The 139,834-nt window shown below is 45.3% G+C and overlaps 11 protein-coding genes and 2 long non-coding RNA genes across 23 annotated transcripts in view; 4 read left to right on the top strand and 9 right to left on the bottom strand.

Moving 5' to 3' along the window:
• trpm4a (transient receptor potential cation channel, subfamily M, member 4a) overlaps positions 1–3,153 on the bottom strand; it is a 20,461-nt gene extending 17,308 nt beyond the window's left edge. The window contains exons 1-2 of the mRNA XM_062532197.1: positions 3,022–3,153; positions 1,478–1,539 (exon numbers count right to left, since the gene is read on the bottom strand). Coding sequence (XP_062388181.1) covers positions 1,478–1,539; positions 3,022–3,096 — 137 coding nt within the window. The 5' untranslated portion in view covers positions 3,097–3,153. The remainder of the gene's footprint in view (positions 1–1,477; positions 1,540–3,021) is intronic.
• Positions 3,154–9,297: 6,144 nt separating this feature from the next.
• scaf1 (SR-related CTD-associated factor 1) lies at positions 9,298–17,767 on the bottom strand. The gene is made up of 10 exons (XM_062532195.1): positions 17,597–17,767; positions 16,701–16,748; positions 16,446–16,598; positions 16,215–16,291; positions 15,854–15,957; positions 11,874–15,737; positions 11,199–11,281; positions 10,739–11,047; positions 10,129–10,257; positions 9,298–10,013 (listed from the first exon to the last, which is right to left on the bottom strand). The coding sequence occupies exons 2-10, from the start codon at positions 16,746–16,748 to the stop codon at positions 9,861–9,863; spliced, it is 4,920 nt and encodes a 1,639-aa protein (XP_062388179.1). The 5' UTR covers positions 17,597–17,767; the 3' UTR covers positions 9,298–9,860.
• Positions 17,768–20,362: 2,595 nt separating this feature from the next.
• LOC134076904 (insulin) lies at positions 20,363–22,175 on the bottom strand. Its single transcript, XM_062532194.1, has 3 exons — positions 22,090–22,175; positions 21,581–21,787; positions 20,363–21,198 (listed from the first exon to the last, which is right to left on the bottom strand). The coding sequence occupies exons 2-3, from the start codon at positions 21,771–21,773 to the stop codon at positions 21,041–21,043; spliced, it is 351 nt and encodes a 116-aa protein (XP_062388178.1). The 5' UTR covers positions 21,774–21,787; positions 22,090–22,175; the 3' UTR covers positions 20,363–21,040.
• A 5,010-nt stretch (positions 22,176–27,185) lies between these two features.
• On the bottom strand, positions 27,186–43,756 carry prr12b (proline rich 12b). The gene is made up of 15 exons (XM_062532193.1): positions 43,722–43,756; positions 43,308–43,469; positions 41,736–43,181; positions 38,792–41,684; positions 38,080–38,218; positions 35,566–36,448; positions 34,845–35,395; positions 34,473–34,589; positions 34,229–34,362; positions 32,022–33,028; positions 31,097–31,216; positions 30,660–30,757; positions 29,894–30,025; positions 28,682–28,777; positions 27,186–28,315 (listed from the first exon to the last, which is right to left on the bottom strand). Exons 2-15 carry the CDS (start codon positions 43,402–43,404, stop codon positions 28,181–28,183), a joined length of 7,848 nt encoding a protein of 2,615 aa, XP_062388177.1. The 5' UTR covers positions 43,405–43,469; positions 43,722–43,756; the 3' UTR covers positions 27,186–28,180.
• Positions 43,757–51,048: 7,292 nt separating this feature from the next.
• On the bottom strand, positions 51,049–53,567 carry prrg2 (proline rich Gla (G-carboxyglutamic acid) 2). 2 transcript variants are annotated; one of them, XM_062532188.1, is made up of 7 exons: positions 53,369–53,567; positions 52,781–52,894; positions 52,442–52,605; positions 52,229–52,262; positions 51,983–52,115; positions 51,552–51,689; positions 51,049–51,345 (listed from the first exon to the last, which is right to left on the bottom strand). In XM_062532188.1, the coding sequence occupies exons 2-7, from the start codon at positions 52,890–52,892 to the stop codon at positions 51,303–51,305; spliced, it is 624 nt and encodes a 207-aa protein (XP_062388172.1). In that variant the 5' UTR covers positions 52,893–52,894; positions 53,369–53,567; the 3' UTR covers positions 51,049–51,302. The 2 variants fall into 2 exon arrangements, with proteins under 2 accessions (XP_062388172.1, XP_062388173.1); XM_062532189.1 differs by having other exon boundaries at positions 52,781–52,871; positions 53,369–53,566.
• A 611-nt stretch (positions 53,568–54,178) lies between these two features.
• On the bottom strand, positions 54,179–61,059 carry rras (RAS related). Of its 2 annotated transcripts, none has more exons than XM_062532190.1 (7): positions 60,775–61,059; positions 60,185–60,310; positions 59,855–59,942; positions 58,044–58,146; positions 56,984–57,092; positions 55,989–56,107; positions 54,179–55,864 (listed from the first exon to the last, which is right to left on the bottom strand). In XM_062532190.1, exons 2-7 carry the CDS (start codon positions 60,269–60,271, stop codon positions 55,777–55,779), a joined length of 594 nt encoding a protein of 197 aa, XP_062388174.1. In that variant the 5' UTR covers positions 60,272–60,310; positions 60,775–61,059; the 3' UTR covers positions 54,179–55,776. The 2 variants fall into 2 exon arrangements, with proteins under 2 accessions (XP_062388174.1, XP_062388175.1); XM_062532191.1 differs by having other exon boundaries at positions 60,185–60,280.
• Positions 61,060–62,117: 1,058 nt separating this feature from the next.
• Positions 62,118–65,781, top strand: LOC134076902 (uncharacterized). The gene is made up of 3 exons (XR_009938638.1): positions 62,118–62,280; positions 64,353–64,400; positions 64,953–65,781. It is a non-coding gene; the product is annotated as an uncharacterized LOC134076902 (long non-coding RNA).
• A 1,235-nt stretch (positions 65,782–67,016) lies between these two features.
• si:ch211-195b15.8 (dual specificity protein phosphatase 8) lies at positions 67,017–70,118 on the bottom strand. The gene is made up of 5 exons (XM_062532187.1): positions 69,852–70,118; positions 69,442–69,557; positions 69,085–69,244; positions 68,854–68,977; positions 67,017–68,725 (listed from the first exon to the last, which is right to left on the bottom strand). Exons 2-5 carry the CDS (start codon positions 69,532–69,534, stop codon positions 67,621–67,623), a joined length of 1,482 nt encoding a protein of 493 aa, XP_062388171.1. The 5' UTR covers positions 69,535–69,557; positions 69,852–70,118; the 3' UTR covers positions 67,017–67,620.
• Positions 70,119–71,237: 1,119 nt separating this feature from the next.
• ap2a1 (adaptor related protein complex 2 subunit alpha 1) lies at positions 71,238–95,756 on the bottom strand. Of its 3 annotated transcripts, XM_062532184.1 has the most exons (22): positions 94,911–95,756; positions 92,080–92,291; positions 88,835–89,028; positions 87,623–87,752; positions 87,079–87,180; positions 86,671–86,930; positions 85,077–85,245; positions 84,201–84,338; positions 83,506–83,688; positions 82,933–83,030; positions 82,177–82,408; positions 80,520–80,705; positions 80,046–80,197; positions 79,494–79,556; positions 78,689–78,775; positions 77,063–77,145; positions 76,808–76,896; positions 76,432–76,556; positions 76,185–76,301; positions 75,535–75,604; positions 74,779–74,913; positions 71,238–73,768 (listed from the first exon to the last, which is right to left on the bottom strand). In XM_062532184.1, exons 1-22 carry the CDS (start codon positions 94,975–94,977, stop codon positions 73,691–73,693), a joined length of 2,970 nt encoding a protein of 989 aa, XP_062388168.1. In that variant the 5' UTR covers positions 94,978–95,756; the 3' UTR covers positions 71,238–73,690. The 3 variants fall into 3 exon arrangements, with proteins under 3 accessions (XP_062388168.1, XP_062388169.1, XP_062388170.1); XM_062532185.1 differs by lacking the exon at positions 79,494–79,556; XM_062532186.1 differs by lacking the exons at positions 78,689–78,775; positions 79,494–79,556 and having other exon boundaries at positions 94,911–95,755.
• Positions 95,757–98,532: 2,776 nt separating this feature from the next.
• Positions 98,533–105,248, top strand: prmt1 (protein arginine methyltransferase 1). 4 transcript variants are annotated; one of them, XM_062532180.1, is made up of 10 exons: positions 98,533–98,655; positions 99,897–99,992; positions 100,112–100,267; positions 100,388–100,451; positions 100,681–100,823; positions 102,420–102,507; positions 103,401–103,531; positions 103,683–103,833; positions 104,056–104,177; positions 104,303–105,248. In XM_062532180.1, exons 1-10 carry the CDS (start codon positions 98,629–98,631, stop codon positions 104,384–104,386), a joined length of 1,062 nt encoding a protein of 353 aa, XP_062388164.1. In that variant the 5' UTR covers positions 98,533–98,628; the 3' UTR covers positions 104,387–105,248. The 4 variants fall into 4 exon arrangements, with proteins under 4 accessions (XP_062388164.1, XP_062388166.1, XP_062388165.1 ...); XM_062532182.1 differs by having other exon boundaries at positions 98,534–98,655; positions 103,416–103,531; XM_062532181.1 differs by having other exon boundaries at positions 98,585–98,655; positions 99,906–99,992.
• Positions 105,249–108,736: 3,488 nt separating this feature from the next.
• On the bottom strand, positions 108,737–110,627 carry prl (prolactin). Its single transcript, XM_062530940.1, has 5 exons — positions 110,585–110,627; positions 110,230–110,351; positions 109,910–110,014; positions 109,410–109,592; positions 108,737–108,922 (listed from the first exon to the last, which is right to left on the bottom strand). The coding sequence occupies exons 1-5, from the start codon at positions 110,625–110,627 to the stop codon at positions 108,737–108,739; spliced, it is 639 nt and encodes a 212-aa protein (XP_062386924.1).
• Positions 110,628–113,877: 3,250 nt separating this feature from the next.
• On the top strand, positions 113,878–120,741 carry LOC134076894 (uncharacterized). 4 transcript variants are annotated; one of them, XR_009938635.1, is made up of 4 exons: positions 113,878–114,029; positions 116,548–116,675; positions 120,205–120,315; positions 120,446–120,741. It is a non-coding gene; the product is annotated as an uncharacterized LOC134076894 (long non-coding RNA). The 4 variants fall into 4 exon arrangements; XR_009938637.1 differs by lacking the exon at positions 113,878–114,029 and adding an exon at positions 114,461–114,484; XR_009938634.1 differs by lacking the exon at positions 113,878–114,029 and adding an exon at positions 114,811–114,964.
• A 4,186-nt stretch (positions 120,742–124,927) lies between these two features.
• On the top strand, positions 124,928–137,738 carry brsk1b (BR serine/threonine kinase 1b). Its single transcript, XM_062532178.1, has 19 exons — positions 124,928–125,225; positions 126,549–126,643; positions 127,188–127,273; positions 127,495–127,635; positions 127,983–128,099; positions 128,246–128,279; positions 128,668–128,736; positions 129,930–130,076; positions 130,935–130,966; positions 131,120–131,284; positions 131,838–131,935; positions 132,110–132,263; positions 132,730–132,790; positions 134,392–134,674; positions 135,242–135,290; positions 136,117–136,240; positions 136,646–136,859; positions 137,059–137,148; positions 137,569–137,738. The coding sequence occupies exons 1-19, from the start codon at positions 125,141–125,143 to the stop codon at positions 137,736–137,738; spliced, it is 2,214 nt and encodes a 737-aa protein (XP_062388162.1). The 5' UTR covers positions 124,928–125,140.
• The last annotated feature ends 2,096 nt before the right edge of the window (positions 137,739–139,834 follow it).

Raw genomic sequence — 139,834 nt, 5'->3', positions numbered from 1 at the left:
AAAAATTGGGTCGGTAGGTAGGCAAATATTTTTTTTTTCAAGATTCAAGGTAAAAAAAAAAAGTACATTTTTGGTCACGGCGATTTTGTTGGTAATAATGAAAAAATATTTGCATGTTATATGTACACACATTACACACACACACACGACACACACTATATTGCCAAAAGTATTGGGTCACCGGCCTTGACCCCCATATGAACTTCAGTCACATCCTATTCTTAATCCATAGGGTTTAATATGACGTTGGTCCAGTCTTTGCAGCTATAACAGCTTCAACTCTTCTAGGAAGGCTTTCCACAAGGTATATGCATGACTGTGTACCCGTGCACCAAGCAAGGTCCATACAGACATGGATGACAGAGTTTGGTGTGGAAGAACTTGACTGGCCTGCACCTGACCTCAACCCAATAGAACACCGTTGGGATGAATTAAAGGGGACTGAGAGCCAGTCTCCTCGTCCAACATCAGTGTGTGACTCACAAATGCGCTTCTGAAAGAATGGTCAAAAATGCCCATAAACACTCCTAAACCTTGGAAAGCCTTCCCAGAAGAGTCGAAGCTCTTATAGCTGCAAAAGGTGGACCAATGTCATATTAAACCCTATGGATTAAGAATAGGATGTGACTGAAGTTCATATGGGGGTCAAGGCAGGTGACGTCTATAGACGTCAATGGCAGTGAATGAGTTAAATGTTTCAATCCAAAAGAAACCACTTGATGCTGGCACGTCCTCAATTTTTTGAGTTTCTTCCACCAAAACCTTAAGCCACGGTCACCGTTACACGGATGGGGAGAAGGGATGGGTCCGGGAAAATATCTGGACATAACTTCGTGCCAAGTCATCTAAATGTTCAAGTGTTTAATGCGTTTTCAGGTGGATAATAGTGCCCGAAATAGTATAAGTTTTGACGTCAACCACGAACATTTTCTTGGCTACAGCCGCAGCCATTAGGCTACAGTCAAGCGCGAACCACTGCAGTGAATGAGACTGGAAGCATAGCCTGTAGCGCATGACAAACATAAACATATGACGCCACAGGTTTTTATTTGGAAGAAAGAACGCAGCCTACGTTTGTATGTAGGCAATTTGTATTCACAATACTTAAGAAAATATTATATTATTGTATTGCATTTGTATTGGGTGTAATAGGCCTAATTAAAAAAAAATCGGTCGGTCTTAACGCAATTCAAGTCGGTCGGACTAGAGGGGGGAAAAAATAAATGTTTGGGTCGGCCCTATATTGACAGGGTCGGTCGGGTTACGGCAAACAAGAATATTTTTAAGGATGGCCTAATTGGCCTGGTGGGGATCTCATGTCTGTTGAAGTCATCTGGTTTACCTTGCCTTTTGGGTTTTAAAAGGTTAAGTCTAAAGCAGACAGTTAGAGACAAAGGATTTTCCAATCCACATTCAGTGCATGTGAGTCCATAGGCCTATGACAAATGTCAGATATAACAGGAATGACAGGATGTACCTGAAGGAGTCCTCCACAAATGCTGTACACACTCTCTTCTTAATGATCTTGGGAATCCAGCTCTGGAATAGTTACACATACATCAGATCCATCCAAGCATATGCACATTTTTTGGTCTATTGAGTTCTCACACTTTATAGACTTCCACCACGACTGGACAAACAGTAGATCCTACTGTAGATCGACGGAGCTATGGGTGTGATTCCAGGTGAGAGTTATCAACAACCCCACATCACAGCCACGCATCAACCACCACATCAAACAGACAGCTTCATGAGATGAACTCTCACCAAATTGGCTCATTTGAAGAGACAGATGATAACAGCATATAGGCTACTAAAAATCGCATAGGCCTATGGGGACCACAGGGACCACAGATGCAAATTAGCTGTATAGCTAAATCTGGTGCAGGAATTTTTCTGTACATGGCCCCTGTCAAATAAACAAATAAACTAAACTATTACTAGTTGCGTATAGGCCTATATGGATACAGTTTCAGTGGCAAGATGGCAGGACAGTGAGGGGGTGAATTGACAATGACCAGGGCGCCCATGGACGAACAGCAGAGAATTAGGCTGGAGTAGTCTAGTTAATATAAAAATCTAGAGACGTCTAGGGAAAATCCCCGCCTAAGGATGGCCACGAGGGGCAAGGAGAGACAAGAATGACCGGAATGCATTGAAGGTCGAGGATCAACACAGAAGCGATCAGATCATCACACGCTCAGTGGTCAGCTGACAAGTCTCTCTCTCTCAAGTCGCTCACACGGAAACACACTGAGGGAGTGTTCTGTTAAATAACATGATCTGACTCTGTAGGCCACAACGATACACAGTCACAGGCAACGCCTGGATGTTTTAAAATGTCAAATCTCTCTGGGCCAAATTTTCAGTTAGCCTACCTCATGCTGTCATAACATGAAATGGCTCATCATCATATAGAGGTCTCAATAATGTCCGCGCGCGGCCACGATACTTGTTTTGAATACATCCAGCTCGTTTATGTTCTGTGAGAGAAGTTGCCATAACACATAATTGTGTCAGGCCAGACACGAATCATCCGGAGTTCTTTCACGGGATATCCTCTTTCTCCAAAGCTATTGTACCAAATGTTTCTTGGAACGCGATAGACTATTTGTCAGTTTTGAAGCCTATCCTTTCTTTGAAGTCTACCTTTTATCTTAATAAATAACATTTTAATCATGGTGTAGCCTACAGCTTGACATACGGGTTTAAAACCCCATTCAAACGAACAGAGGCAAAGGTATAGGGAAAATGCATACATACTCTATGTCACTATTTACCTCGGGGGGAATTGTGCTACACATGTCTTAACTTGAATAACAGTGCTCCAAAATAGAGCTACTGTCGACACGATTCCAGTGTGGGTTATGCAAATTTTATGCGCGTAGACTGCATGGGGAATTGTGCAATGTAGTCAATAAAACAATTGCCATCACTTTAATCGGAAACATTTGTCTATTTTAGACTAGTTTGGGGCATGTAGCCTACACCATCGGAACAGCTCCAACATTTCTGACTTACCTGGTCCTTTTCTGATTTTCTCGTTCCATCTTTACATCCTCCTCCTGCATCATTGCCTTTCTCCACTTCTTTCATTGCTCTCTCCCCTCTTTTCCGTTGTCAAAGACAAATAATTATTAGCTTAGTTTCAATGTTTGGCATACAATCTCCCTCACTTGTTAAGTCGGAGACACGACTCTAGCCGTGTGATTTTTCCGTAGAAGCTCTACAAAACTCAACCCCTCCCACTCAAGAAGCAGTATGCATTCCAGTGCAAGCTTTACGCACAGGTAGCTTCAAGACACAGGTGAGTGTGCGCGACTGTGTGGGTGGACAAGATGTGGGAGTAGTAGCCTATCAATAGGGCGACCACATTTAACTGAAGGACTTTTGCACTTTTCACATGTAAAAGTTTCATTTCCTAAAGCTTTCTGGATTGTCCATTTAGGCTGCTTAAGATTTTGGATGGAATCTTGAATCACACTTCAAGGCTAGTTTCAGGTCACATAATTTGTAGTCTATGTGCTGCTGGCAACATCTGTTTTTATGTCTTTACCTGCTGAGGCAAGAGGAACTTGGAGCTTGCATGGCATATTGGCATAAGGATTACTCTTTTGTTTTGTTTGGTATTGACCATTGCTTTACTCAAAGAGTGTCCCCAAGGTTGAAAAAACGCACAGAAGAAAAAAAGTTTCAGTGCCACGTCAAACAATAGGTTGAAACGAGTAAAACTCAAGAATGTGTTTTAATGAGTGCCCTTGAAAATATGCAATGCCCTGGAGTGTGTTCCTTAAAATGGTCTAGTGTCTGTGGTATTTACTTCCTTATGTTTGTCCCTCCAAGGGTGCCATTACAGAGCGTTCTCTATAAAAAAAAAAAAGCAGAAAAGTGAAATGTGATAGACAGGTGGTGCAGTATAAACAGTTTAAGACGGCACAGTGTAGACAGTACAGTTAAGAAAGTGGTATGTTTACAGTAATATAAATGAAATTAATATGTGCAATGTATTAGCAGTTATAGGATTAGAATATGCATTGTATGAACAGTAAATGTGCAGTGTATAGGGTGAACCCTGCCTGACTTGCTGGCGAATCTGCATTTCGCCCGGCAGCTCAGGCTGGAAACCAGCACATCTATCTCCCCTGCTTCCTGTCCACAACCTTTGGGTTCCATCACAAACTAGCTTATCCAAAAGACATACTGGATCGTTGGCCCGATTGGTTGAAGGACTATTCAAGCGTATGGAGTCATTTGAACTATGCCCATTGATCACACCTCTTGCGCAGTAGAAATATAGTGCATCCCCACACCAATCTTCAATCTTAAAAGATTGAGTTTAGTGTGGTGATAGCCAGACTAGGGTCAGCCTTGATTGTCCATCTATTAGTTGTCCCTGTCAGCGTTGCCATCAAAGATTCTAGAACAGAGCTCTGTTCTAGAATCTTTGGTTGCCATGGTCGTGGACCATGCGGTGTTCCACCACAGGTAACTGCCACAAGGAAGAAGCTTCCTCTGAAGCTGTTGGTTCGAGTGCGGAGAGACATGAAATGCCTCCCGGGGGGGAGTTGGGTGAACAGTCTGTGCTTGGGGTGGAATGCAGCCCTGCATATTGTTACATGTGAGAAAGCATTAAAAAAAAAGTGCCAACGCGCCCTTGGATAAAATCTGATGCAGTGAAGTAAAGAATGTCCTTACTTGCATCAATTTACCAACATTTTCACATGAATGTATTGAAGATGACTATTATGCTTATAAACCAATGGAATTTGAGTTTTATGTTATGCTTTGAGATGAACCATGCTTTGTTCCCACCATGAACATGTTATTGAGCATGCACGAAGTATCAGTAGTTCCATAGCAAATGTTTTCAACTTTGATGAATGTTTCTTAATACTGTGGAACAACATATTACTGTAAAAGTTGTCCTTTAACATTGATGTTGCAATATTCAGTACATCTGAATCACAATGATGTTGATGAAATTACATAAATACTTCATAATAAACTTAATTTAATCAATTTCATTGAATTACTTGATCAAATTGGGTTACCACAGCTTGAATCAGTATCGTAAGCCTAGACATTTCATTAATGTGTAACCGATGATAAAATCAAGTAAATCCAGCGATCCTCTTTTTTCAGTGTACCTTGTCTGAACGTCTGAAGGAAATTGGATCAGTTATGTATGTTATGCAAGTAGACATACACACAGAGAGACACACAAAACAAATTACAACACCCTGCCTTGGGCAAGACCAACTGAGTTATCCTGTTTCTGACCATTTGGCAAGAGCAGGTAAAATACATTAAAATTGGAACCATTTAGTCCTCATTTCAATCTCAAGTCATAGGAAATTGAGGCCACATGTTGTTGATAGTCTGAGTTCACCACTGGTATTGACCATTCTAAAACACCCTGAAGACCAAGTCTGTAGGTGGCTGGGATTGCAAAGCTGGAGAATACACATTATGATGCTGTTTCAGTCATGAATATAAGTGTATTGTTGACACAGGCATGAAGGTCACACATTCATTCAGCTGGTAATGTATCCTCCTGGTCACCACATGACTATGGTATTTATGTGACTGAGACCAACCAGGTGAAACCACTCACTGAGCACACTGTGCCTTTGTAAACTAACAATAGAAGTGAAATAAGAGGAACATGAAAATCTAATTCTCCACCTCGCCCTGTCAGTCTAAACTGGAGAGTTTTGGAAAACGGGATCGTGTTCTGCTGCTTTTTGGCAAACATTTGTTCCTGACAACAACCAGGTTTGGCATGTAAGAAGGTGTGAGGCATGTCGTAAGGTGTTTGAAAGTTTTACCTTCACAGATCACTTTGTATCCCGCTTACTAAAGCCATTTTTGTCTGGTCTCTTAAATGAATTTAAATCAGGTTGAAGCCTTATTTAGTGGTCATAAGGACCATCATGCCCCTCTCATCAAGCTCCATTGTTTCTCTGTCAGCTTGCAGCTGAAATATCCGTTACAGAGGCGACCAGAGTCAACCAGAGTGCTCGTCCCACTCGTTCAAACAAATGTGATGGTCTGCTGAAAGAGGAAACTTTGCATGTGATTTGCATTATTTGCTCAAAATGTTCAATTTACGTCTTAAAAACAAGCAATTACGTTAATGAAACTGTTAGTGCAATCAAAATGGCAAGCCCTTACGTCATTGCTAATGAACAAGTTACACTGCTTTGTCGTGTTGTCAATGTGACAAATGTTTTCCAATTAAAAATGCACAAGGCCGCACTATTTTCTGTGTGGCATAGCCTCCTCAGAATATTCAGAAAGGCTCAAATGCCCCCCCCCCCCCCTTACTAAGACAAAAAATGCTATACTACAGTAAAATAATCCAAAATTATCTCTTGTTTCAAACTGTAAAATGGGATACTGTCGTAACACTTTTCTGTTTTGTAAGAGGACATTTGGGGCATGCATCCATGTGTTTGCTTTAATGACTGTTGGTGATCCATTCAATTCCTCAGCTATATGCATTGTCTGCATGTATCGCTATGTCTGGGTCAAAGGACTATGGACTGTGCTTGCGTGCTGATAACATCCCCTACACCAGCAGTAAACTCCACTGAGCCCCTCTCTTTACAGCTCTGATGCTGGGGGAAAGCGTCTTTGACCAAAGGCCAAGGATGTTCCTTTGTTGTTTATTTTCCTGTTGCGCAAAGGCAGGGATATTACAATCCTCCTCCACCCAAAATTCTTGGGAAGAAACAATGATCTTAGAGTGACATTAACTGTATGTGTTCAGTAGTTTGTGAGTATCAGGGTGTCTCCCCATGAACTAGTCACACAAAGCCAGTGGGACATCTTTTCAACAGCTGGAGACTCTGAACAGGAAATGGTTAACTGTGACCATGCAAGATAATGAGAAGCACATTTCCTGGCTTTCCATTTATTTGAGCTGGCAGACACCTCTTCAATGATAAAGAGTTTGGGATACTTTATAGAAAGCAGGTTGGTAAGTAGGCATGTAGAGAAAATGATATCTTCATTCTGAATATATAGAAGTGGTATGCTCTATTGGAGTAGTCTAGTGTTCAGGAGATGCCATTTTGTTAACCTTACACACATTTCATATATTAGCATCTATGTAAATGTCTTGAATTAGATTTGAATTGGCCAGTTGGTAATATACTACATGCTAACATTGTCAATACCTCCTCGCTGATTCATTAGTCTTTGATCAGTGAGGAAACGTTGAGTGTGGGGACATCTGGTGGTCATATGATGCCACAATATGAAGCCCCAAGACAACTAAAAAAATGAGATGATTGGCGGTTGTCACTGTTTGGATGAGATAATGAACAGAGGAAATTCTCCAGTGAAACAAATACAGAAGAAAGTGTGTCAAGTGTTTCTATATCACATTTTCTTAGGTCAGTGTACAATACATACTTGTCATTGTACTGAGACACTTAATTAGAAAACTTGTAGGCCTAAGCTAAGATGAAACATTTGTGTCAAGACAATGCACACAGACAGTGCGCTATTCTAGTATGAACTTTAGGGAAATATAAAATAACTTTACTATGGTAGGCAAACTACCTCAGTCAGGTATGCAGATGATGGCCTCACACATTGTGATGAACCCTTCAAACTTGAAGCCAACTTGGGCACTGAAACAAAACAGCACTTATCCACCTTGTCGTCATATATTATTCAGCTTGTTTCGCAGATCCCCAGGCCTCTCTGTGGCCATGCGTCAGGCATCCATTCTACACCTCACTAAAATTAGGCAACAACACTCCTTTCAAACACTTGCTTCAAACATTTCTCATACTTGCTGTGATTGGAGAGGAAAGTGCTAGTTGTAAGATAATAACTTTCATCCGTTTTCCTTTGTGACAACTATCTTCTGACACAGCATACATTTCTAAGAGAGGTTCCCGAACCACTGTCCCGCCCAATGGTCACCCTATCTGTGGCAGAGATTTCAATTTACACCTCCGACCCGAAATGGTGGGTCCTACAAGCACCACCACCAGTGAACTGAAAGCAGTGGCGTTCGTCTTTCCGGAAAAGCACATGAAGAGATCTGTCTGCCTGCTGCATATGACTCCACATTCCGAGGAAGGCTCCAATTCCTTCTAAGCCACCAATCACAGGAGACAGCGCAGTAGACTCCTCACCATCAGCCTGCGTTAGTATCGGAAGTCTCAAGTCAGAAATATAGTGCTGCTGCCATGTCTCATTTCAGCACCGAGGCCTAAAAATGGCCTCACCCTAATGTGACCTCGGTCTGCTTGAGAATGGGAAGGAACGTTCCTTGTACATCCTACATGAGAGCAATGGATTTCTTGCTGATGGCAACCTTCAAAAACAGGAAAAAAAAAATAAATTAAAAGATGGGCAAATTCAACTCAAGCTGGGACAAAGCACTGGACTGATATGTTGCCCATTCGTTTTTTCAAAGGGAGCATGAATGTAATGTGCAAATGCCTCATCACTGCATTACATAGAACAGGACACCAACGGTTGTATTCACTCACACTTACCTACCACAGGTATAAATGTCCAAAACTCATGGTCAATGCAGATCTGCCTCTGCGCTGGGCCTTCATTGAGCTCACAACAGCAGAGAACCTACTGATGGAGCTGTATGGGGAAACTATGGTCATCAAGCCAATTTCCCAAGACCATTATTTTTAACTTCTAACTCTGCTACTGTCAAAGTATAACACCTTTTGAGATATTTACAGATCCCTAACACACAGCAAGAAGGAAGCGCAATTTCCTCTTCTGCTCACTGATTTCTCCAAATTATTTAATAGCAACAAAATGTCAGTAAGCAAACCCTTTTTTAAAGCCATAACACTACACAGTCATATTTCATATTATGTCATCAGATCTCTGAGAGAGCTGTGACCGATCATTTGAGACTTAGTCTGTGGTGAGACAATTTTACCTGCGAGCTCTTCACAGTGCGGTAACTTGTCCTGGTTTGTTTGGAGGGGAGACACAGTCAAGCGGTTACCCTCAGAGCTTTTGCCTTTGAGCAGCTGAGCCGAAGATGACAAGACAACTGCTCTCCGCAGCGTCTTGTTAGCATCAATAATAGATTGAAAATCGCTCCCAACATCCATCACGCTGGATAAAATTAGAGGTCAACTTACCCACCACGCCAAGTGAAAACACAGGACCAAATTAAATAAATAACAATGGCGAACGACGTACATAAACAAAAGGTATTCATGAAAAAAAGATGGCAGAATCGTGTATGTGTACATGCGAATGTGCGGCGAAGGCCTCCAAAGACTCCACGACACAACCGGCAACGTTGTCAAATGTCTATATTTAGATATTTAATCCATTCATCCACGTCCACACTCACACTCACAAAGAGCAACGACCATGCAGGCCAAACTGCACACCATTCCAGATGCTAGACACCACCGTCGCAGTAGTGTCCTTACAGTATGTACAGGTTTAGGGTGTCTAATATGATGGAACCGTGTGTAGGTGTGCAAGTTTTAATCTCGCCCTCTCTTAACAATGTCTGTTTCGTATTACATACATGATGTTTATCTGACTTTTTTTTTTGCGCTCCTACTCATAGGTCTGTACAGCAAGAAATGGTAAACAAAGAGGCGAGGGGGGGGGGGGGGGGGGTTGTATACATATTGAGGGGAATTCATAATGAACAAAAATGTCACTCAGTGGCCCTGATAGGGCCCAAACACGTGCAGGATAAAAAGGCAGTCTATGACTGGTGTAGCCAATCAGGATCAAGAGCCAGGCAAGGGGTGGGAGTAGGCGTAGGGCGAAGGAGGGGGCAAAGGAGGGGGCGAAGGAGGGGGTGGGGTGGGGGCTCTCTGTCAATCACGTCCAACGTCCGATCACGGGGAATGCATGGCGCCGGAGTCCCGATCATCACGATCATCGTCCATCTTTCGGCCATGCTTACGAAAGTATTTGTAACGCTGCACATAGAGCTTGACGAGGTTGCTCACTTTAACTGGGTTGATCTCGCCTGTCCGGCTGTGGCAGATCTGGAAGAGGAGAGAGCAGATTAGTCAAAGGATACTGTACATGTTGCTTTATGCGTGTGTAATGTGGTTTGTGTGTGGTATAACGTGGTGTGTATCCGGGGGCAGTGGTTGCTACCTTGTGCACAGCTTTCCTCAGGATGTCTTTGTATTCGTCCTTATTGATGTCCTTGCGCTGATAGTAAGGCTTGATGGCCAGCTTGACCTCCTCCACTGCACGCTCCTGTGTGTGCAGCTTCTTCAGGTACTGAGGACAGGAGAGGGGGAGGAGTTACTAGCTAGGATTCCATCCAACTTGATTTGAAATAAGAAATCCTGACTGGAAACACTTGAAATGCTCATTCAATATTACAATGCGCATAGAAATGTGACTAATTGGATTTGATTCACACAAGAGGATGACACAATTACAGTTGATGGAAAGAATATATTCACATATAATCAATCAATACGCTAAATTTCTTGCGCATTTTCGTAAACATTGCACTGATGACCTTGCGTTTTGATCCCAGAGCTCATCAGAAGCATGCTCTACATCAGGAGAATGTCCACTTCAACTTGAATAACACAGTGGATGAAAACGCACACAGATGCGCATATTCTATAAGCCAAATATTTATGAATGCAAATAGTGCAGACATTACCATGGGTTTCCTCTGCTCTATCAACACCAATACCAAGTATGAAGAGGAGACCACTGTGTTACTGTTTTACAGAGATGTGCATACCTTGTCGGGATCTTTACTGTCCATATCCCAAGCTCCGTCACTTGTTCCTCCCATCCCCAGAGGCAAACTAGGAGGGGGTGGAGTTTGCGCACATCCACCGCCCAATGATAGCCCAGGAAGCAGATGTGTGGGAGGAGTTTTGGTGCATCCAACCAGTGGGAGAGAGCTGTGAAGAATGAACTGTGCCGGATTGGGACCAGAGGATTGGGCAAGTGAAGATAGGGGAGGGGCTTGGGATGAAGAGGAAGAGGTTGATGAAGAGGAGGGGACGTGCTGCTGGCCTTGGTTCTGGTTGGCCTGTGAGAGAATCTAGTGAAATACAAAAAGACAATACTCAGTAAACACACTAACACACACTAAGTACACACTAAACACACACTCGCACACACTAAACACACACTAGCACACACTAAACACACACTAAACACTAGCTGCATAAACACATCCCCTTTAGGCTTACCTGACTTGTGGCATGAATGAACTCCTGTGCTTTGGCGCGGCTGGCAATGTTAGCCTCCTCCATCTTAAACAGGAGTGCTGTTACTGCAATATATAGAAAAAAGTCAGACAACTTAATTTTTTTAGATTTACATTTTAGACATTTGATTAATATCCTGACAGAAATAAGGACTTTGCATGTTAATTTAACCCGTCTGTTGTCACTGAATGCTTGTGAGCATGCACAGACACAGACACACACACACCAACACAGACACAGACACACACACACACCCTAAGAACAGCAAGCAATTGGCATACACACGCTAGCAGTCGTGAGCATACAGAGACCCAGCACTGTGGCCTGCCATTTCAGCCACAGTGTCCATCATTCCTCTGCTGAGCTGACATGTGAGATCATATGACGGTCAAAAAAACTGTCTGGCATAGCCAACATTCCAAATGTGTAGCCCACAATATCATTAACATTCTTCAGGGAAACAAGACACACGCAAAGTGCCTTGCACTTCAGCAACAGCTACTCTTAGCATTTCGTTATAGCCAGGGAATGCTTATGGTTGTTTTTTTAGCTACACTATGTTTTAGGTGATTTTAGCTCTACTGTGCTTGTAGGGAGGGAGAAACGGACACAAACTGGGAGACTGTTTGAGAGGGAGGACGGAAGGGAGTTACTCACAGGCTAACACGCCCCCTGCAGTGCAGTCCACTCCCGTCTGCAGGCTCCAGGGCAGAGGGGCGGCCGCGGGCGGAGGTGGGGGGGGCGGCGGGGGCTTGCCCACCGATGACGACGACACGGACGAGAATGACGACGAGGGGTCGGCGGCCGAGGGCGGCAGGGAGAGCGGGAGCGAGGCAGCCGCCGAGCCCGACGAGATGGAGCAGGGGGGCGAGGTCTTCTGCTCGTCCAGGAGAAGGGGCTTGGCGCCAGGGGCCGACTGGGCAGCGCCGCCGCCGTTGCCACCGGATGAGGCGGAGAGAAGCGTGGGGGACGGTGGGCTGGCCGGGGCCGGCGGCCCGCTCTGGGACTCCTCCGGCAGGAAGGAGGGCTCGGGGGTCTTGCAGCTGCTGTCCACCGTCTGCGAGTCCGGGCTGGAGTCGCGTGCGTCCCGGGACGGCAGCGGCAGGGAGAGGGGCGGCGTGTGCGGCGGCGAGGAGGAGGGCGGCAGCGCGCTGGTGGAGGAGGAGGAGGAGGAAGAGGAGGAGGAAGGGGTGGGGGCCGGGAGCAGGGCGGGCGGGCTGGAGGGTTTGGGCAGCGAGCCACCGGGCGGCGGGGCTTTGGCCTCTCCGCTGACCCCGGCGCCGCTCTTGTCGCGGAGCTTCTTCCCCGGGCGCCGGCGCCGCTTGGCCACCGAGGAGGAGCACGGGGAGGAGGTGGAGGAGGAGGTGCTGGAGGTGGGGGTGGCCTTCTTGGCCTTGAGGAGAGTGGGGCTGGCCACGCTGGCCGGGCCCAGGACGTTCCTCTGCTGCGACTGCTGCTGCCCGCCGGCCTTGGCGGGGTCCTTGCCCCCCACGCCCCCGCGCGCCTGCAGCGACAGCGGCTCCGAGCACGGCTTCAGGAACGGCGAGCGGCTCTCGTTGTCCCGCCGGAACACCACGGCGATGGAGCCGCCCACCACGGAGGACGACGAGCCACCGCCGCCACCGCCTCCGGTCACCCCGCTCGGCCCCATGCGGTCCACCGCCAGCTTCCCGCCGGAGCCCGGGGCGCCGGCCGTGCCCGTGGTGCTGCTCACGCCCTCCCGCACCAGCACCGACACCTTGGACTGCAGCTTGGCCTTCTTGCCGCCCGGCTTCTTGGAGTGACCCGAGCGGCCCGACTCCTTCTTGGCCGCCTTCTCCCGCTCCTTCTCCTTCCGGGTCTTCCTGGTGCGTTTGGCGGCGGAGGAGGAGGCGGCGGTCGGCGGCAGGGGCGGCGCCAGGGCGGCCGTGGGCGAGAGCGGCGGCGAGGACGACGAGGTCATCAGGTGTTTGCTTTTGGCTTTGGCGCGGAGCGACGCCGACTCGGACGGCTGGCCGGCCTTCTTGGCGGAGGCGTGCGACTTCTTCTTGTCCCGGCGGCCGGACGCTTTGGCCGGCGGGCTGCTGCTGCTCTTGGCCGGCGGGGACGGCGGGGGCTCGGGCGAGCGCGGCAGGAGCGGAGAGTCCTCCAGCGACGGGTAGTCCGAGTCCAGCGCCTCGCCGTCCAGCGAGAGCATGTCCGCCTCCTGCCGCTCGGAGAAGCGGTCCGACTCGTAGCCGCGGTAGAGCATGGGCGAGAGGGAGCCGTGGCGCGAGCGGCTGCGGCGTCTCCTCGAGCGCTCCTCCTCCTCCTGCTCCTCCTCGTCCGAGCGCCTCCTCCGCTTCCTCTTGCGCTTGTGGGACAGGCCCGACGCCGGGCTGAGGGACGACCGCTGGCCTTGCCCCGGCGAGCCCGGCACGGTCGTGGTGGTGGTCGTGGTGGTGACCGTGATGGTGCGCTTGATGGCGAACAGGTCGGACCCATTCAGGTCCTGGATGGACGGCGGCACGACCGGCCGTCCGTCTCTCCTCTTGTCCCGCTCCCGCTCCCGGTCCCGGTGACGGTCCGGCTCCCGCGTGGGCTCCCGCGTGTCCTCCCGCCTCTCCAGGCTGCTCTTGGACCTCTTCATGCTGCCCCTCTCCCGGCTGCTGGAGCCCTGCTCCACGTCCTCCCGCTCCCTCTTCCCCCGGCTCTTCCCGCGGGAGTCTCTGCTCCGGTCCCTTTCCCGGTCGCCTCTGCCCCTTTCCCGGTCTCGGTCGCGGCCTCTGTCCCTCTCCTTCTCCCGGTCTCTGGTTCTGTCTCGCTCTCGGTCTTGGTCCCTTTCGCGATCCCGCTCTCGTGGTCTCTCCCGCTCACGTTCCCGTTCTCGCTCTCGCTCTCCGTCTCTCTCCCTCTCCCCTCTCTCCCTCTCCCCTCTCTCCCTCTCCCTGTGGTGGTCGTCCGAGTGGCTGGACCAGGAGCGCCGCCTCGAGTGTGTGTGTCGGGCGGCGGAATTCTGGGAAGCCTCCGGGCTGCCGTGCTTTCTCCTCTTCCTCTTGCGGCTGGAGCTCCTGCTGCTCCTCCTCATCCTCTCGTCCTTCTGCTTCTCCTCCTTCTCGCTCTTCCTCTCCCGCTCTCTCTCCTTCCGCTCCCGGCTGCCCTCTTTCGCCTCCTTCCTCTTCTTCCTTTTCTCCTTCTCAACGGCCTTGTTCTCCTTCAGCTTGCGCCGCTCGCGCTCCCGGGAGTTCTTGGAGGACTTGCGGTTCTTCTCGCGGTCGGCCGGGAGGGAGAGGGAGGGCGAGGCCGGAGGAGAGGGCGACGGCATGGCGACGGCGGGGGGCAGCGGGGCCGGCGGCGGCAGCGGAGGCGTCAGGGTCACGGACACGGGGCAGGAGCGGAAGCGCTCCTTCCTGCGGCTGGTCAGCTTCCTCCGCAGGTCCCCGACGCCCACCACCGGCGGCGGAGGCTCCGGCTCCCAGGTGGCCTCCGTGCAGACGGACACGAAGCCGTCGCCCTCCATCACCCGCAGGATGCGCTCCGTCTTCATGCCCATGCCGAGTCCGAGCCCCGGGAGGCCGCCGTGCACGTCGTCCACCGCCACCGCCCGCTCCCGCCACCTCTCCTTGTCGCCGGCGGCGCCCACGATCTCACCCTCCTCGATCTCCGAGTGCTCCGAGTCCTCCCTCCGCTCGCGCATCCGCCGCTGCTCCCGCACGCCGTCCCGCAGTGAGCGCTTCCTCTGGGGCGGCTGCGGGCTGTGGGTCACGGCGGGCGCCGGAGGGGTCGGGCTGGGGCAGGGGGAGGGGGAGGGAGCCGAGGCTGCTGCTGCAGCGGTCAACTCAGTCGAGTCTGGAGGGGACCCCTGCGGGACGTCCAGCCCCTCCGTCTCAAGGTCGTCCATCTGGTTCAGGGCGTTCCCGTTGGGGCTGCCCAGTGGCCCCTCCCCTTCCGAGCCTCTCTCGTCGCGCTCCTCCGAAGCTGGGGAGCCTGTCGGCTGAAAGGGGTCGTATTTATCCTCCTCATCGTCGTCCTCTTCCTCTTCCTCCAGGGCTTTTGGTTGCTCCGTTTCTCCATCCGTGGGCTGGAAGGGGTCGTAGATGTCCGTCTCGGAAGCTTCTCTTTGGGAGTCGCCGTCCGGTTGCGTGGGAGGGCCCAGGCGATGGAACATGGGGTTGGAGGAGAAAGGGCGCGGGTCATTGAGAGAGTGGGAAGGGCCCAGGGAGGAAGAGGTCGAGGACACCACGTCACCTGTCGCGTTGGTGATTCCACCGCCGCCCGAGTGACCTCTGTCATCAGTGTCATGGTAACCAGTGCCGGCTCCGCCCGGTGATGAAGAGGACGATGACGGTAAGGAGGAAGGTGACGATGGTGGGGAAGAAGGGGAGGAGGGGGAGCTGGAGGGTGAGGAGGGCAGCGGGCTCTTGGCTAGGGCAGAGGTAGGCCTCATCCTCGAGCCTGGGGCTGGAGTGAAGCCTGTGACCCGAGGAGAAGGAGCAAATGAGGGGCAGCCCAGCATCAGAAGCTCCTTCATCAGTCTGGAGTGGGGATGGGAGGAGTGAAGGCCTGGGGGAGAAAGAGAGTAAAACACTGGTTTATCAAGAGGTCAAGCTGGCAATACATTTACAGTTTTGAAATTGGGCAAATAATCTTATTTTAAATTGGGGAAAATAAGAGATTACCTATCTTCCGGTTGCCAGCAAACGGGGCCAAGGATGACAGAAAAGCAAGGGTTGATCCTTCTTCTACCTGCACCGCTGCAGTGAGCTCTACTTCAATGTCACCACTGTGGAAAAATGAGGCATCACAAGACATCAACAAACTTCATTCTTAACAAGACACATTCATTTACCCTTATATTAACATGTTCAGCTAACCCCACTTAAATAACTACTTTTGAATAATTTACTCAGAATTTTCCACAGCTAGCTGAACAGAAATATCTTACTAACTCACTAACTAGCTTCCCTGATGGTTAGTGTCTCAATACCAACTTATTACACAGAGCAATTCATATGTTTGTTGACTTCTCTATGCAATCACCTGTCAACCAGCTGTAGTGATGAGGACTGTGCAGGGATCCAAGAGGAGGAGGTCTCTATGGCAACCACAGAAGCACCCTGTGAAGGAGAAACAAAGACCATAACATTGGCAAGAGAAAGGCAGAAATAAAGTGAAGGATCAGTGTTTCATTGCAAACGGTATTTTCATCAGAGTTGGTCTGCAAACAAACACAATGTACAGACAGTGGTTCTCTAGAGATCGGATCCTCACCAGTTCACTCGGTTCGTCAACTAGGAACTCTCCGGTTTCTTGGTTACATCTCAAGGCCGTTTTGCTTCTCCTCTGAGAGTCATGTTCTTCATCCTCATTTCCTTCCTCTTCAGTACATTCCTTGCTCTCCTCTTCTCTGGACTTCTCTCCTGTCTAATGTGTACATCGAAAACACAGTCGTGCAAAATGTCAAGTACAATATTAAAATTCCTATATCACACTGGTCACCAAAATGAAACTAATACAGACCCTTACCTTTGGTTCTGGGAGGCCAGCCCCTTTATACTCTTCATCTGTCCCCATCTGGTGATAGTAATGCCACTGTTAGCATATCATTTGGACCATCTGGATTAATTTAAGACACATGAGTCATCGTCTAACATTACAATCAACACAGTTACAATTAAAATTAGTAACTGGAGCGGCATTTGTGGTACCATGATGAGCATGGTATAATCAGGGAATGATTCATTGCACAAGTCAACTGGTGCAGCTAAAGTCGGAGATAACGGGACAAATTGGAAACCGACGGCTGAGCAACAACAGAGTGGCTCAATAATTATGTGGACCACTACCTAGGTCAGCAGATGAGCAAACATGACACAGTGACCAAATCACCGCCTCCGCATATCAAAACACTAACGATAGGTTAGGATAGCAACTGCTCGTGAATCGTTGTGTTGTTCAGATGACCACATAGGTAAATCTGGACAGTCTACAACCACGACACGCAACAAACGTGCATATACTGAATAAACCGTAATGCTGTACAACCAAGTCGTAACATAGAAACTCAAATGATCTCGCTAGCTGTCTCTGATTATTACAGAGCTAACCTGGTGTTGATTTATAGGGCTAGATCATTTAGCGTGCTAGCTAGAAGGCTATCAGACAATATTTCAGTACACGCGATGATTCCCGATGCATCATAGTTCTAGACATGTTACTGTCAAAAACAGACCTGCATTTAATCACGGTGCAACACAATGTTGAGCATTAACCAGTTAATTAGGCAACCCTGTGCAACAACGAAATGACTGGCTAACGTTAGCTACATGATGAATTACAAATCGTATTCAATTTTGGCTTGCTAGCTATGCAGGCTATGTTAGCTAACCTGTAGAGAATATGCATGCTTGCCATAACGTTACCTTTATCGTTGGAGTTCAAGCTGGATAACTAACTTGGGAAGAGCTCAATCTGCAAAACTAGCATCAAAATATTCCCATAAACCCTAAAAGGTTTTTAAAAGCATTAAAGATTTCACATTTCTGAACACAATAAAAGGCCCTGCCCATCCATGTCCGCCATTTTACTTCCCCACCGAACTGAAACCGGCAACCAATGATTCATGGGAAGTGTTGTTTTTTGATTTGCACTTCAGTCCTAGGCCTGCGCAAATCAAAGACCCACTGTGCTTCAATGGTCCGTGTATGCTTCGTTCATTTGATATTCAATTGAGAATCAAAAATCAAAAAATACAAAAATGACTTGTTATTTCATTATGTGTTTATGAATATGATACGAAGAAGCAATTAACGCTTTGTTTTTCAGACTTTCGATTTCGTGGTCAGATCAAAAGAAGAACATTTGAAAAAATTACTTAGGGACAAAATTGATTTTGATATTTATATTTTCCGATTGCTGTGACCCCGGAAATTATTTATTGACTTAATTGCCAGCTGCTGCTTCTGTCAGACCAGTCCGAATATAACTTTACCATAGGCTATACACAAGTTAGCCTAAAGACTATGGTTAGCCTAGGCTATTTAAACGTCCCCTCAGCTGACAATCTAGGTTTTTCTAATTTGAATTGTTTGCTCTGCTTGTGAATGAAGTTGTGGTCCACTGTCTTCCGTCCGAGAGGTTGTAGTGTAGGCCTAGTGATGGCACAGAAAACTCCTGCAGCTGTTGTGAGCAACGCGAGCATGCGCAAAGAAACCAGTGGTTGGTTAGTTTACTGTCAATGGGAAAAGCAGACATAGGCCTACCGGTACAAACATAACACCGGCAAACATAACACCGGGGCAATGCTACAGCGGCCTTAAACTGCCACCTCGTGGCGATAAGTTGTAATACAATTCAATGTGCGTGAATTAAGTGGCCACTTCTAGGGAATTCCAATGTGCAAAAGAACCGCACTCACTAGTTCGTAATTGTAGCACCATGCAAAACAAACGCGTTTCGGCGTCAAGCCGTCCTCAGTGTGTCAACCCACTGTAGCCTACTTCCATGCAATAACATTGCCTGATAGCCTAGGCTATACTACAGACTAATCATTAGCTACTTATAATCATGGAGCAACGATTTGGGCGAATGCAATGTTCAAGAAAACAGGCACGAGAAGGGAGATGATTGTCTGACGATTCAACAATGAAACTGAGTTGCGCAAAGTCGCGCAGTTTCTGGTTTGCCAGACAATATTTTCTGTCGCTAAAATTGCCAAAAGTCGCTAAAGCTAGCAACAAATAAGTCACTAAATTGGCAACACTAAGCACTGAAAGACCAGAAAGTGACTTTGAATTGACTTCCAGGTCACAGCAATCGGAAAAAAAGAAATATCAAAATCAGTTAGCCCTGAGTCCGTTCTGTAAATGTTCCACTTTTGATCTGACCACGAAATCAAAAGTCTGAAAAACAAAGCATTCTTTTCTTCTTCGTATCACATTCATAAACAAATAATGAAATAACAAGTCATTTTTTTGATTTTTTGATTTTTGGTTCTTAATTGAATATCAAATGAACGAAGCATACACGGACCTTCAATGATGCACCTTCACCACTGATTTAGAATACAACTGTATTGCTTAGTCCCAGAGGACTCCGCATAGCCTAAACTCTCTCAGATTATTCTGACAGTAGTTGAATCACTACACTGCAATGTTGATAGGCTTGTGGCAGGTGCCATGCAACAAATGTACAAATGCAGGCATAGTCTACCCTATTTAATTTCTATAACGTCAGCCTGAAAAAGTGTCTCAAGGTACTGTAGCCTATTTGTTATCTGATTTGTTCCAACAAATATGCATGTCTTAGGCTAGGCTATGCCAATAAGCGTCCATAAGGCCTAGAACTATGACATCTTCAAAAATGCCTGATAATTCAGGCTCAAAAAATGTCTTTGTTTTAAGGCCTACCATGTCCAGATTTAAAAAGAAAAACTCATATAGATTGCACACTCATTATAGATTATGATATTCTTAAAATTGGTTCCATATTGTCAGTGGTTGCGTATCACACACTAAAAAGTAACAAGTTGGGGGAAAAGCCCTGTCCCATCCACCAAGGTATAGGCCTACCTACACACAGTGTGCACCCAAACACACACAAATGTACATCTTGACTCATCTCCACCCTTGAAGAGGCAGGATGGTGGTCATCGGTGCTGCTGTGCACTTAATGATATTGTTGTCCTGGGTGGAGACACTGTCATGGGTGTACAGAGTGTTGAGTTTAGGGCTGTGGCATTTCTGTGCTGATTGTGAGCACAGAGTATATCTGGCATATTTAGACAATATATGTAGTATTACTCATTATATTTCTAATGTACTATAGGCCCCTAAATTAAAGTTTTTGACTATATGTAATTTACAATGCTTATTTTTCTCCTCTTATTTTCAATGGGACAGGAAGATCTATGCTTATGTCCATATCCACAATTTTTCTTCTTGTTTTTTAGTGCCCATGGATTTCAGTGCTTCAACCCGTTTGGTCTCTTAAATAAGAGAGAAGTGAGTGGTTGTTCACCAAGACACAAGATCAATTATCTTTGCACTATTGTTTGTTCAATGCAAGGAATTTTATATTCGAGGAACGTTAAAAAAAAAAAAAACACACACACAAATATCATGAGAAACCCGCTGATTCTACAGCGATTTGTCAAACGTTTATTATGCATCACAATACTCAGCATGAGATGAAGTTTATCTATTAACATTTTGACTTTCTATTGTTTCCTAGTCATTCACCTACAAAAAGGACCCACAAGCTGCTATCTTTGCCCATATAAAGAGATCCAGATCTCTTTATTTGGGCACAGATGGCAGATGCAGAGGTCTGGCCATGGAGGTATTAGAACTGGAGAGAGGAAGGAAGTTACTGCCCATTCATTTCAATGGCTGATATAGGCTGGTTAATTCAACTAAAATATCCTTAACTGCCTTTCTTTAAAATTGGTGTCTAATGTGCTAACTTTTGTAAAAAAAAATTGTAAACAAACCAATTAGGTGCCACCTTACAGGTGGCCACAAATTATGTCCGTATGAATTGGTTGGTCCTCCCATCACCTTGCCACCCATAACATTGTGTCCACCAATATGCCAGTTTGTGAAAATGTGGCCGGTGGTATCGGATGCCATTTTTAAAGATGGTCATACCTGCTAACTGCCTGAATCTAACTCTCCAAATCCTGCCTCCCTGGGCCACACAGATCTGCAGCTGACAGATTTATCTGGGCTCACACAAGTCGTGACACGTCACAAGGTTAGTTTGACTTTCCTTCAATGTTCCTACATTTTGTGGTTGTGACATTCTAAATGGGTATTTTTTGCAAGAGTCACCGAGCTTAGCCATGACGATCGGAGTATGAATAGTTCTTATATATTGTTACAGTAATTCTCCAGGTCATAGAAGTCGCAGTAGAAGTGACAGCACTGTTCAACAATGCCTCTTTTTGATATAGTGGATCCTCCTCTGCTATTGGCCAGGATCACTCTGGTATTTTCAACAGAAGGAACATTGTCCATCATGATACCTGCAAATAGAAATGCTTTTGAAATACTCAATTTCACTCTTCAATTTTACTCACACTTGCACCACTTTTGAACATATACGCTCAAACATACCTCATAATGAGTACAGAACTGACATAAACTACATTTCACATGTTCTGTCTATTCAGGACAGTATTATTGTCATCATACAAGTGAAGTTACTTCTTGTTTTAAAAAGTCAGCCTTTTTTCATATGATGAACTGAAAAAATCTATTCTGTCTCTTTATCTGTCTCTCTCTCTCTCTCTCTCTCTCTCTCTCCCCCTCTCTCTCTCTCTCTCTCTCTCTCTCACTCTCTTTCTCTTGTTCATTCACTCTCCTTCTCTCCCCCTTCAAGGTTTTGGTTTCCATGTTGTTCCTTACGTATGTCTTCTTCTCTGACCCGTCGTCCCGGCTGGTAGAAGAGTCCCCTCTCGCCGCAGACAAACAGCAGGGCGTCCACCAGGTGCACCCCGCACAGCCGGCGAGTCCGAAGGGAGACGGCGAGTGCGTGAGGGGAGCCGGGCGCCAGAGACACACAGCAGAGCAACAGCAACAGAGCACTGAGACCGGACATTCTTCCTCCAGCCGCTGCATGGCACAGGGGAAAGTTCCATAGATTGTAGGGGGAAAATGAGAGGCATGAATAAGCATCAAAAGATAAAAGTTTAGTTGTGCAGTGATCTCCATTCAGTGAGATAGAGTAGATTTGATTTGAATATATTTTTACAGGAAATGTAGTACCATGAAATGTTCAAAGCGTCATTAACTTGGACTTTACAATTATAACTACAGAGAAAGATTTAGGAGGAAAAGTTGTTGAAAATAGTCAAAGAAGACTGAACAGAGCTGAAAAAGACACAGAGCATATGACAGGCATGAAAGGTTCTTACCTGGATGCTACACGACTGATTTTGAGGTTGTCGTTGGTCCCACTTGTGTGTATCTGGCAATACTGGAGGGGGATAGGCTATATAATGTCTCTCTCAGTCTCTCTCTCTCTCTCTCTCTCTCTCTCTCTCTCTCTCTCTCTCTCTCTCTCTCTCTCTCTCTCTCTCTCTCTCTCTCTCTGTGTCACAAAATGCACTCTCTGTCCAGCAATGTTCTCTATTACTGAGCCACCGGCTACCTGTTTTGCTGTGCAATGTTTAATCACCCTCTTTCCACCTGTATAATTACACCTCCCTCATATTCTTTCCACTGTGATTTGTAATTACCCCTATTACATGGAATCCTCACTTGATTTTGCTTTCATCTGACTCCCCACCCAGACCTGGGCTCTGCCTCTGCTCTGAGTGCCAGCATCCCTCTCAGAACTCTTCTTTAGATGCTGACCAGAGCCCTAGACAGGCAGAAACCACACCATCTTGCTCATCAAATCCATGATGTGGACTTACTATCCTTCTCCTTGGATGTGCAAATAAGGAGATATATAGATTACATATATATGATTAACAATATTTTAATGATAATTGTATGTCTGCACACATTGATGGCATCAAAACAAGAGAGGCAGAAAACCAACTATCACAAATTGTCAAGAAAGTCCTGCAGTCTGCCTGCTGGGAATTTGTTCTAAAACATTGATCTTTCAGCCCGTAAAAGTTCGCAATTTTCTACATGCCTTTGATCAAGATGCACTTTGATGTCAAATCTCAGTCACAATCACCTCCATGCATGCAATATGCATTCAAACACAGACTCACACAACTAGATGCAAAGAGGCATACATACAGAGAGAGAGAGAGAGATAGAGAGAGAGAGAGAGAGAGAGAGGCTTGCCTGCATTTTACCTGTTAATATTCCTATTGTTATAAATCATTTAATGATGTCATTAGTGATTACATCAATCAGCCCCTCCCCCTTCCATTATCTGTCATTAATCTGTCTAAATGAGCACTGCATCAGAAAAAACTTATAGAGGCTCTCATACATGCACCTCAAATCACAAGAAGCAAAGACAGCGAGAGTGCAAGAGAGAGAGAGAGAGATTGGTAGAGGATGTGAGAAAAAGTAATCAGCACTGGCATTTCAGAGGTAGAGGAAATGAGTAAGAAGCTGAAATCAATTTAAGAAAATTGGAAAGAGGACCTGACAAGAGCACTGTTAACCCATTGATTTCTGTATCTGCAGGTCGTGTTCTGAACTGTATCAAGGTCTCAAAAAACAATATTGCAGCATGAGAGGAATAACTAACCCATAGCCACTTGATATAGAGGTGGCACTATCCCACCCATAGCATTCTATTTAAATATTTATAAAATGTACATACTGAAACTACACATATACAAATATTTGCAATATTTGTTAATCCTATACTGTAGACTCCATAGTAAACCACATACAGTATATCTGTTAATACTGCATCAGATATCACATTTGGCCTTCAGATGCGGGTGATTCTCAGGCCTGGCTCATTCAGGGCTAACCTGAAGAGATGCATCAAAAAGTACAACCACAAGCTAAGGATTGAGGATCACTTCAAGAACAACTCTGACCCCCAGGGCATGTGGCAAGGCATCCAGGCCATCACAGACTACAAACCTAACACCACCCCCCTACCACAGATGCCTCCTATAGCCTGATGAACCTCTTCTGTTGCTGCTTTGACAGGGACAACATAGAGGTGGCCATCAAGTGGTCTCCGCAGAGCATCAGCCCCTCACACTCTCCCCCACTGACGTGCGTGTGCTACTGAGCAAGACTATTGCAAGTAAGGCTGCTGGTCCTGATGCCATCTCCGAACACGTCCTCAGGGTCTGTGCTGTGCAGCTGATTGAGGTTTGGACTGACATATTCAACACGTCACTATCCCAAGCAGTTGTCCCCGCGTGCTTTAAAAACCACCTCCATCGTGCCAGTGCCAAAACACTCCACTGAAACGAGTCTTGATGACTTCCGTCCAGTTGCACTCACCCCATGATCATGAAGTGATTTGAGAAGCTGTTCCTGGCTCACCTCAAGACCTGCCTACCACCCTTATTGGACCCCTTCTAATTCACCTACAGCCAGAACGGAGTACGGAGTATGCCATTTCAACGACACTTCATACCTCCCGGTCCCACCTCAACATTAGCAAGAAAGACCTATGTGAGAAATGCTGTTCATTGAGTTCAGTTCAGCATTCAACACCAGCATCATCTCCAACCTAATCACCAAACTCAGTACACTGGGTATCAATATCTCCTTCTGTAACTGGATATGGACTTAATGGACTAACAGACTGCAGACTGTTAGGTCAGATAAACACAGGGCTGAATGCTGAGCCCCCTCCGTTACTTCACCTGTAATGACTGCACACCTGTACATGGCTCAAACACCTTTGTCAAGTTTGCAGACGACACAACGGTGATTGGTCTAATCAGCAACAACGGTGAGACGGCCTATAGAGGAAGGAGGTCCAGCACATCAGCACCTAACAATGTGGTGCACCGACAACAATCTGGCTCTCAGCTGGCACACACACCCCCATCTTCATCAACGGGACTGAGGTAGAACGTGCCACCAGCTTCAAGTTTCTAGGTGTCCACATCTCTGAGGACCTCTCTTGGACCCTCAGCACCTCTACCCTGATCAAGAAGGCTCACCAGCGTTTCTTCTTCCTGGGGAGACTAAAGAAGGTCCACCTGTCTCCTCAGATCCTGGTGAACTTCTTCCGCTGCAGCATCGAGAGCATCCTCACCAACTGTGTCACATTATGGTATGGGACCAACTGTGTCACATTATGATATGGCAGCTGCTCTACCTCTGACCGGAGAGTACTGCAAAGAGTGGAGAAAACGGCCCAATGCATCACCGGCCCCTCACTCCCCTATACATCAAGGCCATTCAGGGCAAGTGATACGCACGGCATCATCAAAGACTGTTCTCACCCCAACCACAGACTCTTCACCCCACTCCCCTTCAGGAAGCACAACAGGTCTCTCTGCATCCGCACCTCCCTGTAAACCATGCCACTTGCCCTTTTTTGTACCAATGACAACAAAGTTAGTCTAGAAGGTATCTAATCATACCTAAAAGGGACCTATAACTATAACCAGTGAATTATGCTTTGCTTGGCTAACGGTGTCAGACTGGGTTATTGTACGCGCACGGTTGGCATGTTCCTTTAGGTTTTTAAGCTTGTTGGCTAATGACAAGAAAAAGACATCTGCCTCTCTCAGGTAGCCCTTTATTCTATCATGTGTAATAGTCCAGCCGCTAGCGCATATTCAAGTTGTAGAATTACTAATAGTTGAATTGAACTAAGATGACTGGACTGGACTCCCTAGGCATGTGGTGAACACGGACAGGTCTTCCCCTCTCTCCTGCTGCAGTGGCCGGGTATCCCTCTGTCTGGTTGTATGGCGCCTGGCTCTGGGGAGAGTGAGAGGGTGTCAACACAGACTACGTGTTCACACCCCTTTGCCCTTTATGTTGAAGAAGCAGGGACAGGGAGAGAAAGGTAATAGGTGCGAGAGTGTAGAGAGAAGGAGTGGGGGTTGGGGAGTAGGGGTACATAGAATATTACTGTGTTCACTTGGGAAGAAAGGCCACTCTATTGATATGATCAAGATACGACTGTACCATCTTAAAAAGTGCGCAAAAGTCGAGGCCTAGTGACGGACTGAAAGACTTTATAGATATATATTGGTGGTGATGACGTTTACAGTGTGACCTCAATGATCAAAGGTTTCAGAGAGAAGGTGCCATTTCTCTCCCCCCTCTCTCTCTCTCTCTCTCTCTCTCCCTCCTCTGTTCATCATTTCTCATGCACATGACTGGGTGTTGCTACAATAATACAGAAAATCAGTTGAAAAGTTATCCGGAGGAAGAATTCAACATGTTGTCTGAATTGGCATTGGTTTAGATGGGTTCCATAGCTTTGCAGTGCTGTTCAGAATTCAGAACAGTGATGAGAATAGCAACAGCTGGTTCCAGCCCAAAAGAACAACACCAAAGGGTGCTTTGGCGCCTCTCTGTGGCAAAACAAGGAGCTGCAGCTAGGAGGTGCTGAAGTCAGAGGAGGACAGAAAGACCGACAGACCAATAGAAATGAAGAGAATATGGAGGGGGTGGGGGGGGGGGGGGGGGGGGGTGGGGGGTGTCATGAATGACAAGAGAAAAGGATTGTAAACAGAATAGAAAATGCACATGTCTGACCCAGCATTATACAGAGAAGAACACAGAGGAATACATAACATTCAGAGATGGGAAATAGAGCAAAAGACTAGCTGTTCGACAAATATGAATATGTGAATGGTGTCCAGTGCCATGTTGTCATTGTAAATTATCTAATACCTTTATAACACTTTAAGTAGTTGCCTGTATTCACAATATCCTGTCCCACACCCAAAACACTAGGCTATAGCTTATCTTTCAATGGATTCTGGGCTGCAGTCGGTAAGGCAACCCCCTGCCAACCCCCCACACTAGGAGAGGAGAGCAGAGACAAAGAGGGACAGCCATCACCAGAGACGTACAAATACTCTACTACGCAGTCCGCTTCATCACCATGGCAACATCACCATGGCAACAAGACACGTTGTTCAGCAAATTCCTCAGATTGGAGGATTTCTACTTCTGCAATACTAGGGATTTTGGTCTAATGCTGCAGCAGGCCTTTCTGGCATTTTGTCAAATGAAAGAAATATATCTGCTTACAAATAAAATGTATCTATGTGTTTTTGTGATTTCTTAATGGGAGACCTGATACCTGTAATCCTTATTTGTTGACATAGAGGACATAACTCCATGCCAGTGGAGTCATCTCAATGCCATCTTTAAACAAAGGAAATGTGTTTTACGCCTTCAGATGATTTTCTCTTTCTCTGAATATTTCTCCATCCACATTCACTTTCCCACTTTGCTATGAAGAGGAGGTTTTGTGATACTGCTGTTATGTTATTGTATATTATCTACACATTTCAAATAATAATAAAAAAATAGTCTCATGCAATGTGTCACTTTCCCCTGTCATTTCCATCATTTGAATGTTTTTATTGGCTTCTTTCAAAGACGTAGAGACCCATTTACAGAATACGGACAGGGAGATGGAGGCTCCATAGAGCAACTGTACAATATTTACACACAGAGATCAAACCGAGAGCTAAAGCTCCAAATAATAATCCTTAATATTAGCATCATAACAACCAACAGATAAAAAACATAAACACTGAACACAGACGTTTTGTACACTTTGAAAAAAACAAAACAAAACAAATAGAAGAACTGTTACAGCTTCCCCCAGAACCACTGCGGTTTCTCTCAGAAAACAAACAAGTAACACTTTTTTTTGCCTCTCTCATAGTCTTTTAAAGAACAGAAAGAACACATTATTTAGCTTAAATACATTTCTCCTTCCTCGTTTCTTCAGAATGGAGACATAAAAAATGACATCAGACACTCTGTTTAAGCCACGCCCCCTTCTGCATGCCCTGCCCCAAGAATTGTAGTTTTTAATCACTGAGCCTTGGGCACAGAAGGAACAGGGAATTATGGGTGAGCCATTTCATGAGAACCCCATTAAAATATCATCATTATTTAAAATAATAACAGTAAATTGCCCCGACTTGAGGGAATACTTGATAAAAATGTCCAAGTATAAATAATACAAATAATAATTGTTGATAATACATATTTATATATTTAAGAGGATATGTTTTGCGCAGAACACAGCTGTCAGATTCCGGCTCTCCCGAAGCACAGAACGCCTCCGTGGTTTTCCTCTGGTTTTCTGCAGGTGTTCCTCACATTCACTATTTTTGTTTTTCTAATTCCTCTCCTTTTCTGTCTCTCCGTACCGCCTCATCCACTGGTGAAAATGTCAGCAGTATTTGTAAAAACAAAACAAAACAAAAATACTTCACAAAAAAAATCTTTTCACGTCAAACTCTAATCTCTTCAGGAAATCCGACAGCTTGGACCCCACCGGAGAGGAATGGGCTAATCCAGACCTCCCCCGAGGCTGTGTAATGGTTCAGTCTTTCTCAAAGCTCTACCCCTTTAGGCTTTGGTGCTGAGGGTCAATAGGTCCAGAAAGGAGTTGAAGAGCGTCTCCAGCCAGCCCTGATTGGCCATGCACTGCTGAACCACTTCCTCTTGCCCGGGATCCTCCGCTGCCTGCTCTATGCTGTCCGTCTGAGGGAGGGCCGGAGTGGGACAGGGGATGGGGACAGAATAGAGGTCAAAGGTTAATGAACAATGGCAGGAGAAAGGGATGGAGGAAAAGCATGACGAAAAGAAAGCTTCAAGTAAACTCCTCAAAAAATGAGTGAATATAAGGACAAGGACAGATAGACATTCCTTGCCATACATCAGCGCACAGCACCTGGGCTGAGCTCTGACTGTCTAGCCCAGGCGTGTGTGGGCTTCTCACCTCTGTCCGTCCTCTACATCTCCCTCACACACACACACACACACACAGACACACACATACATACACACACACACACACATCTGGGCTGAGCTCTGGCTGTCTAGCCCAGGCGTGTGTGGGCTTCTTACCTCTTTCTTGCAGTGCAGGAAGGTGTGATATTTGTAATGATGGAGGGAATGGTAGAGGCTGTACGTCCTGCAGGCCTCCGTGGACAGCTTCAGGTCCTGGAGGAGAGGAAGCAGGTAGGGGGTTAAACTGGGAAAACATGAGCTAGGGATTCATGAGCCAGTCCTTCATTACATTATCACTCTTGAAGTATATTTTTTGTAGTTAAGGCAGTAAAAGTCGGCAGGAAGCGAGTGGGAGAAAGAGATGAGGTGGGTTCAGGAAATGACCTCAGGTTGGATTCCAACCTGGGTTCCCACGGGCACTTGGACCCGAACTTGCTTTACGCGCTGCAGCCACTCACACCACAGTGCCCCCTCTCATTACATTATCTGGAAACGGCATTGTATTATGCAAGGGTTATCTTGCCGTCTTCCTAGTTCTGCGGGGAAATGGTGGACACTTTTGAATTTTAGTGGAAAATTACCCACGAGGCAGTGCGGCTCTAATGAAGGGAACTCCCCAAGAACTCCCACAATCCGGGCTGATTCCAATTCCATGTTGGAGCTTGATGCAAAGTGCAATGCTGCCTGAGGTTGCCTCCATTAATAATTCATTTGCGTTATTGCCTGATGTGGCTTTCCTTTAATTACAGATCAATGTCCCTACACAGTGTCAATGAAAATCAGGGAGATGTTCCAAAACAGGGTGTTTGGTATTTAGAATTTAGAAAGATCTGAGCTGCCTGTTTCATATACCTGCTGAGCTGCCAATTTCATATAACAGAAAATTACATGACAGAATGACATGTAGGATATAGTCATGCTCCGTCTTTACAAGTCCAATGCTAAATGTTGTTTAAGTCGGTATACCCTCAACACACTTCTATGCCCTACAGAAGGCATAAGTCACTACCTCCGAATTAGGACGTGCCAGTAAGATAAAAGCATTTTAATTCAAGGAGTGCCTTGTGAATGGTGATTCCCTCAAAGGGAAATTCTGCCTAATTAATATGAACCCTCAGAAAAATAAATAAATACATAAACAAAAATAATGTCCCGAACACCACTGACATTACAATGGGAACTGCAATTGCCTCACAGAGAGGGGAGAGGCACATTTTGGAACTAATTCAGCTCTGAGTGAGCCCGTGACCTTGGGATGTCTGGCACCAAATTTGAGATAGTGGGACTCTGAGACTATCTGTCACTCTGACAGGCAGTGAGTGGACTTGCCTGTTGCTTGGGAAAGCTCCTCTTGACACGGTTGAGGGTTTTACGGTTGTAGCCCTCACCGGCCAAGTGCACACGCACAGCTCCCGAGTCCAGCGGATCAGCGGTCATCTGGGGGAACATGTGTAGAGCCTCCTGCTCCACACAAACACAGAGAGAGATACAGAGAGTGAGAGTGAGAGAGAGAGAGACAGAGAGAGATGAGTCACATAAACATAGACACACCCATTCACAAACACAGATATGCTCATACACAACACACGCACACACGCACGCACGCACGCACGCACGCACACACACACACACTGTGACAAAAAACACATGAAGAAACTCTCGCTGTGGCCCAAACTGGCACACAAGATGAAACTGCTCTCTTCTTGAAACAGGCATATAGTACAATTCTGCTGATTTCCCACAGTTGCTTAAATCAGCTAATTCACAAAACCTGGGAGCTTCATCCCACACTATTGGCCCCCGAAACCACTTCAGCGTGGTACAGCGTCAGTGCATACTCACTGCTGTATGTATGATTCATACACTTTTATTACTAACATGGTGGCACCATCTTGGTTATGGTTATGGTTATGGTTATGGTTATTTAGCAGACGTCTTTGTCCAAAGCGAATCTTACTGGAGTCTGATTTTAATATGGCTTGGGTCTAAAGAATGCTGTCTTGTAAGCCCGGTCAACTATAGAGACAGACAATTCCGAGAGACAGACAGACACTTGTCAGCAGAGAGAGAAGGTAGTAGGAGACAGCTTGTGTACCTGGTGTTGGGAGCTCATGTTGACTCTCCTCAGCAGTCTCCTCTTCTGCTCGTTGACGATGCCGTCAATCTTGCGCATGGGCGGGAGATACAGCTCATCTAAGGGAGTGGAAGGTGACGGAGGTCAGGCTTTTCATCTCTTTTACTTCTCCTTTTCTCATTATCTCCCCATCAGGACTCTCATTCCAGGCCCATCATCCCTCTCTCCTTCCCTATTCATCCCTCTCTTCTCGCCCAGCTCTCTCCACATCATTACCACGGCACTGGATCATCACGTCTCATTCTGTAACTCACATTATAAGTCTATCACTTCCAATGTGCTGTGGTTTCCCCCCCAGCTCCATGTTTCTTTCCCAGTCTCTCTCTCTCTTTCTCTTTCTCTTTCTCTCTCTCTCTCTCTCTCGCTCTCTCTCTCTCTCTCTCTCTCTCTCTCATTACCATTGGTGTCCTCCAGAGCTTGGATCATATCAGGGTCCAGCGCTGTGCTGACCAGCATCTCCACGTAGCTGCGGAATATCTCCCGCATGGCACGGTTGTTCATCCCGCGGACCACTACAGCTGTTAACACACACACACACACACACAGACACACACGTTACAAAACCATATTCACATATTGCACAGTTCCTAGATATTCTTCACACTAAGATTAATATCCTTTCGTAATGTAGGTCACCAACCCCCAAACGCACCTACTGTCTCCTCTGTCTTCCTCAAACACACACACACACACACACACACACACACACACACACACACACACACACACACACACACACACACACACACACACACACACACACACACACACACACACACACACACACACACACACACACACACACACACACACACACACACACACACACACACACACACACACACACACACACACACACACACACACACACACACACACACACACACACACACACACACACACACACACGGCATCTCTCCTCTCTCTGTCTCGGAAACAAATATACACACCAACACCTACACACACAGACACTGTCCCCTGTCTCTTAAAACGCAGCCATGCACTCTCTCTCACACACACAGAGACCATACAAAGACACTTTTTTTCAAAGGCATATTACACATACACATAGAAACACAAACCCACTTTGCGCACACATGCGCGCACGCACACACACACACACACACACACACACACACACACACACACACACACACACACACACACACACACACACACACACACACACACACACACACACACACACACACACACACACACACACACACACACACACACACACACACACACACACACACACACACACACACACACACACACACACACACACACACACAGCAGCGCTCCCTCCCTCCCACTGACCTTCATCTTCACTGTGAGGCTCGGGGGAGGAGTCGGAGTCGGAGGATGACGCCACCTCCTTCAGCCACTTCTTCCTCTTCTTGGGCGGAGGCTCTGCCTTCACCTTCACTGGCCGCACCCTTGGGGGCCGCTCCACCTTCTTCTCTCCTCCTCCTCCTCCTCCTCCTCTCTTCTCCTCCCTGCCTCGCCCTCTTTCCACCACCACTCCCCTCTTCTCCACCTTATCCTGTGGTGTTGTCTGAGGCTTCTTCTCTTTCTCCTTCACCTTCTCCCTCTCTTGCTGTTTCTCCTTTTCCCTCTCTCTCTCTTTTTCCCTCCTCTCTCGCTCCCTCTCCTTCTCTTTTTCTTTTTCCTTTAGCTCCCTCTCTCGTTGTTCCCTGTCTCTCTCTTTCTCTTTCTCTTTATCTCTCCTCTCTCTTTCCCTCTGCTCCCTCTCCTTTTCTTTCTCCTTCTCTCTCTCCCTTTCTCTTTCTCTCCTCTCCCTCTGTTCCCGCTCCCTCTCCTTCTCTTTCTCTCTCCGTTCTTTCTCGCGCTGTTCTCTTTCTTTTTGCTCCTTTTCTCTTCTCTCCTTTTCTTTTTGTTCTCTCTCCCTTTTCTCCCTTTCTTTTTGTTCCCTTTCTTTCTTCTCCTTCAGCTCCTTTTGCTCTCTCTCCCGTTCTTTCTGTTTCTCCTTCTCCCTCTCTCTCTCCTGCTGTTTCTCTTTCTCCCTCTCTCTTTCCCTCCCCTTATCTTGATGTTTATCCTTTTCCCTCTCTCTCTCCCTCTCCAGCTGTTTCTCTTTTTCTTTCTCTCTCTCCTTCTCTTGTTGCTTCTCCTTCTCTCTCTCCCTCTCCTGTTGTTTCTCCTTCTCCCTCTCCCTCACTTGCTGCTTCTCTTTCTCCTTCTCTCTCTCCCTCTGTTCTCTCTGCTCCCTCTCTCGCTGCCTCTCCTTCTCTCTCTCATCCCTCTCCACTCTAGGAGGAGTTTGGCTGCGGGTAACAGGTGGCACCTTTGGAAGTGACTGGCGTCTGGGAAGGAAATGACAGAGGAGGAAAAGTTGTAATTATCACCTCATTAATTTGACTAATAGCGTTATCATCCTAGCACTTTCCACTGCGCCATGATTAGAAAAGCTGCAGTGCTGTTTCAGCCCATATCTGCAGGTTGACAATAACGTCACATGGAAATGACACATCCATTAAAGCGTAAGTTTGGCGGAAAATGAAAATAAAGCTATTTTCTGAATGAAAATACATCAACTAAGCCGTGGAGGAAGTAATTTTCGCTCATCACGCAGTACAGAGCTAGCACTGGCAGGACCTACAGCCCAAAATCGCAAACAGTGGGTCAGCATTGGGCTTTCAGCCATGCGCTTTCAAAATCGCATTTTTAAACCACTAACATTGCTCAAAACAGCGGCAAACCTCGTCAGCAGCTTGCTCTAGGTGTCTACACATAAAACGAAGCACCAATCAGTCTGTAAACTTTGGAATAGTCTGTATACACGTGGAATCAATTCGAGACCGCAACACCGTCTGAATCACAGAAATGTCTCGCGAGATCTCACACGAGAGCTCGTGGACTTTCCTTCGTGAGGAACTGGAAGGGGTTAGTGTTCATAACAGTCTTCTTTTATAAACGTCGGGTTCGTGAGCCAAGTTGTTGGTGGTTCGTTTTATGTGTAGACACCTAGAGCAAGCTTCTGACGAGGTTTGGCGCTGTTTTGAGCAATGTTAGTGGTTTAAAAATGCGATTTTGACTACCCGTAGGAATAGCTCCCGTGCTTCCGTGTGAGATCTCGCGAGACATTTCTGTGATTCAGACGGTGTTGCGGTCTCGAATTGATTCCACGTGTATACAGACTATTCCAAAGTGTACAGACTGATTGGTGCTTCGTTTTATGTGTAGACACCTAGAGCAAGCTGCTGACGAGGTTTGCCGCTGTTTTGAGCAATGTTAGTGGTTTAAAAATGCGATTTTGAAAGCGCATGGCTGAAAGCCCAATGCTGACCCACTGTTTGCGATTTTGGGCTGTAGGTCCTGCCAGTGCTAGCTCTGTACTGCGTGATGAGCGAAAATTACTTCCTCCACGGCTTAGTTGATGTATTTTCATTCAGAAAATAGCTTTATTTTCATTTTCCGCCAAACTTACGCTTTAAGCCAGGGTTTGAGCGAACCACTGGAGCATGCCATCCACATCCAGTATGTGTTTGAGCGCAGTGACCTACCGTAGTGTGAGTCCAGGCCGGTGCCAGGGTTTCCGTGAACACACGCGCACATAATCCTTTTTATTGACATTTTCGAGAAACTTCACATATAGGCGCTGGTAGCGAATCTTGGCATCACCGAAATATCCAAGGTACTGTGTGCAGAAGGAGAAAGAAAAAGATCATAATCCTAAAATTCATTCTTTCGATCGTGCACTCATTAATTAATCTATTTGGTTCTAGAGGGATGGCCTGCGGGACTCACATTACTGGTGGCACAGAATTGGCGCTGCCCGTCTTTGATCTCGGGGGCGAACTTCTGTAGCAGGGCCTTCTGCACCCTCCAGATGGGGGGAGGCTCTCGGCCTGTCTGCAGGGCCAGCTGTGGGTAAGGGCGTAAACACTCAGCTCAGGTCATGTAAAGGTGACAGACATTATCCAAAGGGACTTAGACTGGCAACAGTGGATTCTGGAATCAAACGCAGGCTACCTAATAGCCAGTTGGTGATGTTACTGCTCATGACGCTACATCATGACACCAAGGGTGTCAAACACCTACAATCTACAGGATATTGCTGAACATCTACATGACTGAACTCAATTCCAAATCTTGTACAAATCATTTGGGATACAGTACCTTCAGAGTCCGAATGTCCTCCGAACGCACCACGAACTCGTCTCGCTCCCTGAAGATGCCCTCCCCTCCACTCTCGCTGTCGTCTTCCTCACTCTCGCCCACGATGGCCACATCGGCCTGCTTCTTGGCCAGGTGCAGCGAGGTGATCTTGCGCATGGACACGTCCTCAGGGGTCGGCGGCGTCATAGGCTCCGGACTAAGCTCCTCCTCATTAACAGCGGTCGGCGAGGAGGGAGGGGAGGGTGAGGAAGGGGAGGGGGAGGAGGCTGGGGCGAGGGGAGAATGACAGGGAAGGACGGGAGGTGAGGGACTGTGAGGTGGGGCCTGCTGCTCCTCCTCTTCCTCCTCCTCCTCCTCCTCCTCAGGATGCTGAGGCTGGGGAACCTCCTCCTCTTCCTCCTCCTCCTCTTCTTCTAATGGAAGAGGAGACGGGAGGGACAGTGGAGGAGGAGGAAGTGGGGAGGGAGAGGAGGATGTGGGGGGCGAGGGGGAGAGAGAGGGGGGTGAGGGCTGGGAGGCAGCGGGAGCGGGCGGTGGTGCAGATGGAGAATCTGTGAGGGAGTGGGAGGGAAATCACATTAGTGAGGTGATATTTCAATTGACACTATCTTTCACACAGTACAATGTAGCTGCTCTGAGGAATTATAACAAAATGCAAATTTCCAAAGACAACATACTACACCGTAGCTACCGCTTATAGTGGAACCCAGCTTCCACCTACCTTCAACACTAGGACGCCCCAGCATCTCATACTCCGGCTCATCCATCTCCTCATCCTCTGCCTCTCTTTGCTCAACTCTCTCCTCTTCTCTGGTCTTCTCCTGTTCTTGCTCCTCCACCTGCTCTTCCTCTTGCTCTTGATCCTGCTCCTGCTCTTGCTCCTGCTCCTGCTCCTGCTCCTCCTCCTCCTCCTCCTCCATCTCCATCTCCTCCTCCTCCTCCTCCTCCTCTTCCAGTCTCGGCTCCACCATCTCTGTTTGCTGTTGCTCCTCAGTCTGCTCTGGGGTGGGAGGTTGAGGTTGTGGGCTCTGCCCATTGGCTACCAGTGCTGGTGGTGTCTCTTCTTCCTTGTCCTCCTCATCTTCCATTGGTTGAACAGGTGTTTGAGTGACAGGCTCAGGCTCGACCTGAATAGGGGGTGGCGTGTTAATGGGCGAAGGGGTCTGCTCCACATGTGGAGTTGGTGGGGAGGGCGTACGAGGCGGTGGTGCTGCCACCAGGCTGTGCGGCGTGTCGTAGAGCGCGGAGATGGCAGAGGAGATGCTCTTCTGCAGGTCCTGATTCTTGCTGACCGAGTCCTCCTCGTCAGAGGAGAAGGACGGCAACGTCTCCAGGTTCCTCTTCAGTTCCTCGTCCAGTCGCTTGCAAGGGCTCGGGCAGCTGCTCAGACCCAGGGACCCCTCCCCTTCGCCCTCCCCAAACGAGGGAGCCGGGGGAGGCGGGGGAGGAGGTGGTGGGGAAGGAGACAGAGGCCGGATGCCCCCTTTCACAGACACAGGATCCACAGGGTCGACGCCAGGAGTAGGCTGCTTCTTGCCAGTCTTTAAGAAGTCCAGGAAGGACGCCATGAAGCCAGACTTCAGCTCTTGGCTTTTGTCCTCCGTCTGATGAGGAACCATGACAAATACAAACAAATGGAGAAATTAAAAAAAAGGAGAAATCAGTGAATCGAAGGACAGCAATTTCAACAGAGGGACACATAGACAATAGAACTACAGAACAGCATGAAAGAAGGATTTACCTTCACTGACAGAAAACCATGCTTGATTCAATATACACAGAGAATGTGTCTGTAAAATATAATTCTAAGGTGACCATTCTACTCTAATTTTTATTTTGCAGTACTTAATTCTCCGCACTACATTAACTCATTTATGTACATCTGTAAAGGTAGTTCACCTTACCGAACAGCAGAGGCGCTTGAGGGTGGTTGCTATGATTGTGTAACCTTGGCAACTGCTACCCTAGCAACAGCCAGCTCTTTCTCTCCCTTTTTATTGCATTTTTAAGGACAGAGCCATTACAGTGGTTTGTCAATCATCTGAGTGCAGGTCTGCACAATGCCCTCTAGCGGGAGCACCCTTTCACAAAGGGGCATGTACTAACACAAGCCCACATACATGAACAAATTCACAAATGAGAATGGATCATTTGCGCATTTGGGGGTTATATCTGATGCTACTTTGTTGATCCACTTAAAATAATTAATAATGATTTATCATGAGACATTTTTCCACACCCCTCTGCTGGCCTGCCTCACTCCCCCTTTAAGGAGGGATGTGAGAGCCTAAATTAATAATGATGCATGGAGATGTGTGTGTGTGTGTGTGTGTGTGTGTGTGTGTGTGTGTGTGTGTGTGTGTGTGTGTGTGTGTTCTCACCGAGCTAGAGAGTTTCTGCATAGCTGCCCATGCCTCTGGGGTCATCTGCTCATCCATGTCTCTCTCCCAGGCCATCTATGAGAGAGGAGAACCAAGAACCACAAATCATCATTGTTCTTCTGGGCATTTCTCATATGCTCTCTACAGGCTACCTGTTGCTGTGGTAACAAGTCACCATTTTACCTCAGTTTAGCACCAATGTGGAGCTCTTGTGTTCTACAGTCTCTGTTTGTTTTTCATAAGCCTCTGTGCTATAGGTTCCTATTGTTCGTTTGAAAAAATCCTCTACTGCCTACAGATCTATAATATGTATCCAAAGGTCAAACATTCTGATGGACAAAATAACCTAGAAAACCTGGAAATAAAGCTAGAAATATCACTGGTCTTACAAGGAAATCACAATTAATTACCTTTTCCTCCCCCTCATGTTCAAAATACATCATGCTGTCATTCAGACAATATCTAATTGATGCTACTTAATTATTCAGAATCTTCAGGCAAGTAACCTTCACAGCAGGTCTTCCATGCTGTATCTGGAACACACTGGTGCATACAAAAGAGCCTTCTAATCGTTATGGCTATAGTTAAAAAGCTGTTGATCCACAGGTCCTTACATTTGCATGGGATCAGTGTAGCTAGCAGTTTGTAGACTAAACACTGCATAGTAGTCTTCTGATCTGATCAGATCAGATGATCAGGGAACCCTCTAAAACATTGAATACATCCTACACGATACAGTTATGTGCCTTACTTATCAATTACAGAAATCGCAACAACAAGTGCGCTAGCCATGTTTTCTGACCCTGTAAGTATTCATATTCCCAACGCTTTAGCACTTGGCTTCTAGTTTTCACCTTATTGTTCATCTCCTTTAGGGCTCTACAACTCCTCACCTCTGGGACTTTGTGCTTCATCTTTTCCTGGCCTCTGTTTATGTCCAGCCCACCTCCAGGACTCAGTCCGAGGGAGGGGGCAGAGCCCAGCGATCCGTCCGACAGAACCTGGTCAGAGCTGGACATAGAGTCCGTCCTCAGTAAAGCATCTGAAGAGGGCATAGAGGGGATTGGCAGCTTGATCTGTAAAAGTCAAAGGAGATGAGAGAAATGAGAGGGGGAGAGAGAAATGGGCAAAGGTAAATGGGCAGTGAATCACAGGGACATTGAATGATAAACATAGTTCAGATAAAGCAGTCAATTTAAAACTCATCAGTGTCTGAGTTTCATTCCGTGACTCACCTTGATGGGCCTGATGGGCTCCTGGAGTTGTTGTTGCTGTTGGGGCTGTTGCTGGGCCTGGTGCTGCTGTTGTACATGGTGCTGCTGCTGGGGGTGTAAGTGCTGCTGAGGGTGTGGCTGCTGATGCAAGTGCTGCTGTTGGGGATGGTGGTGCTGTGGCTGTTGCGGGTGGTGCTGCATCTGTACCATGTGCTGTTGCTGTGGGTGCTGGAGATGTTGGGGTTGGTGGTGAGGGTGGTGATGCTGCTGCTGCTGCTGCTGCTGTTGTTGTTGCAGATGGAGGTTCTGCCCTTTGTTCAAGTCTCTTTGCATCTGCAGCATCGGATCCTCCCTCTTGCCCCGACCCCTACCTCGTCCACGCCCCCTTCCTCTGGTCTCACCCCCTGCTGCAGGTCCCATTATGCCTTTGAAGTATGGAGGCTCTGGGAGAGGACGGATACGAGGCCGCCCCCTTGGCCGTGGTGGACCCTCACGTTTGGGTTTAGTTGGCTTTCTCCCTCGCTTCTTAGGGCCTTCCCGTGGCAAGAGCTGAGGAGGTGGCCCTATAGAGGAGTATCCAGATGACTGGCAAAAGTCCAGGTCACCCATCAGTGGACTCAGAGGGTCCATGCTGGAGCCAGCACCGGACTTTCGGCAGCTAGACACCAAGTCAGGAAGTAGATCTGGAAGGCGACGGCTGTTCAGACGGATGTCAGCAGGTACATTGGCTTTGTCCTCATCATCCTCAAACTCATACTCCTGGGCGTAGTTCTTCTTGGCCTGGGGCTGAGAGTTGGGGTCTCTGCGCTGCTTCAGGAGATGGAAGGAGCTGGTTTTGAGTAGCTTCTTGGGCCGAGAGGAGCAGAAGATTGGAGATGTCAGTCCCCCAGTTCCAGAGCCTCCTCCAACTCCAGAGCCAGCCATCATCTTGTTTCCAGAACCATCTCCTGGACCAGTCCCTCCCAAACCCATCCCAGAGGTCTGGGACTGAATCAGACCCAGTTGCTCAGTGTTGACAGTGGATGGAAGCTCATCGGTCTTCAAAGAATCCAGGTCTAGATGCATGGTGCTATTTCCAGATTCTGAGAGGCTATGACAGTATTGCTCATACCCTTGGTCTCCATGGTGACTCATCATATCATAACCGCTGCCATCTACACCTGCTTTGACAGGATCCATACCATCCTGTCCTGTGCCACGTCCTTCTGACATTCCATCATGTCCCCCTGGCACGTTTGTTCCACCTCCTGGTCCTGCACAGCTAGACTTATAATCTTCTGAACAAAACATATCCTCCATACCCGGGAAAAATGACCTGTCCTCATCTTGGAGCAAAGAATCTGGGAAGCTTATGGACGTCAAAGGCATGAACCTTGGTTGTTGCTGCTGGTTCTGACTCTGAGAAGTTTTAGCCACTGGGCTTGTGGTGTTAAACTGGTGCTCCTTGAGCTGGTCCAGTTGGCTTTGGGAGAGCTGAGGCTCAGGATCCCTAGACTGGGCTTGAGTCTGTGGCTGGGGGGCTCTTGAGGGTGGCTGCATATGGTGGGGGTGTTGGTGGGCTGAGTGGTGGGGGTGTGTCTGTTGAGACAGGTGGCTATGTTGATGGGGGTGATGGGGGCCCATGTGGTGCATGTGGGAAGGAGCTGATAAGCCCAAGTTCGGTTCAGAGAGGAAATCGTGCAGGTCCGATGCTGTTGGCTGGGGGTGATGGGACTGGTGATGTGGAGGCATCCTGTGCTGTTGCTGTCTGTGATGATCACCACTCCCCCCATCTCCTCCTCCCATGCTTCCATGACCACCTCTGTCGGTGCCAGCCCCCTCTCGGCTGCTGGTCCTGGAGAGGGAACGCTCCAGCATATCCAGAGATGAAACCGAGTTCTGACTTGCTTGGCTCTGGTCTCGTTGACTTCCACGGCCATAGTGGGACTCTAATGCCTGGGACTGAAGTTGGAGCTGCAGCTGAGAGGTCTGAGACTGAGTGTCCACTCCCCCAACACTTCCAGCTCCTGAACCTCCATTTGGTCCCATCATGGCCTGTTGGCTCATCGAGTGCTGCTGTTGCTGCTGGGAGGTCTGCTGGGCCTCCATCTTGTTCCGAGTAGTGTGAGAGAGGACGGACTGTAGAAGATGGGCCGGCTGAGACTGCTGAGATTGGTCAGGGGGAGAGTCCATCAGGGAGAGACTGGACTGGGATTGGTGCTGCAGGTCAGGGGTTTTCCGCAGGTAGGGTATTTCCGTTGGGTCAGGGGGCTTCTTCAGCTCCATGTGGGTCTGTGAGAGCGAGTGTGGGTGGGAGTGCTGGGCATGCTGAGGGTGCTGCGAGTGGTGGGCGTGCTGGCTGTGCTGGTGCGGAAGGTGGGAGTAAGGGTCACCCCGACTGTAGTGGACCACAGAGCCCAGGGAGTCGTGTGGATGAGGATGAGGCACGAGGGGATGAGGGTGTGGGAGGGAGTCAGCATTTCCCCGGCCCCCGCCAGCCCCTGCTCCTTGCAGAACTCTGTCACTCTTGACCTGTTGGTGGTGATGGTGCTGCTGCTGTTGATGCTGTTGTTGTTGATGCTGCTGCTGTTGATGCTGCTGCTGTTTCTTCAGTGTCATTTCCAGCTGACTCTCCAGACCTCCTGCTACACCGGACCCTGAGGACCCAGGAGCTGTGCTGTTAGTTGCACTGTTGGTGCGGATCACACTTTGAAGGTGGTAGCGCTCCTCGGAGGCCTTATTTAACTCATAGGCTGAGAGACTTTTGCCTCCATCTCTGGACTGGGGGGCCTGCTGTGGTTGTGGCTGCTGCTGTGCAGAAACCTGGGGCGGCTGGCCATGGTGCTGGGAAGAGTGGGGCGTGGGGCTCTGTGCATGTAACAAGTGCTGAATTAAAAAGTCGTCATCATCCTCTTCTTCCTCTTCCTGGGGTCGCTCTACCCCCAGAATGTCGGTGTCAGTCTTAGGTTTCGGAGGGGTGGGGTGATACGATTGGGGTGGCTGGGGTTGGGGACCTCGTGTGTCTGGGTAGCCCTGGGGAGAGGACAGGAATGGAGGGGAGAGGACGGACGAAAGATATTTGTTACTCCCAGCTCCCCCAGGGGACTGGGCTGGACGTGTGGGTGCCGGAGAGTGCATCCCTGGACGTATTATGCCAGACCCATTGGAGGGCGATGGGCTGGAATCCGGAAGGTGATATGAGCTTCCCCCACCTCCACTCCCAACACTGCCCCCACTTGAGCCACCGCCCCCTCCTCCAGAATTACCTCCCACTGACCCAGTGCCACTCCCTGCGGAGCCTGCCCCACTGCCTGAACCCAGAAGTGCGGGGGAATGTCCCGGACCACCAAAGCTCAGTGACGGGCTTCCTGCTCCTCCAAGTGAGGGGGGCAGAGAACCATATCCGGATTCTGAACCATACACCACCTCAGCTGAGAAGGATCTCCCGGTGGCCCCTAAGCTACCATAACCTTTCCCAGCACCAACAGTGCTAGAGCTCAGGTCCTGAGCCTGGGGAGAGCTGAAACCCCCATATGGCTGGGGGAGATGGGAGGCTTGTGGGTGGCTTGGAGAGTAAGACTGTGACTGCTGCTGAGGTGGTGTCTGACCTGGTAAACCAGCAGAAGGTTTGACTGGGGCAACAGGAGAGCCATAGGCAGAGAGGCAGGGCTTGGGAGGTGCCTGCTGTTGTGTGGTAGAGGAGACCGGTGGAGGGGGTGGTGGTGGAGGAGGAGGTGGTGGGGCTGACTGAGGCGGGGGCTGTTGTCTAGAGGGGGCAGACGAGGAACTGGAGGATGGGTTGGGGTTGGAATTTGAAGAGGACGCGGATGAGGAGGAGGAAGTGGAGGAAGCAGAGGGCGGTGTGTGGGGTGTGTGGGGTGTGTGGGGTGTATGGGGTGTGTGGGGTGTGCGGGACGAAGAGGATCCCGAGGAAGAGTAGCCACTGCTAGTGCTGGAGCTTTTGCTCCCTTTGCCCACAGCTCCTCCAGAACCAGCCGACGAGGAGGCTGAGGAGGTACTGGAGGAAGTGTAGGGGGGCTGGATAATGGGTCGGTACACCTGATCCGACCGCGGTGACGGTTTGGGGTCTGAGGACGGACTCTGATCCCCCAGGGGGCTACAGGACATCCCTCCATGTCGGTGGTGGGACATCTGCTGCTGATACCCTCCCGCTCCACAGCTGAGGTAATGCTGCAGGGGGTGAGGGGCGGACGAGGGAAGCTGGGACTGGGCAGGGGAGGGACGCTGGTAGTGTTTAATCACACTATCCTGCCTGGGCATGGCCCTCTCTTGGCTGGGTGGTGGCTGTGGTGGAGCTGGGGCGGATGAGAAAACTGAGCTGTTGTACAACTGGGAGGACTGGTCCTGTAACTGAGACGAGAGCAGGTTGAACTGGGGAGGCGGTAAGTGCCGTGCGGACGAGGAGGTGGGAGCCTGCGGTGGAGGGGGCCCTCCAGATGGGTCTTGGGACCCTCTATAGGCTGCTGCACTCTGGGAGGACAGCAGCCGATCAAAGCCTAGGCTGGACTGAGAAGGCGTTTTGATGTGCAAAAGGGGATCGTGGGGCGAAAGAAGGCCATTGGAGGTGGGGCTGAAGGTGGGTGTGTCCTGGAGTGAGAGCGATGAGGCCACCCCTGGGAAAGAGCGGCCTGAAAACGAAGCAGGGTGCTGATAGGCTGACAGGGCTGAGGAGGAGGGGAAAGATCCAGAGCCAGGGAGGGCACCAGAGATGAAAAGCTCAGCCGGGGCAGTGGAATGCATTGCTACATTAACAAAAAGAGACAAAAGACAAATGGATAACACCTAGTACTTAGACTGATACAAATACAGCATCTATCAAAAATGACTTGTACACAACAGCTGTATAACTCAGTGGTTCCAGAACTCACCTGTCTGCCAGGTAGGGGTTCGGAACTGTGAGAGGAGGGAGGAGGCAGAGGGGGGTGGCTGTGGACCACGGGACTCCAGGGCAGATATTAGGTTCATGACGGATGCATCAGGACCAGAGGGACTGGTGTGATGCAGCCCAGCATCAAACAGACCTGACAGCCCTGGGAGCAGAAGGGATGAGTCTCTTTATATTTATATACTGTATATACATGAAGACAAAGCAACACCTATACCAGTACACATGCAACTATTTACAAACAACATCTACACAATCATCTACTCCAGTGAACCAGTGTTATGTATCTGCATTTTGTTAAGGCCAGTAGTCACATCACATGTTTGTTTTCTCTTATTGAAGTGATAAACTTTAAGTTGGCCAAAGGCTCTGTGTTGAGATGATAAGCCATCCTTACCCAAGCTCCTCCCTGCTGCCCCCCAGGATCCACTCTGTCCGGAGCTCCCCGGATGATGATTGGTTGCATAGCCCTGCAGGGGGTGGGGTGTGCCGTAGGCTTGCCGATGGAGAAGCTCTGTGTCGGGATGAGAGGACCTGGAGCTCCCATACACCAGACTGCAGGCAGGAAAGAGAGAGAGAGAGAGAGAGGGTGGGTGCTGTGTAGTCCCAGATTTCGATTAGGTAAATAAATAATATGGTGATTTAAAGTGAATTATGTGTTCAGTAGGAGTTATGAGCGTCCTTGGTGAGACAGAAGAACATCAGCACCCAACAAGGACTCACATGGCAAAAAATATGAGTAAAAAACAATGACCTTTATGGCAGGCATTCCTAACGGATATTATTCTCTTGCCAACTACCGGTATTCTTTTTTTTCAGTATGTTATTGCTGTTTATACAAAACCAGAGGATCAGTTTCAGTTAGGTTTGTTATTTTCTCATTCATTCCTTAAATGAACAATATTGTTATCCTCTCAACCAGAGGGATCAGAGTAAATCCCCAACTAAACCCTTCCTGGTTGCTGACCCCTCATCCTCCCCCTGTTCTCTGCCTCACTAGTAGATTACGAGCATAATCTGTCTTTATGTATCCACATCCTCACTTTCCCTCAAGAACGACATGTGGCATCTGTCCTAACGCATTCCAGATCCCGTCAAAGTGAAATTCATAATTCATAAATACACAAACTCATTGGGAAGTTGAAATTCTCATCTTTGATGGCCTCATGGACAGGGACCAACATTACGACTGCGCTGAGTACCATTCTGCTTGTGGATTCTCAAGATGAGATCACAGTTGGCACACAGCGTGACCCGTCTCTGGCGGTCTAGAGAAGGATGTGATTTGTGTTCCTGTCTGGGATGGGAGGGGTGGGAGATATCTCCACTAACACATCGGCAAGTTCCAGCTGTTTGCGGGATGCCTTTAAAACCTAGCAGAGGAATCTGTGAAGCAAGTGTGCTTCCCACTTACTCGGCACCACCGTGACACTCCCAGCACACAAAAGGAACGATGCAGTCTGTTTGATTTACGTGTGTCTAAGGAGGCTTGTACTGCACCCCTCCTTCCTGACTGAGTGTGGTAACCCAGAGGAAATTACAGATGCAGCAAATCCAACAAAAACCCTAAATAAATGTAAAGTGCAAACACAACACCACAGCTCGCTAAACTGTGCTAGTCAACAAGCTGTGGTTTCTGTTTCCAGCATAGATTTCAAGGACTTAAGCCAATCCTGTGACTGGTCAATCAAGTATTGCTTTCTGGGGTGGTAAGCTATTGCCAGCACCCCCTCTTCTGCGTCGGTCAGAGACGATGGCAGCTGGGCAGGACTACTAGACGGAGAAACACTGCTCTCATTGATGAATCCTCAGCTCTGGCCTTCAGAGTCAATTACAGAACACTTCCCACACTCCCCTGCCTCCGCTGTGACCGCAGCTCAGTCAATCTACACCACACTCACGGGAAAATCCAGTTTAAGAGGCCACAGACACTGCACGCACACACACACATACACACACACACACACACACACACACACACACACACACACACACACACACACACACACACTGAGACAGACACACACAAACACAGGTGTCCCTCTCTACATGGTGGTAGCTATCCACAGCAACAGCATAGTCAAGTCAGTGAATAGATGCTGTGATTTTCCACTCCAATTTTGATTGATGAAAAAGATGATGAGTCCAACCATGTAATTTGATGAGATAGTTGCCAAACACAAGTAATTAGGTTTTACGCTTTCAAGGATTGGCTACACTCTTAAGCCTACTGATTGCCCTTGAGTCTCTCTGACTTCAGAGTGATATATTATGTTACCATTCAATGCAATAGGATACAGGTGGTTCCTAAATCTATTTGTAAGAACAATGTCGTAGAGGACAGGGTGTACAGCAAAATGAACAAAAGAGGCAATTCAGACTGAAATGCTCCAGTTGAGCTATGCATAATCTAAAATATTGACGTTTTATATAAAGTGAACAGAATGAGTTAAGACTGAATTACAAATAATATCTAAGAATGGCACCCTTTTTATTTCTCCATCTACTTATATCTCAGTATCCCCTGTTTATTATTCATTTTCCCTTTCTTTAAAACACTCAGTCTCAACCATCCCCTCACTAATAGCTGTGCAGAGTAGATGGACACACACACACACACACACGCACACACACACACAAAAGGTGGAGCAATTTCATGCAAATAGGTCCATCCCAGCTGTAAAGACCACTCATGATAAGACAACAACAGCTGTCAAGACAAAATTGTGGTGGGCATTTCATTAGGATCGTCAGTTCATCTAGTCAGCATGTGGGCCTGTACCTCCTTACATCTTCACCTCTCACTTTCCCCCCTCCCTGCAGCCCCCTGGTCCTTCTTCATGTGCCCCACCTACCATTTTGCTGTCTACTCCTTCAGCCCCTCCTCGCTGCATTCAAACTTCCATCCTCAGCACCAATCCAGCTTCCAACCCCTCTCCCTTCATATCTCTCTCTCTCTTTCTCTCTCTCTCTCTCTCTCTCAATTTGGTAGACAGTAGTTCTCGAGCAGTGAAAAGGAGCAAGAGTGAGTACATTAGAGATGAATTAGCCAGCTCAATTAAATCTGCTGGATGGAGCCACCTCTAATGATGGCGTAGCTAATTCCACATAGAGCCCCCCTAACAAGTACATGCTGTTTATGTGCCTCCATTCATCAGGACCCACCGGTGCCACCATAAATATAGAAACTCCTATTAGCTTGCAGTTTATTGTAGATTTCTGAGCAGCATAACAATATCTGAGCTCAGCTGCTTTAAAGGGTTATGTTAACCACAGACTGAGTCCCACTTTCTCTGTTTGGATACCAAGCACAGCTGATCTTTACGATGTTGGGGTGTGCCATATGACAGAATGCAAAACGTGAATGCAAACATGTCCTGCCAAACAATTACTGTTTTCCACTAAAACAGTAAAATGCTGTAATGGGCAAAAAATATTATTACAATTACTGTAGCTAAAACCCGGTGGCCCTCTGATCACCAGCCGAGAGATGCCGATAAGTGCCTTGCAGAAGAATGATTACGAGGATCACAATGATTATGTTATTTTTCTCCCCAGAACTTCAAGTTGATTATTCAGGTACTGTAGACATGCTAGTGGCAGTAGCCTATTGATTATGAATGACTGCGGGGTAATTGTCTTATGGTGCTATTAGTCAATCATGTAGTATTACTGTTTGGAGGAGCAATCTATTTGCAGTTTGAGCAAATGGTTATACATTCCCCTGGAACAGGTTCAATGTGTATCAATGAGAGAAGGAATAAGGTTGATTTTTGCTTTTAGAGAGGCTTACCTGTAAAACAATTATATTATAAGGCCTGCCAAACTATGCTTGGGCTAGGCTACTGATTCCAATTCTACAGTGTGCTACAAAAATTCAGAGTTCACAATGGACTGTGTTTTTACTGGAAAGAATTATTTAATATATAATGAAGTAGTAAGCAATTATACCATACACCAACAGAATTGCCAGTGAACTCATTATTGAAACACACTTGTAAGAAACACACTAGAACCAGCATTGATGTATCATCATGGGTGCTTTCAGAGTGTAGGCCTACAGTTCTGTTGCTGGTTTGAGAATTTGCAATAGAACAAAACTGTTACATGGTATACATAATGGGTGCACAGTAGGCCTACCATTAATGGTGACGATCACCATTTACAACAAATCAAGAGTGCACTAATTCTATATTTGATAGCAATGCTAGCTAGGGCAGGGCTGCAAAGTCATGGTCATTTATTAACATTTCTTTCATTATTAATTCCTAGATATCTGAGAATTGAAGATACGCAGTGTGCATTTGATTCAGAGAAGCTATAGGATAGGCCTACACATGTAATTAGCAACAATCCTAAAAGAAAAACAGACCTGGTAGTTTAATCAAAAAGCACAGGTGGTTGATTTTAGATGAACTTATGTGTATCAAACAGAATGCTGTAAAGTGAACTACTGATGTTTGAAGCTATTAAGGCAACAAGGCAATCATAGAACACCTTACCACTCCCTTTTTGATGAATATATAGTCAGAAATCCTGGGTAAAATGCTCAGTGCAGTATCTACTATCATAATGTGGTCAAAATAGGTACACAAATAGGTAATGGCTGATCATCAAGGGGCGTTCATAGGCCTTATGTAAGTTATGCATAAATGCAGGTTATTGGTCAGTCGCTGGAAACATTAAATGCCTTTTTCACTCATCTCAGTAGGCCTATGATAAAAGAGAATGAGGCATTTATTAGTGCATATGGGTCGCAAAATAGGCATAGAAGGAGTAATACTACTGCAAGGCCTATTATGTCTTTGCAGAAACGTATAGGCTATCACTTTAGTGAAGGACGCGTGATTGTTCCGCCAACCAAAGAGTGAATCTACAGCGCGCGTCTCCACGTCCCCTTCATTGGTGATGGATACATGAACGCACGACCAGGATTGATTTGGTTGTCACGGCGACTAGCTACGTAGCTACGCAGCCGGGCAGCCTTTGAAATGTACAGGCCGCGAATCACTGAGAAAAAGACTGTTCGGGTTTTGCAAATGGAAACGCCAGCTAGCTGGGCTGCAATTCAAGAAAGTAGGCTACCAATTTATAAGTTAGAAAACTAAATAATTGTCAATTTCTTTAAATAGCAATAAACCAACAGTTTGTTGCAAATTAGCCCGCTAAGCTCCTTCCTTGATGTCTTAAATTAGCTTACTAGCTAGCTAGCTAGCTAACACTGCAGCTTCTCATCACATTACCGCGACTATTAACGCGAGTTTGTAGAGATCCTACTGGTCTGCCAACCTGGACTCTGATGTAGTTTACCTGACAATCTTTTTCAAATATACGTTTGCTCTTATATTGACTGTGTAACGCTTTTCCACGTAATGTTAATGTTCCTATCCTGATGATAGTAACGTTACGTTCTGTCAAATAACGTGAGCTAGCCACGTCTGGAACAACAGTCGATTCCCTTATCTGAGAGAAGAGCATGTAACATTATCCAGCCTCTATGCATAGGTATGTCTTTCAAAATGCCTGGAGTGGGATTGCGAAGAATTGAATCTTGTAATACGAAACTTGCTTGACAACTAGCGTAGTCAAGCATAGTCTACCAGCCCTGCATCAGTCTAGATCCATATGATTTCCAACCGTTTCTGTTATAAATTATAATGTCACAGTGCGAATAATAATTTGACTCGAGAAATTAACTCCAGTCTCGTTATTAGTCGCCAGTGAATTACTGTCATGCTTTAATAAGGTTAGTGCTATGTTCATGTCTTACGCAATGAAGCCTTTAAAACATGTTTAAACGTCAAACTACCCTAAAATAGCGCAAGTGGTAATGTGATGCTGCATTGTTTACATTAATGTTTGTAATCAATAAAAACATGACCATGACCAGTTATAATAAGCTACATTTGGATCTAATTTTAACTCAACTGGCTTGCTTTTATTGCTAAAATATATAGTATTGCACCACTGTGCATTTCTCGAATTAAGGCCGTTCCATTTTGCAGACACATAGCCTTGGCCATAGTGCCAAGCTGCCAGTAGCTAGCACTCCTGGCATCGTCAAAATGCATTTGATTTCTGTGATTACATGCCTCCCAATGCCGCCTTGTCAACTCACATTGCAACCCATGCGCGAGCTGAGACAACTACATTTGCATCACAGGAGTCAGTGGACGTAATGCCCTGCATGCTCCCCTGTGAACACAATGAACGTTTGATTTTTCATTTTTGATAATACGCTAGGAAGCTAGCCAGCTAGCTCGCTCCGATATCCTTCATCCCATCCCCCTTCTTTTCGCCCCTCTCCCCCCTCTTTTTCTGTCTCAGTCTACCTTCCGTATTAAGCATTGCCTCTCAATTGCATTCCTTGCATTTTCTGGACACCCCCTCCTCCTCCACTGATAATGACAATAGCCTGCTGATAGATGCACCTGGACCGTATTAATGTAATCAGTGCGTAAGAAGGAAATATGTGATTATGGATTGCAATGCGTCCATAGGTATGGCATTGTTGCAGCCAGCTAAAGCGTGTTTATGCATTCAGTGTATGAAAGTCCACTTGCACGGGCACAACCGCCTACCTTGCCTTTGCTGATCTCTCGTAACTCCATCCCGTTCCAGCGCCCAAATCTCCGAATCCTGTTCCAGGATAATTTCTATCCATTAAAGAAAAGGCTAGGAATGAAGATGGAGAGACAGAGGGGGGGAGGGGAGGGAGGAATATCCTAAATTGTAGACACTATCACACCCTGTATCCTTTCCTCTGCGCTCGGTGTCTGTTTATTTCTCCCGTTTCACCAGCAAGTCCTCAAGAATGGGACCAGCTCAGAGGGGGAGAGGAATGGAGGGAGGAGAAGAAGGAGGGGGAGATGGAGGATACAGAGTGAGGAGGAGGGGGGATCGGGGGGGTGTCACACCAACCACCACCACTACCACAAAAATCCGGTTCCCGTCTTCCCTCCCCTCTCTTGCCCCAGTATATATTTCAGTGCCTATTGTCCTTCTCATCAGACAGCGGAACGGCTGATGCTAGAGCGTATGCATAGTGGACTCTCCTGCCATTGCAGTCTATTACAGCCATATAAAAGCGCTGGTGCTTCTTTCTGTCTTCTAATAGCGTATTGCCTCGTAAGAGTAGATTATGACTGGCACCATGATGTTGTGCCTGTGCCTTCTTGTACAAAATTGATCTTAAATTAGAAATTGTATACATTCAAAGCACATCATAGTCGTTCGGAAAATTAATCTGGTGTAGGCTAAATAGACACCGACGGCGTAAATACCAGAATTGATTTACCTCGCAATCAAATGTATGTTTTTCCACGAGTTAAAATATCTGTAGAAAAGGTATGTTGCAAGGTATGTTGCATTCTTTGTACGATTTTCGGACAAGGCAACAATATATTTAACTGGCTCGCTGAATGACTGACTGGCTGTCCAGCCGACTGGCAATCTTGTCGTCTCGCGCTCCCGCACGCCCCCCTCTAGTTCTCCCGCGGAGCGCGCCCAGGCTAGAGTATTGTCCAAGAACCCACGCACCACACGGCAACGCACAAAATCCATTGAGGCAGACCGAGAGTGAATGACCCTCAGCTGCACATACAAGAGACAAACGGAATTGAATGGTTACACATAACAAGAAACAACTGCATATGAGTAGGTGTTACAGCATAGTAGATCTATTTTACTATTATTTAAGCTAGAAATGAATTATGCAAAAAACGTTGTAAAAACATATTTTATTTAAAAAATTGAATGTTCTACATGTTCTATAATGTATGGGAAAACACATTTTCCCCCACCACATTCATAAATTAATCTACAGTGAAATACAATGGTCAGGTCATTAATCAAAACTATGAAAGCCTATTATCCTCTGAAAATGTATATTTTGCCAGTATTTTATGTTATTATGAATGCAAGAGAAGCCATAAAGCCCCCTCTTTCCGCCTGTCCTCTGAAGTTCCATGTCCAGATTTCAGTCCCCCGCTTCAGACCCTGGAGCCTCCGACGGTGCTCCCCTTCAGACAAAGAAATGACACAAACCATGAACTGGATTACATAGGCCTTGGCCTACAATATGCAGGCTGCTATGCGCACAGGGCTTTGACTGCAAACATATGTATGTATACACACAAAGCGACAGAGAGCAAAAGCATATATATCTTAAGCTTATACTCAACCACTCAGAGAACATTCTAAGTTAGAATCACTCTGGCTGACATACCCTGAGTATGGTGGAGGGGGTGCATCATACTGCCCGCTGCGGTTGAGAGCATCCGAGTAGGAGGGCAGCCCTGGAACAGCGTTCCCTGATAGTGGGATGGACTCAGGAGGTCGTGCATCTGAGAGCTGTACAGGTGCACTACCAAACGCACACAGACATACCTTTGAACACTAACACTTTCAGATCTGCAGTTGTGTCATACAAATACACATGAGTAAAATGAAGATAATACACGATTTCATAAATTGGATTAATCAGTTAAAAGTTACATTATAGGCCTACAGTTTTAGCCTGTGCCCTTGTATACAAATTGGACAGGAAATCACACACTTGCAGTAAACTATCCTCATTCTTTAAGAGCACCACTGTATGTGGCCATAAACTGTGTTTACGGCCCCTAACCATATAGAAATTCACATGTTTGGTCTTACTTGCCACTTCTGCTCACACTCTTGCCTCGGTTCTTATAGAAATAGCAACCAAGCACAGTGGCAATGACAGCCACCAGTACCAAGGCCATGAGGCCAGCTACCAGGCCTGGTACGTCCACCCTGACAACGGACTCTGATGAGGAGCATTTGACACTAGGTCAGTCACATTTAACTGTTTTATTCATACAAAGCCAGCATCAATCAGAAATTCTTAAGTGTTCTGGTATATTATCAACATGTTTGTACCTTGACTGTTGACATAGTCTTGCCAAAATACTGCCTGTTAAAATAGGGAAAAAGGTTTTAGGGATGATATTTATTCAACAAAGTCCAAGAAAGGCAGTTATAAGTTAAAAGTAAAGGTGAACAGTGTCACGGAATCAAAAAGAGTCTATTAAGTATTATTTTGCCCTCTGCCAGCCTATACAGGATGTGCTTGCAACCATTGAAAACACGCACCGTTTGAGTGTCATCTTCAAACACTTCCCGGGCTTCCTCATAGGAGCACAGCTCCTCAATACACTCTCTTTCGATGTTGCCTTGTACCACCATCTCAAAATCCCAGGAGTTGTAGAGAAGAGAGCGTGATAAGAAATGGCTTGCTGATTGCTCTGGCAGGAACACTGAATAATAGCACAGGAGAATGTAAAGATATATTTCAAATGATTCTAAGGGAGGTCATCTGTCAGAAGTCTAGCACCAGGTCTCATTGTCATTTACTGCCAGTAAAAAATAGGAAGTTGAAGAGAGGGATTCAGAGGGGCATATATTTGAATGGTCAGGAAGTGAAGGGTTTACCATTTTGATCCTTAATGATGACCCTCCCCCGAGACAGGTGCAGCAGCAACATCCAGACACACGCCGTCACCAGTTCCCTCATACCGCAAGCCTTCCACACAAGAAAAAACATTCCTTGACGGATTATTAACAAATCAACTAGACTGTTTGGACACTGACGGTAAGAAGTCGCTCAGGCCTTTCTTTTTCCGCAACGCAAAGCAAATGTGCCTTTCAATCTACAACAGACCGACACACCCATAGATGGCCAAGGTGGGCGGTTTTAACCGATTCCCCCCTCACAGAGAAATGGTCTCTTTTCAGTTACACATCGGCTACAAATGCTTGATTAGCTCGTTAGATCCCAAAGGTGTAGCCTAGGCCTATGCCTACCCAATTCCACGACAACAAATTCTTCGACTGTCATAAAGTGGGCGTATAGCTATTTAAAACAAAGTGTAAGTTAGAACTCTAAAAAATGAAAATAATGTTGGTTAAGTTTTATAATTAACCTTAAACTTGAAAGCTTACTACCGTAAAATGGGACATATTTATTAGCCTACCTGGAACATGGCCAGCTGAGAGAGAAACAAAAGAAAAGGTGCTTACCTTAAAGCTGGTCTTAAACCCAGATATCTCTCCTTTATCACTGTACACCAGGACACTTTATTTCTTTCGTCGCGTTTGTATTAAGGTGACCGAAGCGAAGAGCGTAACATTTGGCCTACATTGGATACATTACGAGGAACATTTTCTCGGTGACTTGTATTTTAGCCCTTACCAGCAGTTTCCCCATAGATGAAAACACCGACATGACGCGCCATACCGGTTTGACAACATACCTGAGTGTCATTAGGAGTTACCTGGAATTTGTTGGACAGGCTGGCTTCTAACCAAACAAACCTATTACGATATTCACATAGTAATGGATAAACAGTACAAAAACTTATATCAAAATGCAATTTTCAAAACGTTTTTTTTTCAGACATCAAAATACATCAGGCCTAAAGGAATCATGAAACGATATTACAGATAGGCCTACATCTACTCTACAGCGCGTGGCACACTCAAATGTGCAGACTCTAGGCAGAGTTCACAGCTTATCAGATTTAACCCAAATGTTGGTCAAAACGGTAAACATCTTGAATAGATGGATAGGACTCAAATCAAGTCTTATTCCCTGTACAAGTGCACTTGGTTGGTATAATGTAATAACTTTAGACTTCCTGTAAGCCTGAGCACAAGCAGAATCACTTTGACTTCACCTTCATTTGTCTGTTTAAGAATAAGGCATTACAATATCACACTCCGTCTCCATATGCCGTTTCATGTGTTATTATTCCCCTCTGTTTATTTTGACAGCAAAATATTGAATTGGTGTAACCAATTTAAAAAGGGAAAGCAGTAATAACTACTCAGTTTAAGTAAATAATACTTTAATTTGGTATAAAAGTCTTTGGTTGATTTCAGTACAATGTGTCAATACAAAATTGTTGCATACAGGGTGCACATACAGTCTTGCAGCAAAAGGTAGGAGGTCAGGTGTAAGTAACTGTAGTTCATCAGACAAATAAAACATTGTGTTCTGCTACAATACATTTAACCAGAGAAAAGCTGTGAGACATTGAACTGTCAAACACAACCTTAGTTAAGACATTCAAAACTGGACAACAGAAGAATGTGTATGGATGCAGATGGATTTCATTTATTTGTTTGTTTGTTTTTTTCCAAATGAGTTTCTGCTTCAAAGGGACAGGTATTCTATCTTGTTTACTGATTTCATTGCCGATTTAAAAAAAAATGCTGAAAAAAATTCTATATATATATATAGAACATATATATAACGTATTGATCTCCTTTGGAGTCCCTGCTACGTGAGTGCAAGGTTCCTCCTGGTGGCCAGAGAAAGCAATGCTTTATTTACAGGGGCAAACATTCTGCCCATCACACATAGACGTCCCTTCTCAAAGCATAGACAGTGACTATCCATTAATGTAGTACATTTCATTTGGTTGTATAACCTTTGTGTGCTCTACATAATAAAATCATTGTTACAAGGCGGTGCATCAAAAGATATAAAACAAAATGTAGCTCCATATATGCAGTCACAAGTACCTAGACGCACACAGCCAACAGCTCATCCACATAGTACTTCCCCTCCCTCTCCCACCCAAGCCCCAAACCATACACACAAAAGATATGATAAAAAATAAAAGGAATCCAAGCTTCTTAGTGTTACCCTACTTCTGTATAACTGCTTTTTGTAAGTTCAAAGATGTAGCAGACGTCACTACTACGCAAATTACTTTTAAATAACACATGGACCTGTAGCAACCAAAAAAAAAAAACCATGCAAATGCTTCTCGGATGGTTACAAGTTCCACACCGACTCACAGCCAGCCACCGTATGTCTCACTGTGTTACCATGAGGCCCAAGAGTTCCTGAAATGTGATGGAGCTAAAACAAGGCATTTATGAATCATTTTTAAACTGTGACGCATGGCTCTAGACAGTGTTTCTACAACACCTCCAAATATAGCTCACTACAAATGAGGTGCTAAACCAGACTTCTTAGATATGTTTAATTATGATTCTAGGCACCGTTACACACCACTAAACCAATTAGTTAACCCAGGTTAAGCTCATCTTCGAATCCCTCATCTAAAGCTGATGACTTGTACAGGAAGGGGAAAATAGCACCCCGCTGTGGAAGAAATTTCTTCTTTCTCTCAGCTAAAAAAAACTCTGGACTCTTCAAGTTAATTTTCCTGGGTTTGTTTCAGTTTGTTTAAACGATCACTTTCCCTTTAATGTCATCTGGCTGCATAATGAAATGATATACCCACGTAAAAACCAAACATTAAAACAATAAAACAGTTTGAAATACATTTCTTTTTTGTTGTTGTTGAAAAAAGTGCGAATGAAATTAAAAAAATATCATGCTTCACCACAACACCAGCTTCCTTAAAGAAACCCTTCAAGCCCAACGCACTGGCTTAGCTTGGCTTACACAACAATTAGAGGATACTGCATGGGCATCTACTGCTATTCGGTTTGCGTGCATGGTTGGCAGGGAGAGGTGGACTTTCTGTCTCCTGGAACTTCCTGAGAAAGCAAGTGGAAGAGATAGAGAAATATTAATATGTAGATAGAAAGGCTCTACACTGTAAGAGAAAGACCTGCCCTACAAAAGCGCCTCATGCACAATTCTGGGTTCAAGTTCACCCACCTGATTGCCCTCACAACCTCCAAGAAAGCCTCATCCACATTGTAACGGTTCTTGGCGGAGGACTCCATGTAGTGGATCCTATTTTCCCGGGCAAAAGCCTGTGCCTCCTCTCTGGATATCTGCACAGATCCACAAGCAGATCAAGGTATAAATGATGCTGAAGAATGATCATCTATGGAGCAATACTTAACACCATGGACATGGACACCGTTAAAGCAACATTGTGTATTTCTTGAGTTAATTCTTGGGGTATATTCTCCCATCTAGCGGTGAAATGGTATATTGCAACAGCCTCCTGCACAATTTACTATCTACAGAAGCTGCACCATTTAATGTCCTAACTGACACTACTACAAGATGACACAACTTTGTTGAGCATCACCTCTCGTAATGTGGTTATTTTAGAAAAGTAAATGTAAATTGTATTTAGTAACTTAGTCTGTGAAACTACAGCTCATATTTCATGCAAGATTAATAATATCTTGGATTTGATATTTTGTCTTATATTCAGCAAGCAAGTGCTTACTAGTGCTAACGTTATTCGACATTACTGTACAAGATATGTAATTCAAGATAATGTGGTCCTCTATCTCCGTACGAAGAGTCAGAGATTATCAGATGATTCAACAGGGTTTCCCGGCAGCCGCGAGTACAACTCTGTCGTTCGGTAACTGACCGACAAATGCTAAAGGCAGAACTAGAATATCAGGTGTGTCCCTCCTTGGCTAATGTACAGTATTCTAAAGATGGAGGCCGAAACCAAAGATCATAGAGCGCTAAACATGTCTGTCGCCATAGAGATGAATCGCTCATATGTATTCTGAATGGCAGATTCTACACTTATTCTTTGTTTTGTTGGTGGAAGTAATTACACATGAATGAGCAAATGTTTTTAGAAGAAAACATGTGTTTTATCATGAAATGTTTACTCGTGTCTATACTCCGTTTGACATTTGCATACATATTTATGCAGATTATTAGTTAGTCATAATTACCACTCTGTGTTGGTCGAGGTCTGACTTGTTGCCAACTAAAACCATGGGGAAGTCATCACGATCTTTCACTCGCAGAATCTGGGTGTGGAACTTCTGGATCTCATTGTAACTGATAGAATAAGAGCAAAAGCCAGACAAAGAGTAGGGAGGTTTTGAAACTGCAACATAACTAAATGTGAGGTACATGTGCAGCAATGTATTGAAGTAATAAGCATACCAACTGTGATTGTTTCCATAATCTAACATTACTAGATGCATGGAATCAACATTCATATAATTGCAGCATACTGCTCAAATAACTGTACAGAAGTGTTGGTGCAGTTCATCAATATTACAGGGCTGTAAACACTCTTCCAAGACATTCGTCAACAGATTTTTATCTGTGAGCTTGGAACAAAATGATTTATTGAGCAAATTTGTATTTAGCCAGTTTCACTGCAACAGCAAAAAGCTTATAAGCACAAAACATGATCAAGAAATTAAAGAGGTTCCATTACGGAATGAATCTTGTAAATATGCTTGTCAGTCAATATCTTCAATTCCTAACCATCTTAAAATACAATGTAAGTCTACTATATAATACATGTCAAAGAATCTTACGAGACCATGACTTCCCTCAAATATAATACTCTTCAACTCTTCTTATAAGTTCCAATCAGAGCAGACAGTTTCATATTCAACAGACTAACCACAACAATGCATCCACTGATACACCTGGGGGCGCGTTTCCCAAAACCATAGTTGTTAACTAAGTTAACTAAGTTAACAACTTTGTTGGTTGCATTGCAATTTCTCATTGCCAACCAACTAAGTTGCAAACAGGTTAGCAACTATGGTTTTGGGAAACGCACCCCTGGGCAAAATGCATGTAGACTGTATCATATTTATACTACCACAGCTGGGGAAATACAGCAGAGCCGTGTGTGCTTGCCACAAGACACACACACAGACTCTCTCGAAACCTGATTTTCAGTTCCCATTATAGACATGTGAAAAAGCACACATGCACGCACATACGTTCTGTCTGTCCCTCTTACACACACACACACACTAGACTTACCTGCCCCGGTCATTCAGGGCAAACACTAGTAAGAATCCCTCTCCTGAGCGCATGTACTGCTCCCTCATGGCTCCAAACTCCTCCTGACCAGCCGTGTCCAGAACTGACCAGAGGAGAAGAGAAAAAGCATTTAAGAGAGCACACATCAAGACACACACACACACAAACACACAGGAAACATGAGAGCAGCTTAACATACAGCCACCCACAACAGAAACCAAACCACACAAGTCTCTAACACACACAGATGCACAAACTGGAACAAACAACAAACCCTGCTCGGCCTGGGTACAGTACACACAGACCCACTTCCCATAAACTTCACACCTAATGCGCTGTGTGTCATCTGCCACATAGACACTCACTATCTCACTAACATGTGGAATAACCAGGTATAATTCAGGGCAGTGGTGGAATAAAGACTACTACAAAATCCACAAATCCACTCATCAGAAAAACACAAGAATTCTGTGCCATGCAAAAGTCGTTCATGTGTAAAATCAAAGAACTTTCATCAGATGAGACCCAGAAAACACACCATCATAACAGATCCGCTAACAAAAGGCAATTGTTTAAAATATCCTAATGATCTGTTCAGAATTGGGCCTATTTTGTTTTGTCTTGTACTACATTTTGGTTTATTGCCACAGTCATTTCTTCAAAAGGCTATCTTTAAGTACTGCCAATAAAGCTGCTGCACGTATGAAACTACATTACACGGTGTCAATGCGAAGCATACGTTTATCAAGCACATATCATCTTTCCATGGATGTGTTCTTTTAAAGACACATTCATGTCTGCTGGGACCAGACATGGTCTGCATGATCTTAAGTACACATACAGATTACTCACTGTACTTTGATTAATGATTTGAACTGATTGTTTATTGTTTATGTGGCTATTCTCCCTACTGTAGTCTGACCAATTTTTTTAAATTGTTCACTGTTACATTCAATTACTGTATTGTTTTATGTTTATGCTGCTTTAGACAAAGGCATCTGCTAAATAGCAAAACCATAACCATACTTCTACACTACTCACAATATATAGTGTTACAACAAATAATCAGTACGTGTCTGAATGTTACGCTATCTGTAGTAAAGTAGCTACACAATGCACATAATCATGCATCATAAAGCACTGCTTAGATGTTAGATAAATTATTCTTGGACACAGTATAGTTCAAGAGAACAAACAAATAAGAAACCAAACCATGATTCTAGCATAAAATATATAAAACCAAACCATGATTCCTGGGCATTAAATTCATTTTATACCGAATGCCATCTTTAGGTATGGTTTCCATAACGCATACTGTATACTTGTGCAATGCATACTCTTACAGTACACTATAAGTACTGAATTATCAAATTATGTTTGAATGTTGGTGTTCCTTCTGAAGGAGTTATATTTGAAATTTGAAATCAATTTATGCACAGAATAGATCACTCTGACCCCGAGAGCAGACAACTATGAAATCAAACTTAAAAGCTCTGAAATGTAAACAGTTTATGTCATTTGATGGCTGTGACCACACTGTAGAGTGACCAAACATCTCATCATCAAAAATACCAAACATGTAGCCTACATCAACACATGTTCCCAAAAGCCCAAATCAACTTTTCAACAGCACTACAGACTATTCTGCAAAGGTCTGAAAAGGTTTCAAAACCTGTTTCGGGATGACTGGTCTGAATGACAACCGTTTCCACAAGTGAACTGTTCTGCATTATGATATAGCCTACATTTTAACAGTCCACACTTATTTAATAATCAGTTTCTGGAATCTGGAGAATCTACTGTCCACTTACTGTCCAGCCGCGTCTCGGTTCCGTCAACAGTGCAGATTTTAGTGTAAGAGTCTTCAATAGTTGGGTCATAGTCTGATACAAAATATGACTGAAATGAAAAACACAAACATCATTCAAACGTAGGCTTCAACACACCACACAGATGTGTGTAAGGACATTTCTGGCCTAGGCAAGCGAAGACATGTTGACAACTCCTCTCCACACCCTTCGTGGTGATTAAGACAAGTCAGACATGGTTACAAATAAGAACCACAACGGCGGAGACTCAATATCACTGAAATATGTCACAATAAAGGCCAACTGGACTGAGATCCGACGGCAATCGCTCACCTGGATGAACTGAATGGTCAATGCGCTTTTCCCCACACCGCCACCGCCCACGACTACCAACTTGAATCTTTCCTCTTCAGAGGACATGGTTTCCCTCTAAAATACAGTCGTAAAAGGGAATGTAATCTGGAACGTAGAAAACAGTACAACAGCTGAAAGTTGACACGACATCATGGCATACCGAACTTCAAATTATCTAGCATAGCGTCGGCTACTTAGGGCAATTCCCATGAGCGACAGGCCTCATCTACGAAGCATTAAGGTTTGGTTAGTTAAGTTTATTTGAAGTTAAGGAAGTAGATCCTGATCGAGCCCAATGAATACAATTTACGTTAATAGTAAAATTTACTGCCTGGAACTGAATGCTATGCTGCGAAGTTTTCAGTCTTCGTTCAAGTTGGGCCATTGCTATTCTATCAGCTTCGATAATTAGCCAATACCTCACCAGGGATCATCAGACAACAAAGATTATTCTCTCTGTTTAAGTAAGCAGCATAATCAAATATCTGGAATTGAAAGATTTCTCAGCGAAGGCCCAATTCATTGTCTGCTATGGGTGCATTCCGAGAGTTGGAAAAAACTTGGATTACCTTCCTTCCGCAGACGCCTTCGGTAAGTCAGTCCGGAGATGCTAAGTTTTCCTGCTTTAGCGTTCACACAACTGAGGAGTAATTAGCCAGCTCTCTAGTAATTCTTGTGTTTCTTTTTCAGCAGATGTAAACGCGGGTAATAACTGTTAAAACAACATAATCGAGGTACGTTAATGTCAGATTGACGGATGACTTGACTACTACTTGAGCGTTCAAAAAACTTCTTCCTTTGTCATTTCTTGAGTTTCTTAGCTCCTTCCGACTTTTTTCATACCCCGGGGCGTTTTTTTCTCAGCCGCATTTCTCATACGTACAAATGGGAGTGTCTGAGAGTTCCGTTGTTTTACTCAGCGACTGTTGGCTGCGAAGTGCTTTGGCAAAATCAATATGGTGTTGTTGCCCTTGTGTTGTTATTGGCTGAAGATTGTAACACATCGTTACAGACGAAGTCAATTTCAAACATTCGTTACAACTGTACAAAACAATTTAAAGCCCCGCTAAGGCAAGGTCTCGCTCATTTCCTTATTTGGCGATTGCCTGTCTGGTGAGACCACCACTATCGCCTGCAGCATCCATAAGATGACCAAATTAATAATTCCCTAGGCTAAGATATCAGTTGTTAGGCTACAGCATCGAGAGTTAGCTTTCTCATGCTTTAGTTTAGGAATGAGGAGGATAGCTTACTCAAATAGTTTTGTTGGGTTATTAGAACCGGTTGAAATGACCATAATTATTTCTAATTAATCACGACTACAGTACAGAGAGGGCGTGATGTTGTCTTGGGCTGTTTCTCAGTCTAGGTGGGATTCAAGGCTGATATTTGAAAGGTATTACATCATCATGTCCTACCGATTTAGGCTGCTAATGCCAGCATCCATCAGTCTACCAAATTATAAGGCCGAAGTCCTGATCTATAAAGAATACCTGCGTGCTTGGCACATACAATCCTGTGCGCACATTTATGGAGGATTTACTAGCCTAAAGCAGTTCACTAGGCCTATGCATTAAAATGTAAACATCATCTTACTGTCACTAATAGCCTAATCTAATACGGGCTCAGGTTATTTTGATCATTTCGAACTAACCTCAAAATCGTTTAAAGAACGGAAGGGGCTTAGACCTTTTTCAGATTGAATGAATGTAGGTCGCAGGCCTGCTTCTGTCCGAATGAAGTAGCCTACAGTGAACTCATCTCCATAGTTTCATTCGTCAAAGAAATGAAATATGCATAATTTAATGTTTTGACGAGGGATAATAGTGGTGCATTTATTGATTTTCAATAGCACACACCTGCTGCACACTCTCACACACCTCTGTTGTGTTTGACTAACGCCAGAGCGGTAGATATAACAGAGTGGCGACACTCCCATAGACCTCCATAGGAAACAATGGCGGACGTTTTTTCAGGCTACTTCCGCGTTATGGAGAGCTCAACAGTTCTTAACAGTGACATTCGCGGAGTTTGCCTCATTCACTTCCATTGGTGTCTGCCTAACTTTGTCAGCGGTAAGTAAACGAAAGCACGACCTTTTTTGAAATTGTTATATATTTCCTATATCAACTGTACCAGTATGTACTCGTAGTGTTATTCGAGTTGTTTGTGCTGCTCGTTTAACTGTTATTTTTGTATCTTAGTTATGACCGAAATTTCAGAGCATAACGTTACGTTAGCCTACCAAGCTAACCTTAGACGTGGAGGCAGGCTAGCTTAAATGTAATGTTCCTATGTCAATAAGGAATGTCAGACATATCACACTTGGTTACGCTACTGTAGTAGAGCAACGTTAGATAATATATGGGGTTATCAAGGAGTTTGTATGACATTTATAATCCTATTTGCTGAACCTGATGGCGTTAGCTAATGTTAGCTAGTCAGCTCACGCACATTCGAAATGCAATGAAGGGGGAACAGTAACGTGATCTTAATGCATGCAATGGCATCAGATGTGCTCGTTATCAACGAGTTTGTGATTAAGTTGTTCTTCAGATGAACAGTGGAACTAATTAATGGGATGACATTTCATTTAGACCTGATCTAGCTTGTTAGCTTGCTAGATGGAATGTTTCATGGCACTATGAAGTGAACCTGAAGCTAAACTTGTGATCAGAGAGGATATGAACTCGGGTACATCTCTTCACAACAGAAATTTCAATTATGAACTTCAGGCCAGGAGAGCTGTAGAAGCAAAAACTGTACTACTGTCCAGTCCTGCCCCTAGTGCCACTACTGTTCCAACTCGGGAGTCGGGACAGTGGCACGAGACTAGAGCTTGGGATAGGGGCGCGTGTACAGTGCAGTACTTATTTTTGTCTCAACTGCTGTTTGATGTCAGGTTGCAGTCAATATTATTCTACATTGAATGTACATTTCTGAGGTCTATATCACCACAGCAGGGGCCTGTACTACGAAGCGGGGTTACTGGCTTAGCTGGGTAACTTCGAGAGTAAGTTGATCACGTGTGGCGTAACTTCCCGGTTAACCCGTACTACGAAAGGTGGATAGGTTTTAACCTAGGTATGCTGCCATGGCAATTTACGCTGCATCTCAAACCTGCTCCGAGCAGGTTATGATCTTGGTTAACCCGAGGTTTGCGGTTAACCACACCCCACAATGTCGACGTAGGCTACTTGGAAGATACATTATTGGAGCGCAAATTGTAAGCGCCTCTTCGCAAGGCGAGAGTTTTTAAAGACCGCCAGAATCTTTCTCCATATAATATTCTCTATGAAAGATAGCCTATACATTCTCAGCCGAGGGAATTCGTTGCATTTGTCAGCTGATCGAGGCAAAGTGGAGGCTATAAGCATTGGCAATATAACATATTTTCATAATTAAGAAATATTAATGCAAGCTATAACTAGGCCTATAAACCCTCTGAATGTTCTTGAGTTTCATTTTCACCTGCTGCCAGCGGCACTGCCGTTGCATCTAAAATGTTCACAGGATAGGCAGACTAAATCAGTCAATGGGGCTAAACATTCAATTATCCTTTATTAATATTTATTAATATACATGGCATGAATTGTGTTGCATCTGTAGGACTCTTATGAACTCAAAATGTATTTATTTCAACACATTTCAGACATTCCGCAGGCTATTAATCCTCCGTAACACATAGGCTATTTAAGGAACATGAAATAAAACTTTACTTTCATATATCCGATCTGCAATAGCCTACGTTGCCAACAGCCTTGTCTTGCTTTGTTTGCTGCCGACGTATTTGATGTATCGTAAAGTGGGTTTTAATTCCTTGCAACTTTTTTATAATCATTGCTCATTCCTTATGCGTAAAATAGCGTGATCGCGTCATCATTAAAAGTGGTGATTTGCGCTGCAACCCGCCCATTTTATGTGAACGCGCACCAACTCCGATGAGGTTAACCCCAGTTCAACAAATCAACTTCTTACTCAGCGTCGTAGTACCGATTAGCACCAATGAAGATAACCAGGTTTTGTCAACCCCGGTTTAGCAAAGTAACCCTGGGTTACATTTGGGTAGGTTGAGCTCCCTTCGTAGTACAGGCCCCAGGTCGATGTATTTGATGGAATAATTTTGATTGCAATGACTATCTTGCAGATGCTGAAAGTGATGTGACAAGACATTGTCTTCAATTAAGTGGTCCTTGTAAGTAGGCTATAATAATTTTCTTTCTTTTTTTTTAACCTTGTATGGATAACTGAAAAGTGTAGGTTATGCTTTAAGGGTAGAATTAGGTCCATCCATAGAATAAGAACAATGTTTGCAATGATGTAGCCTAGTCTAGTTAGCTGTAGTGGGTATACTGTAATCAATCCCAATTGTTGTCTGTACAGCATGCTGGCATTCCTCACAAAGTCAGTTACTGATTACCCTCAGTATTGTTCTTATTACAATAAGAAAAGTCTCCTTGTGTTGATGAATGCAATGGCTAAAAGTGCAGTGATTTCTTATAGCCTGTCACCTTTTTATTCTCAAAATAACCATGAAAGATATTGTTGGGAATCATTGGTGTTATAAAAGTTATAAGGTGTGGCACCCCCAACCAACCTTGAAGGGGTCAGCCGTGTAAAACTCTTGCTGGCCTTTTGCTTTTGTTTATGCTAATACCTTGATGTGGCATCTGTGAATGTATTGTACCAAGTATACACTGACTTTTACCTGCTCTCTCCATTTTCCACTGTGCCTGTTCTTGCCTAGGACCAAGGATGCAGAGGACAAGACGGGTGTGTAGTATTGACTGAAATTATCAGAGAAGGTCATTTTTTATGGTTTAGGTCCAAACGAAGGGACCCTTCCAACCTCAGCATCTCCAACACCTCCTGTCACACCTCCAGCCAAATGTGATGCATCTTCCTCAGTTAACCTTCTTGTACTGTAGGTGTGCATGTCCAGCATCCTTTGCACATTAATGTCTTTAGTTGTACACACGGTACGGTTGTTCAGATTTGGGAATCTGAAATGTTTTTCAGAATGTCTTTGAAAATATAAATGGGTGTTAACCCTCCTTTTTATATTGCAGTCTCACCATATCTCCCTTAAGCCTTTTCTGTGTGTATTCCTGTTCTTGATGTTGTTAAAACATAGCCTACTTGTTCCACACATTGAAAATGTAATAAACAAATGTATTGAAAACTCAAAATGTATCAGTCATCCTTTTTATGCTGTTCTAAGTGCTTTCTTGAAACAGATGATTGCGTATTGAGTTACAATGTTATCGAAACAGTGGGTGTCCTGAACGAACTGTTGAACAAACTTAACTTTAACATACACACTTTTAACATTTTGGCTGTTATTTATCGTTCTTTGTTAATGTATTTTCATATGTTTATGGCTTAATCTGAAAATATTACTAAGGCTGTGTGGTGGCCATATTTAGGCTATTCCTTAAAATAAACAAATTAACTGATTGACTGCATTGATCTAACTTTTAACGTATAACCTGTTACTGGTTGCCATATATTATAGATGTTCATGGCTTACTCCTAAAATTGTGAAGGCTGTGGGTGTGTAGGCCTATATAGTTAGGGTGGCCACCTTCATCTCATCAAAATAACTGGAGAGGATCACTGAACATCTCAAATACCCACGGTAACATTGGATACAAAATACATACATTTCAACAATGTAAGTTTATTATGCATGACGACAAACAGGCAAATCACGGAACCAGGAATGGAGCTGATGCCAAGAGGTAGGCTAAATGGCAGTGTCAGCTACCACAGAATAGACTATTTCAGAACGATGTTTGCAGAGCAAACTTGCGATATGTCATGGGCACTATGTAAACATGCTAACCAACGTTATAGCACTTCAAATTGAACTCGTGTTTGGAATGTTTCGATGTTTCTCGTGATCATTGCTGTCTATCCCATAGAAATAACATGGCAGCGCCAGGGCTGGTTAGAACTGTTGTAGCGTACGTGAACCACGTGACGGCGCGGCGGCGACTTCAAAGAGTGTCGCAACTCTCTCTATCTATGGCTCTGACTAACGCTAAAAAGAAGCCTCGTCTTTAAAGGTTTTGACTCAGCAGGGCTCAGTTATACTAAGCACGAATCCTCCCGGATACTCGACTTTGAGAAACAGCCCTGCTCCACATGGAATTTCAGCATCAGGGAACGCGCCTCATGCCGGATATGACTCATGATCATGGGCGTATAGTGAGCGTTGCTGACTCGCCCCCTTTCCTTGGAAAAAGTTTACAGAAATAACCTATTAGAATTATGTTCCAGCATAATGTCCGTTTGCAAACGAACTGATGCATGCGTGATTACCTCTGGTGCATTGGGAAGCTTGTCAAAATGAATTTAATTTCTAAACCACTTTCAGCAACAGTGTAGGTTAGGCCTAGGCTGTTTAATAAAATGTAATTTTAAAATAGCCTATCTTTAGGCTACAGTTTCAACTGAAGTGGCATCAAACACCTAAATGTTGGTATTATTCTTTTCTTTTATTAGACTATTTTAACTAGCATAGCCCAAGACCAGCAACAATGTGCTCTCTTGTTATATAAAATAAAATACATATGAAGGCCCTATTTTGATAGGCATTAACTGTCTACTCTAAACCTATCTCAACTCTTCTGAAAGTTGTGTTATCCAGAAGCACTGAGATGCTTGTCTCAGAAATTATGAGAATAAAAATCGGACTCTTTTTCAATCAATGTAAGTATGTATTGATGGTGATGGTGCTTCGGCTCCTACAAAAACTCTAGTGCCCATGACAAATCACATCTGAATCAGCGACAAAGAGATGAAGACAGACCAGTCTAAACTTTCAGCTTTAATGAATACTGTGATTTCAGTACAAGCTGTGGTGCTAAAATACCATCATCAAAATATCAATTTAATAAATAGTAATAATTTAATAAATTTGTCATTTCATAAATAATAAATCCACACACTCAAGCGAGTCTCTGAAAAGTACAGACACTTGTAAATCACTTATTTCAAGAATAGGATACACCTACAGTCCATTTCAGACAAGTCAACAATAAAGACATGTGATGACAGGCCATTCCTTAACAGCAAAGTGTGTATGTCTGTCAAATCTAGAATAAATGATGAACATGCAATGAGGGTGTCTGTTCAACAAATGCCTGAGCAAGAGAGCCCTGCTCTGGGGTCAGGCATTCTGAGTTCCATTATTATTCTTATTCTCTACAGGTGTAAGATTTGAAAACAGCTTTCCCAGTGAGAAAAGTATATGGGGGTCCATTCATTCAAACAAAAATCCTCAACAACAAAAAAAATAACACGCTCACTCTTTCCCATGATATTCTTGTGACTTTACTGTCTTTTTTTCATCCATTCACTTTTAGTTGTTCCCAACTGTCCAGACCACTACTGGTCACATGGCCTTTCTCTCAGCACCTGTAGGGTAAGGCTGGCTGGCCGACCTTGATGCGGGGGCCTAGGAGCACCCCGAGCAGCATCTTCTCCCCCCAATCTAACAGCTTGTTTACAGTGAGACTCAGCGGAGACATGAGATCCGTGTTTCCACTTAACCCCTCAACCGCCTCCACTGCGGTGGGTGGATGCACCTTCTGCAGAGAGCCATTAATATGCATGGAGGGAATCTCTCTGATGCTTTCGGTCTTGGGTTTGCTGCGATCTGGCACCCCCTGGTGGCTTTTGACCACTCTTTGCTTTGCTTCTGCATCCTTCTGGGCTGTCACTGCTCTGTCTTGGCTCTGCCTGTCCTTTCTTCGTGTGAGAGATCGCGAAGCGGCTCGGTGTGGATTGGGGTGTTGAGAACTTGAAGCTTTCCTCTGCCTCTCCTTTTCCTCCTCTGCTTTCCTCTGTGACTTTCTAGCTCTGTGCCGTGCTCCTGACTCCCCCGTGTGGAGGAGTTGTGAACTGCTAGTTGCATCCTGACGGAGGTCGGCCCTCTTGCTGCTCTGTGTGGTGGCCCTCGGTGGCGTGTGAAGGGAGGCGCTCACAGGGGTGAGGGCTAAAGTGAGACGTTGGCGCTTCTCTGAGACCGACGCCGGGTCTGATGGGAGTTGTAGTGTGACGGGCTTCTGGGGACCCCGCTGGTCCTCTGACGGTGCCTGCACCTCTATGGGCTGGAGTGAAAGAGTGAGACTTTTAAGCCTATCAGAGAGCGCCAGGGTGAACTCAGGAGCCTTTGACTGGGCCAGTCCTTTGTTTCCACTCTGCTCTGCCGTGTCGTCTTTGCTGTTGGAGGTGTCACAGTGTGTGTTTAACTTTACGCCTTCTCCGTGTTCTTTGTTGCCACGCTTCATGTCCTGAGCGCCGGGGTTGAGTTTGGTCGAGAGCGATACAGAGGAGCTGCAGTCTGTGTGGTCACTGGTAGGGAATGGTTGCGGTGGGTCCAAAGCTCTGCCAGACGGCTCAAGCGTACGACGTGTGTTTGTGCATGCAGGGGTGAGAGTACCCTGGAAAAGCTGAAGCTGACCCAGGAAGTTAAAATTTGGGGAAATGGAGGGTCGGCGCTCCTTGACAAATCTGTAATTGTAGAGAGAAAGTTTTGTATTTATAATCAGCAGATGGTTCTGTAGGCTGCTATAGATAGATAGATAGATAAATAGATTAGCATGACTGTTAATGATCTCTGTCTGGCAGTGAAGTCGCACCTGTACGCATGATCCAGATCCATTCCCAGGTGATGCATTATGTAGGCCACAGCAAGAGCTGGGGAGCGAGAAATACCAGCTGCACAGTGCACCAGCACAGAGGATCCCAAAGACATGGCCCCATCTAAGACAAGACAACACAGAAAGAAAAGTGAGAAACAACAAATGCACACCATGCAGACGGTCTGTCAATGCAAGCTGATGTAGACAGTGATGCACTTGTGTACTTACCAATGAACCGTAGCGCCTGTGGGATCCACGGCAGCAGGTCGTCCCGCAGAGAGTCGTCTATGGGGATCCGGAGGTACTGAGACTTGGGAAGAAATGTAGGCTGAGGGGAGCAGCGGCTGACGCTGAGCACGTATGAAATTCCCCGTGCAGACAGGCTGTCCTACAACCGGTGAGAAAACAGATACGGCATTGTTAGGACAATAAAACTAGGTTAGTAGCTCCGGCCGACCCAGATGAGCTCATGTCACTTCGAGAGCACGTAATAGGTCAAAGACAGACTAACGCTCGCATCCACACAAATGCAAAACAAGACTGCAGAAACTTAACGAAAATGCAGATAGTTGAAATGTTGTTTACCTGCGTGACGTCTGTTTCTGCACCCAGATACAGATGCGGCAGGATGCAAGAGAGCGGGGGACGCTCATTCTCTCTTTCTCTGTGGAAAACCATCCTCCTTTCTTCTGGGGTGCACTCTGTGCAGAAAAAAAACCGAGCATGTTGAGTGACTTCATAGAGCCAAAACAAGAGATGACGCAGATGCATGGACTTCACAATCTCATTTATACTACACAAATGTAGGCTAGTATTTTGTATTGCATTCAACATAATATGAATATATAGCACCAAACATGCATGAAGTTAATGCATTCTCCAACACTAGTGAAGTCATATTGGAATGCACTGAAATAGGGCAGTGTTGCATGCATTTTATAGGCTACTTACTTAATTCATACTGCTGTGATATTATTATGGATGAATTAACTCACCAGTGATTTCTTTATCCGATATGTTGGAAAAAAAGGAATAGATGAAAAATCAAATGCGTTTTAGCTCAAAAGTTCAATGCACTGAAAAGTAGGCTACACGCCGCAAATGCTGAATCGCAGAGTCGCGTTTCTTCCCAATAATCCCGTTTAAACCGTTTCTATGCAGTATTTCCCATTGAATGCGCGAAGATTACGCCGGTCTGTGTTGGAGATGTGTTCCGCAGCTCTCCGTTCTCAATCTGCGACGTTATCGCTGTTTGTTGTTGAATGTCTATACCTGAGAGAGGGAGGAAAAGGATGAGGTAATGCCGAGTCCAGACGCCAATAATAGTACATTTGTATGTGATGTCATTTTTAGCCAATGAGCGCTTAGCGCTCTCCAGTGACGCGCGCGCGGGCACGCTCCTTTTGTTCGACATCATCAGTTTGCCCAAGGACCCCGGCAGTTTGACTGGGAAGGATGGGGCACTATCATTCTGCTACTGAAAGGGAGGGGGAGACATCGCCCCCACAGGCGAATACTGCAGTTAGTCCCTGCTACTGTGGAACGCTGTGTGCGCAACGGCAATTTTCCTTTATTTATTTTATAGTGTAAACACCATAAATTATTTTGCGCTCTGCGTTCATTGTGCTATATTTATTTAACCTTGTAATGCATGCAATCATGTCGGTCGTCTGAGGTAGCTTGCTTGGGTCGTCAGAGGTAGAGGTAGCATCATGTTTTACATTTGTTTGTCTAGTAGCACTTGCAAGCGTATGCACGCCAGATCGGTCTCCATCACGGATAAATTCAGACCTTGCGGGTGCTCTAGGATGAGCAGCAGCCAGCGGCTCTCAAACTAAGTAAATGGACCCACCACGTTTAGTCCAGTTTAAAGATTATTCACAATATAGACCTACATTATCATTTAATTGTCGTTTAGTTTCATTATGTCAAAAAAAATGCTGAGGTTTAGGACACAGTGTAGTTACCTGACTGGGGTGGGTGCAGGGCAGGGAGACGTAAACGCTGAATTTCGGTGTCCGAGGTATACTGGTGACAGGCGCATAATAGGCCCGTGCCACCGGGATTTAGATTTGTCACACATTGGTAGGCCTACACATTTCACAGAAATCAGAAATCAGATGCCATATGTATCTTAAAATCCTAAACACAAGGTGTTTATTGTCAGTGGTACGGAAATGAGATTTGAATTACTGATTGTTTGATAGTTTGCATAAATTATTTTTGAGGCCGGCTGGCTGCAGATTACTTGTTTGATTGCACACAATTTGCAATAAATAGAACTGACCTAGTTAGATGTGTGTGGTAGAATAATCTAAGCTGAAAATTGATTCTAGGATAATTCACAACTTGTAGGACATACATGAAACAACATGGAGAACTGTGTGAATATATGGCATAGTTTTACTTTCACATTTTTCAGTACAGAGTAAATTGGAATCTAACACAGGTATCTGACAGGTTTAACACCGATACACTGGGGCTGTATTAGCTAGCGGATACTGCACAGACACGCTCACGCGCACACACAAATATGACAATGATTCAAATTCAACTACAATGACAAAGTCCCACTGAATGCACACTTGCATCAAGGGAAGCATAGTGACTCCTTATTCAACATATATGACAGTGTCCCATAAACTTCATTAGATTTTTTTTTTCTTATAATATGGTACAGTCACACTCATCCCACACATACACACCTAATGCTGAACCAAAGCAAGATGATCCCTGGCGTTGTGGTTGACTGTTGGCAGCTGGGTTGGTCCTAATCTTTCTCTCTGTTTTTCTGCCATCTAAGATGCGTGTGTGTGTGTGTGTGTTGAAGACTAGTGTGTTATCTATTGACTATTGTGTGCGCATTGGAGTACTCGCTCATTTAAACATGTTCACATGATAAGTGCTCAAACAGGCGCTCTGGAACATCTCTCACAACCTCATCACAACTCAACACCCAATTCTGGCTTTGTTGTGTTGTGGTTGTGGTTGTGGTTGTGGTTGTGGTTGTGTTGTGTTGTGTTGTGTTGTGTTGTGTTGTGTTGTGTTGTGTTGTGTTGTGTTGTGTTGTGTTGTGTTGTGTTGTGTTGTGTTGTGTTGTGTTGTGTTGTGTTGTGTTGTGTTGTGTTGTGTTGTGTTGTGTTGTGTTGTGTTGTGTTGTGTTGTGTTGTGTTGTGTTGTGTTGTGTTGTGTGCAAGTAAGTGTGTGTGTGTTTGAGTGCAAGAGTGGAGGTCACCACAGATCACCGCAGATCATTGTAGTGTGTGCATGCCTGTGCGTGTGTGTGTGTGTCTACATAAGAATTCACTGCTGCACTCTTCATGTGCAGACAGACAGACAGACAGACGTGCAGACAGAGGACACCCTTTTCAACCTCCCTCTGCCCCGCGGTCCTCTCAGCCGTCTCTACAGCCTCTAACGGAAGAGAACTGGCCACCTGGACACGACCTGAACATTTGGACCACCATGAAATCATGAAATGTACAAAACAATGAAATGGGGCAACAAACTTCAAGTTAACACATCACTAACATCAGCACTGAGATGAGACAAAATAGACAGGTAAATACAATAAAAAAAAAAAAAAAAAGAAAAAGAAAATGAGAAACAAACAAAACAAAACAAAAAAAAAACCCACACGTCACAACCAATCACAAAGCATCTCTCATCTCTGAAGTCATGACGGGGAGTGGAATAAATGCAATAAATGAGGAGCCCACGAGCGGGTCTAATGAAGCGTGCGTGATCACTTCCCTGCCTGAGCCTTGTTAAAGTGCACTAAGCCTGCTCTTCTGCGCCGGGGAATATGGGAAGAATGGAAATGGGGAATCTTTGCAGTGATAACATGCTGAGCGAGCTGATGAGAAAGCTGTGTGTGTGTGTGTGTGTGTGTGTGGTGTGCGTGTGCGTGTGCGTGTGTATGTGTGTGGGGCGGGGGGGGTCAGAGCAGAGAACACTAATGTCTGAGGATATACTGGGAGGGCTGGAGGGGGGGGGGGGGGGGTGAGATTAGGTCAGTGAAGGGCAAGCGTCCGGCCCATCTAGAGGCACCTGCCTCCCTTAGTGTATTTCTACTTCATCTGTACAATTCCTCCGATTTGTGCATGTGAGCGAGCAAAGGGGTTTTGGTGCGTTCCTCCCATCCATGGCTTTACAAGGAATGTTTAAGAGACGTGTGGGTGAGTGTCTTGTGTACGCGTACACTTCGCAGGAATGCTATCGGAAGTGGAAATGTTAGTGCGCGTGCGCGTCGACCGCTCGCCCCCCTCCCAGCACGATGCGCACCAGCTGCCAACACAAGCACAGAGCACACTTCAGTCACCAGGCCGGACGGAGAACACAACAACCACCACAATTCTGTACACCACACACACACACACACACACACACACACACACACACACACACACACACACACACACACACACACACACACACACACACACACACACACACACACACACACACACACACACACACACACACACACACACACACACACACACACACACACACACGCACACGCACACACTCATTCACCCATGCAAACAAACACGCACACTCACACATGCTCTCTGACACACACGCACACACAGGTAAACACCAATAAAAACAAGAACTGTTGCGCTGATGATAACAGTAATAATAATCATAATAATTGTAATTAGGACAGTTATATGGCCGTCGCAGAATGCCGGCTGTGTTTTTTTTTTCCCTTATGTACGAATGCTTCTGAAGTTTTCTTTCTTTGTTCAGGGTTCTGGAAAGTAGAACGCTGGTCTGCGTGAGGGCTCTAGGAAGGTGATGGTCTAGGCATGGATTCCAGGAGAAGACTCTAGAACTGTTCCGACAGCAGCTCACAAAGACGCTTGGAGACGGTGTCCTTACTGCTGCGCAGAGTCAAGCGGTACATCTGAAGAATGAGAGTAAGAGAGAGAGAGAGAGAGAGAAAGAGAGAGAGTTACACAATGTGTAACACTCTAATATATACTAATACACATACTATAGGTAGACTATTATAGTTAGCACACTGTGCTAAATACAGGTGAGTACAGCATACACACATACTAACTGTATGCATAGACATGACGCACATACTCACACTCAAGTGAAACACACACACACACACACACACACACACACACCGCATGCATGCATACTTCTACAGACACATGATTAATGGTCACTAAAGACTTGGTCCAACTGAGAGTGGGGTTCTGAACACGAATAACACGCCCAATGGCCTGGAGTCTACCACTGCACTGAGGGAGGGGGAGCGAGAGAAATAGAAAGAAAGAAAGAAGGAAAGGAATGGAGAAAGCTAGAGACAGCATGACGCTGATCAAAGAGAGACCGCAAGAGTGCAAGATGACAGGAACAAGAAAGTCAGATATGAGACAGACAGACAGACGGAGAGAAAGAGAGAGAGGAGAGAGAGAGAGAGATAGATAGAGAGAGAGAGAAAGAGGAGTGTTACCTGCTCCCCAGGCTTGAGTTGCAGCAGCAGACACAGAGACACAGACACATCAGTGAGATGCAATGAAACACAGAGGCTTTAGCTGTTGCGCGCCCCACGCCAGCACAGACGGCAGACAACAGAGAACGTGTGTGCATGTGTGTGTGTGCAGACGCGCGTATCTGCGAGCGCAGGTGTGTATGTTTACAATGTTCATACAAAAGAGAAGGCTGGATCGAAGGGTCAGTCGTTATTTCTGTGTGAGTGTTCAAGATTATAGGTAGTGTAGTGTCATATTTAGATTTAGACTCATGGTAGTGCTTTCACTCCGGCAAAAATTTACTTAGGGAAAGGGATTGGGATCTTCGTGCTCGTGTTTGGTCGAATAAGTGTGTGTGTGTGTGTGTGTGTGTGTGTGTGTGTGTGGTGTGTGTGTGTACACGTGCATGTCCATGTATATGACTTACCTGGGCTTGGGCATTGGGCTCCAGTCTGAGTAGGCAGCCCACCTGCTGGGCCTTGGTCTGGATGACTCCAGCGCACACAAAGTTCTCTGGGTTAGGGTCCACGTTCTCCAGCAGGGCTGTTCCAAGGCCCAACAACTACCCAGGGGAAGAGGGTGGTGTGGTGGTGGTGGTGAACATGGGGTGCAAGAAACAAAGTGACTCTAAAACGACCTCGGGGAAGCTCTAACCTCAAAAATGTGCTACTCCAAGAATATCAACCGTGCTTATTTCTGGAATATTTCTGTTTTAAATAGAACATGCTGCACACTCCATGTATTTCAAATGGTTTTGCAAATAAAAGCACATACAATGTTTTGACCCACCACACCAGGGTCTTCTTCAGGCCTGAAGAAGACCCTGGTGGTGGTTTTAAATAAACCTTGTCGGTTTTGGAGTCTCAGTGTGCGGACATCTACTTTCCTTTATCACTTTTACATTTACTGTGTCCTGCACCTGGCCCCAGTGAGGTGGGATGTGCATGCACCTAATTAACCTAAACTTTGCAAATAAAAGTACACAAAGTGCTCAAAAGGCAACATCTTACTAAGTGTCTTCTAGATTCAGAGAGCGCAAGAGATTTGAAGGTACCCATCTACATTCAATTCATCTATTCTACAGCCAAATCCTGATAGGGCTCTGGAGATCAGCAGGGAAGTGTCTGATTGTGTGTACCAACTACCAAGACCACAGCAAAAGCTGCATCTGTAAATCTCTTACCTTGGCTTTGACCACCTCTGTGTCAATGCCATGGCCAGCCTTGAAGATCTTCTGTGCCTCTTGCTGAGGCCTGCGGAGGGGAGAGGCAGAGTGCAAGAACGCACGTCAGATTACTGGAAAGGGCAGATTGAGTAACTCTGCGGTTGACATAGTAAACGTATTACACAATCGTCTAATGCAACCGACACAAGCCAGTAATCTGTTACAACCCTCCTAAAGCCACCACCCCTGACACACATTCAGGCTAATATGCTGGATACATCACTGCACCAACCCATTCTCAAACAATGAGAGAGCTAGGCTAGGCTAGGCTGGTGTATATATCTCTGGTGTAACATCTCCTTGGTGCCTTTTTCAGACAACTACAGACAGCAGCACAAACTATTTTGATTGGCTCAAACGTACAGGAAATGCAAGACTGGGCTCTTATGTGACTTGATGTATTAAATCACAGCCAAATGACGTCTCTGGAGAAATCGCATACCGTTTTTCCAATCGAGAATCGAGCCATCACAAAATGAGCGAGTAGTCAATGACTTGTCCCCCACACACTTGATCACTACCAGATAATTACTGTCAAGTGAAGACCCACACACACACACACTGGATCTTCCACCCTCCACCTCTACACACACCACAAACACACTCACTGGCTGAGCTGTTTCCAGCGCTGAAAGAACTCCTGTGACAACATCTCAGTGGGCTGGAAGAATTTGTTGATGGTGACGGGAAGCTTGAGGGTGAGATTCTGCAGGGCTCCACCATACCTGAGCGAAGATTGTGTGAGGGGAGGGAGTTGAGCTTTATAATGTCAATCTTGATAAAAATGAAGGCTGAGTAAATTAGTGGTAATACGTTAAGTGCACTGAGAGAGTATGTGGCAACGGCCAACGGTACCTGAACTTGATGTTGAGAAGCGGCGCATCAACGAAATCAGTCAGACACTCGATGTTGACCACCTGCTGCACCTGGGCTCCGCCCTCAATCAGAGGCTCCACTGTTTTAGTCTGCAAATTCAGCTGTGGGGGCAGTTAAGGAGAACATGCACACACTCCTTCACCCTCTCTCTCTCTCTCACACACACACACACACACTCTCCTCTCTCTCACACACACACACACAAACCTACCTCCCTTGATCCCAGCTCATGCACACGGCAACAAAACGTGCAGTGGCAGGGTCAATATTTCCATCAGCACGAGCTGCTGAGATGCCAGTTCTTAACGTATCTGATGCCTACCCGAAGAGAGCGCTGATTCAGAGAAAGGATATGAGTGGGCAGTTCATCTGGGCAGGACACTGTAGTGGAGAAGCTGACAAACTGCACTGAAGTCTTATTGCCGTAGAACAAGTACATTCTGCCTGTGAGGGGAAAAACACACAAACACAAATAAAACATCTAGTCTGCAACATGCAGAGCTTGCTTTGGTTCATGCAACAAACCCTAAAGGTAAGGTATTATGCTATCTGACAAAGTTGGGGAGTTTATTGATTTCGATCAGGGGGAGGAAGAGGGTTGAGGGCTCACCCAGGTTCTGGCGATACTCAGACTTGATTCCAATCTGCAGCAGCTGGTTCTCAAACAGCACTCCGTTATTCTTACACACAAACCTAAAAGAGAGAGCGTAGAAGAAGAAGAGACAGAGAGATGGAGAAGGGTAGAGAGAAAAAGGAATGAAACCAAAGTGACTCTCTTAACAGCACTGCAAAAACACTGCACCAGACGCTGTGGAGAGGGTTGTGCCAACACTGGGGGATCAACGAGTAGAATGTGTTGATGAGAAAGAAAAACAACAGATGGACTGTCTCCCAATTCTCAGGTGTCAGGAAATTCTGGTGACTAAATACGCAGAACCGGACACAATAAACAAACTTAGCTTCCAAATGTAAATGCTTAGTTCCTCACAAGTATCTAAAAAGTCCATATTATGCATGCAAAAACAATTTAAAAAATTAAAAATATTTATATATAGACACACACAAACACACTTTTGTAGTGTTCATGGCAAAAAAACTGCCCAAGAAGCTCCCGATACAGAGGCAGAAGACATAATAATGAGCAGAAAATGCCTACTTAACGACAACAAACGCTCAAGTTCATCAGATAGTTCAGATTCAACTCGGAAAAGTAGCCAAAAATCAGTTTCTTGAAAATAAGTGCTTTTGAAAAACATGATACATGAAGTTAAGTTTACACCATGGGAAACCGAACAAACATCAAAAAAGAAAAATAGCCTCCATGCAACAGCTGACGGTTTTTTGTATTGGTTCAAGAGGTCTGGCACAATGTGCCCAGTGTGTCTACTGACAGTAAAGCTGAAGGTGGCCCAGCCTCTTTGCGTGTCATCTTTAGTGAAGCCCACTGGCAGCGGAGCAGAAATTCAGACAGAGAACCACTGTCTCGCTCTTCATTTCCTCCTATTATTCAATTACTCCTCATCCACTCTGTTGATCCATTAATTTAACCTTTACAATTTAGTTTAGTAATTCAATTTGATTATTCCTGTAGCCAATTACAGTTCAAGAGACTGACACTGGCTTCAGCCTGGTGCAGAAAACCCTTTGGAATTGCACGAGAAAAGGACTTGAGCTCCTAGGAGAAACATTCTAGTTGAGCGGTGGACCACCTGATAAAAGGAGGAGCAAAGAACCAGTGGCTCACCAACTTCTGCTGTCAGTGGGCCAACAGCAGCTGTTATGTGTCTGCTATCTGGGTGGACAGGACAGGGAGGATTCCTTTGAAAGTGTCCAAGGGCGCACCCAACCACACCATGAACATGTGAACATACATTGATGTCCAGGGGGCACAGCCTCAGTGGCATTTCTGGTTTACATCAACCACACATCTCTTAGTAGTGATCCCCTTCTGTTGGCTCTGCAGGGAGATGCTAAACTGTGGTAAGAAGCCAGCCTTGATGAGACATTAGTTGTGTGCCATTTTGTGCGTAATGTCCTCTCCAAAAACATGCTGTGGCACAAAACGTTTCGGATAACACTTGTCCGCATAGCATAGCATAGGCCAATCTTTCAAGAAGATGAAACTCGCACACGGGCCCCGAGCAGAAAAGCACCTGCACCCGAGAGTGTATTGGAGTGTGTTGAGCTATGTGCAGCTCTAGAGCTGGGGGCGGTGGGGCGGTGAGGAAGCTCTTACTTGTTGAGCAGATCTTCTGCTTCAGGCAGAGGGGGAGCAGGTTCCTCAGAGACAGCAGCAGCAGCAGCAGGAGGAGGAGGAGCAGAGCTGATGGAGGGAGGGGCAGGCCAAACATAGAGGAAGAGAGAGAGAGAGAGAGAGAGAGACAGGAAGGAAAGAAGGGATGGAAAGAGATGGTGGGAGGTAAGGGGAGAGGTGTAAGAAAGGGTGGAGAGAGGTAGAGAGTAGGAAAGAGGGATAGGAAGATAGATGGATAGAAGATGGGATGATGATGGAGAAGAGTTCCAGAGAAAAAGAGGGGATGGTATGTTGATGAAGTGAATCAAGTCAGATGTAAATAAGAGTGAAAGATATAGCCAAAAACGTGGAGCATTGCCATATGTGTGAGTGTGTTTGAGAGAGAGAAAGAGAGAGAGAGAAAGGGGAAGAAAAAGAGACAAGCACAGGTGTTAGTGCCAGCATTGAACCCAGCCTGGATAATACACCACCACTGCTAAGCACACACCACAGAACACGACACGCAGACAGTGCAGCTAGTGGCAACACAGAACAGCTACATGCATATTACGGCTATGCAAACACCTTCTGACAACTTCAAGAGGCATACAGCATCTATATACAGAGTATACATCAACACGAGCCAACAGAGTGTATATAGATTGTATGTAATAAAAAAAAAAAAAAAAGAATTGCAATTAAAGAATTGCTTAGCGGTTTTTAACAGTATGACTAGATAACATTAAGTTTGGGATGTTCTCTTCTGTTTAACGAAAACGTTCACAGCAATCCACCACTGGCCCCTTACTCGGAGTCACCAGGACCCTCAGCCAATAGGGTTTCAGAGGTCTCAGGGGGTTGTTCCAGATCTCTGCCACCGTCCAATCAAATGTGAGGACACACCAACAAACACACGAGTACATACATACACACAACAGAGACATACAGGAAACATGTACACACCACACACACACACACGCGCACACACACACACACACCAAACCAAGGGAGGGTATTCGACAGGGGAGGGAAAGAAAAGGAGAGATAGAAGGAAAAAAGCAAGAAAAGAGTCACATACACAGCAAGATAAAGAAGACAAGAAGATAAAGAAGACATTTTTTTTTTTTTTACACAGAAAACACAGAAAACCAAAGAAAGTTTGACTGGAAGGCAGAAGAGATAGAGACAGTGAGAGAGACAGAGAAAGCAGTTTGACAGACAGCCACAGAGAAGGTACAGTAGCACAGAAGACTTGCTTAAAAGCTCTTAAGGAAGTTAAAAGTCATTAAAGTTTGAAATCGAGTAGGAGTTAGAACTATCCCAGATGACAAGGGGAACTGGTGGACTGGTGGAGCTTTACCTCAGGAAGCCGTCGTCATTGACACCTGCGCTGGGCGCAGCCGACCCCTCTGAAAACACATCGACCAATAGGCTGCCAGCACTGGGAGGAGCTGAGCCAACCGCAGGGGCTGGGCGGAGTCCGAGCAGGTCAGCGGATGGAGAGGGCGTGGACTGGAGAGGGAACACAACGAGAGAGAGGAGTTGAGCAATGTACAGTAGGGATCACAAGTCCATATTAACGTTATTGAAGCATCTCCACCTCCCTCTGCTCTCTGTGTACAGAGGGAGGAATCTGAGGTGGCCGAGGGGAGGTAGTAGCCTATGTCTGCTAGCAGCTTAGATGGCAGATTATTACAAACAGAGAAAGGATTAGTGTTTGTGTATACTTGAGTGTGTGTGTGTGTGTGTGTGTGTGTGTGTGTGTGTGTGTGTGTGTGTGTTTTGTTTTGTGTATATAGGTGTGGCCATCTGTGCTCTTATATCGGGCTCTTACAGCGTTGGACGCAGCCATAGCAGAAGAGTCTGCCCTCTCCCCTCCTCCGTTCAGCTCTCCTCCCTCTCTCTTGCCATCCTCCAGCTCGTTCACGGACACGGCCCCCGGACCCTTCTTCTTCTTCAGCTTGGCCAGGATGGACGACTCCCTCTCAGGGAACGGAGGCATCTCTTCCAGAACAGTGGCCTAAAATACACACACACACACACACACACGCACACCCCTTTCAGAATGCTAAAGGAAACGAATGCTGCCAATAAACAGAACTCTGGGCTGACACTTGCCATGCACAGTGTAAATGCAAACACAGTGCCTATTTGATAATATTTGTGAAGTCCTATTTGATAGGGAAATGTTCCAGGTTACACCAAATCCAAACACTGGAGTGTGTGCAGCATCATAGTAAAAGCAAATAAGCGCAATCAGCAATCAACAGGGTCCAGACATAGACCATGAGGAAGCGGACAAACCCAAACCAAACCAGTCTGGGACAACAAGCGACGTTACCGATTGGTTTTGTGAAGAGTGAGTGTGAAGCTCAAAATAGGAGGCTATGGGCGCCGCCATGTTTGTCATGCTATCTGTCATAAGCTAACGGGCAGACAGACAAGCCATAAAATCACACTAGACATCATTGTTTGTTACAATAACTGTATTATTGAATAGCACTGTGTCTCAACTTCGAAAGTTGCAGAGAAATAAGCAATAAAAAGTCTTCTGGCAAATGTCTTTCATATCTGGTACATAGCTTCCCATATGACATTATGAATGAGCCTATGAAGTTTCATGAAGAGCGGCCATCATCACTGGCATATATTGACTGCTGAACCTTGATTGCTGTTGGCGGCCATTTTGAGGTGTGAGGCAATGTTTACAGTAGGCAGTTCTTGAGATGATGTTTCATGAAATTTGGTGTTTGTCCATAGAATCTAGTAGTGATGGTAGTTTGAGATCGGGCCTTTACATCAGAAGACATTAGCAACTGAATCATTATGGGTCACGACCTGACATTTCTTTGGCATGCAACTTTGAAACGGAGTGCCGAATCAAAAGTCCAAAAAAAACAATTTTGTGCGAATCGAATAGATGGCTTTAGACTTGTTTGACTAGACGTGGAAATGGGCGTGGCTGTGTGCGCTAGATACAGGAGTTTCTAATCTGAATAAAAAAAATATTGTTCAAAAATTCCACATGGAGCCTGAGATATGACCCAAAACGTAAATGTGCTTTAAGCAGCTCTCCCCTGAGTAATTTCGGGGTAATTACACTTTAATGGCATGGGTAGGGCATTACCTACCAAGTCTGGTGCCTGTGTGACTTATAGTAAGAAAAAATCCTTTTTAAAATCAGTTTTACTGCTTGGACCCCTAAATAGGGAAAACACTGAGAACAGTCTATCAATTTGATCGTGTCTGACGTATTCAACCAAGTCACCACCCGCCAGTTTATGTACGGTCAATGGTTACTCATCAGCAGAAATCTGTGCTATGATTTGAAGAGAAACGAAGCCATATTGCAACTTCATATGCATGTTCTCATCACACCTAACCATGTTTGTGTTTATTCACATAATGTGTTTGGGTATGTATGCGTGTGTGTGTGTGTGTGTGTGTGTGTGTGTGTGTGTGTGTGTGTGTGTGTGTGTGTGTGTTCTTACCAGGACGTCAGTGCTGGCGATGGAGGAGAGCTTGAGGTACTCGACGGCGCGCTGCTGCAGCTCCACGTCGCTGTTGCGGATCTGGCTGTCGCAGCGCAGCACCTCCTGGATGGTGCTCTTGGTCTCGGGGAACAGGTTGATGAACTTGATGTAGGCCGAGAGCAGCAGTGCCCGTGTGGGGACCGAGCACAGGTGGAACTTGGAGTGCAGCAGGTTGAACTGCACCAGGGGGCTGCAGGACAGGACAGGGGGGGAAGGCAGGAGGAACATATGAGTTAATCTACCAACTGCCATGTATACAATGACATATCATGGGGCTATTCATCTAGCCATGACTTGGGTGTCACATCGCCCCCCGCCAAAACATCTAAAAAACAGGAGTCTCAGGATAGGTCCTGAAATCTATCCATATGGATGTATAACACTATTATCATTATTATTGTTATGGTGCTGTTCTTGCACAATTGACACTAAAGCAGTGAGTGAAAAGATGCACATCAGTGAACTGCTTTGTTATTGCACAATTGCAAACTATTACAATGATTTTATTGCATAACTCGGCATGGTTGCACCATGCTTGCATGACCAATACTTCCCAAAACAACAGCAATGAAATGATAAGGATGCCATTTAGGTTTGTAAATCACGACTCGATACAATAACAATACTTGATATATTATATCATAATATATAATATTAAGAATGTCTGTGTTACATGACTGTAAATGCAGCTTTAGCTTGTAGATATTCTCTGACCTGGACCGCGGGTCCCCAGCGATGAGGTTGCCAAACTCTCCTAGGATGTAACCTCCGACCTTCACCATGTTCTCGTGGCAGGCTGGGGCCTGGAGGGCCTGAGGAGCACCAGAGTATTGGTCACAGGGCACATGGCCAAAGAGCAGCCAACACTTACAGTACAATCATTCCACACTCTGACATGCAACGGACAGTTGACAGTTCTGTTTCAGAACGGAATTTCCAACACTAGACAAGCCTAGACCTTTTACAGTCTATAGACTAGACTCACAAACGTACTGAGCTTGAGCACGAGTGCCATTCAGCCCTGCACGAAAATAGTGATAACGTATGATGCACCACTGAGTCAATACTGGTCAGCACAATTAAAAAGATCTGTACTGGATGGAGAACAGTGAACTTTTTTTTATAAAGATACAATCAGCTTAAGAGACAATACGTGAATCGGGTGCAAAGCATTTTCCTATGCTTGCGCACTTTTCTAGACAGACTTGGATCTTGGTAATCAAGTCTAATATGATTGCTGTGGATCTGGTATCTGGACAAAAGCACACATCAGAGCGGCTTCAGTACCTCAAACACAGTCTTGGCAGCGTAGCCCTGCACGTCGTCCCGGTTGATGACGATCTGAATGACACGGTACCAGACCTCCTCACTGACGTAATCTCCCGCAATGCGGATCAGGTTGAGGATGGTGTCCACATACCAGGAGTAGTCCACAGCGTACTTCTCAGCCAGAATGGCTACCTTCAGCACCTGCCAGGACACCAAAACAGCCCATGATCAATGCACTGCACAAGATGCACAACATGCACTGCACAACATGCACATTTCACATAAACATAGATCAACATGTATAAGCCATAACAACTACTGTAGTCATCTAATGATTATATTGGTTATAATAAAATTGTTAACATTCTACTTTTTTAAATAATGTTCTGTAAGTAGATAAAGACCCTCCTAAAATACACACATAACCACAATTATCTTATGTATACTTCAATGTGGGAAACAGTTATCAAGCCAGTGCAAACATATTGCAATCCTTGATAAGAGGGTGGTTGGGAACGCATTTAAACAGGGGCGTGGGTGAATTCAAATTGACAAGAATTATTCTTCAAGAAAACAATTTCAGGAAAAAGCTCAACAAAACTATACCATATACAGACATAACCTGTACTTTTTCCCACTATACCATCTATGACAGACAGACAGACAGACAGACAGACAGACAGACAAACAAACAAACAGACAGACAGGCGTACCATTTCCTCTCGGATGGAATAGTCGGCTGTCTCCAGGTAACTCAGCATCTCGGCGACAATCTGTTTGGCGTTGCTACGGTCACACATGGCGTAGAGGAGGTCAGCAGCCCTCTGGCGCACACTAACATCTCTCTCGGTCTGAGAACACACACACAGGACTCATGAACAGCCAGGTCTCCTAATGTTTATTACAGCTATGTATGTCTTAACAGCCAGTAGTAAAACATTTCTTTGAAACACAACTGACTAATAAACGTTTTACTTAAAGGCATTGGTAGAAGCTGAAGGGATGACATCATCGTACAGGAAGTAAAACACATACATCAAGCACATCGTGCATATGCCTGAGATTTATCTACTATAATATTGTGTAATATTTTTGTAGTGTGTGTGTGAATGTGTGTGTGTGTGTGTGTGTAATTGAACCTGTGCATACCACAGTGGGATTATTAGATTTACTAGGGGACATTTTTATTTACAGGCCTCAACATTCAGTTAGACATATATGACGCTCTCATATATGTGCATTTATGTTTGCTTGACTAAATACACTGTTACGCAAACAACGCATGGCGTCCCACACTATGTGTCCCTGTGTCATTATTGACTTGTGAGTGTATGGGTTCACTAAGGATGCCAATCAATTGCTAATTACACACTAACATCAACCAAGCTCATTAATGACTTTCATTTTGGACCCAACACTGAAACCTCACTCTAAAGAAAACATAATGATTCTGACAGATGGCATTCCTATTGGTGAGCTAGATCATGAACATCTCATGTTGATGACATGTCGGTGTTCATTTGTACGAACTGTAACAACAATCATCCCTAACGTGCATTCCTCGCGAGGGTACGGCCAGGTGTGCGTACCTTGAGCGCGTTGATGACTGTCTCGATGTGCGTTTTGACGGCCTCGTGGGAGAACTCGGAGCTGGCCAGCGTGCACATGCTCTCCAGGGCCAGGTAGCGCAGGTTGGTCTCTCGGTGCTGCAGGAACTGGCCCAGCTGGTTACAGGCGCGCACCAGCAGGTTGGGCTCACTGGGAGGGGGAACAGGGAGAGGATCACAAATGAACGGAGACAATGTCACAGCCAGGCATTAGAGGAACAAAAGAGACTTTAAGAGACATTGTAGAGTAAAGGCCAGTTCAAACACAAGATCCGCGACGAGACGAGCTGCAACATTCTAAAAACCAGCAACGTTCTAAAACTCTGCAACACAGCCAGGCATTAGAGGAACAACAGAGACTTTAAGAGACATTGCAGAGTAAGACAGCCAAAGAGATGGCGAAGCTAAATCCAGCGAGAAGCTAGAGGACATATTCGACCAGCAGTGTGGGTGTGGAGGAGGGCGCTGACTGAGGCTGAGCACTACAAAGCACCAGATTCCATCAACCTGAATGAACTCTACTTTTTCATTAGAAACAGAAACCATTTTCTGCATTCCTTCTTCAACTCAAACTCAATACAGGAACGAGGGGGGCAATGCTCGAGTAATTTCAATGCTACAGAATGCTGACAGTAAATCTATGACGACCTGCAAATCATAAGCGAGCAGACTGCATGATATTGCCAGAGGGGCAAAATACCACTGTAAAGGGCAGGGTGGGGGGTGAATGGCTGAGGGTAGGGGCTGGGACGACATGTCAACGTTATCAATAACGTACATTCATCGACATGAATAATTTGAGTGGGGGACTGCAAACTAGGAGAGAAAACACATGTCTCTCGGTGTACAGTTCAGTGTGTGACCAACAACATGTTTCCAAGGTAATAGGGTGTCTCCGCTGTGAAAAACAAAATCTGAACCATGCACCGCAGCCAGTAACACCTTTATTGTCTATCTTCAAGACAAGAGGCAAGACCTGACAAGGAAACCATCACCAATATTCAGTTCTGGATTTAAGTGGGAACTGGGAAGGTGTAGAAGTTAATGGCTGCGTTTCCCAGATTTGTTAAGAAGCGCTTAGGAACTTCTTAGGAAGGTTCTAAGAACTCTCCTAAGAAGTTCTTAGCACTTAAAAGCTTCTTAACGAATCTGGGAAACGCGGCCAATGTAAGTCTGTATCGTTTACCTACTATACAGTGGATTTAATCAGGAAAAGACCTTATGTGTGAACCCAAACCCTCAGGAATGACGCTATGCTAGCAAATCACACAAGCTTGTCAGCATCGTTCAACAAGCACATTAAACTTCATTGACTAGCTATCACATATGAGAACAGAGACTACATTGGGTAAATTGTTATATTAACCACGTACTAAGAAAATAATTAGTAAGCAATAAGTTAATAGATTTAGAAGAAATATAATTAAAAATGAATTGTCATCAGTCAAATAATAAAAAAAGTAATGCAAGACTTATTGTTTTAAAAATAATAATTGGGACAAACCGTCATAATTGGGACAGTCCTAGCGGAATAGGCCGAGACTGGACTAGTGTGGTGGAGCGGATGCTCAGTTACCTGTCATAGTGGATGATGAGCGCAATGGCCTCGAAGAGAATGGCGTTTTTGGCGTTGGAATGCTGGACCTTCTTCGACTTGGGCGGCTCCTGGGCTTTGTTCAGAATGGTCTCTAGGCACTCCACCAGCCGGCCTTTGACGGCGCCATCCTCTGGCGGCGGGTAGCACTGCAGCAGCCGCAGCAGCTTGCAGGAGAGCCAGGGTGCCGGCACAAAGTAATAGGTGTAGTCCTGCAGGTCAGTGGAGGCCGAGGACACAATCTGGACATGGAGGAGAAGGAGAGGAGGAGACTCATCAATTTGTCACAAATTTAAGCACACAGACACATCATGGCCAAACAAGTGGCAACTTCCCACACGTAGAGAAGTACTGAGATCTAGTAGGCACACACAAACACCCCACACTCACCCTGCTGAGACGAGACACAGCCAGGGATACGCAGGTCTTAAACTCATCTGGATTCTTCTGACTGAGGCAGGTGATGAGGGAGATGGCTGCAGTTACCACACCCTATAGGTAGCGCGAGAGAGAGAGAGAGAGGTCATAAATATACCCAGAAATAACTCCTCAATATGTATATAAATGTGATTATATGAAATCCAACATGATGATCAACATAACTCAACAATATGACATCCACAATTGACATGATGACTGTAACAATGGGAGAGAAAAAATAGGATGCAAAAATGATGTGTGAGGAAGTGGGCAAAGTTCACCATGTCATGCTGCCGTGTCAAGTGAACAGGAAAGAGGACCGCATTTCCACCTACCACGGTCAGCTGAGGTAGGGTTAGCTTTATACATCAAGCACCCTTCTTTGGTCTATCAGTGCCTTACATTAACCATATTGCAGCAGTTGGTCTACACAAAGTATACTGTCATAGACCTAACAAGACAGGGGCTGGGCCTCATGTGCATAACCTGTGTGTGTGTGGGGTGGGGGTCTCACCATGTGCTGGTCATTGAGCAGATGTACCACTCTGGATGTCCACTCTCCCATGAGTACCAGGTCTGGGCATGTCTTGTAGAGGCGCAGCAGACACAGGGCTGCCGACTGCTTCACACTGTCCATGGTGTCCCTGCCACACACACACACACACACACACACACACACCTCTATTAGGACTATAGTTCACACACTGCCTAGAGTGTTTCCCTACAAAAACATCAGTATAGCCACACCCAACATCACAAACTGGTTGTTACCAATGCATTGTATGCACAAATCCTATTATTCTATCCAGTTTAAACAGTGGCACTGACAGACTGTCACTGTCGTCGGTCATTCCTGCAAACATAGTGTTATCTGGACACACAGCCCATGTAATCACTGCTCGGTGTCACCAAAAGCTTTCACACACTGATTCCAGTCCTCCGACCAGGAATTCGGAGTGTGCAATTTTAGTCCACAAACACTCACTTTTGTTACTCTCCCAAGTGCTGAGCTGTGTGACTATCACTTCCTTCCCTATCTCCACTGCAAGCTAAATGTTCTGAGGTCACATGACTAGCCCAACTCATTTTTGTTAACACTGGGAGTTAGATGCATCTTAGTTAGTCTACTTATAGCCACTAAAAGTAGTAGTAGTTTTAAAATCATTTTCTAAAGGTTAATAAAGATGTGCTGTTGAGATTATCTCTATATCAAGTCTACACACATTTCTGCTTGTGCAGCAATAACACTGCATTTCTGGGCTAGAGAGGAGACCACAGCACCACAAGTACTTGTGATTGATTATAAAAACTGAGCACATTATTAACTGAGCACACACACACACACATATTACTGGTGTGTGCTGCAGGTCTACAGAGCAGCCACTCTGTAATGCAAGATGGTGTCAAATGAATGATTTCTCAAGATGGGGACCGGAGGCAGGAATGCACACCCAGTGGAATGCAATTTCAGGCTTCAGGTACTGCCATCAGCACAAACATTCATCCAAGCAGAAAAAACATACATCTAACCTAACAGAACGTATACAATGGAAAATATAACAACATACCCTAATCACATTGGACAGTTACAGTCATGCTTTTGCAATGATTTGCAAATTGCATTTACATTTCAGACTTCAATAAAAATATTTATTTACATCAGTCACTGTAAAATCACAGAGAATCGGTCACTAATGTCTGACCGCTGCAAGCGGCCTCATCTCACCCTGCCACCAAGATGCGGGGGATCTCTCCGGCGAACGCCTCGGCCATCTCGCGGCTGCCCACGTTGGCGATGCAGTGCAGGGCCAGACACATGAAGGTGGGGTTCCTGCTGGACAGGTCATTCTTGATGGCGTTGTTGATCAGCCGGATCAGCTCGCTGTTGCTGTTCACCAAGACGGAGATGAACAGATAACCCTGGAGGAGAGAGAGACGAGAGAAAAGAGAAGGGGTTGAGGACCGTGAGAAGTCAAATCTAACAGGACACACCATTTGCCATGCAGCTGAATGAAACAGAGTTGAGGGGACTGACTAAAGAAGAGGATTAGCCTTGAACATTGTTTTGTAGGCCAGTGTGCAAGTGTGTGTGTGTGTGTGTGTGTGTGTGTGTGTGTGTGTGTGTGTGTGTGTGTGTGTAAGGAGGAGTAAGCATAGGGTGCAAAAGCAGCAGCGCTGCAGTCAGCAGGACTCCATTAAGAGCGTGGAGTTCAATAAGGACAGGGAGCTCTGTGCTCAGGGTTACATACAGCTCTGCCAGTGTTTGTGTCGGTCTGTCTGTCTGTGTGTGTCTGGCTATTTCAGTCTGGCCTCCCTTGCATATTCCCCCTGCACTGTCTGCCCACTTACCTTCCTCAAAATCTTTCCTCTTTCTTTTTGCCGCAACCTTCTTCAGACTCAAAAACGCTCCCTTTCTCGTTCTCACTCTCTGTCCCTCCCTGTGTCATCTGCCTCCTTTATAGTCCCTGAATAGTGCCTCCGTCTCTGCAGGCCTTTTGAGACTAATCACACCGGCCAAATGCTGTTCTTCCAAAACACGCACACATTTCAGGAAAACGTGACGCATAAATGCAGCAAACCAAAACTGTAGGCTTTAGAAATATGAATACAACAGATGAAAATCATAAAACTGCACAGAGTTTATAACAGTGTAGGGATGTTTTGTCATTTTAAAGGACATAAGATGCAAATTTGTCACTGTTGGCATCTTTCAGATCTTAAAGGGATAGTTCGGGTTTTAAGACACGAAGTTATATGGGTTCCCCGTCAGCAACGTTGTGCATCAGCACTGACTTACCCCGCAACAGCGTCCTGTGAGCCGAGATCCAGCCGGTTTTTGATGCTGAAGAAAGTAGTCCGGCAAGTTTCTGGGGTCACGAAAGTAAAGTGTTTTTCTTCTCAAAACCACATGCGTTCAAAAGAGTGATATATTTGCACCACAAAAACGTTGTCCAGGAAAAATTCAAACCTCGTTATCACTTACTTATTTTTCGCGATTCCTATCACTGCGCGCTACTGACAGCTGGACAACGTTTTTGTGGTGCAAATATATCACTCTGTTGAACGCATATGTTTTTGAGAAGAAAAACACTTTACTTTCGTGACCCCAGAAACTTGCTGAAGAAAATAGTCCGGCATCAAAAACGATCAAAAAACGGCTGGATCTCGGCTCACAGGACGCTGTCGGGGGGTAAGTCAGTGCTGAATCTGCTGATGCACAACGTTGCTGACAGGGAACCCATATAACTTCGTGTCTTAAAACCCGAACTATCCCTTTAAGAGGATCTCTGTCCCTGAAGACCACTGATGCACACACCAGTCCCAGGAGCCAAACCTAGTAACGACACAGGTGGCCCAGAAGAGAATAAACATGTGCAGCGTTAGGGCACACTGCTCCACAGCAGCTCAGTGTGTAACATGGGAAACAAGCCCCGAGGGCCTTCATCTACCATCTCAAGCCTCCATTGTGTTGCACGCAACGGGGTCAAGGCTTTTCGCAGACTATCGTCTCTACACTCTGCGGCCTCTTGGCAAAATCACCCTTTAACATCTGCAGGGCGGGGTGGTTTATTTGGACACGGCGGACAATGCTATTATTGTGTTATGGGTAGGGTCTCGGCGTTTGGACTGATTTTTAGAGGAAGCCGAGCTGAAACAACGAGTCAGGCTAAAGCGGGAGGAGTGCGTCTCGGCTAGATGACAGCCCAGTCCCCCCCCCCCCCCCCCCCTCTCCGCGCCCCCCCCCCCTCCTCCTTCACTCTCTCTCTGTGCTCAGTGCTGATGCGGAGGCCCAAGGCTAGAACATCACTCCCAGATGGATATGACATCACCTTCTCAGGGCTGAGATTTCATTTCTAAGCGGCGTGCGCATCGGAGTCAACAGCCAGCGTCCTGTCTATAATTCATTTAGTTAGTGGGCTAGACGCCGAAGCTTATATTTTAGATGCCAAGGATATTCAAATTCTGGCTTCCCCCCCACCACCCGAAACTCATGAGTCATCCTCAATGATACCACACCTGCCATCTCCACTAGCTCTACTGCAATGCTGAACACTGTTCACATATTTCAATGTGTTACGGATTAGGTGCCGTATTAGTACGGTTGAGACTTTGTTGAGACCACTGGCACATCAATAGTCAACATCTCAACTTCTTTAAAAACGAAATGCATGATAAAGTAGCCATCATTACATCAATTAATGCTGGCAGTTCAAGGGGCTGTGATGTCATTTCTGTTCCATTATCTCAAATATGCATAAACCCCACTGCTGCCAAACATGCACAAAGCTGCACAAACAGTCCTGCTTAAAAGTAAGTTGCTTCAGGCTTTGAAATTACTGTGGCCTTTCAAATTCACCTGCCGTAGCTGAACAAACTCTGAAGCAAAAGTGAACCTGATGTCGGAAACAGAACCTAATGTCACGTACTGAGTCACCTGACCATGTGAGTGCATTCTGTTAATGGGTGTTTTCAGGCAGTAAAACTTTACAGCATGGAGGTTACTATATGAGGAGAGTGCCTTGGGCTCAGCTGCCCTCTCTCTATCGGTGCAGACTCTGGCTGGCTACCCTGAATCGCCCGGCTCATGAGTTCATTGATCTTTTGTACCTAAACATGACGTGTTGACACTAGGAGCAAGAGAGAGCGAGACAACTGGCACATGGGTGGAGGTAAATAGGATGGAGGTTCACAGGCTTGTGGCAGCAGTCACAAAAGGTTTCTGAAAATCTGTCTCAGAAAGCAGGTACAGCCAATCCCTGCCTTCCAAGACATATGCGACAGTCAAAGACAGACACACAGCTCAATAAAGTTCAATTGCCTGATTTACCCTCTGCTTCCCCATTACAAACTACGGAGTGACCACTGACTGGCATGGATCAATACAAGCACAACAGACAAAAACTACACAAAACAACTCTGAAGTGATGAACACATACAAAACACACACACAAATCCTACATTTTCACTTACAATCTGTTTTTCAGTGTACTTGTTGGAGCTGAGCAGGTTGACCGCCTCCATATGTCCGAAATCGATGTCATGGCCAAGCAGAAAGATGAAGAGCAGCTTGCAGACATACTTCTTCTTGCTGTAGCCATCCAAAGCTTTGTCACCTTTGAACTTGGAGCGGATGTTGGCCAGCTCCTTGTTGATACGCTTGATCTCAGCTTCTTTGCTCTTACCTGAAGGGGGGGGGGGGCAGGGAAGAGGCGAGACAGAGTGTAATTAGAATACTAAATATTGTTATAGGCTACATCATCTATTCCAATGACTACTGTTGTTGCAGCCAATGTAGGCCATTTCAAGTTCAGCACTGGCCGAGGACTGCTCTGTCTTGGTGATTGTACTTCTGTGGGACTGAACCCCAAACCTGGCCACTGCCAGCGTGAAGCAGTGCCAGCTGCTCTGCTGGAGCCGAAACAACACTAGCAACACAAACCAGATGGGCCACAACAGGGTGTTCACATGGCAACAAAGTACATGCTGTTTGATGGCAAACTCCAAACCCTTATTAAAAAACCCTCGGTCTACAGTGACAGAGCTTTGAAAAGCAAGTTGCTTTGGTGTAGGGCACCTGCTTACAGCAATGTAAAAAAACCTCTAACAGACAAAACTCACTGTTATATTCATGTTTTTCTCCATCACAGTCATGTAAGCGGAGCTCATATTTAAAGCAACAATGGCAGCCAGCTATGCTCATCATCTGTCAGATTCAACCAACCATTTAGCCACTACTCTGATGGGAAATATCAGAGTCTGGAAATAAGACAAGGAACAGACACACATCCTTATTTGATTCATTTTTGAAAGAATTTCATGTTCTCCCAGGACAAAACTACAAATGCATCATTTCTATACTGATTTCATGCATCCGGCACCGCCAAACTGCATATTGCTGCAGGATACCAGTGTCAGCCAAGATCTCACTTGTGCATGTTGTCAGATTGGGCACTTCCAGTCAATATCACAGCATTAAGAAAACAGTCACACACCCAGACTATACAGCAACATTCATACAGAGTTCATACTCAGAGCAGACCGGATGCACTGGGTCCCGTTCAAACCACACTTCAGGATGCCTCGATCCTTATGGGTCTTTGTAAAACCCACAGGGCCTTGTACACTCTCTCTGGGACAGTGAATTTTGTGTGGGGCTTTGGAGTGAACTGAAACAACACAGGACAACTTGGAGAAAAGGGATCCAGGAGAATGGTGACCAGGCATTTTTTGATAGCAGGCACTGCGCTAGTACTTTCTATAGGTCTGGTGCAAGTGTTTATTTCATATTGTAATGCCCCAGACATTCCCAGTGGAGGATTTTACATTTTGATACAAAAATGAAAAATACTGGAAGCTCATATCAGCTGCCAGTCAAGCAGGTACCACTATCCCTGCAGTCAATCTAGGTGATGATTTGCACAGTCAGACTAAATGTGACAGAGGCAGGGCCCGTCAGCTAGCACAGGGTGTTTGAGCAGATCAGAATATGAATTTCATGATACGCATACAGACGTATGGATGTATTGCTTCGTATAGTTGGCTTCATATAGTACGCTATGTAACCAATTCCAGAGGTAAACACCTTAATTCCTATGCATTTGTTTATGTTGCACTGCAAATACAATCCATTCTGTAGAACAAAATGTTATATTTCTGGTAAGCAAGCGTAACATGAACATTACTTATTACTATTTCATCACCTGTCATTCTCATTTCTTCTCTGTACCCCCTCTACAACATGTTATCTACTTTCACACACTTTACTGTCATCCTATGGAACCATCCTTGACCTTGAGCATACCAGAGCTTCAAAGCTTAACCTCACAGAGAAACTTCAGAGGGCACTATCTTTCTGACGCTGTCCATGCCACTCAATGGACCTGGCTCACATGCGTTTGTTTTGTGTCAAATGATGTCTTCGGAATAAACGTTCCTTACAACAGTCACAGGAAAAGTAAGTGCTGGCATTCAATGTAATGAAATGTCACTGTGCCTGTATGTCACCACGGTTACATCAAAACCGAGTAAGTACTACCGATTCTGCATGTGTAAATATTAACTCATTTACTAGGAAACGCAACGCCAATTACTGTGCAATGCTCTCATTGCAACCCCATCCGAACACGCGCTGGCACTTGAACATAGAGCAATGCTCAAAGAAACTCATCCGAGGGCAATGGCTTTAGCCACTATGCACAATCACCAAATAATGCGGACACACAGCAAGGCAACATCTTAACAACATGACCCTCCAGCTCAGAGCAGCCCAGGTCAAACGCCTGATAAATGGATTATCGCGAAAACAGTCGAATGCACTCCTTTTGGCGAGGAGAGATATCAACACCTAGGATAACTGCCTGTTGGCGTTGGCGTGAACAGTGTAACATCTGACGGATTAATTGTTGCTAGTTTGTAAAAATAGAAACCGTCTTCCGTAGCGGCCTAACGAGCTACGGTGCAACACCGATTCATGCTAACGTTCCACAATCGCCATCCGTGTGACGCTAGCGGTAACGTTAACGTTAGTTGCACTAGCGGCCCTCTGCCAGCATCAAGAGATGCAACGGGAATTCAGAGAGAGCTGCTTTCACGACCGCGTAAATGACCTCCCCACTACCAACAATACAAATTCCCCTGCATTTTCATATAATTGTTCATTCAGACAACTCCAAGAAAATGTACATACCGTTGTAATTTACCAATGAAAAGAAAATATGCAGCTGGAAACATTAACTGTTACTATAAGTGCTGCTATAGAAAAAAGGCCAACATAAGGTTCAATACCAGAACAGGGTACTTACAATTCCTGATGTCCGAAATGAACACCGCTAATCCTCGCATTCCATCTCCCTTCGACACAGCCGGCATTTTCGGTTCCCTCCGGTTTCAAGCGCAGAGAAAATGTAAATTGTAGTGATGGTTTCGTGCGTTTTATAGCTCGTTGACTTCAAGCTTATGTTAGCTTGCAACCTAACCTATATGAATTCTCGTTTTGGACGTGCAACGTTAGCCAACACTCTAGCTAGCTAACTAACTCGTAAAAGGTTAACACTAGCAAGCTAGATTAGCTAGCTCAAGAGAACGTATTCTGTGGATGCAGCACAGCCTGCTGAGGTGGCTAGCTAACTATCGGTTTAGTGTATCATTAGCTGCGACGGTAGCTAGCTGCTGTTTCCGTTGGCTAATTCATTCAAACCCAACGTTACCTATTTGCGTTTCACCGACTAAACGTCAACAAACCTGCATCTGAGTATATCACAGTCTGATATAAGACGTGAGCGAAATGTCACAGTGGATAGATTAGTCCTCTATTACACGCAAATTCACAAGGTAGAAAAAAATGTCAAAATAACAACCTATCAGTCTAGATCACTGAACATGAGTCACGCAAGGCAAGCTAGCTAAACAGCTAGCTAGCTAGCTAGCTAGCAATGTCAAATGTTGGAGTACATCACCCACAGGACCGTGATCGTACAATCAAGTAATGTTCTTTAACGACAACAGCTAGACAGTAAAAAGAAAGGTTCACGGATAGAATGTATTCTGTGCGTGGTCTTCAAGAACCTAGGGTGTCAGATCTTACGGGTCCGTATTCCCGGACGTAGCTCGTGACTGCACAAGCAACGGGCACTGGACGCATTTGCTGTAGCAAACTCTTGCGCTTCTCCTGATTATGGCCCGCCTCTCACCCCGCCGTCTACCACTCGATTTGAGAACAGGGACGTTCTGCTTGGTGTGAAGTAAGACATTGGCTCATCTCAAAGTCTGTCACTTTCATTTGGGATTGTAATTGGCCTGGGTGTTATAATCATAGACTGTATGAGTCAAAAACAATTTAGTTTTATTTTATTCTATTAATTTCTAGGCCTGTTTTTATTTAGTTTGATACTGTAAACCATGAAGTTCAATTATCTACACTACCTGAACTGGGGATTTCTGGGAAAGCTCTTAACTGGTATTAATATGGCCTTAGGTATAGGCTGCAGCTTGTATGTATTGGGGACAGGTCTCATGCCCTCACCACTGGTATGCCTCAGGGATCAGCATTAGGGGCCCTACTTTTCTCCATACATCACTTCCTTGGGTGAGACCAGTCACTATGGATTTCACTATCACTGCTATGCAGACTCAGCTTTCCCTGTCTTTCCCACCTGAGGACTACCGTTTCTCATCGGATTCTGCATGCATTACGTTTCTGGATGAAAGATCGGAATGTTCAGCTTAATCTCTCAAAAACTGAGTTTTTGGTGTTTCCATCTTATTCCCCATCAGATTGACATCCAGTTTGACCAATTTTCACTGACCCCATCTAGATCGGCATAACTTGGGTGTCATAATTGATGACAGACTTAACTTCTCAGCATGTAGCCTCAATTGCAAAATCATGTTGGTTTGTCCTCAGAGCATTAGGAAGATCAGGCCTTATCTGACAAGATTCCACGCAACCTCTTGTTCAGGCCATGGTTATCTCCAAACTGGACTATTGTATTTCGCTGTTACAACTTATTCATACTGCTGCAGCATGCCTGGTCTTCAATCAGCCAAAAAGGACACATGTAACTCCTCTCCTAGTTACTCCTCATTGGCTCCTTATATGTGGCCAGAACAAAATAATAAAAATAAATAAATGAATATATTAAATAAAAATAGAAATTAAATCTAAATCTCTCACCTTGGCCTATACACTTACTGGATCTGCTCCCTGCTATTTCAATTCTCCAGCTTAACATAACCACCCCTTGCAGTCTTCATGTTGTGTTGACCAGCCATTAGGTCAAATTCAAGACTTGTTTCCTCAGTTCTTCGTCTGAGTTGTCCAGTGCTCTTCATTCCTGTGATAGTTTTGGGTCTTTCAAAAGGGGTCTTAAAACATATCTGTTCAGCATACACTTAATACAGCTTGTGAGTGTTCTTGTGTTTATTTTCATATTGATCATTGATATTGCATTGCATTGCATTATTGTTTATTATTGCTATTTTCCTGAATGTAGTCTTACCAACATTTTGAAACTGTTCGCTGACTACTGTTTTTATTCATAAGTCGCATCTGCTAATCATATGACCATAACCATATCCACCAAGGCCTATATTTTATCCATCTACAGTGTATGTAAACTCAGTCTAGGATCTTAGCGTGTGGCTTTACCTTTGTCAATTCTGAATTTTATCTGAATCATGTCATATTTCTTCTTATGCGTGGAGGGACCTTTCATTTTTTTTGAGAAAACGTTTGATTAGTAAAAAGAAGAATAGGCCTACCCATTCACTTTAAGGGCCGAGAAGCCCTGATCTTATCACTAAGTTCAGGTCAGAAGAAGTAGCCAGAGTTTTCCATAACTGACTGAGTAAGCAGTGCTATTTGGAATGACATAAAGTAATTCTTAGTGGTAGCCAGCCAAATATCATAAACATGAACATAGGACTTGTGTGTAACTAGTGGAGGCCATACTTCAGCCAGAGGTGGCAGGTGCCTCCTTTGGCCATTGCCCCCAGATCATTAATTTGCATCTCCTCAGTCAGTTCAGCACATTTATGCAGTTCAGTGTTTTAAACATTACATGATACATCTTTTAATATTTCTTTTCTTTCTTTGAATATTTCCCTTTTGTATAGGATATGCTCAGCCCCCTGGCGGTACACCCTGTACATGCTCCAACACGCCAGTTTCCTTAAACGACCATCATTGGTTGGTCTGCTGCTCAACATCAGCAAGACTGATCATTGACAACATACAACCCCACTTATGTTTTTAATTCACATTTTGCTCAATGTCACAACTTTTTTGGAAACAGGGTTGCATACAGTATCTGTAGGTTGATAACTTTAGTCCATGCCCCCTTGGACATTTGAAGAGAGACAAAGGTCATTCCTTCACCCACTGCCAAGCTATTCACTTGTGGTCCAAGTTCTAAGCCCCAACATGTAAGAACAGAACCCACAGTTTCCATCTTTTGTTAGGCATGTTTGGATGATGTTTCAATTCATTTTGAGGTACTGTTATCATATTGAGAAATTATGCTGCCCTGTCCTTCAATTCACTAGGCCTATTACAATGTAATTTTTGTAACATGTTGACAGCTTTTACAGTGTAAGATGTATTCAAGGCTTTTTTCAGTGCTGCCAGGTCAGTGGGTTTGCCAGACAAAAAAAAAACATTATTGTGGTTTGCATGAGATTGCAATGATTTGGTTTGCTTGATTTTTAAGGAATAATTGAGTGTGTGTACTAGAAAGAAAGAAATTGAGTCATATGCATTGATTGAACCTTTCTAATATACACATGGAAGTACACCGCCCACCACCCGCTGCATCTTCGAATCAGTGGCAAAAGCGAAAACAGAGGGTAATGTATCCTCCAATGAAATGGATTTCAGATGGGAGATGCTGTACTAAAGGCGGAGTCATGTGTGACACCCAATCACGCAGTGCGGTTCATTTTAAAGGGCGGGAGTCAGCCCAGTGTGAGTTTACATAGACAGTGCGTGTACGTCTGGCTTCATCCTCCAAGTTCAGCATTGAAATGGCGGAGACCACAGACAGAATGGAGGTAAGAGACGTTTGCTAATATTAACCCAGTTTATTGCAGCCGTTAGTATCCACATGATTCGTCTGTTCTAAACGTGGTCATGAACGGTCTTTTGGTCTTAATTGTCACGCACTCGTGTAAAAATGTATATGTTATTCTCAAATGTAGTCTTCACATCTTCAATTAACTTGGCTAGCACAGCACCTGGTAGCCGCAGCTAACGTTAGCGTGCCAGCGAGATTAGGTTCGCACATTGAGCATCCATTTTAGCGAGTTGAGCCCATTCATTTACCATCACGTGTTGCCACAATAGCTTTTAGCTAGCAACATATAGGCCTGGGTTTTCATCTGTTGGCGGTTATTCATCGCAGATGTTGGTTCCTGAGTGAACGTTTTGCCCTTTCTTACTGGCAAGGGATGCTTTGTTACGGTCATGAGACGTAACATTAATTACTTGATTTTGGGGGGTTACCAGCTAACGTTATCCTAAACTACACACTAGTTAGCACGTAGCAGCTAACCTACCAAGCTCCTTGGAAACGTTAACCTTCCTGACACAACTAATAGTGAAACTCTTTTCCATTTGTCCTTGTACATATTTGTGACACAGATTTATATGTCCAATTTGTCATGTTTTAGATTCTGACTGCAAGCGTTGTGTGTTTAAAACATTCCCGGCCTCGTGGATTTTGTATTAGCAGGCTAGCTATCTAGTTAGCTATCTATCTAGCTAATTTGCCTCATCCCATTAACAGTAACGTAACGTTACCTTGCTCCAAGATGTCGACTGTACAGTTGAGGCCTACGTATGCACCTATTACGGCAAGGCCGACATTTTTAGTCTTTTGTTACAGCCTGGAAATATATAATGTATGTAGAGGCCTGTCTCATACGTTTTCCTGCCATGTGGGAGGTGATGCCAGCCCTTTGTGCCTCAGTGGCCACCTGGCTGAACGTGCCACCCCTAGGACGATAGGCTAGTTAAGTTAGTCAAGAGCAAATCGGATGCGAGCTTGCCTCGCTATCCATATTATAAAGGTTTGAATTAAATCGCTTAAGCGGTCCAAATATAATGTTTGTCAGTGCACTCTTGTTCACTGTTAATGGAGCGCGTGTCGACAGTGAGACCCATTACACACATCGACTAGGCAGTAGACATTGGCTAGTCAGTTTTTTGTTTGGCAGGCTATGAACATGTAGTTTTAGTTTTGCTACTTTTGTTCAAAACCCCTTATTGACTTGAGACGTCCACTTTTCCTGAGGTTTCACAGGGAGAGAGTTCGGCGAAGCCTTCTGCCGAAGACATGACTTCCAAGGACTACTACTTCGACTCCTACGCCCACTTTGGTATCCACGAGGTAAGCTCGTAACTAAATGTAACTAGTCTACTTTTTCTATTCTAATATGAATGCAAGAAAACCAGTTTAACCATATTCACCCCACCCCCTTTGTCCCTTCTTCCATTCTGTACTTGTAGGAGATGCTGAAAGATGAGGTGCGAACTCTTACCTACAGGAACTCGATGTTCCACAATAAGCACTTGTTCAAGGATAAGGTGGTGTTGGACGTAGGCAGCGGGACAGGCATCCTCTGCATGTTTGCTGCTAAGGCAGGAGCCAAGATGGTCATTGGGGTGAGTTCATGTCCCGATCGGGAAAATTAACTCGTGGGTCGTCTCTCTGCAGCTCTTCTCAGTTCTTTGTGGTGGTTCTGTGCAATAGAAATGTAATACTGATGCCTCTCCAACCCACAGATTGAATGCAGCAGCATATGTGACTATGCCGTGAAGATTGTGAAGGCAAATAAGCTTGACCATGGTAAGTAAATATGTGCACATATATAAATATTTAAGTAACATACGGAATTGGAATTTATTCTGGTCTCCAGTCATTAAATGAGTAGACAGTTTGTTGAGAGAAAATATATCGACTCGTACATTGCATGTCAGGGAATCTACCAGTGACTCAGTCATTGGCATTTCCATAGTGACTGTTCTAGTCAGGTGTTGCACTGCGCAGTGAAACAGGTTGTGTTTTCTCATTTCAGTTGTGACGATCATCAAAGGCAAAGTGGAGGAGGTGGAACTCCCTGTGGACAAAGTAGACATAATCATCTCTGAGTGGATGGGATACTGCCTCTTCTATGAGTCCATGCTGAACACGGTCATCTATGCCCGTGACAAGTGGCTGGTGAGTGGGTGTTTCGGTTTTGTGAATGAACTCAGATTAACAGATGAGAATATGCAGACCCCACACAAAACATGGGTTCCATTAGAGTGAGGGAGCGAATGAATGATCAAGTGGTTTAGGCTCTAGGTACTATTCCTGCTGGTGACCTTCCTGGGACATTTTTTTGGGGGGAAAATTACTGCCTACTTAGTTATAGGTATTTAGTGCAGGCCTTAAACTTAGGTGGGACAAGTGGTGGTTGATTGTCATTGGTCAAAAGAGGTGCCAATGCATGATGAGGGGCAAGTAGATTGCTACAGTGCTATTTTAAAACCAGCAATATCTTTGTACTGGATGCTATACTGTGAATAAGACGACTGCTTACAAGGCTAAAATTGAAGTTACGGTCACTGAATGGACATACAGTAGAGATTGTGCTGGTATCTTGTGTTCTCTTTTGTCAAGCAAGTCATTGAGTTAAACCTGTCATTGAACTATTAATCTCATAATGATATTCCACTGTGACCAAACCTTGGGGTAATTCTAATCTTAATGTAGCAAGAAATATTTCGGTGTGTTGCATATCTCTTGGCCCAGTCATCTGAACCACTTAATTACATGCCTGCAGTGGGGAGTGACATTGTTTGAAAGTGCACATTATTGTCCTGGCACTGCAGTCGTTATCTAGACCTCTTGTGTTTAATGGTTAAATGTTGATACTGGAGAAGTGTATTGAGTGAAATGGGCTGACTATAGTGAAGTAAATTCGAGTGGTGCTGTGTACAGATTTTGACAAAATGGTTTGGTTGTGTTTGTCTTGGTTAAAACTGTAACTCCTACACAATTTCCATACAGGTGTTCTAATGTCGTCAAGCTTTTGAAAAGCTTCCGCGTTGGCAAGATGTCAGATTTATTTTTAAACAACAATTTCACTCTTGCTACCTCCCTTAACTGCACGCGTCTGTCATTTAGATGGTGCAACAAAGTAATACAGTGAAAAATTCATCAGCTGATTCATGTGCTTTGCGTTTGTCTTGCGGACAAATTGGCGTTTAACTTGCCAAATATGGTAAAATTGGAATAGAATTGTTATTTGTGTCAATCTGATCGTTCTTATCGCTATGGGGTCTTACATTTTGCATCAAGATTGTTTTATTTCCCTGGCTGAGGACATGGCCACCTAGTCCAGTGTGGTTGTTAAGAGTGCAGTGGGAAACCAAAAGATTAACAGCAGGGTTGTGGGGCTGTTGGTCACTTAAGTGTCTAGTTTAGCAGCAGAAAGCAGTCTTGTATTTCTTTTTATGTAGAATTGTCCATGTATAGTTAATTGATGGTGTGTTAGGCAGGTTCCACATCTATGTAATGGAATTTTACGGTAGTGCAGTGCGAACACAATCAGATTATTGTGATGAGTGAGTTTGGTGTTGAGTTTCATTATGACCTCAACTTTTCCAATACTGGGGTTAGTTTGTGTGGCTGCTTTGGCTTCAGCTGGTGTGTACCTCTAACTCCGACCTGACAGATTACTCTGCCTTCACTGAATGCCAGAGCTCTGAATAGCCTCCTAATCTGCCACCCTGCAATACTTTAACCCCTTGTCTCTTTACTTTTCAACAGAAACCAGATGGACTGATCTTTCCTGACAGAGCCACCCTGTATGTCACAGCCATCGAAGACAGGCAGTACAAGGATTACAAAATCCACTGTAAGTGCACCTTGGCATTATGTTATTTAATTTCATATATATGTTTTCCCTGTCCCTTAATCATTTGGTGAAGGCCATGATGCCCCCCCTTATGCATTAAGCAGTTTAGTAGGACAGTGATTTCCATCTATCAAATATTGTTGGATGTGCTCAGACTTGACACTTGATACCTTAAAGGAATAGTGTGGAATTTTGGACATAGGACCTCATTTCCAACTTACTCGGGGTGATATAGGTCAGTGCAGTGGAGACCATTTTCAGTGAATTTCTGCCCTTAAGTTGCAGCGTTCATGTCGTGCTAACTCTGGTGCCATCCAGCCTGCCACTGAAAACAGTCTTAATCTACTCCACAGAACACCCGAAACAAATAAATCATAACGTCAGACTATCGATGCACATGTCTGTGTTGATAGAACATTGTTAGAAATAAAACTAACCTTGCATCGCATTGCAATAGCCTTCTTTGTTCTCTGTATGGCAGTAGCGGATTGATATTGAGAAACTAGTCCCTCAAAATGTAACAAATCATTGAGTTGCAAGGTTAGTTTTATTTCTAAAATTATTCTATCAACACGGACATGTACATCGATAGTCTGACGTTTTAATGTACTGTCTCGGGTGTGCTGTGGAGTGAATGAGACTGTTTTGGATGTTACCGTTGAAATGCGTTAGCTCAGAACCAGCGTTGGCAAAGGGGAACGCTGAAACTTGAGGGGGTTAAACGCGATAAACTGTCTCCACCGACCTATATCACCTCGGCGAAGTTGGAAATGAGGTCCTATGTCCAAAATTCCGAACTATTGCTTTAATGTACAGACAAACTTTGTTTGCATATTGTCAGTGAAACTGATTGTGTTGGATATGACCGCTAAATGGAAACCACTGTGACAAAGCCTCTAAATTTTCAGGGTGGGAGAATGTCTATGGCTTTGATATGTCCTGCATCAAGGAGGTGGCCATCAAAGAGCCTTTAGTGGATGTGGTGGACCCCAAACAGCTGGTCAGCAGTTCGTGTCTCATCAAGGTGAGTTCCTGTCTGCTTAAATTCTGTACTTTGAGCTGTCGCCTCGCACTCTTATTATCCCCAACTTTCTCGAAGTCTTAGTCTGATGCTATGAGTTCATGTCTCCATACCTGTGTGTTTGTGGTGACCTGAGACTTCTTGTCGTTTCCAGGAGGTGGACATCTACACGGTGAAGGCTGAAGACCTGAGCTTCACTTCACCCTTCTGCCTGCAGGTCAAGCGTAACGACTACATCCACGCCCTGGTCACCTATTTCAACATCGAGTTCACGCGGTGCCACAAGCGCACCGGTTTCTCCACCAGTGAGTTGCATGGTCTACTCAAGCCTTGGCTATTTGGCCTTTATTGATGTTTTGTCTGCAAAATTTTGCCCATTTGGTCTCAATGCTGTGAAATGACTTCAATCTTGGTCACAAGTAACCTTTGGGAAGTTGTCCAAAACATTGTAGTCTTCACAACTCGAGCAAAAGTATCTGCCTGGTACATCTGGTACAAACGAGTAATGATTTCTTCCTTGTGTTTAGGTCCAGAGTCTCCGTACACCCACTGGAAGCAAACTGTGTTTTATTTGGATGACTACTTGACAGTGAAGACTGGAGAAGAGATATTTGGCACCATCAACATGAAACCCAATGTCAAGAACAACGTGAGTCTTCCTGAGTGGCCTTGTCCTATCAAGTCAATGTTTGGATGTAAAATGTTGACTTGGCTCACTTTGACTGCAGTGACATTCATGTTTGTCTAATGCTTGTTTTCCTTCTACCCTCATAGCGAGACCTGGACTTCACTGTAGACATCGACTTCAAAGGTCAACTCTGTGAGGTGTCCAAGACATCGGAGTACAGAATGCGCTAATTCCCTCTCCCAACCCCCCTGTGTGTGTGTCTGTTAGGGGTAATTTGAGGGATGCGTTGGTGTGTGGGTGTGTGTAACTGACCTCATCCTCGGCCTGTGCTGTGATGCGTACTTGTAAGCAACATTTTTAACTTTCTGTCTTGCTTTGTGTAATTCGTTCAAACTATAGGCTTTTTATACATTTGTTTGTATAGACGATGGCGCCAGAGGGGACTTTGTCGTGCAATAGTCAGTCAGTCAACATGTTGATTTTACTGGTCCTAGCATCGGTCTTTTCACCACACACTCACACACATACACACCCCTCTCTTGCCTGTACATAATGTTCCAAGTTCAGTCACTTTGATTTCCATTGTGAATGTGTAGTCATGGTAACATTCAGCATCCTGTGCTGTTTATTTTTCCCCTCCCTTTTTTATGGTTTGAAAGAGATGCCTCCTGTGACGCTCGTTATCCCCCCTTTTAGCTAATCAGCATGTCTGCGTTTGTTACAAGGGGGAAAATACAAGTTAGCCATTGGTGTTTTTTTATTTTTTATGCCTTTTTTTGAGAAGTCCACATTGTTTTGTGAATTGTATAGTCCCTCATTAGTGGGGGTCGGTTGTTGAAGGATCACTCCCACCTCTTGAGCGCTATGGAGCACTTACGAACGACAAGTGTCTTCATTCTGACCAAAATGTGTAGGGGGGCCATGGAGCGCCCTGGTGGAATGGAGGGGTGGCCTGTTGTCTTTATGTGGGATGTTGGGAGAGGGGGAGTGTGACCAACGGGACGTTTTCTTTTGGTTTGTTTTGTTTTTTGTTTTTTTGTTTTTCTTTCCTTGCTGCTTTTTTAATAAAAAGTATTAAACTGAATAATTGCGCTTTCTGTTTTCTTTCTACTGAATGTAGGCTACCGATAGTTTTAAGTGTGACTGCCTGTGGTATGACTTAGTGCATATAGAAAGTATTAGCGCTCTTTGGATATTTTTTTTTTTAAATTTGCCTTTACTTCACTTGGAATTTTGGTCAATTTTATTTGGCCTTTACAATAGTTTGCAAATCCTAATGTCAAACTGTAAAGGATTTCTACAAGGTGATGTTAAATATTTAAAGATGTATACAGTGGTGAAAAGGACTGACCTAAATCAACAGCAGCCAGCCAATTGTCAGTGAACTGGGGATGGCCTGAGTGGATAGTACAGTATACGGACACCGCTGATCCCCTTTCTAGATGGACCTGCAGGGCAAATTCAAATGTGCTTACAGGGCCGTCAGGGTCCACCTGGGATGTATCTGAAGCATTTCCTCTTAAATGTCAACTCTTTGTACAGTTCTCTGCATCCTTAGACATAACAATTGTAACACATTGCAGAATGTCCTAGTTTTTTTGGTAATATTTTGTTAATGTGATGTGTGAAAGTGTTATAAAATGAATCTTCAATTAGAGGATGAAAATGACAAAGATGTGTTGTGTCAACAAATGGTATTTTTGCACCACTTTGAGGTGCTCCTTTAGTCATTAATAACAATCATATTTGGAGATGCATAGATTGCAGGTTTTCTGATGAAGCTACCCACACATTGAAGGCAAAGAAATGGCTCAGATCTGCTATGCTTTGGCTTGATTTTTTATTTTTTTTGTCCTTCACACATGTGATCTCAATTTATTGTCTAGACAGCTGGCGTACCAACACAGTCACTGTTCTCCAGAATTAGAATATCTGACAGTTGAATGCAGACCAATTTATCTCCTGAGGGAGCTCACTGTGATGGTGGTAATGGCTGTTTACATCCCACCGGATGCTAATGCTAGTTCAGCTATTGGACTTTTGCATGCAAGCACTGCCCAATAAGCAGAGCGTGTATCCTGACTGAATCATAGCTTAGCATAGGGATTTAATCATGTGGACTTAAAGGCAGCACCTGGGACAGTCTAACCACTTGTCCCCCCCTCAGGAAAACTGCACCCGCCAACACAAAGACATGGCCAGTGGGTGCCTCCCAGCAGCTGCAGGACTGCTTTGAGAGGACCAACCGGGGGGGCTTTGAACATCAGGACCTGGAGGTGTTCACAGACAGTGTTCTGTGTTACATTAAGAACCGCATAGAAACGGTCACAGTGGACAAACGTGTCCGGGTCTACCCCAACCAGAAGACCTGAATGGCAAGAGGGGTCCAGCAGCCACCAAAAGAGAGGAACACTGCCTGGAGGTCCGGCAACAAAAACCTCTACAGCACAGCCCGAACCAACCTGAAAAGGGGCCTCAGAGAGGCCAGGGCAGAAAAGGGGCCTCAGGCCAGGGCAGACTACAGGAGGAGGATAGAGGAACACCTGAGTACAGCAGCAGGCAGGTGTGGCAGGGAGTTCAGCATCTGACCAGCTACAGGACCAACCTCAGAGCTGCTGAAGGTGACCCCTGGCAGAGGAGCTGAACATCTACTTTCCCTGCTTCGAGGTCACAGCACTAAAGACAGCACCACGCCACACGGCCCACAGTAGAGTAAATCTCACAATTGAAGAGAGAGAGATGCATGAGAGATGAGGCGCTTCCTGAGGAAGGCGGCTGGCCCTGATGGCGTTCCGGGACACGTTCTGAAGGACTGTGCCGATCAGCTGGCTGGAATTTCCATAAAGATCTTCATCCAGTCCCTGGCGCAGTCCACTGTCCCACCCTGCCTGAAATCCTCAACTATAATCCCTCTGCCCGAGAAACCTCACATCTCTAATGAAAGTGTGAAATGAAATGAATGTACATAATTTCTCTAAATGTACATGCTGTGCATCTCTTCTGGTCATTTGTGATTTCTGTACCTATAGCCTACGTATTTCTTGTGTCTGTGGTCCACAGTCAGAGCAACATTTGTTTATTAGAATTCAATGGGAACCTATCTAGACGTCTTTTTGTATCCCAGGTGTGATTCTCCATTGGGCAAGAATGGGGGGCTTTCACACCTCCCTTTGTCACCTATTGCTAGCATTTTGGCCATGTGCAAGTTGGGGTGCCCCTAATTAATGACTGTCTAGGGGGGGTTGCGCCCTCCAAATCACACCCCTGTGTTTGTAACTCAAAGTTAGTATTTTTCATGTTGCAAGAGATTTCGGTGAATCCTTTGGGTGAAGCTGGTACCTCTCCCTTGGTGTATCATTGTAAAGAATAAAGTCTGTTTCCTGATTTTTTACAGCATCCTGACCAAGTTTATAGATCACTTTGGTGCTAAGAAAATTACCAACACCAATCTCAACGATTACCGACCAGTGGAACTCACCTTAGCGAACCGATCCACAGAGGACGCCATAGCCATAGCACGCCATACTGCACTGTGACACCTGGAGCAGTAGGGAAGGTATGTGCGGATGCTATTTATGGATTATAACTCTGCATTCAACACCACCCTCCCTCACATCAGCTAGTGGTCAAACTGGGGGGCCCTTGGGCTTCCACACACTACCTGCATGTGGATCAAGAGGGTCAGAGTGGGCCACCACACATCCACGGCCTCAGTACCAGCTCTCCCCAGGGCTGTGTGCTGAGTCCCTTGCTCTACTCCCTCTACACACATAACTGCTCCCCTGTCCATCACAGCATCACCATGGTGAAATTAGCAGAGAACACCACTACACAGTGGTGGGGCTCATCTCATCTTCCATTGAAAGCATACTAACATACTGTTTGTGTCTATGGCACACCAGCTGTACAGAGGCTCAGCGGAAAGCATAGAGTCATCAACACTGCCCAAAAGATTGTCGGCTGCCTTCTCCCCACACTGGAAGAACTACACAGTTCCTGTTGTCTCAAAAAAAAAAACCCACTTAAGCACATTTGTCTATCTGATTAGTTCATGTACCCTCCCATTTTGACATCATCATCTCAACTGACCCACAAAATCAACAAAATCATAACATTTGCGTGATGGGTGTTTATTAACATTCTATGAATATTCAAGTACTTCCAAAGAGAGTGTTCATGTAAACCTGCACAGAACAGAAGCCTACAGAACTAAGTGGAGTTGTCTAAAGTGCATGTCATTTAAGCCCTACAGGACATAAGACAGTCTGAGCTGGAATGCTGCTCAGCTGCCAGCCTCACATTCAAATGGTCGCTATTCAGTGGTGGAAATATATGTGCTGTCAAAAAAAACCATCCCTTCTTCACTCTGCTGGATGCCTGTGTTACAGAAACGTTGCATGTTAAACATTGAAAATGACGTGTGACCAGAGTGATGACAAACTACATACTAGTGTCACATTCAACTGGTGAGGCGACAACGTGATGGACATTCCAGTTCAGACTGCTATTCTGCCATTGTAGCTCAGCGGCTCCCCTGATTGGCCCGGAGAGACGCAGAGCCAGAATGGCGTCTGCTCCTCTTAACACATCTCTGGACGCAGCTTGGCTGCCCGGCAGCGAAGGACCTTGAGGAAGCTGTCAATTTTGTGGGAGTCTCTGCGAAAACAAGACAGCAGGAAGTGGAAGTTGGACAAGCGCATGTTCTTGTCGTTCGCAGAGTCGTTGTTGAAGGGTAGAGACGAGATGACCTGGGAAGTAGGCCCCATCTGTTCAAAGAGAAACATTCGCTTGATTGAAATCACATCTGGATAATAAGCAGACAGGACAACTTCCTTTAGTGGGATGGCAAGCAATTTATTTCTGAGGTACATGCTGTTCTTCAAAAGGGATAGATGTCTCGAAAAGATATTTCTTGCTGGCCAAATAATGTTTTCCTTCTAATTCACCTGGTACGTTTGCTTGTCTTTTTGACAACAAATAAGCTATCAAGCACAACGTTCCACAATATTCAAGCTGACAGTCTGTTGGCCAAATCTATACATTGCACAACCATACATGATTGAATGACCTACTCTTTATAGTGTTGACATAAATAAAAAAATATTTTCTACTAATTATTTGAGAACTCCTCAAAGAAAAGCTCTAAGCACTGATAAACTCCATACGCACACATTCAAATATGCACATGCATTCAGTCATAATCACCTATACATTTGTCTGAATCAAAAGCTTTCCCATGCCCCATGTACACACCTTGTGGACTAGACGATCCAAGCCATCACCCAAAGTGTTTGAATGCTCTTGAAGTTCTTTGGTCTTGCTGTAGATCAGGCTTTTGTCAGGGTGGACAAGACCAGGAGCCTCATTCAACAGCACGGCTAGAGGATCTGACCACGCAACCAGTAGTGAACGAACCAAGGACAGCAGCTCAGACTCCTGCATGGAAACACAATTCAATTCATTATAAACAATTATCTCATATGGAGAGCCAGTCGGAACAGTTGGTCACGTGGACAGCCAAGAAAGGTGTCACTCAAATACATCACACTTCTCTTTCTATCTTCAGAAACAGAGGTTTTACTTTGACCTTTTAAGAAAGAAATGTTGATGAAAAGAACACAATACTGTATTATATTGTATGAACGGCATTACTTTTACCGTTGCAATTATTAGCTGCGCTTGATCATGCTGTTAAAAAAGAGATCAAAGGCAAAAGTGGGATGAGGTGCAAAGCTGTCGGGTACAATACATACAGGCACTCTGAGGGCTTGCTCCTTGTCATTGGGAGTTTGGAGGGAAGATGTGTGGCACATCGATGGGCGCATGATGATCTTTCCCATTGGAGGGATATGGGAATTCTGCGATCAGAGTTGAAAACATCATGTAAGGAAGTGTGTATACACATCCACACACATTCTTTCTTAAACACAGACACAGACACACACAGACACACACAGACACACAGAAACACACACACACACACACACACACACACACACACACACACACACACACACACACACACACAAACAAACACGCAACTATAAAAACTTCCCCTGATGAAGTTACTCACTAGGTCGTTGGTAATTGATGAGCTGAGAGAGTGCAGCTTGTCAGACACCTGGGAGACTCTCTCCAATAGTTCAACCAGACCGAGTGCCTCAGATGACACCGTCACACACAACAGCACTACCACTAAACAGAAAGGGGACATGTGTATCACACCAGTGTGGACAGCTCAGTGATATATCAGACAAATACTGCAAGAATGACAGTGGGATGCTGATCGGGGTGACAGCAATAAAAAGAGGGGAGATATACAGGAAAAAGACACACAAAAAATTTGCTAGTAGACAGTTCAGATAAATTGCCATACATGGTGACATAGACTAGACATAGACATAGACATAGACATAGACATATCTCACCTGCAAAGTGCAGTTTGGGACCCTGGGACTTGTGGACGGGCATTCTTCTGGATATTCTCTCAATTTCTGTTCCCTTGCTGTCGTTCTGTGATTTAACGCTGCTGTTTCTTGTTCCTCTGATCTGTCCTAGGGCTCTGGCCACTTTATAAAGGACCCTGTCCTTTCCGCTTTGCGTATGCAGCAGACCTGTGCTTGACGTGGCCATTGTGCTAAACTGGTTCCCTCTTGTACCTTGCTAATGAAAAACATTGTTTTGGGTCGCCGTCTTCATCAATACACACGGGAAAGCTCTTTGTGGGTGTGTCAGGGCACAGTCCACTATGCCACAGATAAATAAGTAAATATAAACAAATCTGTGGCTCTCACTTTCTCTCCCTCTAATTAATGGGGTCTGTGTACTGTGACTTGCCAAGAGTCCTCCGTGTGGCAAGGAACAGCCTGCTCGTGGAGCGTGACAAAGTGGTAATGACGATGTATGTGTGTGTGTCACTCATGGTTTATGTGGATCTAAAATTGCCTGAATATCATATATGGCTCAAGGTGTTGGCACTTTCATAGTCCTTTTAAGTCCGGTCTGTGGATTTCCCCATCCATGTCTTACTTGTTAGGTCCACTAGAGGGCTCCCTACTCATTATGCGAAGCCATTTAGCATCTCCAAAGGCAGAGGATGGAGTTGACCACATGTTGGCTTTTACTGAAATGTTGCAGTTTAACAGTATAACATAAACATGATAAATAATGACTATCTGTAAGGTCTGCTCCACATATTCCATCATTATTATGAGCACTGTCTTTATTACCTCACAGCCTGTAGCCTAACAGTTATTTCTGAATGATCGGTAGGCCTACGCAGTCCCCTAAAAAGGTTTTGTCTCTCTGATTCTGTTAACCCTTGTGAACACGAGTTGTCTTGTGAGACCAGGAATGAGGCTCCAAATTCCATGTCCTCATCTCATCCCACCAATCACTTCCGGGGGTAACGTTACACCCATTTTTGAAATCACAGACTCATTTACTTTGTTTATCTCGAGGGGTGGGGGGGCTAATGGGGCTTCTTATGTTGCATATCTTGTGTTCTGTGTGACATGGTTGACCAATAGCCAATCTAATCCACCCTGATGGCTGGGTATGTGGGGAATGCATCTACTGGAATCCAATCAGGGATCAGTTGGTGCTGTTATGAAAACCATTTATCCTCTTTTGATTGTATGAGATAGAATTTTAATTGGTACCATGATTTCTTTGGCAGTTCCAAAATCATGTTGAAGGATTTGCTTAGAACAACTTCAAAAGACATGTGGTCTTCAACTGAGGCAGACCATAGTTTGGAAGGTAAACACTGTTGTGAAACACTGTAAACATTCACCCTTGCACACATCCAGATATACACATTTAAAAATATACCTGAGATGTGTCTTACAGCCATGTAATAAAATGATGTAGTCTTGTATGCTTTGAAGCATCTTAGAGTGTTTTCCTCTGGGGTGTGTGTGTGTGTGTGGGGGGGGGGGGGTGTCCTATGGAACCTGTGTTTGTTTAGGGAGAAACAGTGATCCCCTACAGACCTCTGAAGTTCGCCTACAAAAAAAGCTATCTTAGCTCATATAAGGAGATCCGGTATCTTGAAATGTTTACATGGGAAAGTAACATTTAACGCCTGTTGAACTCAAAAGTGGACAAGAGTGTGTTCAGGAAAACGTCTGCATTTCAGACTTTTTCTTCCCTGCGAGAGTTTAACAGGTGCGAAAATTCAAAATCCCTATGCTATTTTCCCATAGAAAAAAATTGGCAGATACTGGATCTCAAAGATAGCAGCATTTTTTGTAGGTATGTGTGTGTGTGTGTGTGTGTGTGTGTGTGTGTGTGTGTGTGCGCATCCGCGTGTGAACATGCTATGTGTTTTCATACCCAAAGGCAGGACAGGTAATTCTGCATGTCCTCTGGACATTTGAAACAGAGCTCTTAGAATGACAATACTTGAGGCTTTATGGTGATTAGCGCTTACCCTGGGTGTGTATGTGCAGTGTGCACGCATGTGTGCGTGTGTCTGTGTGTCTCTGTGAGTGTGTGTGTGTGTGTGTGTGTGTGTGTGTGTGTGAGAGTGTCTGCCTCACCTCATGGCCATTCACCCTCAGCTAACATGTCCTTGTACTGTACACATTTCCTAGCACCCATGTGCATATTATTCAACCCACCTTGCTTCAAACACACACACACACACACACACACACACACACACATACACACGCGCACACACGTACACACGTATACTGTTACTACACCCTTCTGAAGACACAGGTATGACCTCCAGCTCTGACTTTGAGAATCATGTCTTCCACCCTTTTCTGCCCCCTCCCCTCTCCATGGAGGCCGTCCCTAACCCCTTCCTACCTCCCAGTTCTGTCCAGGAGGCTCCTTCCCTCCACCAACACCCACACGCCAAGCGTGTCCACTCCCACTCTAGCACCCCAGGCCTTTCAGGACAGAGAACTTTTTCCATTCCCTTTGCAAATTCCCCAACTGCTGTCCTGTTTTCTGGATACGTCACCATGATACACACAGGAAAATTCATATTTCATTGAGTGTGTGTGTGTGTGTGTGTGTGTGTGTGTGTGTGTGTGTGTGTGTGTGCATGTGTGTGTGTGTGTGTGCATTGATGACTCAGCAAATAGACTGATGAGAAGAGACCTGAACAGAATGTGTTAATGTGTACGAGTGTGTGTGTGTGTGTGTGTGTGTGTGTGTGTGTGTGTGTGTGTGTGTGTGTGTGTGCGCGTGCGTGCGTGCGTGCGTGCGTGCGTGTGTGTGTGTGTCTATGGTATATGTGAAGGACAGGACTTTAACCTTACTTCGGAGCGACCCCACCCCCTCCACATACTCCAACAGCCATGCCGCACACATGCATACACACCACAGACACACCCCTCCCCCCTTCCCTGCCCAAGAACAGGCCTTTGTCTTTCTTGAGCAGTGAGTTTGGTTCCCTCTTTCCCCCACCTCCTCCTGTTTGCCTCCCCTCCTAACTTCTCACTTTAGAGTAAAAGTTGGCAAAACAAAAATGTGCTCCCCCTGTTTCCCCCCTCACTCTATTCTATTGCTCTGATTCTTTTGATTGATTTTCTTCTCTCTCTCTTTCTCTCTCTCTCTCTCGCTCTCTCTCTCGAAGAGAATAGACTTGGCATGTTGTCTTTGGAGGAAATTCCGCTGCAGTACCCCAGTGGGCCTCTCTGCGCCTGCCTCTTAAGCGTGTGCATGAGCTCACACACACACACGTGCACACCAACATACATGCACGCCCCCTGCAATCCAAAGGCAGCCATACATTGAAAGGAGATACAGCAGCCCGCAGGTTTCTTTACTTCCTGTGTCCTTGCTGACTTCCTCTCTCCTCTCTCTTCTCTCTCACCATCTGACAGGACTCAGGCAAGGGTGATACTTTCGAGGGTAAGGCAATACAATCTTCTTTACACTCTGATCCATGCACATAGTGATGCTAGGATGCTTAATCACTGAAAGGCATAGTTTAGTTAACCTGAAATCAACATAATGTATGCTCTTAGACAAGCAGGTCAAACAAAAATCTTACAGTTCTGGAGACATGTAAAATAATAAAGAATGACTTAAGAGGAGGTTTTTGAAAAGTCAAGAGTATGACTGTCTGGAAGTGCCTGTGAGTAAGTATGTGCTTTAGCTTTTGTTTTATTTAAGTCTGAGTTAGCCAGTGACCTCTATGAATAATACACTTCTGTATCTTCTCACGTGTCCCTCGGACCCCTTGAAAAGGGAGTGTGAATGTATGGTTACGCGCAGCCTATAGCCTTAGCAACGCCTCTCTTTTAAACATTATGCGCTGTGCCCCCTAGCTCATTCCTGTCGAATCCAGCGAGCACAGAGAGAAGGTAATTGGGTGGCATTTGATGATAATGTAATTACCAGTGATTTTGAGCGTTTTTAGCAGCGTCTAGAATGAATATGAATGAAACGGTTACTTTGGGAACACGGTGTACTAATATAGGAGGGGGGCGGGGTGAGTGCCTTTTTCTCGTTATCTCGTGTGAACCCCACGAACACTAAAATGTGTCTTATTACTTCATTTTAAGTGCGCGGTTCTTCTAAAGACTTTAATAGTGGTGCAATTAGTGTTTGCGTGAACTTTGAAAATAGTACAAGGTGAGAAGTCGGTAAGATAAGCCCGCAGTGTCGCAGCCACTGGGAATGGTCAAGACTTAACTACCCACAATCCAGTTGTCCCTCCGTAGAAAGCGCACAATTTGATACAGGTGTGTCGGGAGGTTGATACATCTGCGCCTGCAGGTATAAAAACATTTGTTTGAACGGGCTTTGTGCACTTTCAGCCCGGGCATCTAGGGAGGTAACAGGTATGTATGCCAACCAAACTTTTGCACATTAATGAATTTCTACTCTTGGAATAAGGATCCAAGACATCGAGTGAGCGGAAGCTTTCGTCACAAATGTATTGAATGCTAATAGGTGTCCTGTGTGCAGCGGAACTGTTGTTCTTAATTTCATTTGGTTATGCACATTATGGTTTAAAACATTTCGGAGTTTCCAATGACATTTCTGTTTAAAACTGACTGTTGGTAGTAGGCCTAGAGGCTGGTGGGTTCATAAGCTACGTTACCGTCTGATTCAAGTTTGCAGTTGGAACTTTTGGATATGTTTTGACTCCATGATGCGTTAAATACTGTCTATTATATGTATGTTAATGAATGTATGAAGTAGGCTACACTAGTCTACCTCTGGCACAATCTCTTTAGCCTGGAGCGTGATTGGTGTCTTAATTATTTGGCATTCATTTAGGAATCCGCGATCTTGCCGCCACCACATGTTGCTCTAAAGGCGCAGCTTGTCCGAACGGGTTGTGGAGTCTTAACGTTTGCTCATTCGAATATGCTGACGCATAACTTCAGTAAAGTTATTGTATTAGTAACGACCTGTCCGCGTGGGGCAGTAACCTACTACCGAATGAATGGCGAGGAAAGTTTATTGCGCAACTTCTTCAAATTTTCAAGTAATATTATGTAAGACGTAGGGATACTACGTATAGACGTAGGCTGTACTATATTACAAGGTAGCAAAGCTGTATCTGGCATCCTGGTGTTTTATTTTTCCCTCAAAGGTGGCCGATAATTTAAAAATAGGATTTAAACTTTCTGAGCTTGACCTCGACACCTCACTCGACACTTAGCCCATGATATTCCCGTTGCATTGGCCTGCCACCTAAGATGTGGCTTTTCAGGTAATCCTGTGACCTTGGAGAATCCGCTTAGGTTGTGCACATATCTGGGGCAGGGTCTTCTCCCAGGAGCGCACGTCACTTAACTCGAGCGAGCGGAAAACGTGGTTTGTGCCAAGAAACTCTACTTAGGGGCCATTGCTAGGCAGGGATGTGCCCAGCAGGTGGCCCTCTTTTACAGAAGTGGGCTACTTGGTGGTGTGCTGACGTGACTATTTCAGCACCCTGCGTCCGTGGCTGCTGCGCCCGCCATGGATACGCTGTTCGTTGCGCAGAAATTTTTATTTTATTTATTTATTTTTTTAATGAAAGTTAAAGACATTTATTGTCTGGACTTTTGTTATTTTCGACCAACAGATAAGTGCTCCTATGCATTTGGTCCCCACAAACCGAACAGCACTGGGGTAGTAGTCCACTTCATGTTTGATGCCAAATTGTCTGTCTGCTTTTTGAACTTTGATAAGGTTACTCCCTCCCACCACCCTGCGTTTTGTTGGGTGAGGACAAGAGATGGATGGCTCCATCTCTCCTCCCCCTGCTGCCAGCACTCATGTCCACATGTGTGCTGTCCTCGCTCTCCTCCCCTCCCTCTTGTGTACACTCCCCCCTCCCTCTTGCCAACTCTAACCACACTGTGCGCTCTCTCTCTCTTTTGCTCTATCTCTCGCTCCCTCTCACTCTCTCTCTCTGCACATGCACATACAGGAGCACACAGGCTAAGACGCACAGTCAGAAGCAGCACTGAACATGTCGGACTCTGAGAGCGCTGCTGCCCCCGCCGAGGCCCCCGTGCCCGCTGCCTGTGAGGCCATCAAGGCTGACCTGGACAAGTGGTAAGTCGTGCTCCACTTTGGCGCTCCGGACGGGTAGGTGTCTGATCTGTCAGGTGATGGAGGGAAGGTGTGTAGTCTTGGGTCATCACTTTGGAAAGGGTTGCATTTTTTTTTGTTTGGTTTTCTGCAGGTGTTGGGAGGGTGTGCATTAGGTTGGAGGATGCAGTTGGTACAGGTTGGGTTGATGCGTCTTTATGCAAGAAAATGGTGGTGTAGCAAGCTGCCATATTGGGTTGGGAGCGGCAATTGGTCTGGGCATTCTCCATTTTATTTGGACACCTTCATTTTCGTGTTTTGGACTTCAATTGATTTATTTTGAACTCGGATGTTGTGAATTCCACCACACTTTGCTACTGGTGAGCGGGGCTCTCGTCCAAACGTGATGCTGCCGCTCACGCCTGATTGGCGGCCGGGAATTTGCCTACGTCACATTTTTCCTCTGCTCGCTCGTGCTCCTCCACTGTCGCCTTCCTCCCCCTTCCCCCCTCATCTCCATGCCTGCCCCGGCTGCTCCTGAGGCCTTGCTGTGTCAACATCCCTGCAGTGTGCGTGCGTGTGTGTGAGTGGACGCTCTGACCTGCTCACTCTTCCCCGTGCGGTCAGCTACTCACCCACCCTGCTGTTGGGATTAGTGTGAGCTTGTTATGGGTTTTATTTTTTCTGTAAATGCAGAGGGCTTGGGACCCAGGAAGTGCTGCGCTGTGCTAAGCTAACCCGGTGGTTTCAATGACAGTGCAATGTCAAAGTCTGGTTCAATACCCATCATGACATAACTTTTGTCCATCACGGATTCCCTTTGCTACAGCCGGTCTTCACAGCCCACTAATCCCCCCCCCCCCCCTTGCAATTTAATTTTGACACTTTGATATTTACCACTTTGAACAGTGCTGTCCATTTTGCTCAGACCAGGCCTGCCCTCAGGCACCTACTGATAAGGCCTCATACCCTGTTTTTTACACTCTGGTATGAAGATAAGGGGGTGTGTTGCAATGTGGGTGTGATCATTTGGTCAGTCTGTTGGGCAGGGGGGGCTGCTAGCCAAGCTTCTAGTAGTAGTTTGATGTAGTCGTGTTTAGGGTTTGAGTTGTATCCATCTGAAAGCAGAGCTGCTGTTGCTGATTGACTTTGCGCTCCTGTGGGCCTTGTGTCCTCTCACCCCCTTGCTGCTGTTGTCATTTGCATCCATATGATCTGCCCACTGCTGCTGACCGGCAGAATGGAGTACTCTCAGAAGGCTGACTCTTTGCGTAATACATACCGTGGGGGATGTATTTTTAGGTCCATCATAAATAGTCCTGCATGCGTGGGCCTTGTGTTGGTGCATCCATGTTCTATAGTCATGGCTTGTGTTTCATAGAAACCTGACACCAAGGCGGCCATCTTGGTGTTAGCTGGCCTGACCACAGTGTGATGCTAGGCCTGTCCTCCTCTGATTTATTGGGAGTTGGATCTGACAGGGGTGTAGTTTTGACTGCACAGTGTCTATCTCCACTGCTAAAGTAGTAATTTGAGTTTATTTTTCTGGCTTTGACCTTGCTTGCTCTTCCTATAAATAAAGCAGGGAAATGGCCTGTAATTCCAACCTCTCAGGGACATGGAGCCCTCAAAAATGATTTGTATTGCCTTGTCAAGTGAAGATGAGCTGTTAGTTGTTTATTATGACGTTGACCTTGATTGACCTTGGGTAATGAAATCGTGACCTACAGGCTTTAAACTTTGCGCTTCTGTGTAGAGATGTACACAGGTGGGGGCAAGGTATAGATTATGTACATCTTGGTGACCATAATGGCTAACCATATTGTTTAAAGATTAACCAGCTGTATCTTTTTGCTACATTTGCTGTGTAATCTTGGTGTTACAGAATACCTTTGTCCTTGTTTGTTTCATAGACATTGGTGTGCTGTTTTGTGATATGTGGGGCCCCTCAGTCCACTTACTCTTTTGAAATCACCCACGGGGCCTCATTAAGAAGTTTTGCTGTTGTGTAGATGGTAATAAAATGAGCATATTAGGATTTTTTTTTTTGGTGTCCAAATGTTTTAGGTTTGAGATACTGGTATATTGCTTTCTAAAGGTCCAGGCACCCTAACTTCTGGTGCATCTGTTCCTTACACCGCTTCTTGGCGTGATCACCTATGGTGATGAATAATGCATTGGCCTCCATAAGGAGTGGCGTTCGCTGTAAATAATTCAATCTTACAATTAGAGGAGTCCACATGCTTACCTCTGTGGCCACCATGTTGGTGTCCCACTCTGACCCTTCTGTATTCATGACCAGCTCAACATAACCAGGAATGACCTGGAAGTGACCACAGTAAGCACTGGAGTTTGGAATACAGGTTAGTACTGTACATGGAGCTCTTCATTTTAGTAATGTCTCTTTAGGAACCGTAATCTGTTAAGCCCTCGTTACGGCAAGCATGTTCTATGGGCCTCTGTGCGGACATGCATTGTTTTTTTAATTGGTGTTTTGTTTAGGGTGGTTACGCAATCGTGGTCTAATTGGTTTTGCTGGCGTTGGCCGCACCAGTAATGGCTTGCCAGGGAGCTCAGGGTTTTCCTTTTGTAGTGAAGGGAGTGTTCACTCACAATGGGGGGCGGGGGGGGGGGGGGGGTGTCTTGTGCGCGCTCATTTAATATTAAAATGCCGGTGTCTCTCTCTCTCTCTCGCTCACCCAGTCTCTGGGTGGGATTATTGGATTTTGCTGCCGGAGGGATGATTTCTGTGCTGCTGTTAGGTCATCTCGGCCTCCTCTGCAATCCCAGAGGACGGAGGCAGCCATGCACGCATGCCCCCACAAAGCCAGGAGGACGTGCACACATGGCTCAATTGGACGCATTGGTGTAAACCCCTTTTAATCTGAAACAACCAGCTGTGTGTTGCGTCACTGTCTATGAGTTGGGAGAGATGTATGAGAGTGTGTGAGAAATGAGCCTTGGGAGGGGCTACTGGGATGCCCTTTTAAGACGGATGAGGAAGGGGCTTGGATGGCGGCAGTCATTGGTCTCTGGCTCTCCACACAGCCAAGGATGTATGATCCAATACCTGCCCCCACAGTTTTGCACAGTCACGCGATGTTTGAGCGTGTCGGGTTTTTTTTTCCCTCCTTCTCTCGGATGGGTTTCTCCGCCTTCCCCTCCCTCTCTTGCTCTTTCGCCTCATCACACTAATGCACTCTGTCAGTGTCTGCCGCTGTGTGTTGGTGCAGTGTGCCTGGAATCTCTCTCTCTCTCTCGCTCTCTCGCTCACTCGCTCTCTCCCTCTGAAAAATTATGGTCCAGCTCAAACAGTCTGTAGGCTGGTTATTGAGTAGGTTGGGGCCAGGGGTGATGAGTTCATTGCATCTAAATTTCAATAATTGATTGTACTGCACTCTTTGCAAAGGTCACAATCTAGATCTAAACCATTTTGTTTAGGATAATGTGGCATGTTGCACTTGTTGAGTGCTACGTGTCGTCAGATGGTGGCTGTGTGGGGAACTTCGTGTCGTACTAAACTGTCCACTGACGTGTCCCTCCTTCTCTGCAGTGTGAAGGAGAATGGCGAGGAGGGCTGCAAGGAGCTGATGGAGGCGTTCGCAGCCTGTGTGAAGAGCGCCGCTGGGGCGTCGTGAGGAGAGGAGCTCGGCTCACAGGAAATGTAAGTCCTTGTACGCAATGCTCGCCTTCACGTTCCTAGTCGAATGTCACCTGTGGCACATGTCTTCCATGAATTTGCATCCACCGATTTTTAGGATGCCGCCTCACCATTTCTGTCCTTTCTCCCTCAGGTCCACTGCACTGAGTCCTCCACCTTCCCAGCATTCCCTTCTGCACATGGCACTGGACTGAATGATACAGATTCTGATGGGGGTTTGGTGGCAGAGTCTTGTCTTGTCCCCTCGATCCACCCCCCCCCCCCCCCCTCCTGTAAAGCTTAAGTGATTTCTGAGCCTCCCCTCTCTGTCCCCTGCCCCTATGGCTGAATTGTAGGCAGTTCTGGAGAGCCCATGGCTGTTTTATGTAAATTGTCTTCTCAAGATGCTTACATTTAAATGCAAATAATAAAGTGATGATTGGTACAGTGTTCTATTCTTCTGGTGTCTTGTGTTAAATGTGTAGCCTATGGATGTATTTGGTGCTATTTAATCGATGTTGGGGAAGCCTCCATCTGGATGCCTTACAGGAGGAGGTTTAGATGTTGGTCTTCTCCAGGTGTTTGTGGGCTTGTCCCGGTTTCCCCTTATAAATGGCTTCTAATCCCTGTGTATGAATGACTTCTAAGAAGGGTATTTGAATACTGCCACACTGCAGTCATTACAAAACTATGTAGGTATGTAGTCTGTAGATATTTTGATTGGCTATCCATAGAATATGCATTAATGCATTTAAATGTCCATTCTATTTCGAAGACTATTGACTTCAACCTGCCTCCTTATTGTCAGGATGTACCAGAACTGTGATTAAAAGTGATTAAATCCAATTTTGCCATTACACATTTTGTGGACGGATGGGAGGAATCCAGTGCTCTGTGTGTTTAGCCTTTTCCCTCTGAGTAAAGACAAAACTTCATCTTCATGTTTGACTCCAGTGACTGGATTAAAAGGACAAGATTGACTAACCTGGAGGCCCTAATGTTGCCTATCCAATTTGTGCCTTTCTCTCTGTCATCCCCTCATGAGAAACAACTGCCTGTCTGGTGGGATTAAGTTTGTGTGTGTGACTGGATGTGTTGACCCCTTCCTCCTCAGGGCTATGACTTGACGTGTGAACAGTAAGAAACACAGGGGCCAAAGAAGATCCACCTGCTTTCTAAAGACCCATCTCAATAGAAGAAATCCATTGCTCAAAGTATGATTAAAAGCTGTACGTGCTTTTTAAAATATTCAACATTCACAACAAATACAGCTGCACTCCCTCTTGCATTGCACATGTAAACTGTAGTGAATCCATTTCTGTGTAAATGGGTGAGTGATTTTGCTCATACATGCATGAAGGTGTATATTCTATGCATGAAGATGCTGTAGCTTTGCATTTAGCAGCCTGTCATAAGTGACGTACACATCAACTACTGTATATTATAAGGGATTACATTGTCCGCAGAACAACTTGGGGTTAAGTGCCTTGCCCTTGCTCAAGGGCACAACAATGGACGCCGGGAACTGAACCCACAACTTTCAGGCTACTACGCACTAGTCCAGCTCCTTTACCACTACACCACCCCCACCCATAAAGTTATTTATCATGCTACGTCTCACATTTTTTTTTTCTGTACTCCAATATCTTTGTTGTGCATATTTACATATGTGCATATTTACTTCCTTTGAGTGAGAGTAGACATGCATACATTGGATTGTGTATGTGTCTATGAGTGCATGTACATTTATGCGCACACATAGCGGTGGTGTTTAGTTACTTCTATGCCCTCTGTCCCCCTTTACCATGTTTCCAGGAATGTCTCCATTGGAGTACACAGACACCCATCCCTCCCTCCCTCGTGTGACCAGTGCTTGAACATACACACGTATACTTCACTCAGCAGACATGCTTAAACAGCGGCTCTGTGGGGCCCTGAGTATTGCATAGGCGTTCCAACAGCTGCCTGAGTGGAAACATGAATGACTGGGAAGGAATGTTTCAAATAAGATGACTTGTGCGTCTCATGTGAGGGAAGAACTTAATGAAGTGACAGATTCTAAAAACAGAGGTAGTTTGAAGACAAATATTTATATCATATATTTCACAAAATGTCACATTTTCTGACAGACATACAACTGTCATAGTTATGATCCTCAATTATTCAAATAGCTATGATCTGCATAGCTATACTTAACGATCCTTGAAAGACAACTAGTTGTCCTATAGTGTCAACAGTAAAGTGGTCGACAAAAGCTTGACCTGTACGATTGAACTGGTTCTTAAGCCAACACTAGGGTGGCCATCCGGTTGGTCAGCCGTGTGTGCTCTGTGTGTGGGCCAGTTATCCAATCTGATTAGCTGAAAAGCCCATTTTAAAGGGGTTAGTTGTGTGTGTTCGTTGTAGTTGTATGTGGTGACCTAAGACCAAGTGAGAGGAACTTAAAGCGATGAGGTTGCACTGATTGTTTTGAGGATCAGTGTCTTTCTCTAAAACCAACCTTAAGATGGTTATATTTTATTGCAGCATTATGTTTTCATAGTAGAAAGTTTCAACGTATTTCTAATCATTAATCAAACTCAATCAATAAGCCATTAGGATATGCACCATCATTACATTATTTTATCCAGGGCATAGAAGAACGAAAATAGGCCTATTTAACTTGAACTCACCAGCTCACACACCAAACATTCACATATCCCCTTACATCACAGAAATATGCACTGGACAGTGGATGTCGATTCTCAAGGTGCAACATGGAAATTAACTCTTGTAAATTCTGCAGTGGTGCACATTAGTATTATGATTATTATTTTAGGCCTACTTTTGATTTTCTCAGCAATTAATGGAAAGGCATTAGTACTACAATTGGCTTTAATGTGAGAAAACCACAGCTTGGTAATCAACCAGTGTTATTAATGAGATGCAATGAAAGGAAGCCTAAAGAGTACAAGTATGCGCACAATGTAACATGTTGCTTAAGGGAGATATTTGCTCATTCATGTTAATTAAGAATGTTTGATGTTGTTTCAGCTTACAACAAAACATATCTACTGCCACCGTGTGTACAGATGAGGTATTACCCTTGATGGAGGGGCAGAAACGAATGGAAGAGACACTGTAAAAATCCATCTCACGTATAGGCTACGTTTGGTTGGAATCACTGTAAATTTCATAATAAACCATAAATCCAATAAACAATCTAGGCGTATTGACATAACGCTTGAGGCAGTCTATCCTGTTTACTTGAAAACGGAATGAACCATAACAAAAGTGTGTTACTCGTTTCAAACTTTGGTCGTTTTGCAACGTATATGACATTTCGCAGACCTATTCTATTATCTTGTTTTTCATCCAGCCTTTGGTTCACTTAAGGAACCATTCGGTGGAGCATCTGTGCAGAAGAGAGTGGTGTAGTTGGGTGGGGCGGAGAGAGGGGGTGTTCTGGGAGAAACGGGAAGGGAGGAGACGATGGAGAGCGCAGGCCGAGTGAACCCCGGATGCTGATGCTGCCCGTATCGAATCAAGAGAAGCCAGGGGAGAAAGAGATAGGGAGCGGGGTGTACGATAGAAGGTGGGGTACTGGAGTCGGTTGTCACGAAGCAAGTGTTGCGCTTGTGAAGGCGATACTTTTTTCAGGAATACGTCTAAAGGCGCAAGGACAACGCAAGGCTGCGCGACGGGCTGCAGCTGCGACGACGGCAGGAGAAGATGCTGTGATCTGCTCGCCGAGGGAGGGAGGAGGAGAGGCGGAGGATTCTACGCCAGCTAAATATGCTTGCATTTTCTAGAACAGCGATGTATCGCATTAAACGTCCAGGCCTTCGAGTGGTGCAAGAAAAACACTATTTAGCCCTAGCCTTCTCTTGAAAACGCATTGGGGCTGGATTTGGACTGGGTGCTGGTGGATAAACGGTGTCCTACCAGAGCGTTTTCGCACAGGGTGGCTCTCTTTTCTCTATATTTCCGGATGTGAGGCCTGGGGTAAAGTAAGTAATACTCCAGACACTGGACATCTTTTAGCACTGCGGTTTAAATGGGAGAGTATTCACTTGACGGGGAATGTGAGGAGATAGCCGATACGATTACTCAGCCTCAAATTGTGAAGCCAATTGAACAAACAGAATAACGGATTGTTATAACGGATAGCTAACTACAGCAAATCTCTATAAATATTGTAGCCTGTTCATTTCCCACGGCATTAAGTTTATTGTTGCAACATTGTTATGTTTACTGACTTGACTAAAATGTGTCAAAGTGTAGGCCTAGCTGACAGTCAGACCGCTGGACGGGCTGGACCACATGTTCGGGGGCTCTAATCATAATTTTGTCAGCGCCTTTGAATCTGCGATGACATCTAGCCTACCAGACTCTTATCTACATCACCAACATTCTTGTGTCTCCAGCGTATTTTTGTCCAAGACACAGGCTATGTTATATCTGCTAACTCGATATCCCTGCTGTCAGAACATAGTTTCATATAGTCACCCTAATTTATCATGGATCTTTGATTCAGTTTGATGCGCATTCATAACATAGGCCCAGGCCTACGTCTCTTTAGTTGACATAGGCCTAATCCCAGACCATAGTTTATGACTATTAGCAGTATCAAGCTACACATCTAGTTAATATTTCCATTAGCTGTGAGCATCATTGGAAAGTGGTTGTGAGTAGGCCACACTATTGTCATCACGACTAGAAGCGTAGGCCATTCCTTGTCCCCTCTCACTGTCTGTAATGTCGCTACGGCGGGGTTACTCAGCGCGCAGGACTCATCGTAGCAGACTCCCCTGGAAGAAACTCTGATTTTTGATAGAGTTCTGGTCGCGGAAACAAATCGTTTGAAGAAATGTCCAGCAAGGAGTTGTCGAGTCAGCCGGCACAGTATGTGGGGCCTTACCGCCTGGAGAAGACTCTGGGGAAAGGGCAGACCGGTAAGAATCAGCACTCATGTCAGTGTCCTGCTGAGCTCTAATGTGTCAAGCTGTGAAACATTAATGTTACTTACGTGAACTATCTATGGTTCGTAATGATGGACAGCAGTTTACATGATCCTCGCCTGATCATTTGAAAGCATGCAGCCTAACTTTATGCATGGGCAGTGGCCTAGTCATCTGTTGTGGTCATTAACAATTCTCATATTAACGAATCAACGAATCAGTGCGAGGATTCTCTCTCTCTCTCTCTCTCTCTCTCTCTCTCTCTCTCTCTCTCTCTCTCTCTCTCTCTCATGTCCGTGCTGCTGCCATTGTATTGACAGTTGTCTCATGCTGAGTTAGATATTAGAATGAGAGAGGTCACACTGTTGAAATGAGGTGTAGGTGATTGCCTACTGATGGATGATATTTTTGTCTGTTATTGGTGTTAGTGACCCAACAGCATTTACTTTATGAGTTATATTTGCCAACTCGTCTGATGCTCGGTTTTGGTGTACAATGTGAATGAACATGCATTATTGTATGTTTCGTAACCTTATGAAGCTGCATGGTGGTTTTGCATATTTCCACAGTGAAGATATTCAACCACGTTAGACCACTTCTCACTTCATGGAGCTGTATTAAAGCCTAATGTGTCACTCGGCTGGCAGACAAGAGTGGTGTGTGTGTGTGTGTGTGTGTATTTGCTGGAATATTTCGGTCAGCTGGTAATCGATAAGTGTGCAAGGAAATTCGAGTCAGTTTAAAGCAGGCGTAGAGTGAGCCACCTAGCCACTGGTCCTGTCCTGACCACGCTGTTGCACACATGCAGGACAGGACACAACGTCTAGGTGCTGCACTCCCTTTCATCTGAGGTGACATGTATACAGTGCCTGTTATTATTGAAACTGGGCTGTTGGCCTTGAGTAGAAGAAGCCACAAGATCCCTGAGACCAGTTTCCTGGGCTGGTGTGTTCAGCGTTTTGAAGCTTTGGTCAGGGATAGGGTTTCATGACATGTTCGTTTTGATCAGGTCTGGATAAACCTGATTGGTGATGTCATCACTCACTCACATATCCTTTTCAATCCCACTGGGTCACTGTCTGCCGAGAAGGGACGAGATAGAGGGAGAGAGAGGGAGAGAGAGAGAGAGAAGGAGAGAGAGTGGCAGGAGGGGGCATTAAGCCCTTTGTTTTTTTCTATCCCTCTCTCTCCCTCTCTCTCTCTCTCTCTCTCTCTCTCTCTCTCTCTCTCTCTCTCTCTGTTGTCTGAGGTTTCCTGTATTTCCTCTCTGCCTTTAAAGTGCTCTCAACCCCCCTCCCTCCCATTCCTCCCCTCCAGGCTTGGTGAAGCTGGGAGTACACTGCATCACAGGGCAGAAGGTGGCCATAAAGATTGTGAACAGAGAGAAACTGTCAGAGTCGGTTCTCATGAAGGTAAGAAAAACAGACATTTGCCGATCTCTTTGCGCCGTGGCTTTCTGTGTTGAATTTGTGGTCTGAAACGCTACAAGAAAATATCATGGACCAATTCCAAAGTATGGAATGTTTCTGACCAAATCAAGATATTTAGTTAAAGAAGTACCTCAGGGCAGGGCTTGATTCTGTCCATCTGAATGAATTGTATCTAAGTGGATTGAATGAGCATCCATTTCTCTCACCCACTTTGTTTTAGTCTCAAATGCAGAAATTAGAGTTTCCTATAGGGGGGGGGAAGCATTTGTGCCTAAATCTGACCCTCCTCAAGCGAAGCTCCGTTACAGCTTTCCGTTTTTCCTCTCTTGCATTGCTATCGGCTGCTGTGTCGTTAATACAGCGCTGTCTGCAGATGCTCATCACCCACTTGCCACCTCTGCACCTCTCCTCTTTTCCTCAAGCAGAAGCTATGCTGATTAACATCTCCAGCTTTCTCTCCTTCTTTACTCTTCCACTCTTTCCCCTCTTTCCACTCTTCTCTCTCTCTCTCGCTCTCTCTGTCCAGGTGGAGAGAGAGATAGCTATTCTCAAACTAATAGAACACCCTCATGTTCTGAAGCTGCATGATGTCTATGAGAATAACAAATATCTGTAAGTATGTGAGTCTGTTTCTCTTTGTGTGTGTGTATCGGCCCATTTGTGTTTGTCTACAAGAGTCGGTTTCACATTTCTTGGCTTAGAACTGCTTGCAGCTTCTGTCTGTGCTCATCTGATGTGATGAGATGTGACTGTATTTACGTCTCCTGCACAAATTCAATCAGTGGCAAACTGACAGCCCCCACCCCCACCCCTCTCCTGTCTGTGTGCTATAGGTACTTGGTGCTAGAACATGTGTCGGGTGGGGAGCTGTTTGACTACTTGGTGAAGAAGGGCCGGCTGACCCCTAAAGAAGCCAGAAAGTTTTTCAGACAGATCATCTCGGCCCTGGACTTCTGCCACAGCCACTCCATATGGTAGGCCTCCCTTTAGAGAGCGATGACGAGAGTGTCCTGTGATGTCTGTGTGCATTTATGTGTGATATGATATGTAGGGTGTATCTTTCGTTGTGCGTGTGTGCTAGTGATTGTGTGCTAGAGAGAAAGGGAATGTGTCCGTGGTTCTGTGCATGTTTCTCTGAGGACATGTTTTAATGATGTGTTTCTTATGTGTTCTTAGATGTTGACTTATTTTATTTGCTTGGTTTGGCTGAGTAAACATTACAGGTAACAAATCAAGTCATAAAATCAATGCCCTTCACCCTCCCCTTTCTTCGTCTTTCTGTTTCTCTCTCTCTCTCTCTCTTTCTCTCTCTCTCCTCCAGTCACAGAGACTTAAAGCCAGAGAATCTGCTGCTGGATGAAAAGAACAACATCAGGATCGCTGACTTTGGCATGGCCTCACTACAAGTAGGAGACAGTCTCTTGGAGACGAGCTGTGGGTTAGTATTATGGTTCAGTCTATTTATGGCTATACATACTTGTGTGAGTGTCTGTATGTGTGTGTGTGTGTGTGTGTTCAAGGACATGTATAATGTATGTATTGCACATGTATGATGTGGATAAATGTAATTCTGTGTGTTTTCAGATCCCCTCACTATGCATGCCCAGAGGTGATCAGGGTAAGTCATATATCAGCAACATGTTAGCAGTCTCACCTGTAGGTTCCATCTGTGTCATTAGCATACCTTTTTCGGTGTGTGTGTGTGTGTGTGTGTGTTTGTATCTATGCTGTGGTGCCACTAGTAGTTAGACAATATGGAAACCATGGGAAATCTTGGGATTAAAGCAATTTTGCTGTACTGTGTGTGTGTGTGTGTGTGTGTGTGTGTGTGTGTGTGTCTGTGGAGGGGCAATTGTGTAATTGTGTACGCATGTGTAGGGAGTGATTGTGTATGTGTTTGGACTATGTGGTCATCCTGTCCAGCCGTGTGTGGTTGGTATGTGCGTGTCTTTGTGGCTTTGTGCGTATGCGTAACCGTAACAATAGGCGGCTGTGTTTGTTTTCAGGGTGAGAAATATGACGGGCGCAGAGCAGATGTGTGGAGCTGTGGAGTCATCCTGTTCGCACTGCTCGTGGTGAGCTATTCGTTTTTCTCTTTTCAGCTCATCCCTTTCTCTCTCTCTTCTGTCTTTCCCCCTTATCTCTCTCTCTTTCTCCCTTTCGCACTCTCTGTTTTCTGTTCTCTGCATGTCATTCAGGTTGTTGTTGACTTCCTGTATCCATATACTCTCAGTCACCCATAACTCTTTGCTTATGGGATGTCTGTGTCTGCCATTTAACATCTCTGGCTTCAGATTAGTTGCACATAGGATTGGCTCAAGTTCATGCACGCACACACACGCACACACACACACACACACGCACACACACACACACACACACACACACACACACACACACACACACACACACACACACACACACACACACACACACACTCACACACGTGTTTTACTCTGTATGCAGCACTAACCAAATGTGACCCTGCAAAGCGAAACCAGTAGTTTCTGTAAAATGTACAAAATTAAGTTATTGTGCTCACGTGAATGGCCATAAACTAAGCTTTCCAACGATATGTATATCGAGGGTATTACACAAAATATCGCTAAGATGACCGCATCCAAAGTTGACATGGTTCTCCTGTCATGATATGCCAGAGGAGAAATCATCTTTTTAAGCAGAAGCAACAGGGATGACTGCAAATGTGTTGAGTCTTCGCCGGGTTTAACAGTCAAGACGTATGTTTTTCCGTGAAATTAGTTCACGATATGAAACTGTAGACTGTATACTGTCGAATTATGCGAAAACGTGAAATTCAACATTTTACCTCGGAAGTTTGTTTTTTGTGGATTTCCTCAAAATAACGTTGTGCGCAAAGCGACTGATTTCGCTTTGAAGGGTCACAAATGACTCAATCAAGCCTCAATTCACAGCTGTGCGCGACTTTTACATTGTTTACTTTTTTCTGTTTTTCTGATAACTGTCAGGAAACGGCAGGTTTTGATGATTGTTATGCTTGCTCATTATGTTCAAAAAGCAACGGTTCAGGTTATTGGTAATACATCACGATTCATCACTCAAATATCTTTTGGAAACACTGTCACTGCCTGCTGATATCGTGACGTCTGGTCATTAGGAAAAAGATTCATTGTGACTGTTTTATGATTAAAACCCAGAACTGTGACGTCCATTCTGTTTCCCTAGCTCTGCTTAATGTGACTTGAGTGCAAATGGTTAACCCCTGTCCCCTCTTGACCTCTGTTTCCAGGGTGCGTTGCCGTTCGACCATGACAACCTGCGGCAGCTGCTGGAGAAGGTGAAGAGTGGGGTGTTCCATATGCCCCACTTCATTCCGCCCGATTGCCAGGCACTGCTGAAGGGCATGATCGAGAAGGACCCTGAGAAGAGGCTCTCGGTAGGTCTGCCAAGGCAGAGGGGAGGGAACGGGGTGAGAAAGATGGAGAAAGGGGGGGAAAGAGAGATGAGAAAGCAGTGGGGTGAGAAAAAAGAGAAAGAGAGAAAAAAACAAGAGACTGTATATGTTGTCAGATCTGAAAAACATCATGTGTGTGTAGATTTGCACTCATTAACGTGAGTGGACAAGACATCAGTCACTACCTGTGCAGGGCTCCAGCAGACGTTCACAGATTTCATTGCCTCATAAATTACAAGACATTCAGTGCAGGCATCCGGTTACTCACACATCAGCTGAGGTCAAGTCCCTGGTGATAACTGTGTACACAGAGAAATATTTTTGGAACTCTATCTGAGCCATATGCACACAGCAATAAATCCAGGTCGTCGGATAAGTGCTTAAAAGTGCGTTATGCTGGGTTTACTGACGAAAACAAATATGCTACTAGATCAACAGTAATGTTATTCCTGACCTAGTACATCTGCATAGTGTGTGGATGAAGTGGGTTCTTTGCGCATGAAATAGTCATCAATTGGGCACAGAATTCACTGTAATGCTGCTCAACTGCTAGACAGTTCCTGCAAAATGGCATTGTTGTAAATTTAGACATTTGCATCCGTTTTCAAAAGGAGTAGATTGCAGCTTTTGCAGAGAATAGTAAACATGGACACACTCAGTATTTTAGTTGCTGAGAGGCATAGGTTTCAGTCTAATTCTTTTCGGAATTATTATATCTTTTGTGATTTATAAGGTATGTGACTAAGCCATGTTTTGTGTAGAATCCTTAACTCCTGACTCCTTGAGCTCTTTTGCTGTTTGACTGATAGTTCTGTTATTTTTCAATGGCTCCTTGAACAGCTTGAAGCAATACAGAAGCACGCCTGGTATCAGTAAGTAAAGCTTCTTTCTGAACAGCATCCAGCTGCCAAAGCCAGTCATATAATCCATCCTTATCAAAACCTCTGTCGTTCTTTTCATTCTTTTTACCTTCTCACCATCGCTCTCACCCCCCCACCCCCCCACCCCCCACCTCTGTCCCTTAGGGGCGGCCGGAACGAGCCCACCCCAGAGCAGCCCCCTCCCAGGCGGGTGTGTGTGCGGCGGATCCTGTCCCTCACGGAGCTGGACCCCGACGTGCTCGACAGCATGCACTCCCTGGGCTGCTTCAGGGACCGCACCAAACTGGCCCGAGACCTCCAGTGCGAGGAGTGAGTATCCCATCATCCTCTGGGCCTGGCTTGTGTCACAGGGCTACAGCCGGGGGGAAAACGCTGCCCAGATAGTTCCGTCCCCCTGTGCTGACAAGTGATAAGAAATAATTGTATTATTCCTGTCTGGATATGTGTGTTGATAAGTCAATTACTTATAGGTGGGCTGGTGTTGAGTGACTGTGCGGAAATGTAAAGGGTGTGAACTCTGTTTTTCAGCATAGATAGCACAGCCAGTGATTTCCTCAGTAACAAGGAATCCCTGTAATATGAATGATAGCAACTGGGCAGATGCAGGGAAACATGGGTTGGGTGTATTAGGATTCATGTAGTCCATGGAAGTTTTAAAATAGTAGATGTGACACAGTCGTTGCCAAGGCAACTCTTGAAGGTTGTTAACAGCTGGTATTTGTACAGTAATTGTGCTGAAGAAGGTTTCCTTTAATGGCAGGAGGCGGTTCTTCCATTCCTTCCTGTCTGTTTGTCGTACCCTTGCTTACATTCCTCTTTGTTTGTCTTTTTCCTTCCTCTTATGTTCCTCCCTGTCTGTCAGAATAAACCAGGAGAAGATGATCTATTACCTACTGCTGGACAGGAAAGAGCGCTACCCCAGCTATGAGGACGAGGACCTGCCAACCAGAAATGATGTTGGTGAGTCATGCCATGTCTGCGCAAATACAGAAACACACCCACGCGCATACATTTGTGGAAGCAGACATGTACACTCACTCACCATACATAATGCCTATAGTTCCCTATAGAACCACATCCTGTGTGTTTGTGTGTGTGTGTGTGTGTGTGTGTGTGTGTGTGTCTGTTATACAGCGGACCCTCCCCGGAAGCGTGTGGACTCTCCTATGCTGACGCGTCATGGCCGATGCCGGCCGGAAAGAAAGAGCCTGGAAGTGTTGAGTGTGACAGAACAGGGTTCGCCTACACCGCCACGCCGAGCCCTGGACACATCCTCACACAGTCAGAGGTGCGCACACACACACACACACACACACACAGACAGACAGACAGACAGACAGACAGACAGACAGACAGACAGACAGACAGACAGACAGACAGACAGACAGACAGACAGACACACACACACAGACAGACACACAGACACACAGACACACACACACTCTCACACACACATTCAGTATCTCTATCACTTGCTGTCTCTATCACCACCCTCCTAAATGCTTTGGCACATCTGCACACAGCCAGCAAAGTCACTGCATACCACACCTCCACACCCCTCCCCCACGCCACCACTACATAGCTCTGCTCTCCATACATCTACATACCTTCCCACTCAGACATACGGTACACAGCTGTTATTGTGTTGGCTTATTCTGTGGCGTGTGTACTGACTGGACTGATTGCCTGATGTGTTGGCTGGCCGTGGGCCTGTGCTGGCTGGCTGTGCTCACCCCTGTGTCCGTGTCCTACAGGTCGCGCTCGGTGAGTGGCGCCTCCACAGGCCTGTCCTCCAGCCCCCTCAGCAGCCCCAGGGTGAGTTGCCCCGCCCGGTCATCTCCCACTCACACACCACTCACACACCACACCACACCGCCCCAGGGCTGGTGCCAGCAACAACTGTCTTGGTCATTGCAAAAAAAAAACAGAACCATATATTGTACAGTTACTATTCTGCCTTACACATATGTGGCCATACACACATCCAAATGCACACACGTCAGCTATCACTGAAGTTGAACTACCGGTAACTGAAATCACTCTCCTGGCCAGTACTGTGCTGATCCTGTATTGCAGTTCTAATCTAATCTAGATTATTAAATCCATCATTATGGCTGGATCCAGCTTGTGATGCACACAAACTAATCCAGGGCTGGTTTGTTAAAGCCATGTTATATAAACACTGTGGACATAATGTGCAAACTGTTTTTGGCAAAACACTGAAAGTATCCTCCTGCTCTTAAGCTAGTTGACATGACATGCTTTCCATGGTCACTTCTGAACTGGCAATTAGGAAGTGAATGTTTAAATATGTTTACAGTATGTTTACGTTTGTAACCAATTCAGTGTACTGCAAGGCAATCTATGTAGGAAAACAGTGAGTGTAGTATGTACTGTATGTGATGTTATGACTAAATGGATCTGTGGCAGAAATGTGTTTGGTGTGTAAGCTCTCCTCAGTTCAGTGTGCTTTATCATACTAAAATCATCTCCCTCATACTGTTCCATTTCCCATACCACTGACCTTCTACTTGTACTAAAAATCAATGACACATATAGGTCAATTCAGCACCCAACACCCCTCATACACATACAGTATATACTCTCTTGTCTCCCTTCCTACCTCTCTCTGTCTCTCTGTCTCACTGTCTTTCTCTCTCTCTCTCTCTCTCTCTCTCTCTCTCTCTCTCTTTCTCTTCTCTATCTCCTCTCACTCTTCTTTCCACCCCCTCAATACACACACACAGGTAGTGACACACATACACATATATAACCAACTCATATATGCGGTATGCTCTCTTTTCAATACCCCCTGTATGCAGGGTGTGCCTGTAGAAAATGAGACCAGAGAATGATAGATGGCTCGATTGCTATAGTTGTAGAGCGTGATCATTGACCGGTTTTAACCGTTTGTGCAGTAAATGAAACAGATGACAAAAGCACATGTTGAAGATATCAGTAGAGTCTGCTAATGCTCGTCATAAATCGCCACAAATCATAACTCTCATGACCATTGCTCTCTCCATCTCTCCATCTCCCCACCTCTCCTCTCCTCTCCTCTCCTCTCTGTCCTCTTTCTTCTGCTCCATCAGAGCCCCGTGTTCACTTTCAGCCAGTCCGAAGTCACCTCTGCTTCCACCACCCTGCCCAAAGACCCCAAAGCAGGAAGTGCCACCGCTCCCCGGGGGTCCCAACGTGCGCCTGATCCAAAAACCCAGACGCTGCCATCCAAGGCGGCCTCCGATCGGCCCCACCTCCAATCCATGAAGTCCCTCCCCCTCCAGGGCCCCCGCTCGCCCTCACCGTCTCCCTCCCCCCTCCTCTCCCCTATCCCTCGCTTCTTTGTCTTCCCCACGCCCTCCGTCCTCAAGTCGGTAACTAAGAGCCTCTATCCTAACTCTGCCCATGTGTCGCAGGTCACCCCCCAGGGCTCCCCGCTCCCCACCCCTCTCGGCACCCCTGTCCACCACCCCGGGCACCCCCCTCCCACCCCTCCCTCGTCCTCGTCCTCGTCCTCGTCCTCGCGCGCCGAGGGTGGGGGCGGCGTGGCCGGAGGCTCCCTGTCCCTCACCCCGCCCTCCAGTCCTGGGGGAAGTGGCGGGATGGCCGCCAGCAGCTCCGCCCACTGGCGGACGCGCCTCAACTCCTTCAAGAACAACCTGCTGGGCTCGCCGCGCTTCCACCGGCGCAAGCTGCAAGGTGAGAGAGCGCCACTGTTTGGGTCTAGGGGGAGAATTGGAGAAGCACAGAGCACGAGTACTCAAATGAGGTGCCAACAACATTGAGGTCCTGCCTGTTATCTCCAGTGAACAGACAAACATCGGTTAAATGAGCATATTTATAATCTATATCTGTCAAAATAAAGCATGATATTTTTCTTCTTATCAGTCAAAATGAGATGTATGTTTTCTAAGTACAGAGTGGAGACGTACTTGCTCCATTGACCTGAATTCTTTTGTACATATTAGGGGTAGGTGACAACGTGGTTTCACAAGTGCTCGTTTTCGTACAAAGGAAACTGACCAAACAGGCTACACAGGGTTGAGCTATAGGAGCTTATACATGCCGCTTATACAAGTTTGTGGGTCATAAATATTTGCTTGTTTTTTTTCGTCAGCGAAGACATGCTGTGACATGCACAGTTGCTGGAGGCAAAAATCTGTCCTCCCTGATGATCTGCTTGCATCAGTCTCTCTTTCCTTCTCTGTCTTACTTCACTTCTTCTCTCACTTCACCCTTTCTCTCTCTCTCTCTGTCTCTCTCTAGTTCCTACATCTGAGGACATGTCGAGTCTAACGCCAGAGTCAAGCCCAGAGTGAGTGTGATAAATGATCATCTGACTGCCCATTCACCTCCTATGATTTTGTGCGAGGGAAACTGTTCAATGGTGTTTTGTTGACAGTGAGAGGGAGCAGTTGACAAGTGCCTACAGTTGATACTGAAACAATTGACATTTGATGCTAATTTCTTTACTCTTTTAAGGGGTGGGTCCAATATGCTATTGATCCTGAAATGCAGTTGCGTAAGAATTTCATAGGTTGCCAAAGGCATCCACCAATCTATGATTGCAGACAGAAGATCCAGTTTAACCAAAACAGAATTATCCAGTTCAACTGAACAGTTCAAAATGTTCTCTGTTTTTATGGGTTTTCAGTTTTAGCAGATTTAAATAAATGAAACATGTTCTCCTGAATAGCTATTGTTGTCTCATACTACAGACATTTACAAACAACAGCTGACTGGCAAAAAAGCTAGAATAAAGGAGAGGCAGACACAAACACATGTTAAAAAAAAAACATAGCTAGATTTGTATTGATTTCTATGAGGGGGCCTATACAGTATTATGTCCATACTGTATATCTAGCCTTATGTCACTGTTCTATCGGAAACTAGTCTTTCTCTTATCTTGTCGTCACCTTTACTTTTTATCTAGCTGTCCTGTATACCATACTGATTGTACCTCCCTGGTCTCTAGTGTGCAGCTTGTTTTATCTTTCATTTCCTAGTCCCTTTGACTGCCTGCTTGTTCAGCTGCAGTATTGATCTCTCTCTCTCTCTCTCTCTCTCTCTCTCTCTGTGTGTGTGTGTGTGTGTGTGTCTGTGTGCGCGTGTGCGCATGTGTGTGTGTGCTCTTGGCACAGGCTGGCCAAGAAGTCCTGGTTTGGAAACTTCATCAGTATTGAGAAGGAGGAGCAGATATTTGTGGTGATCAGAGACAAACCACTGAGCTCAATAAAGGCAGACATCGTCCATGCATTCCTCTCAGTAAGAGTTTGGGTTTCTGTCTTTCTTACTTACTTTCTTACTTTCTTACTGTTGTGGGTTAGAAACAGGAAAGTAGTTATTGATACCAAATGCCAAAGTCATGCCTAAGGCTAAAGGAAACTATGTGATTATGTGCCCTCTGCTTTTGAATTAGTAAGCAAGGCTTGTAAATCAGCCAGTTGGCCTTGTGTCTGTGTCGTACAAGCACAAGCATATCTGTATCTGAAGAATTTCAATCAATCAATCTCAATCAGAAAATCTTCTCCGTCCGTCTATCTGTCTTTTCTCTATGTGTGTCCAACCACCATTAACAAACCATATCTACCTCTCATGTCATTTCTCCTTCAATCATGTCCTCCCCATTTCCACGCCTCTGTCTCCATCTCTTCTTCTGTCTCTGTCAAGATTCCCTCTCTCAGTCACAGTGTCATCTCTCAGACCAGTTTCCGGGCGGAATATAAGTCCTCCGGAGGTTCATCTGTCTTCCAGAAGCCTGTCAAATTCCAGGTGGACATTGCCTTCTCCGAAGGAGAGAGGGAGCGAGAGAGGGATAGGGGCAAGGAGAAGGAGGAGAAGAGGGACATGGGAATTTACAGTGTCACCTTCACTCTTATATCAGGTACAGATCAGAATGGTATGTTTGGAAAGCATGCAAGAAATTAATGATTGACTGTAAATGTATACAAATTCGAAGGGTGTGAAAGTTTGAGTGTATTCTAATCAAGTGTTGTGTTATATATTTCTGTGTGTGTGCGTGTGTGTGTGTGTGTGTGTATGTGTGTGTGTTTGTGTGTGTGCGCACGCATTTGTGATCTCAGGTCCTAGTCGCAGGTTTAAACGGGTGGTAGAGTCTATTCAAGCTCAGTTGCTCAGTACTCATGATCAGCCTTCTGTGCAGGCACTTGCTGGTGAGTGTCACAAGCTTACAGGTATGGACTCTCTGATGCTTTCTCTCTCTCACATACACACACACATGCACGCACGCATGCATGAATGCATGCACACATGCGCAAACACACACACGCACTACATATAAAGACAGACACATAGACGTTCTTACCTTGCAAGTTTGGTATGGAAGGTGTATGTTACGACATTGGGAAATGATGGCATCTTGTAGTGCAATGCATCGATGAATCACGATATAAATTATATAACAGTGAAATGAATGAGAACTTCATAGTTTATGTCCTGGGCTGTTTTCATGCCCTGGGTAAACTGATTATTGCTAAATAAATATCAAAATATTTGTTGTGCAACTGAGAGATACCCATCTATATTTATTTATATCTATCAATCGCCTCTCTGCCTCCTGTTTTCCCGATCAGATGAGAAGAACGGGCAGCTGTCCTCTCATCCTCCCGGCTCCCTGAGCCGCCAGAACTCTCGCCGCTCGGAGGGAGGCGGCGACCGGGACAGCGGAGGCCTGCAACGCCGGGGCTCCAGCAAAGACAAGACCCGCCTGCTCTCCTCCAACGGAACCCAGTCTCAGCCCTGAGGGCTTTGGGCCAGGCGCCTACCCACACCCCCCTATACAACCTCTACACCCCCCCCCCTCCCCCAAAGAAAAAAGCCTTCCCCCTAAAAAAGCTCGCCACAGACCCATAGAAACTCCCCCGCCCTTACCCAGCCACCCCTGAGATCCACCACAGCAGCAGTAGTTGGAGGCTAGAGAAGCACCATGGAGGAACATGATGCATTTTTTGATAACCAGGAGGCCTACTTTTTACCTTATCCATCACCGAGGACATCAGTGGAAGCGTCTGTTCCAAGAGCTCACCTGATGGTCAATTCATGTATATGTATATATATCTGTATGGGTGTGCTTGTGGGTGTATGTATACATATATGTGTCCTATACGTGAAGGTCAGGGCCAAAGGCAGCAGTGTTAGTTATGTTGTGCATAACCAGGAGAGAATGTATGAAGTCTTCTGGGGGCACAGGGACAGTCAGATAACCCAAATTAGTAGCCTGCTGGTCGTCCTGTGGTTCTTAGTGAAATTAAAAACTGACACGAAGTAGTACCAAAAAGAAATCGTGAAGAGGGGCCTGATTTAGGAAATGAACAAATTCTGCTATAAAAAAGCTACCTAAATTCTTAATAGTTTGCCACAGACTGAGGTTTAGCTAGTTAAATCATAAGTATCCTTTTCAGGGGCACAATCTGTGTGAGCTCACCCAACAACGAACAAATGTTAAACTAATTTGCCTTTTAAACAAGATTTTTTTTTTTTAAAAAAAAAAGGTCCTCTTAACTCGTGGTGGACACACCAGAGTGAACAGAATTGAACAGAACAGGACACAATTACCAAATATTTGAACACAGAAATGTCTTTTTGTCCTTTTCACACTACACAGTCCGCACGAACCTCTGTGAAAACGAGACACAGAGAGGTGTAGGAATGGACATTACTCCCCCACCCACCCCTTCTCTCCAAAGTCTGTATACGGGGATGAGAAAGTCCCATTTCCTGGTCCTGAACGGCTCCTTCCCGGCCCCATGCACTAGGGCTGCTGGGCAAGTCCTATGCATGAACGTGGTCAGGGGTTGGGAGGGACAGGAAGCAGGAATGGTTCTTAGCCCGAGAGGGAGGGGAACTAAAAAGAGAAAGGGGCATTGATGGCACAAAAATGGAAAGAGTTCTGAATACTTTTTGTTTCATTGTCTTCTGTTCTTGATTTAAATGATGAGACATGCTTGCTGTCTGTGAAATGAGACAAAAAAAAAGCCAATATAGTGAATGTCAAAACAAAAAAAAAGCTATTTTCGAAATATTGATTTGATTTATTTATTTATTTATTTATGTATTTTTGAAATTATTTTTTTTGTATTTATTTGTGTGTTTATTTGTCTTATTGGAAAGGAGGAGAAAACTGTAACATAAACTGCTGGTAATTGTGAGAAAGACAATTAGTTGCAATTGTCAATTAAGAGCACGACTTCAAAGACACATGAGATATTTCAAAATGCCTGTCCCAAAACACCTGTCTTGGCTGGATTACTGGAGTCTTCTTGCAGGACCTGATGGAATGATGGAAGGAAAATGACCTCGTTTCCTTTTAAAACATTTTTTAAAAATCAATGCTGCAAACATCCTTCCAGCCACCACTTCTAAATATTTTTGTGTTCACCATCTTCTGTGGTATCAGTGAGCTGACTTTAATTTGAAAAAAAAAGAGATAACAATGACATTGAAAGGATTTTATCCTTTGGAACTTTCTAGCACCCTTTCCATGTGTGGAAAAAAAGGACTTAAAGAGAACAGACACAAAGGGAGAAGAGAAAATGGATGTAAGACACATGCCTCCTCCTTCCAGAATGTTAATCAAGAGAAGAGCCCAAAGCTTTGAACTTTATCACACCAGATCACATACTGAACACAACCAGTATTCACACACACACAAACATACACTGATAGCGTTGACAAACGGTCTGCGACAGCTTCAGTCGTCTCACAGAGGAAAAGAATAGTGAAATGAATGAAAACTGAATTTTAAAACAGGAAAGCACTGTACACACATCATGAAAAAAAGAATTGAGTAGGACCCCACCCAACCACACCCCGCTCACCTCAGTAGTGCTCTCCCAAAAC

Source organism: Sardina pilchardus, chromosome 3, assembly GCF_963854185.1.
Source record: "Sardina pilchardus chromosome 3, fSarPil1.1, whole genome shotgun sequence".
NCBI classification, from domain to species: Eukaryota; Metazoa; Chordata; class Actinopteri; order Clupeiformes; family Clupeidae; genus Sardina; species Sardina pilchardus.
This window is presented reverse-complemented; position numbering and strand designations above follow the sequence as displayed.

What these genes read in the sequence shown, in the direction of transcription:
- prmt1 (XM_062532180.1), top strand. Translation starts at nt 98,629, where the DNA reads ATGGCGGAGACCACAGACAGAATGGAG. An exon ending in GAGCCAAGATGGTCATTGGG is followed by an intron (nt 100,268 to 100,387) that starts GTGAGTTCATGT and finishes TCCAACCCACAG; the next exon opens with ATTGAATGCAGCAGCATATG. An exon ending in GCAGTTCGTGTCTCATCAAG is followed by an intron (nt 103,532 to 103,682) that starts GTGAGTTCCTGT and finishes TGTCGTTTCCAG; the next exon opens with GAGGTGGACATCTACACGGT.
- si:ch211-195b15.8 (XM_062532187.1), bottom strand. Translation starts at nt 69,534, where the DNA reads ATGGTTTTCCACAGAGAAAGAGAGAATGAGCGTCCCCCGCTCTCTTGC. An exon ending in CAGAAACAGACGTCACGCAG is followed by an intron (nt 69,245 to 69,441) that starts GTAAACAACATT and finishes CACCGGTTGTAG; the next exon opens with GACAGCCTGTCTGCACGGGG. An exon ending in ACAGGCGCTACGGTTCATTG is followed by an intron (nt 68,978 to 69,084) that starts GTAAGTACACAA and finishes GTCTTGTCTTAG; the next exon opens with ATGGGGCCATGTCTTTGGGA.
- scaf1 (XM_062532195.1), bottom strand. Translation starts at nt 16,748, where the DNA reads ATGGGGACAGATGAAGAGTATAAAGGGGCTGGCCTCCCAGAACCAAAG. An exon ending in TTGACGAACCGAGTGAACTG is followed by an intron (nt 16,292 to 16,445) that starts GTGAGGATCCGA and finishes TCTCCTTCACAG; the next exon opens with GGTGCTTCTGTGGTTGCCAT. An exon ending in TGCAGGGGGCGTGTTAGCCT is followed by an intron (nt 11,282 to 11,873) that starts GTGAGTAACTCC and finishes TATATATTGCAG; the next exon opens with TAACAGCACTCCTGTTTAAG.
- LOC134076904 (XM_062532194.1), bottom strand. Translation starts at nt 21,773, where the DNA reads ATGTCCGGTCTCAGTGCTCTGTTGCTGTTGCTCTGCTGTGTGTCTCTG. An exon ending in GGTCAGAGAAGAAGACATAC is followed by an intron (nt 21,199 to 21,580) that starts GTAAGGAACAAC and finishes TTCTATTTGCAG; the next exon opens with GTATCATGATGGACAATGTT.
- prrg2 (XM_062532188.1), bottom strand. Translation starts at nt 52,892, where the DNA reads ATGTTTTTTCTTGTGTGGAAGGCTTGCGGTATGAGGGAACTGGTGACG. An exon ending in TTGAAGATGACACTCAAACG is followed by an intron (nt 52,263 to 52,441) that starts GTGCGTGTTTTC and finishes CTATTTTAACAG; the next exon opens with GCAGTATTTTGGCAAGACTA. An exon ending in AGTGTGAGCAGAAGTGGCAA is followed by an intron (nt 51,690 to 51,982) that starts GTAAGACCAAAC and finishes TGCGTTTGGTAG; the next exon opens with TGCACCTGTACAGCTCTCAG.
- rras (XM_062532190.1), bottom strand. Translation starts at nt 60,271, where the DNA reads ATGTCCTCTGAAGAGGAAAGATTCAAGTTGGTAGTCGTGGGCGGTGGC. An exon ending in TGACCATTCAGTTCATCCAG is followed by an intron (nt 59,943 to 60,184) that starts GTGAGCGATTGC and finishes TTTTCATTTCAG; the next exon opens with TCATATTTTGTATCAGACTA. An exon ending in GAGGTTGTGAGGGCAATCAG is followed by an intron (nt 55,865 to 55,988) that starts GTGGGTGAACTT and finishes TTGCTTTCTCAG; the next exon opens with GAAGTTCCAGGAGACAGAAA.
- prr12b (XM_062532193.1), bottom strand. Translation starts at nt 43,404, where the DNA reads ATGAACCTAATATCTGCCCTGGAGTCCCGTGGTCCACAGCCACCCCCC. An exon ending in GGGGCGTCCTAGTGTTGAAG is followed by an intron (nt 35,396 to 35,565) that starts GTAGGTGGAAGC and finishes ACTCCCTCACAG; the next exon opens with ATTCTCCATCTGCACCACCG. An exon ending in AGGACATTCGGACTCTGAAG is followed by an intron (nt 34,590 to 34,844) that starts GTACTGTATCCC and finishes CCTTACCCACAG; the next exon opens with CTGGCCCTGCAGACAGGCCG.
- ap2a1 (XM_062532184.1), bottom strand. Translation starts at nt 94,977, where the DNA reads ATGCCGGCTGTGTCGAAGGGAGATGGAATGCGAGGATTAGCGGTGTTC. An exon ending in TGCTCAATGACCAGCACATG is followed by an intron (nt 87,181 to 87,622) that starts GTGAGACCCCCA and finishes CGCTACCTATAG; the next exon opens with GGTGTGGTAACTGCAGCCAT. An exon ending in AGCCCAATGCCCAAGCCCAG is followed by an intron (nt 73,769 to 74,778) that starts GTAAGTCATATA and finishes CTCATTCTTCAG; the next exon opens with ATGTACCGCTTGACTCTGCG.
- brsk1b (XM_062532178.1), top strand. Translation starts at nt 125,141, where the DNA reads ATGTCCAGCAAGGAGTTGTCGAGTCAGCCGGCACAGTATGTGGGGCCT. An exon ending in TATGAGAATAACAAATATCT is followed by an intron (nt 127,274 to 127,494) that starts GTAAGTATGTGA and finishes TGTGTGCTATAG; the next exon opens with GTACTTGGTGCTAGAACATG. An exon ending in CTCTTGGAGACGAGCTGTGG is followed by an intron (nt 128,100 to 128,245) that starts GTTAGTATTATG and finishes GTGTGTTTTCAG; the next exon opens with ATCCCCTCACTATGCATGCC.
- prl (XM_062530940.1), bottom strand. Translation starts at nt 110,627, where the DNA reads ATGCCCGTCCACAAGTCCCAGGGTCCCAAACTGCACTTTGCAG. An exon ending in TCCCAAACTGCACTTTGCAG is followed by an intron (nt 110,352 to 110,584) that starts GTGAGATATGTC and finishes CTTTCTGTTTAG; the next exon opens with TGGTAGTGCTGTTGTGTGTG. An exon ending in AGCAAGCCCTCAGAGTGCCT is followed by an intron (nt 109,593 to 109,909) that starts GTATGTATTGTA and finishes GTTTCCATGCAG; the next exon opens with GAGTCTGAGCTGCTGTCCTT.